At 33.4% G+C, this 144,179-nt stretch overlaps 1 long non-coding RNA gene across 2 annotated transcripts; it reads right to left on the bottom strand.

The window, feature by feature from the left end:
* Positions 1–31,031: 31,031 nt before the first annotated feature.
* LOC118187765 (uncharacterized) lies at positions 31,032–141,994 on the bottom strand. 2 transcript variants are annotated; one of them, XR_004758016.2, is made up of 3 exons: positions 141,848–141,994; positions 69,019–69,144; positions 31,032–31,235 (listed from the first exon to the last, which is right to left on the bottom strand). It is a non-coding gene; the product is annotated as an uncharacterized LOC118187765 (long non-coding RNA). The 2 variants fall into 2 exon arrangements; XR_015040528.1 differs by having other exon boundaries at positions 69,026–69,144.
* Positions 141,995–144,179: the final 2,185 nt, after the last annotated feature.

Here is a 144,179-nt window from a genome sequence, read left to right as displayed (position 1 = left end):
TCACCACAGGAAAAGCTTTTACTAGCGCGGCTTTAAAATTGTCGAACGTGTAAGTGGGGCTTCCTATTTCTCCCAATCGAAATTTTCCTATGCTTTTAAACCAACTTAATGCCTGTCCTCGCAAGGTGGTAGTGGCTTTCGTGATCTTTCGTACATCAGGGACAGGATAAAGTAAAAAGTGATTACCGTATATACCCGCGTATAAGTCGATGCTGCGTATAAGTCGACCCCCCACTTCGACATAAAAAATTCGTAGAAAATAAGAAACTCGCGTATAAGTCACCCCCCCCACACACACACACACACTTCCGAAATCGATCGAGAAAGTTCGAAAAAAAGTGTTTAAGTACTACATTTATTCAAAATCATCTGAGAAAAAAAGTAAATATACGATAAAAAATACCTTGGTAAATAAAAAAAATCAAAATCCTTCAACGTCCGATTCATGGTCAGATTCGCCAAACATTTCATAGAACTCTTCTGTCGTCATTGGTTCGTCATCATACATATTTTCAGTCTCGAACTCTGTATTGTTATAATCACTACTAGAGCCTTCGTCGTCATTTTCACTTTCAAAAACAGTATCATCTTCCGTGCCGTCTAGTTCGTTGCTAATACAACATTTTTTAAAAATTTTATAATCATTTCAGAGGGTATTTCGTTCCAAGCATCTTTAACCCACTGAGCAATTAATGTAATATCGGGCTTTTTATTGTTCGGGGGCCGAAAATTCTTTGGTTTAATCGAAACTTACTCAACTTACTTTAACTAAAGTATGAAACTCTGTGATTAGTTCGTCACATAATTTAAGTCATGAAATTACTTCAAGTAAGTGACTTATTTGACAAGTCGTCCAATTTGAGTGCGGGAAGAAAACAACTGCATTATATAAAGAAATTTTTGAACTTCCGATTCTTTTAATTTTTTATGGCCCCGCATATAAGTCGACCCCCCCACTTTGAAGTCTTTTTTTTTTGTCCAAAATATCTCGACTTAGACGCGGGTTATACGGTATCTAAAATTTCTAGGAAGCTAGTTACCGACGTTCTTCCATCAAATATCACTGAGGGTTTCATGGAGGCCCTCATAGTGTCCACCAGATATCCAAAGCCTTCCATCATACTTCCAGGAGCCAGTGGGGTCTGCGATGTTGATGGAGCTAACTCAGCTGCACCTTCGTTATTAGCCATGAGTTCAGAAAAATTCGAGCGCCACTTGTAAGATCTATTTCTACTTTTCCACATATACTGACTTAGATCCTTCAATGAACCTGTCGAGTTCTCGCACAGGCGTGATATAAATACCAGCACAGAAGAAGGGTGCAAAATAACCCTTTATTAACTCAAACTTAAATAACAGACAGCACGGGCTTCGTGCGTTACGAAAACACCGTTCACTTGCGGCGATAACTTAAACGTAGATGAGAATACAAATCAAATCTGAAAAAATAAATGAGTGCAAGAACGCACTTCAAAATTACTCCTAAGAGATGGACTCGCAGAAATCTAACCAGCGTGATACTAAACGGATAAGGTCAAAGGGCTTACTCGAGTGACCGCGAAATAACAACGAAACGTGCGCTAGGCTAGCGAAACACGTTCTGAATAAACTGAGATAACCACAAGTTTAAATAGCACTTCACTTGACTTTAAATTTACATCCTGGCGAGAGAATGTAAGGGGAAGTTTGAGAAGTTGAGAACAGGAAAACTTAAAATAAATTTGTTATGCAAATAAAAAAAACCTACAAATGTTATTAATTTTGGAACTTGAGACTCCTCCTTTTCAACAATGTTCAAATAATGTGTTTTATCAATTTTTGGAACTAACGCTCTCATTCATTGCGGATTTAAACAGTGAATTTGTTATTTGTAACCAAAAGGCACTCATTTAGTGACGTCAATAATGAATTTTATTCATTTTTGGAACAAAACTCTTTCGATCAGCGATGCTTTAATAGTAGCTCTTATTAATTTTCTGAAATCTAAAGTTTTCATTCAACATAATTTAAAAAGTGTATTTTTTTCTATTTTTGGTGTTTAACGCTCTCGTTCAATGGCGTTTAATTTGTGAATTTATTATTTTTTGGAATTTTGTGCTCACATTCAAGATGGTTAAGTAATTAAGTTTTCTTTCAGTATTGTTTGAATTGTGTACGTTATTAATTTTTAGAACTTAATGCTCTTGTCCAAGTAGCGAGTTTTGCCAATTTTTGCAATTTAACATTCTCGTTTAAAGGCATTTGAATAGTGAATTTTACCAAATTTGTAATTTGGCACTCTTGTTTAATGGCGTTTAAAGAACTCTTTCGTTCATACGAGTTTAAATATTGGGCTTTACTAATTTCTGGAATATAACACTTTCGTTTAACGGTGTTTAAATAATAGTAATAGTAATTTTTAATTTTTAATTTGGTTAATTTTTGAAACTCAACGCGCTCGTTCAATAGCATTTAAATGTTTAAATAATGAGTTTTATTGATTTCTTCAACCTAAGACTCTCTTTCAGTAGTTTATTAATTTTTGAAACTTTACGCTATTTCTCAAATGATATTTAAAAAAAAGTTTTATATTTTTTAGAGCCTAAATCTATTATTGTAGAAGAATTTTGTCGTTCTTAAATCATAACACAAATTCGCCTGATATAGAAACCCAACAACCATATAACGTGATTTACCTACACATGCAACACAACCTGAGCATCATTTCGCAAAAGCTCAGGGGTTGAAGAAGGGGATGCTGGAGTTCCTCCGCGAAGAACAGATCGTCCACGTTGTTGGTGAACAGCTGCTATGATGGGAAAAGCGTGACAGGGAAGAGTGCACGTCTAATCGCCATCGAGTACATTGTGGCAAATCGATGAAATGTTTGATGTTTAACCTCACTCCCCGTTCGATTGTTATTTTACGAGGGGAGGGGGTGACTGCGATACGAATGATATTACGCTGATGAATGGGGAGCAGGAAGAGAGAACCCTATGTTTGCTTTCTGCACCAAAGGGACACGTTCACAAGTGGAGTGTTTTAACGATTTCATAAGTGATCCGTCAATCTACTCCGCAACCCGCAGATGATGAACATTTTACAAAGATTATATCATTTTACCACATGGCAATTTATGACACGCTTCGTGTTTCGTGAAAATTCTATAGATGCAATAGTTGTTTGAATACCAAATTCTTTCCTTTTCTTATCCGAATTTTTAGGCTTAATAATATCCCAAAAAATAGTTTTGTTGCTAGTTGAAACTATTTTTATGATGTTAGTTTTAGCGGAAACTTTCCAAATTTTGAAGTCATAGAAATATGTGACGCAATGTTATTTTAAGTTACGCTACCTAGCATTTATCCTTCTCGTGACTTCGCAAATACTGTCGTGATGTGAAACAAAAAATTTAATTTAATTTGCACGCCGCCTCTCAGTGTGTGTGTATTGAAAATACGGCAAAGCACACTAGGGCTATCTGCCTAAGGGGAGGGATGCCTTTCGTGGAGGACTTTCTAAGGGAAACTGGCTCGTATACACGTTACACATGGGGAAAACCACGAAAACGCCTATGCAGCCAGCCCGTTCGCGGGATTCCTAGAATGTTATGAGAGGAATCAGTGACTAGTAAGTAACTTCTAAGCAAGTTTGGCAAATGCCACCACTACGTAAGACATAAAATTTTTGAGTTTTAATCTTTCGAGTAGTATTATATAGTGCTATTCGATGAACTGGCATATCATCTATTCCCATACTGTTGTCATTTGAAACGCTATGGAATGTTCGATTTGTCTTTCAGATCCGTACCACAGTATCTGAACTAAAAATAACTACTAATACTACTAATTTTAAGAGGAGAATACACTTTGTTTTTACTAGTTTTATCATCCGAAAGTCGGGAGGGGAAAATTATATAATTTAATTTCCGAATTAGACTTTTACGGTAAAAATATAACAAAAGAAAAGTAGTGGTGGATAAAATACTGGTAACTATCACAATATTATTTCGTTGAAAGAAAACTACATTTCAATAAGGTAATTCTAAATATAATACATTCAATAATGTTTTGGTTTGATTTATTTGAATATGACAAAGCACTATGAAGAGTGTTACCTTCGTGCACGACGTTATAAGGGAAATTGGCTCGTTTTTCCACGTGAGGAAATTAGGAAACTACGCAGCCAGCCGGTTCAGTGGGATTCAATCGAACTGCCAGTGTTCGGCGACTTTTTCGCTCGGTCGCTGATGGATCAGTCCAAGAAGAATACATACTAATATTAACATTACAATATCTGATAAGATCACCTTTATTTCTACTTCTGTGTAACGTGAATCTCGTTCGTTCCTGTTGTTGTCTACTTCTACTCCCAAGGCCTCAATTTATTTAATAATACTGAAGCTGCTGTATGCGTTGTTCTGTTGGAGCTTGCAAGTTGTTATCATCGTCGTCGTCTTCGTAACCATTAAGTCTGTCTTCTCACCTTCAGAACTATAAAGAGTATTAGATACTCCAGTTTTCTTGAATGCATCCTCGCTTTATCAAACAGAGCCCATGCACCCAAAATCAATTCAGTGGGTGGTCTCTAGATTTTTCCAGTCCTAATAAAATTGTACGATCCTGATAACATCCACTCATTACGAAACTTTTGGAGATAGTTTTTAAAAGGTTTATTCCCAGGTACGTCCAATGGTTACAGAAGTAAAGTAAGTTCTGCGGGAATAATACAGGAACAGTGATATTCGGTTCATTCATAATTATTTACATCTGCCGTAAAACCCGTGGTAACTGTCCAAGACTAATAGCAACTTCTTATGCAGAAAAGCACCTGGCCAACGGTTCCGTATAATTTTGAGCCATTCTTTCTTTAAGTCGGATGACATCCAACTTTTTTCGTGTGTCCTAACTAAAATACCTAGAGACAGTTTTTGTTTCGGCATCGTCTTCCGTTTAAAAATCACGACCTGTGAAATTCTACCACATTTTCTTTATAAGCTTCTGGTAACCGTTGTCCTTAAACTAAGTCCATTTCGTCTCATCGATCCATCCTCAGCTCATTTTAAATTGTTGTTCTGTTAATATCACGCTTTTCCGTTTCATCCATTGCTTTCATTTGCGTCCTTATTTCATGACATTGTTTCTTTCCCATCTTCATATTGTTTCTTTGCTCTGTCACGTAATTCAGCATTTCAATATCAATTTCTGGAAATTCTCCGGTCTGCGAAACGCTCTCAGCTGTGAACTTGTCTTCCACAGTGCATATTTTTGTTTTCTCCGATATCGAATCAAAATAGGTTGAGCCTGTACACTGGCAGGTTTGACACCATTAACTTCAACGAATTTAAAAATTTGTAATTTAAATTTTGCTATGTGTTATAGAGACATTAGGTATTTTGGAAGCAAGAAAGATGAAAAATTAGCAATGCCTTCGCTGGGAATCGAACCACGGAGCTCTGGAATACGTGCCCAGCGTGCAGACCACCACACCAGAAAGGCACGTCAAGAAGGCGGGAGAACTACCTTATAGTATCTACCTGATAGTATTATTTTCTTTCTGCATGGTTCTGAAAATTTACGGTACACTGCGTTCCTAGTACACACAAGTCAAAAGAAACTTCTGCTAACAACGAATTCTCAATTCTAAATAAAGAACCGAATCGAATTGATGATGTTAAAGCCATGAATATAACGCAGAACACGACGTGTGCGGCTCAATCACTTTGCAAAACCTCAACCTCGCATGAAGGAGACGTTTGCAGTTTCTAACACGGACAAAGGAAGAAGGAAGTAGAATGTGGGCGGACAAAAGACGTGGATTTCTAAAGATCGAACACATCAGCAGCAGATGAAGGGTTACAGCCGAAAACATCGCGGACGAAAACGTCGCGGAGAAAACAATGCAATGAGAAAACGTCGTAATACAAAACATCGTGGGAAAAAATAAAGCAAAGAGAGAAATCGCTGTTCTAAAACATCGTGGTACAAAATATCGTCGTCTAAAAAATAAAGCGGTTCAAAACTTCGCAGTTTAAAAACATCGTAGTCGAAAATATCGTGGTAAAAAGTAAGATACTTACAAATTATCGCATGACGATAACATCGCAGACATGCGCTTTTAAGACTTTAATGTAAAAAATGTAATGTTTTGAGGTTTAATGTAAATGTACACTCGCATAATGATTTGTTAGCGCAAGATGGAAAGAAGGATAATTTTTACTTTCATATTTTTCATTTTTTTTCATATTTTTTTCATATTTTTTCATATTAACTAATAAATTGAAAAAAAGAACAAGAAATTTAAACAAAAAACAGAAAGAATTTTCACTATAAAACTATCAGATTAATGAAAGTGAAGAAAATAATCTCATAATTAGCAATTTTTTATAGATAAGGTCATGCAGTTACTCATCTTTCTTTTTTCTATTCTTTTTTTTTTATTATACTTTTCATGAAAAATTACCAGTAAAACTTTATAAAAAAATTCTATTCTATAAATTCTATTAAGTGCTTTTAGTTGCATTAATTTTTTATTCTTTAGTTTTCATATTACATTTTGAGCAAATATTTATTGGTTAATAAAAAATATGAAAGTAAAAATTATCCTTTTTTCCCATCTTGAGCTAACAAATCAATATGCGAGTATACTTTTACATTAAACCATGTCTTAAAAACGCATGTCTGCGGTGTTATTGTCATGCGATGATTTGTAGATACTTTTTTTTTACCACGATATTTTTGACAACGATGTTTTTAAACTGCGAAGTTTTTGAACCGCTTTATTTTCGATGACGATATTTTGTACCATCATGTTTTAGAACTGCGATGTTTTCTCTTTGCCTTATTTTCTCCCAAGATGTTTTGCACCACGACGTTTTCGCCTTGCGTTGATTTCTCCGCGACGTTTTCGTCCGCGATGTTTTTGCCACGATGTTTTCGGCGGACACCAGATGAAGCTACAATGAGCTCATTGCAAATAAAAGAAATAAGGTGAATTCATACGTTTCGAAAATTTCTTGAGTGCGAGAACACCTACCACATCCGGGTATCTTAACAAAAAATGTGCACAAAATATTTTTCAAATAATAAATGCTAGGAACAGTAAAATGGATAAAATGCTAATACAAAAATGCAAATGCAAATTGAATACATTGAATATAAATAATATTAATCAACGGGATACAGTTTACCAATAAACTATGTGCAGAAGAAAAACTATGAAAATGAACAGAAGAAAAACTTTGTGCAATAAGGGAAGAGCAAAATTATGCGAATATTTTAAAATTTTCTGAACCTAGCACAAAAAACTAGAGAACTTTTTAAGTGGGAAAGTATTTCAAAACAAAATGTATTATGCAAGGAAATTTAATTTGATTAAAATAGGCAAAAGAAATGGGATTTAGTGAAACAAACTTTAGAAAAGCACATATGCTTTTTAAACGGACTTTAACCATCTATAATTGCATTCTCATCTTTTAATAAACTTACTAAATTATACTACTTAAAATGACTAAAAACTGCACGAAACACGAGCTCCAGTACATTCTTGCAGTATGAAATCTTTTGGCACTTATGCAGTTAGACAACAATAAATCAACCAAAGCAACAATGATCCTCTTTGAAAATTTATAGTGCAAGATTTTATCCCTTGTCTGGAAACAAGATATAATGTATTCGATTCTAGGCGAAAGGGCTGGCTGGCATGGGCGTTTCGTGATTTTCTCCATGTGTAACGTGAATCAAACCCGATTTCCCTTTACAAGTTCTCAAAAAAAAAAAAACACCTCTTTCCTTAGACAGATAGTTTTCGCTTGCTTTGCTACATTCAAACCAAGTTGTTCCATTTTCAGAAAACCACTAATTATTTCATATTTCACACCTTAAAAAATCTTCATTTATTAATGCGTCAGAAACTGAATTAGTATTTCTAAAACTTCCTCATTTAAACTGTAGCTGATGAATTTGTAAGTAAAAGTTAAATCTCGTTTTGGTGGAGTAGGAACTCAACTTAAGTTTTAATATGAAAACACATCTTAAAAAGAAAACCAATGTTTTGAATATCTGGTTTCAAAGAGAAAGCACTGCATCAACACAACTTTTCGTTTGGGATAATAAATGTTTGCTCACCCAGAGGAAAGGAAACTATATTCTCTAAAAACAAAGTGGTTTCTGTATATTTTCTGAATTGAAAGGTGATTATTACGACACAAATTCATTCATGCTTTGCTGAAATCGCGAATGGATTAACATCTGGCAAGCGGTACTGTGATTAAAAGAGTGCGAAACATTATCGATTGTTATCTCTTTCAACAGCATATTAATAAAAAGATGACAAATATCATTTACAAACCAACTAGCACTCATGGATAGTAATTATTTCCGATTTATTATTTATTTGATGCGGATATCTACTGAATGATGAAACAAACTGGTTTCTCGCACTTTTAATAATTTATTCCCATGTAACGCGAATAAGACACCTGTTAGATAACTCTTTATGGGAACAATTTTCCAAAAACAAATGATATCAAGTACAATGTGTTTACAAGAGTACTTATGTGACCATTATTTCTGCAATCGTTGATTGAGAGATTGTTTCAAGAAATAACAATGCTTTAAATAATAAAAGGACTCATGTTATAGCTTAAAAAATCAGTTAAGTAAAAATTACGAAGTCTAACAATTTATACAATCCCTCGGTCCATTTAACTCTATTTAGTAAACGCATATCATATTGTTTAACTTAAATGCGATTAAAAGCCGTAAATACGGTCTCCATGCATTAAATAATTTCCATTTTAATACTCTCCGTGATTTAAGTATTTACAAATCCTTATCGTCAGAGACGATAAAAGACGAGAAAAAGAGATAGAATACTTCCTTTTTGATTTTTCCGTACTTACCTTACTCTATGCTTCTTGAATTAAATTATATCAATAAACACACTATATTACTTTTAAATTTAGTTAAATTTAGTGGAATGAAGCCATTATAATGAACAGTTGAATTAAATAATTTCATAGAATAAAAGGTTATTAATTAGAGGAATTACTTTGATCGATTAGTTAAAATATTCAGTCATTCCTCTTTCTTTGAGTATAACGTACGAAAAAAATGCACCTTTGAAACCTATTTCCGAGCATAAGTGTAAAAGCAGAATTTGACTCCCCATTACGAAAGTCTTTAAATAAACAAATTGTATGTTGCAATGGGGGACAGCACTTTGAAATCATCATGCAGTAGTGTATTCCTTCCTTCTATTATCAACATAGTGGAAATGATATGCTAATAGTAATATTGGTATATGGAAAAAATTGAATATGGAATAATTGATATATCTAATGGAATAATGGAAAATATAATATATTTTTGGAAATATAATATAATTGAAATTATATACTAATAATTTGTTGTTGCAGTGAATCTTTGCAGAACGCGATTTCGTATATAAGAATTATCTTGAGGTTTTTCCATCGAATTTGCCTCTAATGAAACTGTAGAGTTTCATTAATACGTGGTTCAAGGTTCAGTCATCAACTCTGAGTGTGTGCTCGATTCCGCTTTGCTAAGAAGTTATCAACAATTTTAAAGGATTCCATTGGGTAAAAACGACACCAAAGAAATGGTGCAAGTTGCAAAAGCAACTGTCTGTGAAGAACTTTTAGGTGTAGGAGCAGAAGCTATCAAAGAATTAATGGAGAAATGGGCAAATGAAGAACTTATAACACTAGCCGACAGTGAAAGCAATGATAATGAAGAAGAAGATAAAGCACCTTTAATTTACAAGAGAAAACGACACAGGAGCTTGCAACTTATTTTGAAATGGACATTGACTCAAGAAAGCAGACACAGTATGACATACATTAAAAAGCTTCGCTCTACTTACTACGAAGTGACTGCTACTAAGTGTGAATTTACACAGACACGTAAGAAGGGTTTAAAGCCCTTTTTATTCAATTATTAAAATAACAGCTGCGTCCACTTGGCGCTCACAAACTATGCCAACCCGGCGGTTTAACTGAAACAGAATGTAGAAATGAAGAATAATGACTGGATGAATAAATAGCGAGATCACTATCCACGAGGCTCTGAGATTTTAACCCTTTCACAACCAGTTTTTTCTTTAAAAAAAAAAAAAAAAAAGATAAATTAGGGGTTTATTAGGTAAAATAAAGTAGAAATAGCAATATTCTGCCCAATTATAAGCAAAAATTTACTGTAAGGGCCATTTTGGAGGTGGAACATATGTGTCCCACTGGTCTTTTTAGTTGGGACACATGTGTCCCATTGGGGTTGAAGTGACAATATAAAACATAGTGAAAAGTTCAGTTTTCTAGTTCTAAATGAATTTCACAATACTTTTGAAACAGTTTTATCAGAAAACACCTACCTACACAACATTATTTATGAAATTTCTATGTATGGTACATTGCAAAACAGTTTTTACATAGTGCAATTTTACACATGGCGCAAACAGTTTTTGTTCGGGTTTCTTTATTTTGTTTGGCACAGCGGGCACATCTTCTTCTTGTTGGCCCTTCTAATGACAAATGATCTCCAACATTCAACATCAGTTTTGTTGCATTTGACGGTCGACCTGATTTCTTCCTCTTGACAATTGCATTTTCTTTGCCATGAGCAATCATTAATTCGGCTAGGGGGACAATGTATTGCAAAAGAGGTATTTTCCTATGTTTGGTTTCTTGAAACAATATGTGTGCATTCACAACAGCTGTCATCAAAAGTTTATAAAATACTTTTTTCCACCATTTTGTAGATCTTCTGTCAAAATCATATAGGCATATCTTTTGATCAGACAAATCTACTCCTCCCATAAATCTGTTATAGTCGGCAATAGCGGTAGGACAATTTGTCATTACTTTTTCTCCATCTTTCTGCTTGCGTTTTACTTGTATGACATCAGGTCCGTGGCAATTACTCAGAATCAGAACTTCCTTTGAATCTTGCCATCTTGCTGCAAGAGTTCCTCTTCTATTCTGGAGAAATTCTAAATCACCTTTTTGAAGTTTTTCGTCAGAGAATTTTGGCATGTCTTTTCTACGAGAAATACAAGTACCAACAGAAGGAAAGGATATGTTATCCAATAAGTTTACACTTGTAAAAAATCTATCAAATGTAAGTGTAACATCTGGGTTACGTATTGTTGAGGAAAGTTTTAGAACAACTCTTTCTCCAAGTATTGTACCCTCATGATCTGTATTATCCATGTCTTTGCCAGAATATATATTGAAGTCATAGGTGTAGCCCGTAGCAGCATCACATCTCTCCCACACTTTGATTCCCCGTTTTATTGGCTTTAGGGGTAAATACTGCTTTAGGCTAGAACGACCTTTGAATTTAGCCATGGATTCATCGATGCTTTGAAAGGGACTATCTTCGCGAGCTTGCATAAATGTCCTTTTGAAACATGCCACCACTTCATCCATATAATATGTCTTTGGAGCATTCGCATCTTTTTCTGGATCATTGAAGTACATTTTTGCAAAGAGCAATAGGCATCTGTTACGGGAAATCGCATTTTTGATAGCTTCGTTTCCCAATGAAGAATTGCTGGACCAATAATCTGAAAAGTTCGGTACTTGATTATACGACATGACAAGCATAACTCCCAACACAAGCATAATTTCTGAAGGGTCTGTGTCAGGAATATCTACTTTTTTTTCATGTCTCAGCATTTCAAGGCGCTGGTTGGTACATTGAGAAATAAAAATAAGAAGACTTCGTGGAAATACACATGAGAAACATTCTAATTCATTAGAGGATCTGTTGATTTTGGTCAGTATTGCAGTTGGACGGTCTTTAGATACATGGAGCCGTGGCTCAAAATTTGGACCAACATTTGACCAAATGACAGGATCAGTAGGTTTTGAAATAGTTTTTTTTTATGTTTATTTTTTGCCTTGCACTTATATTTTGATACCTGCTCCGCTTCATCGGGTGAGAAATCATCAGAGTCCGAATCAACGGAGGGTTCTGATGAATGCTCAAGACATGACAGCTTTCGTTTCGGTGCCCTTGATGTTCCTGAATTTTCTCTCAATTCTTCACAGCTATCACTGTCTGAGGAACTAGGGACATATTCCTTGTCTATATCTGAATCGTCCAATTCATCACTTGAATCCGGTTCATTCAATAATTTAATTATTTCTTCCTTTGTCAATCCCTTCCTGCGATTCATGATATTGCTATGCCTAAAAATACAGAAATGACCACTTTGAGAATGAGGCATAGATATATTTCAATAACCACTGGGACAATAATGTCCCAATAAAACAGACCATTGGGACATATATGTCCCATAATATTATTTTTTTTTTCAAAATCTACAATGAAAATTCACTTACTTCAAATAAACTGCTTGATATGGCAAAAATAGACGAAAATCACATAAAACGAAAACAGCACGTGTGTCCACTCATGTATCTTCGCCTAAAATGGCTGCCAGAATGTCCAAACTTTCTCGTTTGTCAAAACTGTTACGATAAAACAAAGAGCTCACAGGGCACTAGTGTCATCTATCGAGAAAAAATTACACTAAAAGGTAGATGTAATCACAGGAAACCAGTGGGACACTCGCTGCAATAAATTTTACGCTTGTTTTTCCCATTGGGTGATTTGGAAACATTTGCGGGACATATATGTCCCGGTGGGGCCGAAAGGGTTAAAGTAACCTAACCGCGTTCTAACATTACCGCTGAGATTCAGCGAGCTTACTGATTAAGCAGTTGAAAGATCCAGCAAAACTGCCGAGATAGGCACACAGGCCGAAACGTGCGGTTCTTAAATTCTACCGAGCGACGTTCACGTTCGCGATTCAAGAAGCACACCTACAATCTCGTTTCCTTCCAATTTAAACTCAACTTACTTCTGCTAAAATTTGAATATACTGCGCGCTCTGCTACAATTTACATACTCTAGCATTGGCAACTCTAGGGCAAAGTAAAGGCTAGACAGGAAAGATAACTTAAAATAAATATAAACCCTACAAGGTACAGTATTTTCTGCTTATATAAGGTATTTTATGCTGAACTACACACAGTATTTGTTATTGAAATTGTTTTATTTGAATATATTTTTCTTTGTTCACTTTATCCAGCTATTTTAAGTAGCGTGTATATTCGGCAAGAAATATCTAACGGAGACCGGACCGAAGTAGGAATTTTACTTTATGGAAATAAATTAGGTTATTTTGTGGCTCAGTACACTCAAAAATACCATGCCTTTTTCAGAAACTCGAATTTTTCCATGCTGTGTCAAAAATTTTGAAATGATTAAAAACTAAAATAAAACTTCGAAATCAAATTGCATGCGAAAACGCAGCATAAAACTAACCATTACTTGAACATTACAAAATAATATATTAGTTGCCTTTTGTTACGCAAATAGAAACTCCGAGAAAAATCTGCACTTAGAAGAATATCTCTCATTCTTAGATAAGCCTGCTTTATTAGAACTGCTGCGTTCTTAAACTGAATTTTAACTACAGAAGCATTAAGAAAATTTGCATTATTATCTACTCATATTGTTCAAGAAGGAAACGGAATAATATAAAAATTTTGCCGTCAGTGCCACCTTTCATTTATCAATCCTTGAAAGCTGTGTTTGCTGGCCTTGACTTCATTGCGTCCAATAACTAAATGTCAAACGCTGTGCGATGATCGCTCAGAATTTTTTTTTTAGACGTTTCTGTTGGTGAGACCATTGTGAATTTATTCATTACCCCCTTCATTTCATTGGCATCCAACTCATGTCTGAACGTGCGTAAGCTGAGAGCTATATAATATGAAGTGTGTTCTAGGCGTAGCGTGAGCTTTAAATCTCAAGGGACATCTTGCCGTCTGCATGCGAGGCACACAATTCCTAATTGTGACACGCTGTGAAAAAATAAGTAAATAAATACTGAACGGTTCAGAAAAATAATGGAAAGAGTCAAACTGAGCTCTTGTTTTCTGGTTGCTAATCGGCTTAGCTTATCTGTTTTAATTTGGTTTTTAAATGGCCGCGGCAATGCCTTTGAAAACCTGGCGTGTAAAGTTACAAGTATGGTTATCGTTGTCACACAACTAAATGCATATTATTAAAGGCTTATTAAAACATCAAATAAAATAAGATTTTAAATTAATTAAAAATGCCGAATAAAAACATTTTTATATCTTTATTTAAATTAAAACTAAGGCTACGTAATTTTTAAGGGTAATAAATGTGAAATAGTAGATGTCAATATAAAACATTAGTTGCAATCTATACTTTACAAAACAAATTTTTAGGAAACTAAAATACCCCTTTACAGATTGCGCATTGGTATAACAGTGCACTTTTATGAAAATGCTTTTTGCAAGTTAGAGACTGACTTTCATAGCGGTTCATTCACCTTTACGAAAGAGCGTCTTTTTGAAGTAGTCTCATGTCAATGAAACTGAATGGTCAACCGCGTACCCGTCGAAAAGATATTTCCTGTGGTGTCCACCACTCGTCAAGCGTTGGTGTAAGTGTATTGAATTTTAGCGGAACCAGGCTGGACAACGATAGTATAATCATTTTGGTATTCACAGAAAATCTCTGATGAATAACAAATTCCGAGTTTCTGTTGAACGCCAGTGATTTGAACTCTGAAACAATATTACTTTAACTGCGTTTTATTAACTACTAACTATATATATAACTGCTAATTATTTGAACTATATTACTTTAAAGCTAATTATATATGATTAGTAGGACGTAGCATAAGAAAATGATTAGCAGCAAACAATTATGATGAAAGCATCGAAACAGAAAATTATACTTCTTATTCCCTTTTTCCTTAAACCATTAAATTTTTAATAAGATACATTTTTAAAGTTGCAGATTTTGTTTCGAAACAGCTATCTATTATTAATTTGGTAAAGGTATTTGAGAGCCATCTGTGTAAAATAAAGGATGTCCTTGTAAAATACTAAAAGAAAATGGCCTTTATTTACATTACAGCAAAGCACTCGAAGGCTGTTTGCCTAAAATGATATAGAGTTCTTTCTAATTTGTAGAGTACCCCTTTCTAATGCAAACTTACTTGTATCCAAGTTACTCATGTGAGCAATTACAAAACTCCCAACCGATCCCGTTCACCAAGCTGGTCATACTTCTATGAACCTGGGTTGAGTTACTTCAAATTCAGTGATTTTATATCTCGGACGCATGTAGGCACATGAAGCACAAAATCCCACAGAATCAGCCCATTGTACAGTAAAAAAGAATAAAGCCCTCTTCTAACTTTTGTGTTTCACCGCCTTACCCGCTCATTAGTAGCGGCTGAATTAAAAGCGGTAGTTAAAACAAAATCTAGTAAATGCTTTATTAATGAAAGAAATTTTAAAGTACGTTTATTTTACAAGAATTAAGCCAGTTGTGTCAAAAAAAATGAAGAACAAAATTTACTCAACGAATGCATAAAAGAAATTCAATTTTCATGTGAAGAAGTTTGCGTACGTAGAGATGAGAAATATACATAAGAAATATTTTTCGAATGGAAATTTCTGAATGTCTTGCAGCACTGAAAATAAACTTGATACACGTATTCTGCAATATAAAACTGGATCACTGATACATTTTGCCTTGCACCACTTTAGCCCGCGTTCACATTAATCTAAACCGAAGCTAAAACTGTGACAGAAAAAGTTCTCTTGAGTTAATTAGAAACAGATTGGATGCAGAACTGTCCAGCCAACCATTCTGGTATTCCGTGCCTTGCTTTTTATGTCGTTTCGTTTTAAATGCGTGTTGGATGGACATATGACACGTGATGTAATAATAAAGTTTTTATTACAGGATGAGGGTAATTCTGCTGATCGGGGACTGAATACAAATTGCTGTAAATACATGGAAATAATGAATTATTATTTAATGAGCTGAAGTAAATATCATCTACAATGAGACAGTTTCTCATTCATCATAAAAAGGGGAGGATGTGATGGTTGGTTAATAAGACGATGCATTCAACAACTATCTGCCAGCAGAGGGATGCCTCATCCATGCCGTCTCCGGGATTTGAACACCGGGCCCTTCAATATCGCAGTAGGCTTCCCTAACCACTATGCTATCTGGGTGACCTCATCCAGAGTTAAGTTTCAAAATTACCTGTGCTCCATCTAGGATTACAACCCAAGGCATCTTGCTATATTGAATACAGGAGAAGGTATTTGAATCTACGACAAATAATTCTGCTGATGAACTCCAGAATAACGGAAAATGTCTTCGTATAACTCAGGGTGAAACTCTAGAGTTTCCTTGCTGGTTTTGGATTTGGATATTAACGGCCACATCCTAGAGCATCTAGTGACCTTAATAATAAATAATATAACCTAATAAAAATTAGGTCATTTACCACGGCTAAGTTTTCAAGGGCTAACTTGAAGCTATTTAATATTTGAGAAAGAAACGCGAAATAAACATAGCCATGCTCTTCTAGGATTCAAATCATGGATTTTCCGAATGCAAGCAAAGGTGCTGTGAGTTACATCATGAAAGTACGCACGGAGGAAGGAGATAATTCCTTATATTCTTTCAATCCATAGGATGACTGAGGGCAGAAAAATGGCACACAGTAGGCCAATTCAAAATGGAGATGAACTATCGGCCACCACATTTTAGTTGAATGCCACTGTTGAGCTGTTTAGAATTTCTGGAGCGAGAAATGGAAAGAAATCATTATCTTCTCGTCGGAATTTTAATCACGGATTTATACCACAACAGCACACTCAATGCAAGGCGATAATTCTTTATAATCTATTTATATAGGGCTTTCTCGGCAAAGGAATTTCTGTGGAAATTTTTCCTAATTTACGCAGAAAAAAGATAAACTACAGTCACAATACAATACATTAAGTCTCAAAGTATCTAACATAAGACAGTGTAATTAAAGTTTTGTAATCCATTCAGCTCCTGAATGAACACAAAAGAGAAAGATTATGTGATCGTATATACTTATAAAGAAAGACATAATATGTTTTTAAGTATGCTAAAACAAATAAAATCCAAGGAGTTTAAGTGGAAAAAAAAAAGAAATGGAGCTTAGCATTTGTAATCCATAATGTATATTTATATATACATATAGAAAGCCTTCGAAATGCGTATCCTGTTTCGGTTCTGTAGCATTTTAATTACATTTATTGTCACATTGCAAATGATTGAATTAAAACATTTTATTTCGTACCATTTCAGAAATGCTTTAGATTGTCAAAATTTGAAACCAAGTTAATTATCAAGCAAAATTTTTAAGATGAAATCTACTGCAAGACTTGTACTCATCTAATTAAAAAATTTGTTTTGCTGATGCCTGTACATGACTTATATATGTGTCCAGGTTATGAATCCATTCAAAAGTTACTATACCTAGGCATGTATTATATACTGAAAAATGATTCGGTTGCTTAGAGAATTAAAACGGGAAGTATGTGTATCCGCTTCATATACACATACAATTCAAAATAATTGTACACAGTTTATATGTGTGTCCAAGTTGTGTACCCATTCAGTTGAAAATTAGTGTCTTATACACGTATTATGTATCGAAAAATGATTCGGTTACTTAGAGAATTAAAACAGGAAGAATGTGCATCCAGTTCATGTGCATATGCAGTTCAAAATTACTGCAGACGGCTTATACGTGTGTCCAATCCAATTCAAAGTTACTGTACACGACTTGTATCTGTGTTTCTAAATGTGCACTAGTCCAGTTTAAGTAGCTGCTTAAATATTCCTGACACGTTAGCAATCATTTTGATAACTAAGCTTTTTTTTTTTTTTTTTTTTTTTTTTTTTCCCCTCGACAACTCGACAAATTTTATTTAATTTTTTCTCGACTACTGCCTTCTTCTTATGCACGTAATAATGAGCAATAAAGTTGTAAGTTATTTAGTTTGCGTGATGGAGTGTTATTTTTTCAAGGAGAAAATTGGGAGAGTTCGTGTTCAATTCAAGGTTTTCATTCTGAAACTTGCATTAAGTGTACTTTATGATTTCTATCAAAAAGTCGATTTTCTCTTTCAATCTCTTCGAATTGTTTTGTGAAAGATTATTCAAATTGCTAGGACAAAAGCCCATGAACATTTTCTTCAATGACTTCATTATCTGGTTTTCATCTGAATGACTTGAAACAAAGTTTGTCCAGTTATTAAAGCAAAATTATATACATTCTTTTGTTACACTTTAAATTGTTACATTTAATGTAAATTTCCGAGATATTATCTAAGTAATTCTTCCTTCTGATATAAAGCAGATTTCAGATATTAAAAAGTTATTTAATTTTTTTCTAAAAAAACTGTGCATTTTAGAATAAAGAATCGTTACTAGAAAGGTGGCTAATTTTATGAAATGAAAAGTTTTATTTCTACCTTACTCAAACTTCAAAAAAGGAAAAAAAAATCTGAAAAGTTTCAGATTTTAATTTAAATCCAAAGAGGCGTTTTTTTAACATTTTATTTGTTACCTTTATTTATTAAATATCGTGTTCTTCGCTATTAAACCATAAAATTCAGCTCAAGAGCAATATCGCAAAATAATTTTAAACTGAGCATATCATTATAATTTCCGATACACAGTTTCGCGCGCTGGAGATAAAAATGCTTGAATTTGAAATCCTTGAGTTTGTTAATCAAAAATTCGTTAAAGTTTTACAAAATATGAAATCGATCATAAAACAAATTCCAATTTTCAAATTTGGGCTTCCAGATGCCCGTATTTGCAGTAGGATTACGTCATTTAAAATTTTATGGATCTAGGCACCGTTGTTTTATCAAACTGCGAGAAACATACATACATTTATTCAGATTCTTCATTATTTAATTTCTTCCAATATAATACAGGGCGATAATGCTTGGTGTCAACAGTTTGAAAAGTGAAACGGACATTCAGAGTGATTCGACGCAAAATCGAAAAACGAAAACAATAGTCCCTCAGGACTTTAGACTAAAAGTCCCTTTAGACTAAAAAAAAAAAAAAATCCTACTAGAATCGAAGCTTTGACTGGACAAATAGATAGCGAAAAACGCATGACGGCTGTAAGCCTGCTTAAAGAGAGTAATGCTATCTTACATATTTTTCTAAGAAAAGCTGGCTTATATTTATGTGGGACATGAAAAAAGTATCATGCAGCCTATTCATTCAGGTGTGCGCAGTTTATATTATGTTAAAAATCATATTTACTTTTAGAGCACTATTCGATTGTTAACCAATGAAATGCATAATGTTTAGAGAAAACTGCGCAGCGAAAATAGTTGCACAAAAAATAGATCAAAATGTACGCTTAAACTGAAATAAAAAATTATTTCTCCATTATTATATTATAAGGACAATGGATTACACTGGCTCGTAAATGCATTTACGATTTACCTAATAAAAGAGAAAAGGAAATTAAACTTTAAAGTATTTTTCTTCTAGAAATGCTTTTTAGGTTTATGAAATAGGCAAAGAGGAATTTCGTTTCATCGAAAGTAGTTTGAAATTCTGCTATTTTAATTTAATACTGCACAATTTTTAATAATAAGGTAAAACGAAATTTTTGATTTTATTAGCGATTTTTAAAATCTGCGAGATAAGGAGAGTGCAGCTACCTTGACGTAATTAATTTTATGACATCTTAACCTGGTTTTCCAAAAATCGTCTGCTTATATACAGAGTTTGCAATTGAAATTCAAACCTCAGTTGATTATTTTCATTTTCGTAAAAAATTTCGCTAAAAACTGACTAAATTGCATTACTGTAGGTGCTATTGGTTTTTAAAATATAATAAAAAGTATTAGACATAAAATTATAAAATAGTACAAATTAAATTTCTAAGTTGAAAAAATGAGATGTAATTAATTGCACTTATGTAGGCTCTCAAAATTAGAAAAACAGAAAATTCAAAAAATTTTTTAATGCATTTGTACAGCATATCTTATAATGTTAACATCTAAAATAACGTTATAAATGATTAGAAAGTTATCAGTTTAAAAAATTTTAACTTAAATATTTTTAATTTCTGCAATTTATATTGCAAGAAATTTGAAGCAAACCGGTAATGTTGCAATAAATAGCAGTAATAAAATAATAATATATTATTTTATTGCTGAAAATGATTTATTTTAAAAATCATACCCACTCATACAACATTTGAAGTAAATACCTTATTATGAAGAAAATGAGACTGGAAGAGAAAGAGGATAATACAAAGTTTAAAATTTGTAAAGAAGCAGCCTTAGATTGGCATAGATTTTGAATAAAATGTTATCGATATCAAAGGCGTTAAGGTAAAAAATGTCTTCCATCTTCAGGACAAAAAAGTTTTAGTATTTGTAAAAATTTTAAACTGAATTAAAAATAATTGAAATTTATCCAAAATCTATTGCAACTTCAGGTTACTACTCAGGGAAAAAAAATTACGCTTACTTCAAGGGGAGAAAAGGGGTAAGGAAGTGATAAAGAATTGAAGGCCATAAGATCCATCAGAGTCTAGCAACTACACATTAAATGTCCAAATCAGTAACTGGTGGAACCCCTCTGTGGCGATTCATGATTGTAAAAGTTAAGGTAAGGAGTGATAAAGATTCCTAGTCAAATTTTGCGATGAGTTCTGTCAGGCATTCCTTATTTGTTGCGGCAGATCTGCGATATTTTGAAATGCCCGAATCTGGCAGCCTTCCATATCCCACATATGTTCGATTCGTGAACAGTCTGCTGATCTTGCTGGCTGAAGAAGAATATCAGCAACTCGAAGACCGTCCAGAGATATGCTAACCATATGAGGTCTAGCAGATCCTGTTGTAGCAAATTTTGCCATGACGGGCAATGCCAACAGCCGCAGGATGTCATCATTATATCATTGAGCTGTTAAAGTTGTAATGTAAAGTTAATGCAGAAGGATTTGGGTCGATCTACGTCATACACGATCACACCAGGGGTAATAATCGTGTGCTACTGTAAAACAAAGGCTGAGTGGTATTGCTACCCCTGACCCCTCAACACACGGACCTGATGGTCAGTTGCTCCAATACTGAAGCGGAATTCATGAGTGAACATTGTGCGATGCCAATCGGCTAGCAGCCATGATGATCAATTTCTCCAACCACTACTCCAGACGACTCTGCCGATGATTTTTAGTTAAATGCAGACGTCTTAAAGGCCGTTGTGAGCGCAATCCCCTATCAGCTTCCCTCCTTGAGATGATAGAAGACGCCACTGTTGGTATGGAAAAGGCTGTAACGCGCTGGATAGTTGACAATGATGTCGTTGGAGTCTGTCGCATAGAAATTTGACCTTGCCTTAAATTCGTGCACCTTCGCTTTCCAGAGCCTCGATTTCGGTGATGAATACCTAGCAGCAATCATTGTTGCCAGCTCCTTTGCACACCCGTGTCCGTACGATGCAGGTGACGGTTTGATTCTTCCGTACGATCAGCCTGCTTCACGCATCCCTGACACGGCAACAACGCAGTAACGGCATTTGTCTCCAAGGAATTGTAACGCCAACAACAAGAAACAAGAAGATAAACCATCCGCAATAATTACCTGCTTTATATAATGCTAGTTACACTGTGGAAACGGGAACAATGACAGAAGTTAACATTCAGTGGCCTTGAACATTTTATCATTTGCATATTCGGTATGAAGAAATTCGAATACAAAATTTCCAGATAATCGGAATACATTTTAAGGGTGTCCCTCTCCTTTTTTTTTTATTTGCAAAAGAGCGTAGTTTGCCTAATTTAACGTTTTCAGAGAAAATTTTGCGATGAGTTCTGTCAGTTCTGTCAGGCAAATCAATTGCTTGAATAATTCTATTTTAAATTCTATTTTAAATTTTTAGTGTGAGAAATTTGAGGATAAAATTAAATTCTTTTAAGAAAGTTTTAAAACTTTTTTTACTTAAAGAAAGTGAAAATATTTAGTCTTTTAATCATAAAGAAGAGTGGCTCCTTTAAATCCCTCTCCTATTGGAATCAAAGAAATCAAATGAACAATCGAGAATTATATTCAAGATAGGCAACGAAGAAAGTGAATATATACATCCGTGCATTCAAAACGGTTAGCAATGGGTGGGGCCTTTTCAGACACGTCAAGGATTATTAAACGAACTACAGATCTCTCTGTCAAATTTGATGAAAGCTTCATAGGTAAAAAGATAGATAATGGATATTAAAAAAACAATAAAGTGAGCGATAGCATGTCATATTGTAAGACTTAACTCTTTGTTAAATCGTGAGATTACTTTTAATTAATTGTGGGTGTTTGACTTTAATACGTAAGAAAAAGATTTATAACTTTAACAAAGAAATAAAAAACTCATAAAAAATTGTGACGCTGTTTAATTATTAAGGTCGTTGCACATAATTTGAACTGATTAGTGTATCTGAGTTTCTGTTGCCTTTATATCTGCATATTTTTTGTGCATCAATTGTTCAATATATTTTTCTTTTAATTTTACAAAAATATAATCAACAGTTACGTTCTCAAATCAACACATTTTGAATACTTTTACTGTCTTATTGAAAAGTGCCTCTTTTTTAGTTATAAGTTTGAATCTTTTATATTTTAACAAGTTTCTCCTCAAAAAAAGTTCTTAGTAACGTAATGCAAATACAATCAGTCAACTCCTGATTAATCGAAAACGGATTAACCGACCTGCTGACTATATGGGCACTTTCTAAAAGAAAGTTTGCTTATTACGGAACAGTGAGAAATTAATTTCTCAGACCATCAGCAAAAAATAAAACTGCCTAAGGAATGTACCAAAAGGAAAAGAAAAGTTGCGTGGAATAACAGCAGTGATGGCAGATGATGTTATCGTATTTGGTAGCTTTCACGGCCACAACAATATATAATTTAATTCTAATTAATCCGAAATATATAAATATTGGGAAACCATTCGTTGAGAATAAATTGCCAATGCGAAGATTAATCATGTGTTACCATTAACCTTCTGCAATACATTGACTTATATTAAAACACATATTATTGAAAACGAAAACAATTTTCTTTTGTTTGGAACACTGATTTAATTTACATAATCATACGAGCTCATTCTCTGGTTTATACTGTTTGAAAATTAAGATAAACTGTCAAATGTATTTTTACGTCCGTTGTAATATCAATTATTGCACATTCCCTGTCCTTAGACTAACCATGATTTCGGGTTAACCATGGACATTGTTCCTAGCTTTGCGTGAAATAGTAGCATTTTATTACTTATTCAGTTTAAAATTAATTGATTGTTGGTAATAAGTTACCAGAAATTCATTTGTGACGTCGTTCATTCTTAGCTAGCATAAAATGTACGCAATGTTGAAAGCCTGTTTAGTAAACTATCACCAAGTCTTTTAAAGTACTACAAAATAAGGAGAAAAATGTATAAAACCCTTTATTAATTCAAACAAATTTAACAATTGCCACCAACAGTCTTACAGAAGCCAATACTTTTGGCTTAGAATGGTAAACTAAAAATTGATCATGTTTAAGTATAGGCTAACAGCTTCACAGTTTAACTAGAACACAAGCTGACTCTGACTCGAAGTCGGTGTAAATAGTTCAATTGGCAAGAATAACTCAACGCAGCAGAATTCTAATAGGTAGAGAATAAAAGTTAACACGTAGACTTCAAGCAGGCAGAGCACGCTCTTCACTCTCCAGAACTTTCCTTTAAATAATTCCTACCTAATTTGACTATCGTACGTGCTGAAAATTTGCATTCTGGCAGGGAACGGAAATAAGGTTTGACAGGAAAAGTACTTTAACTTAAAGTAACTGGTTAGAAAATTATATAACACTCTAAACATTACTTATTCATTTTAAAATTAATTACACGAAATTTCTTTCATATTCATAAACAGAAAAATTATGGATTAAAGCCAGGAATTAAAATTTTCAAACTGTTCTGAATTATAGACATAAGAACAATTTTATTGTACTAATAAGGAGGGGAATATAATATACTACCATAAAAATAAATGAATTAAAAAATTTAATTGATATTTGATTTAATTGATTTATTTGATTTATTTAATTGATATTTGATTTAATTTAATTTAATTTTTAATATAGTATGATATTATGCGAATAAATATCGTCATTGAACAAAGAAGATACTAGCTGTGTAAAATCTGAAATTGATAAGCCTGTAGGGTTTATATTTATTTAAACTAACATTTATTTTAAGTTTAAACTATCTTTCCTGTCAAGCCTTACTTTCCCCTGGAACTGCCAATGCCAGAATATGTAAATTTTAGTAGAACGCGCAAGGATTCAAATTATCAGCGGAAGTATTATGATTTAAATAGAAGGGAAACGAGTTCGGTGTGATATTCTTACTTCACGAGCGCGGAGGTAGTTAGCGAGAAATTGAAGAACCCCGCGTTTCGGCCTATGTGCTTGGCGGGAAGTAGTGTTAATCGTTCAAGTGAGCTTCAAGTCTGCTGAATTAGCAGCGGTGTTGTAAAACGCGGTGAGTTAGTTATTTTAGAGAGCCTCGTAGTTAGAGTCTTGTCTTTAGTTTCTTTTCAGGTTATTATTTTTATTTGACCGCCGAGTTGGCGCCGTCTGTAAGCTTCAAGAGCACGCAATTGTAAAATATTACGTTGAATAAAAAGGGACTTAAACCCTTTACAAGACTCTGTGTTTTATCCTGTTTTCACAGTCACCTCTTGGTTGCGTGCAAGTTGGAGGCACGCAACGTTACATTGGCGCCCGAACAATTATCGAACTGAAATGGCCGAAAATTGGATGGAAGCCGCTGGACAACACCAAGAAATGACAAGCCAGTTAGAAGGATTTGGATACCTGGTCCAGACTTTGAGAGCGTCAATCAAGCCAAACGTCCATTTCGACGGAAACAATTCGGTGGCGGTATTTCTAGAGGGTCTAGAAAACCACTTTCAGCTCTACCCTGTTCCCGAAAGACAAAAAGTTGCCATCGCCACATCAGCACTAAGAGGACAGGCCGCGCTATGGTGGAAAAACATAGGCAAATTTTTACTAGGGGAATTTGGAAGCCAGACATATACATTTGAAAATTTCAAAAAATCGTTAGTAAAGGCCTTCCCCATAGTGAAAGATCGCGCACGGCTGGAAGCCGAACTATATAGTTTCTATCAACGGGATACAGCAGAATTGACGGACTTTATTCTACGAAAAATCAAGCTAACGGATATGCTGTATGGAAAGAAACCCGATGCGGAGATTATTGAAATAATATTACCAAGATTGTTACCCGCTGTTCAAGACTACTTTGAAATTAGAAACCCAAGCACATTGCAGGAACTCTTCGAATTGGCGGTGAAGTTTCAAAATCGCAGAATAGCGGAAAAAGCGAGAGGGGAAACATATTCTCAAAGTACCCGAAGGAAATCTTCAAAGGAGGAAACCAGAAATGGAAATCGCTCTTATGGGGGAAAGAACTATCAAGCTAACGCATCGAAACTCGAAGGTCAAGGCTCAAAAAGAAAATTTGAAAATAAACATCCGCGTACCCAGAAGACACAGATTGAAAGGAAAGCTTTAAACGACTAGAGGGGCCTGTGAAAGGGAGGGTCCAGACCCCGGAAGTTTTAAAAAAACCCTCAAATAGACATTTAAATACGGTCATCGTAAAAAACTCACAGCTACCAATTATACAAGTCCTGGTTGGCGATGTACCAGTAGAAGCCCTCATCGATACAGGAGCAGAAGGAAATTTTATGAGTGAAAATTTCTTCAAAAAGAATTTTTATAGGGTACGATTATTTAAAACCAAAAATACGGAAATTATAGCGGCGCAAGGAAAAACATGTCACTGCATCGGGAAATTATCATTAAACTTACAGGTAAAAGAGGAAAGTCTCAAAGTATTAATTTTTGTGGTGAAAGATCTGCAACATTCTCTTATTTTAGGTATGGACTTTTTAAGGTCCGCGAGGGCCAAATTAAATTTTCAAGATAGTTCCGTGGTGTTGGAGATGGACCAGATGGTGGTGGAACCTGTGGAGACACCTCAAGTGGACCTTAGCCATCTGAATGACCATGAAAGGAAAGCAATACAGCAAGTGGTGAGTAATTTTTCTCATTTGTTTTCAGAAAAACCAGGAAACTGCCAAATAGTGACGCACAAGATTCAATTAAATGCCGAAAAACCTTGTAGGACTAAACCTTATCGGTATGATAAACAAAAAGACGTAATCATCGAGGAACATATTCAGGAGATGTTAAAGAATAAAATAATAACGCCCATAAATAGTGAGTACGCGAGTCCAGTCGTACTATGTAGGAAAAAGAACGAGTTTTCTCCTTCGGATAAAAGGGCTTAGAGGTTTGCTATTGATTACAGAAAACTAAATAGTATTACCAAATTTCCAGTTTACCCTTTGCCGGTTATAGACGAGATCATTAGACAGATCAAATCGACAAGATATATGTCTACTTTGGACTTAACGTCTGGCTACTATCAAATAGCTATGAGACCCGAAGATATACATAAAACCGCGTTTATAACAAAATCGGGCACTTATGCATTTTTACGCATGCCTTTTAGGTTGTGTGGGGCCCCATCAACATTCCAGAGAGCTATGGACATTGTTCTAAAGCCTGTCCTAGGAAGATCAACTTTAATTTATCTAGATGATATAATTATAACGAGTAGTATGTTGGAACAACACATTAATGATCTAGAACAAGTTTTTAAATTATTAAAAGAGGCCGGTCTTACAATTAACGCCTCAAAATGCAAGTTCGCAACTAAAGAACTTAAATATCTCGGTTATAAAATTTCGCAAAAGGGTATAGAAACGCAAGATTCAAAAATAAAAGCTATTAAGAATTTCCCACCGCCAAACACCGCCAAGAAACTTTCATCTTTCCTTGGGTTATGTTCTTACTATCGATCTTTCATAAAAGATTTCGCTAATATTGTTGAACCACTCTTAGTAATCAAAAGAAAAAAGGGTAAGTTTACGTGGACAGCGGAAGCTAACACAGCTTTTGAAAAATTAAAAGAAGCGCTTATTAATGCCCCTGTTTTAAAATTCCCTGAGGGGGACGAAAACCTGGAAATTGCAGCAGATGCGTCAGACTATGCGGTGGGTGCGGTTCTTATGCAAAATAACCATCCACTGGCATTTTTTAGTAAAACATTGAATCAGACACAAAGGAATTATACAGCTACAGAAAGAGAAACATTAGCCGTATTAATGGCTGTACACAAATTTCGAGTTTATTTCGGCAAATCGCCAGTAACAGTCTTTTCGGATCATGCGGCTGTTGGTAGACTTTACTCGGGGAAAAACCTAACGCCCAGGTTAATAAGATGGGCTTTAAAACTCCAAGAATATAATATCACAATAAAATATAAACCGGGTAAGGAAAACAATGTAGCTGACGCACTTTCTCGTATAAAACTGGACGATGAAGGAAATGAACTTAAATGCGCTGTGTTGACTTCAAAAATTTTAGATTCTAGAGATACGGTTATTACTGAACTGAAAGCTGATCCTGAATTTGGAAATATCTATGCTTATTGAAAGACCCCGAAAGCTTTGAGCATACAGATATCGATGCGATAAGAAATAGAGCAAAAAACTATGAAATAATAGATAATTTATTATTCTATACGAAAACAACAAACGAAAATCTTGAGTATAAACCAGTCATCCCAGCCTCGCTTCGATTAAGCATTTTGAAGGAGTTGCACGAAGAAAAAACAGCGGGCCACCTCGGGTTCAGAAAGACTATAAAAAGGGTACGCGAGGAGGTATATTTCCCGCAATTATACAAAATAGTAACGGCGTATGTCAGGTCCTGCAATCAATGTCAGTTAATAAATGATATTAATTACAGCCCGGCCGGGTACTTAAATAGCATTCGCGCTACATTTCCGAATGAAATTTTAGGCATAGATCTCCTTGGTCCCTTCCCCCAGAGCGAGTTAAATAAAAATCGTTTTCTTTTAGTAATAGTAGATCATTTTTCAAAATGGACAGAAATTGTTCCACTTAAACGCGCGTCAGCCAAAACAGTCGCAGATGCATTCTTACACAGATACATTTTAAAATACGGTGCACCGATAAAAGTCATTAGCGATAACGGAAAACAATTCATTAGTCAAATATTTGAAAACATATGCAATGGACTTGGCATACGCCATATCAAAATGGTTCCGTATAGACCACAAGCTAACATAGCAGAAAGAGTTAATAAAAATATAGTAAAAATAATTCGCAGTTACGTGAGCACACATCACAAGCGCTGGGATGGCTACATAAATGAATTAGCTTATGCTTTAAGAACGGCACATCATGATACTACGGGAAAAACTCCAGCAGAATTATTCTTAGGCCGAAAATTAATTACGCCTTTGGATAAATTATTCTTTGTGCAACAAAGAGAGCAGGAGTTTAAACAAAAAGATGTGCAAAAGCTAATTGATCAGGCGCTTAAAACCTCGGATACGGCAAGAAATAGACAGAAAATATATTATGATAGAAAACGCCGTGAAGCAGATTTTAAAGTTGGGGATAAAGTATTGAAGCGGAAATTTTCTTTATCAAGTGCTCCAGACAATTTTACGGCAAAGCTAGCTCCAAAGTTTGAAGGCCCCTATGTAATTCAGGAAATCAAAGGAGTAGTCTTATATCTTAAGAACGAGAGAGGGGAAATCTGTAAAGCAAGTCCCGACCAGGTTAAAAAATACTATAATCCAAATGATTTTGAAATCCTTAAAAGTTTCTTGCAGGACTCAAGTCTAAACGAAATAGAAGGTCCAGAGACAACAACTATTCCACCACCCAAGAAACAGAGAATTGAAGAGAGACCTAGCCCTTCTACAACCCGGACGTCGGTATCAAAAAGAAAAAATAATTTTCAAACGCCGGCGTTTAAGAAAAACAAAAATACAGATGCACCGGGTAAAGAAACCGTGGTAAAGCGAAAAACACCACCTACAAAGGATAGCAGGAGAAATTATACATCAAGGAGAACGCGCACACGGCCACAGAGTCAGGTGCCAGCAAGGCCGCCGTTCCGGAAACTGAAACGGCAACAGGAGGCACAAAAATACGACGAACAGAAGAAATTCAAGAAGGACTCCAGACCGGAGGACGTCAAGACCAGCCGTCCCAGGGAAAAACGGAAATGCCAACAACCAGACGATTACTCCGCCAAGAGGCCAGCATGTAGAGGACGCAAAAGAAAAAGTGTGGACGATACTCGGAGGGCAATAAGGAGAAGATTGACATCCATGAAACCTCTAACTTGGGAACAATTTTGCCAAAAACGAATGACGGAGTTTCAAGCATCGAAAACTCAAAGATAAGTTAAAACCTTCTATAATTTTTTTTCTCTTTTTTTCCGAAATGTTAGCATAAGTACGAAGTTCTATGTTTTGACGAAAGTCAATATGTCTCGGTTGAGACTTAGTTTTGTTTTACTTCATTTAGCTAAGGCAAAAGTATTATTTTCTTTAAGTGTAAAAGCTAAAAACAAGCATTTTCTGTTGGTCGAAAGACTAATTCTGTTATGTTAAAGCCAAAATTTCGCCGAAGATAAAAATAACTTCGTATTCTGGTATTAATAAGAATTTTAGTTTCAGTGCCGCCAGCTTGGCGAAGAATGAGTAAAGTAAAAATTTATTTTCTCTTATATATTTTATGGTAAATTGTAAAAATCATATGTATTAAAATTTTGTAAATGTACGTAAATACTTGAATGTTATGTAAAAGTAGAATTTAGTCTAGAAGCATAAAATTGTAGATGCTAAAAGTGAATGCTTAAAAGCAATGAAGTCAAAATTTAAGTATTAAACTGTAAAGTCATGCTTTAGAGCGAAAGCCTGCATGTTTAAAGATGAATGAGGGGGAAGTTAGAATGAATGTGTTTTGTAGGGTTCTCCACCTACATTTGAATTTTTAAGAATATTAAAGTAGCTCATTGAGTTGTAGAATGTCGAGTAAGGTGTGTCTAGTTGGTCGTTGAATTCTAACAAATCATGGTGGTTAGGGGAAATGTTGTAAGACTAAAACACGAATATTCCCGTTTGACACCACACACGGTGGAGAGCCAGGGTAAAGTTAAATTAATGCTTGAAAAATTGAATGAATGTGAAGTAAGCAATAACTAAGAAAAACGAATCGTTTAAAAACAAAAATTTATTGTGTCAAGAAAGTGTAAATTATAATGTATGTAGAAAGATACTGATGCTTATTCCTTCCAGATGCTGGAAGGAAAGACCAAGATTGATTGATGAAGTCCAGGAAAAGTTGCTGTAAGAAGAGAGCTTTATAACGATCAACAGAATTTTAGTATACAAATTGTTACATAAGATTTTTTTGTGTAAACGAGGTTCTCGTCAGTTAGTTCAGAATTAGAGAAACTTACAACAGGTCGTTTGTAGGACCTGCTTCCAAGTTTTCCAAATTCTGGCAGCGGCAAATGTAGGGTTTATATTTATTTTAACTAACATTTATTTTAAGTTTAAACTATCTTTCCTGTCAAGCCTTACTTTCCCCTGGAACTGCCAATGCCAGAATATGTAAATTTTAGTAGAACGCGCAAGGATTCAAATTATCAGCGGAAGTATTATGATTTAAATAGAAGGGAAACGAGTTCGGTGTGATATTCTTACTTCACGAGCGCGGAGGTAGTTAGCGAGAAATTGAAGAACCCCGCGTTTCGGCCTATGTGCTTGGCGGGAAGTAGTGTTAATCGTTCAAGTGAGCTTCAAGTCTGCTGAATTAGCAGCGGTGTTGTAAAACGCGGTGAGTTAGTTATTTTAGAGAGCCTCGTAGTTAGAGTCTTGTCTTTAGTTTCTTTTCAGGTTATTATTTTTATTTGACCGCCGAGTTGGCGCCGTCTGTAAGCGTCAAGAGCACGCAATTGTAATTTATTACGTTGAATAAAAAGGGACTTAAACCCTTTACAAGACACTGTGTTTTATCCTGTTTTCACAGTCACCTCTTGGTTGCGTGCAAGTTGGAGGCACGCAACGTTACAAGCCTTTTTCATTTAATTAAGTTATTATAACTCTGAAATGAAAAAAAAAAAAAAAAAAGCAAAAATTATTTGCGTGAAAAGAGTCTTTTATTCGTGTGCAGTTTTATTAAAAACAATACAATTAATAAGTTTTCAAATACTTTTGAAAATTACAAAACTTTATCCAAGTACAATTTTTGTCATCGATTTGGAAGAATAAAAGGAGGTATACGGCAGATTTTTCTGATTTAGTCAGGAGGATGTTGTTCTCTCAATCAGATTCCATCTTACTCTCTAACTAAAAAAAAGTATAAAACAATAGAATTATTACTTCTAATTACAAATTAATTTGCATTATTAATGTAAGTTTCACAGCTGAGGTTTAAGATGAGCAAAATTACGATAGAAATACTTTTAGTATGACTGAACTGTTCGTTAAAATGCATAAAGAATGTTGAAAAATTATCATTTTATCAATTCTTTGTTATGTTTGACCATCTTAATAAACAAACAATATTTTTAATTCTTCCTTTTTTTTACTTCGCGTGTTACCTAGAAGTCTAATAAAGCCAGTATCCATTATTGTACCACAGATACTATATAACACAAGATACTATCTATACTAATGTACCACAGATACTATATACACTAATGTACCACAGATACTATATAACACAAGATACTATATACACTATTATACCACAGATACTATATAACACAAGATACTATACACACTAATGTACCACAGATACTATATAACACAAGGTGAGGAACTATGCTTTCCACATTAATTGGAAATATAACAAGCAAAGCCTTAGATTTACAAGGAAATACATGGAAACAATAATGTATGGAAGAGAAAAGAAGCTCTTCCAATCTAAAGTATGCATATTACGGATTCTCTTCATATTTTATGGATATATCCAGCGATATAAAAGTTTTTATTTCCAGCAGTAGTATCTCGAAACATGGACCAGATGGTAAACAGGCAATCCGCGAGTCTAGAGGTCCAAAAGACCAGTATTATCTAGAAGCTAAAAAGCCAATCCTAAGTGGCTGATTGGTGCCTATTTGAGTGGCCGTTACAGCAAACCCAAGTGTCCGAGAAATTCAAGGAATAAATAGACTAATGAGATAGTCAACTCAACATAAGACATTGGTTTCTTCTGCTAAGTTTCTTATTTTTTATTTCAGGATTCTACAGTAAGTTTTTGCCAAACGCAGACTTGCGCAGTGCGATTTTGCGTATACGCGTTATCTTAATTGTCTCCATTTAATTTGTCCAAAGCAGTAATTTCAGTTGCAGAGCATCAGCCGCATACCGATAGCGTTTTAGTGACTGGTTTGAAATTTCATTCACTAAAAAAGTCAAAGATTGCTTAGAGCAGAAAAAGCTAAGCTTTTAAAATTCGTTAAATCTCAATAACACTTCAAGACACGGTGTTGAAGCTTTCATGATACTGTATCCAAATGCAAAGTTCTATTCCTTTCACAAAATGCCACTTCCTTAATCCAGCCAATGGCTTAAAAATCATTAAAACAATCAAAATTATTAATGTTTACATCTGTGCAAATAAAGCACTAGATGAAGGGAAACAAGCACACCAGAGACATTTTAAAGAATTCATCATAAGACACTACACAGATACGATTAAACTCGCATTGGAATAAGGGAATTAATTCATCGACAATTAATGTTTGTTGGCATCAGCTCTGACCAGAAGTTTTGTGCTTAGGTAGGTAATTTTAGTACAATTATAAGTAAAATTGTTGTATTTTATCTGTGCAATGTGGCGCGAGACAAATTTTAAGAGAAAGCAACCTCGGAAAATTAAGAATGCAGGAACAAGTGCATTTAGCATTGAGTAAATGAATATCTCAGTAATTTGGAGAGAAATCGTCAAAATTCGCCTAATTTGGCGACATTTGGGACCCATTCCTGTACTTAAAAAGAGCATATCTTTAGAATTTCCAATGTGCAGTCTCGCGCGCTGGAGATAAAAATCTTTTCTTTTCCGTGGAGTGTTGCCATTGCTCGCTTTAAAATCTTTCAGTTTCTTAATCAAAAATTCATTAATGCTTTATAAAATATGAAACACATAATAAAACAAATTCCAAATTTGGGCCTTCCGATGCCCATACTCTGGTGGAGACGTACGTTTAAAAAATGAAAGGCCGTTTATAGTGAAACTTCACAAAATGCCAAAACGAAATTAGTAGTCCTTCGGGGCTAACGCCCTCTGGGCTAAATATAAAAACTGGAAAATATCAGTGTTATTCTACTGACGTCTACATTTTTATAGATACTTAAAATTTTATCAACCCCCTATATGGTATCTCAGATTACTAACAGAAAAAAATCCCTAGCAGCCTCACTCAGCCGAGAGTCAGTAATCGCCTGTGATTCAACAGCGAACATTAGTTATGGTACTTGTGTACATGGGAGCTCCAATATTCAGCTTAGGTTTGCCGGACAACACACAACGGCATATGAGAGATATCACCGAACGGCCAGCCAACATTAGCTATTCCTGCAATCAAGAAACCACAACATTCAGTTGCATTCAAGTGTAGTTACTATTTATACAAGCTTCAAAGCTAAACAAATTATTGCAGACGAAGCCAGGAAGGAAAAAGAATGTGTTTGGTAAATTCTAAAAATAGCTGTCTGCGAATCTCGATCTAATTTTCTTTACTAAGAGGGCTGAACCCTGTCAGCACTCTTAATCAACCCCCTATATGGTTGGAATCTTGATCTGGACTCTGGTTCGAATCTTGACGAATAGACTGTAAGGTGCTTTGGGGATGTTCTCAAGAGTAATATGCACTGGAGTGCAAAAATTAAGCATGAAGTCGAAAAATTAGCATATCAGCTGAACGAAGAGGCAGAGCGGACAGAAAGACCAATCAGGAGATTAAGTAAGGTGATGTACGGTAGCACATGCGCAGATATGCAGGTAGACGTAATGGGGGAGTGTCTGAGAAGTATAAAGCATGTTGTCGGTGTCAGTATTTCTGGCAAAGAGATTGCACGCCGTATAGCAGTTAAAATCACACCAAGTTGCTGCCTCAGCGAGAAATGGCGAATAATCAATCTGTTAGACGACATTTGGAAGCTTTTACCCGAGGTCGAATCATTGGGAAGTTGGAGGAAGGCCACAGTGTGAAAAGTGTGGCTGCAGAGTTCGGAATTGCTCACAGCATCGTTTCACGACTTTGGAGACAATTTCAAACTACAGGAACAGCTATCCGGGGGTTTAGTAGTGGTCGTCCACAAGGAACCACACCCGCAGATGACCGGTATATTGCCTTACAGGCCAGAAGAAACAGGCGGCAGACAGCGGGAGAAATCGCTAGACACACGACACAGGCGACTGGACGACTGATATCACGTTTTACCGTGGCCAGAAGACTGCCCGGTGGTGGTCCGTTTGCACGACGCCCTGTACGGTGTGTACCTCTATCGCCTGCTCATCGGAGAAGGCGTTCTCTGTGGTGCCGGGAACACCGGAATTGGAGAGACAATGAATGGGGACGAGTACTCTTTACAGATGAGAGCAGATTCAGTCTGAGTAGCGATTCTCATCGCATACTCATCTGGAGAGAGCGGGGAAGCCGCAATCATCCCTCGAACATCATTGAAAGGGACAGGTATGGAGGTGGCGGTGTTCTCGATTGGAGAGGCATCATGCTTGGTAGTCGTACAGACCTTCACATCTTTGACGCAGGTTCAGTCAACGGGACCCGTTATTGTAACGAGATTCTTCTTCCATATGTGCGTCTTTTTAGAGGCGTTATGGGTCCGCAGTTCCTTTTAATGGACGACAATGCACCATGTCATCGCACAGTAGCTGCCGAACAGCTCTTAGAGAGTGAGGATATTGAACGTATGGATTGGCCGGCACGATCTCCGGATCTCAATCCCATCGAGCATGTATGGGATTTTCTAGGCAGACGCTTGGCAGTTCGTACCTTACCACGAGTAACGATTCCGGAACTTCGATTAGCGCTGCAAGACGAATGGGCAGCAATGCCTCAACAACTCATTGACACCCTCATTCTCAGCATGGGCAGACGCTCGGAAACCTGCCTAGCAGTCAGGGGAGATCATATCCCCTATTAAAGACCGGATGCTTCTTGCTGGACACCCATCACAGGGATGTTTCGGCCTTCAGTCGCATTTCGGTCCATGATACTTTTTCAATAAAGCTTCTTTCTATCCCTCTGATTTCTCTTTTAGTAAGTGTTGCTTACATTACTCGTGTCCTTACGTATTGGGGATCTTACGATATTAAATGTTTTGATTTGGAAAGCTTTTGTACAAAGTTATATTGAAAAAACCGTCTCATCCTTAATTTTTGCACACCAGTGTAAGTATGGAACAGTTTCCTTTAGAAAGTCTTCGGTCAGGGCATCCTTTCCAATGGGCAGATCTCTCTATTTTTTCAGCTAAACAACAAGCAATAAAAAATATTAAAATGCTGATTGTTGTTGAAATTTAAGTTTCTAAACATTTATGCTGTATTTTCTGTTTCCTTTTGCAGTACTGATTAGGGACACTGAGTATAAGATACTTTATAAAAGTCTGGAATCTTCTCCATTATAGATCAGACCCTCAAATGGCTGAGCTGTGAAATCACTAAATACTGGTAGTCTGGTCAGGGTTCGATTCCATGCGAATACTCTGCCTGCAAGAATATTTTCGTGTTTTTTCCTATGTGTGTAACGTGAATACAAGTTCATTTACTTAAGAAAATCCTGACATCTTCGCCTTTGGCACACAGCCCTCGGTTGCTTTGACGTAATCAAAATAAACCAAATCGTTGTAGGACAACATGCTCGAAAGAATTTTTTTTTTTTGAAAGATATATACTGCCACTTGATATTTTCAGCAAGAAAACGTACTTTTATCATCAGCTTGTTTCGTCTGTGGTATCTTTTTACAGACTTAAATCCATCATCGGTTATCTACATCAACAAAGCGTTAACCTCTATAACACATAAACTGTACTCTCGTAATGTACCTTCAGTGATTCCATCACATACTTTTTGTAACCTTTATATAAACTTATTGTAACCTTTACAACATTTCTGTAACCTTTATGATGTTCTCTGTAAACTTTTTTAACCTTTTTAGAATTATAAACGAACTGTTAGTTTGGGGCCCCTAAAAGGACTAGATTATCAGAGTGCCAGCCCTTTACTATTTACTAGTAAGAACAGAATTCGTACTTTCTGGATTCCTAATCGAAAACAGAAAGTACTAGTAGCCTCGGCACTCATCGACCTATTGAGGACCGTTATGCCGTTTATTGTTGCCAATGTAACTGACAAGGCAGAGTTATTAAGAAAGGTGAAGTGGTTGCAACATGTTGTCCAATGAGCAGCGTTAAAGGAAACAGTAACACTCCAGAGTTCGCGTCTTCAGAGAGCACTGCATCGGAATTATTGCAGAATGCACAATTAAACGATGAAGAGAGGAAATGGTGCCGAACGTGTCATTCAAGAATTTCAAGATGATTTCTCTCGCTCGTCTTCTGACATCGGTCGAACCAGTTTGACCCGGCATAGAACTGATACCGGGGTTCATCCACCAATTAAGCAACATCCAAGACGTCTACCGAATGCTAAAAAGGAAGAGGTATGAAAACGTGCTAAAAGGACATGCAAAAAAGCGATATCATCGAGCCTTTAGCAAGTCTATGGGCATATCTCATCATCTTTCCCTAAAATTGGCGATAGTCTAGACACTTTCTGGAAGCAAGTGGTTTTCAACACTTGATTTAAAAAGTGGATATTGGTAGGTAGAGGTACATTCTGATGAGCGATAAAAGACGGCATTTACTGCCGGACAAGGACTTTGACAGCTCAAGGTGATTCCCTCTTGGACTATGTAATGCGCCGGCAACATTCGAACGCCTTTCCTACGAAGCATGTCGGATATACCTGGATGATATCCTCATCGTCTAGAAGAGTTTTGAAGAACATCTTGAAAATCTTAGATTGGTGCTTTAGAAACTGAAAGAGGGCAATCTAAAGTTAAGTTCCGCCAAATGTAAATTATTCAGACAGGAAGCGACTTACCAGAGACATGTCATTCCTGCCGAAGGTGTGTGCACGGATCCTGAAAATGTTTCAGCCGTTAAAGACTGGAAACGTCCCGAAAATGTCCATCAGCTGAAAACCTTCCTAGGACTTTTTGCTTATTATAGGAGGTTCGTGAAAATCATTTCTTCCATCGCAAGACTCCTTAACAAGCTGACAGAGCACAAGCAAATGTTTTTTTAACCAATGAATGTGAAGATGCATTTAACAACCTGAAGAAAGCTTTAACATCTGCTTCAATCCTGAAGTATCCTCAACTCAACAAACCATTTATTCTCGGCGCGGATCAGAGCAATGAATGTGTTGGTACTATTTTTTGCCAAGAAATAAACGGCCAAGACTGTGTGGTGGGCTACTGGAGCAGGAGCCTATATAAAACGGAGAGAAATTACTGTGTCACCGGGAAAGAGTTGCTCTCCATAGCAAAAGCTGGAGAACATTTCCATCATTATCTGTACGGCAGAAAATTTCTGCTACGCACGCATCATACATCGTTGAATTGGCTTTTAAATTTCAAGAATACTGAAGGTCAAATAGCCGTGTGGATACCGAGACTCCAGAAATACAACATCACTATCCGTCATCGGAATAAATCATCACATGGAAATGCCGATGCCCTGTCTAGAGGACCTTGTTCAGGAAGATGTCGATATTGTTCCAGGCTCGAAGCGAAATATGAGCTGCTGAATCCAGTCGTACAACAAGTTACAACTTCTACATTAGTTAATCAAGACTCGTGGAGTGGTGATGAAGTCAGGAAACATCAGCGCGAGTTATACGACAAAACAATATCTGGATCTCTGGTACTCACTCTATATTCAAAACGGCGTTTTATACCGGAAATTTGAATCGGATAACGGAAAGGCTTTCCGATGGTAGTTAATACTTCCAAGATCCAGGATTGCGGATATCTTTAAAGAACTACATAGCAGCCATACTTTAGGCCACTTCAGAATCATGGTGACTTTGCAGAGAGTTCGAGAGTGCTTCTAATGGAATAATGCAAACGATAACATGCAAAAGTGGTGACAAACTACTTACGACGCTTGTGCAGGTTGGAAAGAATCCAATAAACGCGGCCGAGAGAAGCTGCAACGGTACAGTGTAGGAGCGCCTATTGAACGTATCGCCTTTGACATTCTAAGACCTCTGTTACGAACTGCTGATAGCTACAAATACATCGTCTTTGTCATTGCTTACTTCACCAAGTGGCCTGAAACGTATCCTATTCGTGATCACGAGGCTGTCACAGTAGCAGACGCAATGATAAAGCACTAGATTTCCAGGTTCGGAGTGCCTCTTTAGTTACATTTCGATCACAGAAGAAATTGTGCGTCGGCTGTAATTAAAGAGCTCTGCGAGCTACTCCGCATTGACAAAACCCAAAAGACGGCACGGTTGAGAAGTTTAATCGAAAAATCTTTAATACCTTCTCGTTGGTGATTTTCAGAAACAAACAGGACTGTGACAAGAAGTGACCTCTGTTTTTACTGGCCTATAGCAGTCTGTCCACTAGAGTACCAACTATTCCCCATCTCAGATGCTCTTCGGTCGTGACCCTCGTTTGCTTTGTGATCTTTTGTTTGGTCGTCCTCCAAATGCGCCTTCATCGCGTGAGGAGTACAAGCCAAGATCTCCACGCGCATTTTGAAGTGATCACAGATTTTCACTAGAGCTAATCAGTTTGGCGACGGAGAACACGAAGACTCGATATGACACGAGAGCTACAGGCCGTCGATTTAACGAAGGAGACAAAGTGTGGTTGTGGAATCCTATTCGACGGAAAGGACTTTGTCCTAAACTAGAGTCACCTTAGAATGGTCCTTACACAATCCTAAACAGGGTGAATGATGTCGTGGCCCGGATCCGTCAGTCATCGAACTCTAAGCCTAAAGTCGTTCATTATGACAGGTTAGCTCCTTACTATGGCCATAGTACATAGTGTATATAATGTCAATAATATAAGACCATGGTCCTTTTTGTTTCTAAATTTGTAGTTTCCTACACTCATTTATTTATTTATTATTTTATTTGTTTTAATTAACTTTTTGCAATTATTGTAATGTAATGTTTATTATCGAATTGATGCTTTAGTTATTAATATGCCTTTCTGTCCAGGGATTGTACTGCCCAGGACGCATATAAGCAAAATGTACACTGCTAGGAAAACGGCTTGAATTTGGCCAATGACAGTCCAGATAAGGGTCACCATTAACTCCGCCCACATGAGTGATGTCACATTTCTGACGTTTGTTTACATTCGGCTGTTCGGAGTTATGAAGTACGTTCTATGAATGTACATTTAGTTTTTCTGAATGAAAGTGTTTATATATATGCATATATATCTGTATAAAACGATTTTATGTTTGTTTCGGAATATTAAGGATTACTCTACTGTTCCAATATAAAATTAGATCTAGTCGGATGGAAGTTACTGATGGCTGGAAGATGCATGTAAAATGTGGTTTACAAATTATTCTGCATATTTGATAATCAGAAACTTTTAAATGATAATGACTTAAATCATCTAATATATAAAATGTACCTGCGGGAATTAAACCAAGTGATGTTAATGTTAGTTAGTGAAACCAAGTGCTAATTTGTGCCAGTAATTAATGCAGTAAATACTTTGAATCAAAATGCCACCAGTTACCATTGCAATGAATTAACGTAGTGTGTGTCAAGAAATCCTTAAAATATATTTCATATACATCTATCCGAATATTTACAGCGTTATTAACTGCGATTGGATTTCTTTACTGGATTCAATATGCTTTCTTGGAAATAAACTTCATTTTATTATTATAACGTAAAGAGTATAAAGATGAAAAATTGTGTCTAATCTAATGAACATATTGAAATGTAATTTAGCTGTGAAACTATTGAAGTTAAATGATGAACACCTTATTTAATAAGAACTGAGTATATTTAAGATGTGCTACCAGCTCTGATATTTCTAGATTATTGGATATGCTTATCTATGAAGATTAAATCACTATTAACTGACATTATGGTTCTGGTAAAGCATGTATCATATTTGGAATTTTCATTGTTCAGTATGCATTCTTAGAAAGGAAGTTCATTGTTTTGCTGAAATGTAAGAAAAATAATGCTTAGTGTAATAGACCTACTGAAATCTAGTTTAGCTATAAAACTGCAAATGCTAAATGATGCTGAACATAATTTAACAAGAACTGAATTTAGTAATATATGTTACCAGTTATGATATTTCAAGACTATCGAAAATGCCTAACAGTGAGGTATCATTACCTGTTCTAAGGTATAACGCTGAATTGAATCCAATAAGTATACTTTTATTTCCAGGAAACATGCCTTCAAGTTAATTGCTTGAACGTGTGTTTATAATTCTTTACTATAAACACACATTCAAGCAATTCACATTAATCAAATGCAATTCAATAAAATCACTATTAACTGACATTATAGTTCTGGTAAAGCATATATCATATTTGGAATTTTCATTGTTCAGTATGCATTCTTAGAAAGGAAGTTCACTGCTTTGCTGAAATGCAAAGAAAATAATAATGAGTAACTGTAAGTGTTAGTGTAATAGACCTACTGAAATCTAATTTAGCTCTAAAACTGCAAATGCTAAATGATGGTGAACATAATTTAGCAAGAACTGAATTTAGTAAGATATGCTACCAGTTATGATATTTCAAGGCTATCGAAAATGCCTAACAATGAGGTATCATTACCTGTTCTAAGGTGTAATGCTGAATTTAATCCAATAAGTATATTTTTATTTTCAGGAAACATACTTTCAAGTGAATTGCTTGAATGTTTGTTTATAGTTCTTTACATCTAGTTAAATACAGTAAAACTTGCATAAACCAAAACTGAATGGATTAAGTACTTAAAGACACATTTCAAATTTTACATCTTAACATATTAAAGACTGATTAACCGGAGTTCCACTGATGATTGGACTCTATAAAATGTCTTGAACCGACAATTGTTTTTTCAGAAAAAGCATTTAATATTTATTTTCTTACATTAGTATGTATTTTTAACTGTGAAGTTTGTGCATTTAAAAAATCTAATCGCATGCAGATTATTATATTTTCATTTATTTCCAAATTCATTAAAAGTATATTTTTTACAATTTACTGTTTAATTTTGTACTTTATGATTAATAAATAATTATTGTAATATGCTATGTAACTGACATTGTGATCTTTATTGGCAATTGAAATTGAATTGTTAGTAAGATATTAATGATAATAAGATGCATTACTGATGTATCTAATAAGATGTATTATTGATGACAGTACATAAAATTAATCAAAACTGTAAGATATATGGTTAAAAGGTACTATTCTATTTTCGGGACTAGAAATGTATGTATGTATGCACCTATATATTCATGTGCATGTGCGTATACACACACACTTACTTATACACACGTGCATAGGCCCACCAGTGGCCGAGTGGCAAAAATCTTTGAACATTGAGTTTAAATCCAGGCAAATTGTCTGGCTTCATGGTCGTTTTCGTGGTTTTTCCCATTTGTAAACTATATCAGCCAGTTTCCTTTAGGAAGTCCTCCACAAAGGCATCCCTTCCCAAAGGCAGATAGCCCTAGTGTGCTTTGCCATACTAAATTAAATGAAACCAAAACCACTCGTAGATACATACATTACATCTCTGAATCCTCTCGCGATAACAGAAGAGTACCAGTTAAAATTGGGCTTTTAAAGGTATGTGAAAAGAGTTTCGAATTAAAATCCAGACTATATTTTATTATCCTGTAATAAATATATTGGACTTAAGATCACATTGTAACTATTTAATATGAGTTCCACTAAGCTGTCAATAATGCTCTATATTTACATTAAGTACTAAAATCAAGATCAGAATGTCATGAATTAGTATTATTGTTCGCATGAGTGCTTCACATTTATAAGTACATTTTATTATCCGTAATTTAATATCCATTCTTAACAAATAAGAACAATACGATACTAATTATCGCATTTGTTTATTTATAAGTTCTATTAATTGCAATAATTTCCTTTTCTGATATCTTCTTTCACAAAATACTTTCAGTGTAGAAATCATTTTTTAAATGTTAATTTCTCTTCATCATAATATATGCACACATTTTTGATGAAAAATTATTTAATTAAAATGTTCAAAGTATATGTTACAGAAAACATACTGACATTTATTAAAACTTATTTATTTATTATAGTGAAATAATCAAATTCCCAGATTAATAGATAGAGTTTGGAAAGCAGAGGTCTAAGATATCATGTAATATTTATTTACATAAGAATTTGGCCAATGGCATTGATGGTACTTTATGATTCCGTTTCGCCGGCGCAAATCTCGCCAAGCAGACTTTATTGGCGACAACATACAGTATGCACATAAAAAATTTTAACAAATGTCAGTTCTAAAAAATTTTTCTTTTGAAGCTATAAACATTTTAATATCGTTTAAAATTTTGTAAAAAGACATTAATTTAAGAATTTACTGTGATTTCATGGTGCTACATCCTGATTCGCCGTTTCATATCACGTGACCCCAAGTGATCTCATCTCACGCAAACTACACGACAAAAATCTAATTCTCTCAGTAATTATCTACATTAATTTCAAGTTAAATCTTAATTTGGATTACAAATTTAAATGCAAGAATTATTTCAGTTCGCACGAACTGAAATTATGTGAAACCGCATTGCTTTACTTCGGTAGTGCATTCTCATTAGAATCGATGAATTTAACCCTTGACTTAACGCCTAACCAGAGTTTGGCGTTTTCTATATTTTCGCCTTCGAGTGAGCGGTGTGATTTCATTCTAATTGACTTAATTTCTGCGAATGGCCTTAGGACATAAAATTGAACTATCTGGTAAAAATTCTATATAACTGTATGCCAGTATTGAAAGAAACAATCAATCTAAGAAATGGCTGCGACTTGTTTTGAAAATGAGGTGTAAAAGGTTACCAGCGAAGAATTTCCGTTTGGCATCGGTTCTGCCATTTTTGGCGACTTTATCGCTTGCGCCAGCAAAATAGAAAAGTACCGAATGACTGTATGTACATAATGATCACTCAAACATTTCATGTTAACCTGTTTTTATTGCATTGGAGTTTTAAAAATAAGTATTTTTAATGATTTTTCTACTACTGTTTCGAAATTCAGATTTTTATGCCAGTCAGAAATGATTTTATTCCAGTATACAGAATTAAATTATTTTTTTCTGGAATCGTCATCGAGTAATTTGAAACATAATATTTAGTACTATTGCAAAATTTAAGAACCCAGAGATATTCGTTTTAAAGTTTTTAACGTGCTGCTTTTTATCACACACACACACACACACACACACACACAAAAAAAAAAAAAAAAAAAAAAAAAAAACTGTAAACTTGTAATATTAAAAATTTCCATCATAAGTAAAATTATTGTTTCTACATAATTTCAGCACAAACTAAATATTACAGTATATAAAAGAATACAGTATACTGCATGTAAAATTAATGATATGTATTACCACAGCCACCTTGGCTCAATTTGGGTGAAAAGATATGAAAAGATGAAAGTTACTCATCGCGTGTAAAATGATGTTTTTCTCAACTTTTCTTAAACAGATAACCAAATTATTGACATTTATCATAAGTTGGCTTAGCAAATGCATTTCCTTTTTGTTCCTTTTAGAAATTTTTTGGCAAAATTTTGTATTCCTGTAGAATTTTCACCATAGTTTTTTCCATTGTTGGCAAATTCCAAAGCGCATATTTTAAAATTAAGGCAATATCACAGTTTGTTCATAAAAACTGTTGAAACTTGAAATAGAACACAAAGAATGTATACGAAAATGGCGAGATTGCCCTATTAAAGGATTGTTATGAGCATGGTTGCCAGAGTTTGGCACATTTTAAAAATTTACGAGTTCTGCTGAGTTGGTTGCGAGTAATGATTTAATAACATTGTAATATGTGCATTTTTACTGTTAGGAGTATAAAATTTTTACTTGTAATTAAAATCTGAATATGCTAATTATTTTTTGCCCTCTTATGTAATTTTGATAAATTAGCCACTATTTATCATCAGTAATCTTCAGACTAATTTTAAATTTAGTTTCAGTGTGAATTTCTTTTGTGCTCTGCTTTCTTATGTTTAAATTGACATCATGTAAAGCAAAGCTAATAAACAATATATGGAAAGCAAACAAATGGAAGAGACAGGTATGAAAATTTAACAGTTCAGTTTCATATTTAATTACAACCAACGATTGAGAAAAATAAAGGTCTGGTAAGGAGTTTTAAGCTGGATAAGGTGGTGAGTATGTAACGTTCTATGGATAATTGTTTTTCAGTGATGCGAAATACATACGTACTTACCCACTTACAGACGTTACAAAAAAGCTCTTTTGAATCTATCTGAAATCCATTTACAATTCATTTTGGAAAAATTCTAAAAATTTTATTCTATCCATACTTACAGGCGACACGCAAAAAATTCGCCCAAATAGATTAGGGAAGGGTCAAAATGGTTATTTCTATTTGAAATGTGATACCAGAAATTTTTCTCGATTACAATACTTCCCCTGTTCTTATAAAGAAGTAAACAATTTTGCATATAAGAAAAATTTGGTTTCACTGAAAATTAATTTTGATAGCAAGCAGAAGCACAAAAGTATCTGACTTCAGAATTTCCGTTCATTTTTTTCCGTGCATGCATCATCAAAGTCTCTAATTCCTTTCTGAATTCCGACTGCTTTCTTTGTTTGGTAATTATCCATCTAATAAACTGGTAAACTGATGTAACTAAAGGTCTTTCAGAAATTATTTACCTGCATCTTAGACAAATAACTGCAATAAAATAAGTTTTATTTCATAATAGAATATTAAAAAAGATAAGCTGGTACAATCACGGTCGCCAACCCTTTTGCCATCAATTACCTATTTATACTTGCTTCTTTTCTTTTCTAAACTTTAACTTTCTTTAATAAGGGAAGAGAGAAGCTACAAAGCAACTAAAGTCAGAGGATGGCAACCATTATTCAGAATTAAGGCTCAAACGGAAAATTATCGTTTCTCTTTATTCGAATTTCATTGAAGTTTTTTGCGGGGGAATCCAACTGAAAGGGGGAACCCGCCACGTGGACGGCGCACGTTCCCGTCGCGTGCATTGTGATTACACCGCTTCCTGCGCAGATCCATTCAGAGATCGTGCTCTTCTCCACCCACTATTGGGGAGAGAGAACGAGATGATCTGTCTTCTTCTTGCTCCTTCGGAGAGCGCAAGAGGTCAGAGTGGAACACTCCGACTCACGCCCAGTGGACTCCTTCGACATAAAAAATATTTCCTTTTGTTTCCATGGGATTCTTTGCGGAAAGAAAGCCTTTGCGGGTGGCTGATATCGAAATGGGTTATGTGGCTGTAAGAATCGATCGCAAGAATATAAAAAAATGGGAACAAGACCAAAATTTTATCATACCTATAAGGGTTCACCCCAGCAGTTATAATCCTTTATGCAACAGTTAACATAATCTTTAAATTTTGAAAATTTTTCACTTACAGGCTACTCTAATTAATGTAGTAAAACTTTCTAAAGTTCTAAATTATGATGTAAAAATAAATCTAGTAATATGCCCAGTGAATAATCATAACCCTTTTTAACACCATTTTAATAATTAGTTCGTATTTGTCCTTGCTTCGTATTTACTTCATACTTGACTACAATAAATATATTCAGGAAGATGCTTTTACTACATAGCGCCATCTTTCTAACTTATGAAAATTTATTACCATTCTTTGAAGCTCCGCGCTTTTAGCTTTCCCACTTGACTGTGAAGAAAAACTTTTAAAGATATTCGCAGATGCTAGCGTTCCCTTGCAGAATTCCAAAAAATAAATAAATTAATTAATTAATTAATTAATAAAATAATAGCAAAAGAAAAAAAATCTGAAAGGTTTCAGATTTTAAATTACGTCTAAAGGGGCATTTTTTAACGTTTTTTGTGTTACCTTTATTTATTAAATATCATGTTTCTTGCACTTAAACCATAAATTTTATTTCAACAGCAATGTCCCAAAATAATTTAAAATGAGCATATCTTCAGAATTTCCGATACATTTCCGCGCGGTGGAGATAAAAAGGTCCCCCCCCCCCGTAGAGTGTTGCCATTGCTCGCTTTTAAACCGTTGAGTTTGGTAATCAAAAATTCGTTAAAGTTTTACAAAATATGAAATCGATAATAAAAGAAATTTCAAATTTTGGGTTTCAGATGCCCATATTCGCAGCAGGATTACGTCATTCAAAATTCGATGGCTCTAGGTACCGTTGTTTTATCACAATGCGAGAAACATTGATACATTTATGCAGATTCTTCATTATTTAATTTCTTCAAATATAATACAGAGCGATAGTATTTGGTAGCAACGATTTGAAAAATGATACACCCTTTTTTTTAAAACGCAAAGTCGCAAACAAAAACAATAGTCCTTCAGGGTCAAAACGCCTTTGGACTAATAGTAAATAAATCATTAAGAAAATAAAATAAACTACGGTTACAATATTAGTAGTCGTCCTTATAGTCTCCTCTCATAACAAAACACTCTCCTTTCATAGTTAAAAATGACTTTTCTTTCATAGTTAATGGAATAGAAGTTATCATACAAGTTCAGTACAAAATAGGACGTGAAAAACTGTTTAGAGGTTGTAATCTACAATAGTTTTATCAACATAAATTTATAATTTGTATATTAAGTGCAAAATGTTTAGTGTTTCAGCTTTCGAATACAGTTCAAGCTTAAGCAATAACAGCTTTCTTTTTCATATAGATTTTATAAGCTTCCTCTCTTCTCGTGATTGTTCTATAAAATGTTAAAATTATTTGAACTCTATTTTAGCACTAGAGGTATTATTAGTCTCGAATTTCTATTTCTGTACGTATCACTTTTGTGTCTAAAACACTTTTTTTCAAATTGTTGCTGCCAAATGATATCGTGATGCATTACTTTTTTTTAAAAAAATTAAATAATGAAGACTCTGTATGTATGTTTCTCGCATTGGAGAAGAGCGATGGTAACTAGAACCACCGAATTTTGAATACACGTAGACCTTCAACCGAACCTGCGCAATTCGAAGCTCGAATTTTGAGTTTCATATTTGTTTTTAGTTTATTCATATCTTGTACAAATTTAACAATTTTTTTGAAAAGCTCTGCGATGAGGGCGAGAAATGGTAACATGTTTCGAAATAAAGTATTTTTGTCTCCAAACTGTTGGCATTCAGTAAAATGTAAGATATTCGGCTATTTGAAAGCCATGTGTTGCCACTGCCCCAAATAGAATATGTATTTTATCCACGCAGTAATTGGCGTTCAGTAAGGCGTACAATATTTAACTTCCGAATTTAATCTTTCTGTTACTGAGGTGTTACTTAGTCAAACCAAGTGATTGAAAAGCAATAAGCGATGTTCTTAAAGAAATTTTTCTTACATTTTAATCTGATTGAGTTAGATGAAAATGTATTTGAGTCATGAGATATCTAATTATAAATATTAAACATTTTATGAAATTACACTATTTCGACACATGAAAATCATTATATACATTTTATGATAACTCACTTAGGGGACTGGCCGCTCTAGTGCCTAGTTTTCAAAGAAATAATCCAGCGAATGTAAAAAAAAATATTATAACCACTAACACATTATCAGGAATTTTAAACATATGCTGTTTTTAAATATTTTGTGACTTTGCTCTTAAATTTTGTGTGGCGTACGTGCCGAATTTTATGAGGCGTATTTGTGATAGCAGAAGTTAGCCCAAGAGCAGATTGTTAACAAACCCTCTGGTGCGAAGTTAAAATTTAAAATTCGAATCCTTTCAGATTTCCTTTTTCTCTTTCATTTTTCTTTTTCGTTTACGTAGATTGAAATACATAAAAAGAAATAATTAGATAGAATGATATGCTTCTAAAATATTTACATCCTTTCATCTTCATAATTAATCTTTTGATGTTGCATTTATCTGTATTATAACATTTTTATTGCAAATAAATCATATGGATTGCATAGCTTCAATATTAGTCGTAGCTTATTTCATAAAATGGAGAGAAATACAATGGATTGTTATACTTATCAGACACTTTTTGGGTGGCTTAAAACACGCCTTGAATTTTAATTGAGAAATCATTCCATACTGCATTCATTCCGTAAATCCTCAACTCTTTCTTCCTTGTTTCATTTACTTATTTATAATTTTTTGTATGTTGCTCCATTTACTGCAGCGTATATATCTACTTGAATTATCTATTTGAAATGATATCTAGGAAGACAAATATATTGGAACGGAGATGGTGGAAATTGGCATAAATTTTACAAAATGGATTCACATGTATTTTGCTTTACCACAGCAAGTTCAAAGCATCGAGGAAAATTTTGTTTCACGCCTTATTTTACTTCGTTAAACTAATTTTCAAATAAATAAATAAATAACCGTTTTTTAAAAATTCCCCTTAATTTTAAGGCTAATAATAAAGAATTTATTAGTCTGAGCATATTGAAGATACCATAAAATAGCCCTGATAATTGTAATAGTAAAAATTCTTTTCCATAAATTTATTATTTTTATTATATATTATTATTAGTAGTAGTATTATATTATTATACTATTATATTGTGCTTGCTAACTGCATGACTGTACATTAAGGCAATCTTACCAGTATATCAAATGCTGAATACAAAACACTTTTCCATCTTCATCCCGCCCTCTTAATTGACAAAGCTGATCCCGATAGTGAAAAATATTTTAAAATGACAAATTATTTTAGTTTACATTATCTTTTCCCTTGCCCCTTCTAAGCATATCAATTTCCAGCAAGTGGCCTATGAAAAATTACTTTTTTCTCCAAATGCAGATTCACTTGTGTCTAGAAAGAATTATTTTCCTCTTCAGATAATGTAAATCTTTTCCATACAAGAAAAAAAAATCAGCAAAAATCTGGCATGCATTAAAAAGTGCATTTTATTAAATTTCATATTATATTTGTATCATGCGTAAAAACTCATAAATTAAAACGGCCTGCTAATGTTATTCAACTATTTCCAGTTATATTATACAAATTTTTGCCTGTCTATTTTCAGTTTCTGTTTTAAAAATTTGCTTTAACCTATAATTAACCGACCAGAATGACTGATAGGAAATATATAAATTTGTGGTATAATTTATTTTATTCTTTATTTTTAGATAATTTAAAAAAATTCTTAATATAATAATTTTAACATATTAAAAATTTGCGACTACAGTTTAATAATTTTAAAATGCATAATAGTATAGCATTAATTGATTTCCTATTGAGCCTTTTTTTACTTTTTAATTATTTCTTCTTTGCTGTTTAATTAAACTAGGAACTGCACACTTCTAATACATCATCCATATTTTTACAGTTATTTTTATGGCTTATTTTATTGGCACTAAAGCGTCTACAGCAGTGATTCTCAAGCGTTTTTGTTCCACATAAACCTTTTGTCATCCCTTCTCTCTTTTCTCAAACTCGAAAAACACATGTATATTTATTTAAATTTAGATTATTTTGAAAACGTTTTATTAATTAAATAATAATAAATATAGAAAATTTTCATTAATACCAAAGCCTAAATAAAAGCAGTTTTTCGGTATTCGTAAACTAAAACTAAATATTTAGCAGCTAAATAAAAGGCTTACAGCAAGACCCCCCCCGATTGAGAACTCCTTTTGTCTACAGCTTAGTCTTGGATATTTTGCACGATCTTGGCGTTGCAGCTTGATTAATGCAATAATAATAAACGAATAAGTAATAATAAACAAGGATAATAAATGCCACTATAATGGTAACGCAAATTTTACTATGACAGTGGCATTTATTATTTAAGCGGCATGGCAAATTTTACAAATTATAGACCTTAAATTTATCATTGACACAGTTTGTGAATTTGCCATATCTCAGGGCTTTACAATTAGGTCTGGTATCAAATTAAAACTTAATTGATAATGAATTTATTGCTTAACTAATTTGATTAAGTTAAAAGCATTAAACATGATTTTTTTAATTATTTTTATGTTATTACTAATACAATGTATAACCCATCTAACTCACAGTAAATAAACATACTTAGCTGATAATTTTTATAAACATTTGCATCATTCTTTTAGTCATGAAAAAATATTTCTAGCATACTTTTATATACTTAGATACTAAATAATGATTTGCACGCCATTTACTATGATGATAACTAATATGAAAGTTCCTACTGCCAATGTTTGTGCTTATTAATTCTTTTTATTTTCTTTTCCCTTCTTTTTTTCGCAGTTTTTTGCGATTATTACTGTTATTTCAGTTACTAACCTGATTATTTATTTGTGCATTAGTTCAAGGTTCTTTACCTTACTCTTACGACTTGTAATTCTATTTCTCAGTTTTTAGTCGCATAGCATTTTGGGTACTTTTGGTTTCGAAAAGTAGAAATCTCTCAAATTTTTAAAAGGAGGAACTATGTTAGATGTTTTCTTCGGAAAGTGTAAAGATACTTTCGGTCTCTGAAGGGTGAAGAAAACCCTTTTTTGCATTTCGCTCAACGAGGTCATAAAATTCGTTTTGCAGAGGGACCATTTTCACCCCTTTCTCGTGCGATCGGACTATACTGAAATATTCATATCCTACAAAACGACTAGAAACAAAGAATTGCAGAAATTTCGCAGCAGGTGGGATTTGAAAAGGTTTCCTGCACTTGCAGTGATAATGCTTTCAAAACAAAAACTGATTAAATACAATTCACCACTGAATTCATTTATTTACTAATAGGTCTCACTTGTTGAATACATGTACAAAATTACTACGTATATTTTTTTTCCATTCCTCTTCGCAGTAATGCTAAAACAGATCACTTTGCAGCAATATGGTGTTTCAATCCAAAAATCTGGTAAATTCATTAATCAAGAATCGATGAAAGTTAAAATAGTAATCACAGTATATTTTATACACCCAGGGTTAAAGTGTTCTTATTTAGTAATACTCGTTGGTAACATTTAAGTTAGATTTGCGAATGAAGTATTTGCTAAATTTCCTCTGTCATTTACTTCTTTTGCATTAACCCACACTCTTCTTAGACACAGAGAATTTATTTTACAAATAAGAAGCAAAGCGTAAGCAAACGATATCTGGTTTTAAATATTTAGGACATGTGCCAGAAAACGAGCATTGATTGCCTGCTTCCTATCCTCGTAACTGCAGATTCTGTAATGGTTAACCAACCTAAATTTTGATCTTAAGTTCCGGTATCTCAAAAGAATATTTAATATTTCCGCATACCTATAAGTAAGGGTTCTGACTGAAACTCTTGCTTAGAAATTAAAAGAAAGGTCCCTAGACATTCTTCTTGATTAAAATTTGCTGCCAACTCCACTACTGTATATGCTACTTGATTCTTATACTCCTTGATTAGTTTTTTTAGAGTTTGATTCCTTTATACTATTACTGAAACCTACTGTTGAAGTTTCAGGTTCCTCATATCGTTCTTCTGTGCTTTGAAAGTCGAAGCCAAAAATATATTACTTTTGAATTGAAAATTATAAATGATTGTACCTTTTTCCTGTGCTTGTTATTGTGATGCAAGTGGTTGGTACATCTATCCCACAAATGGGAATTCTGTGGTCGAAACTCTGAGAAAGTGCAATTGATTTTTCAAGTTTTTTGCTAAGGCTGCTACATCAGCTGAAGAATTTAATTTTTTATTTCTTCCGTTTAATTTATTCACTTAAGGATTTTCTTTCTAATAAAATGTGTAGAGACATTAGGTACATTTTTGGAAGCAGGCAAGATGAAAAATTAGCAACGCCTTCGCCGGGAATCGAACCGCGGACCTCTGGAATACCGGCCCAGTGTGCAGAACCACTGCACTACGAAAGATGCTAGCAAAGTGGGAGAAATATCTTAAACACTCCCCTTTTTAAAGGGAGACTAGGGTTTTAGGGGGCCTAGTGTGGAGAATCATCATCCAAACACCCTTTTAGTTCAGGCGCCATTGTAGAGTCATTAGGTTAATTGGAAGCAGAAAAGATGAAAAATATGCAACCGCCTTCGCCGGGAATCGAACCACGGTCCTCTGGAATACCTGTCCAGCGTGCTACCGTTACACCACGAAGGCACGCTAGGGAAGTGGGAGAAATATCTTACATACTCCCCTTTTTAAAGGGCGGCTAGGGTTTTAGGGGACCTAGTCGCCAAATCCTGGGTGCGGAGAATCATCATCCACAACCCTTTTAGTTCGGGCGCCACTTGTAGAGACATTAGGTATATTTTTGGATACCGGAGAGATGAAAAATTAGTAACGCCTTCGCCGGGAATCGAACCACGGACCTCTGGAATACCGGCCCAGTGTGCAGAACCACTACACCACGAAGGACGCTAGCAAAGTGGGAGAAATACCTTACAAATGTTCATTCAGACTTATCATAGCAATAATCTTATTTTAGCTTTACCAGCTGAAGCTTAATTTCTAAAGAATGGTTAAAGAAATCAGAACCGAAAATGTTGGATTCAAAGTTAAAGGGAAGGAAGATCGAATTATTTTTAGGTTTGGAAAAATAAAAAATTATAAAACTATTTTGAAACTTACTCCATTTTGTGGAGAAATAATCTGGCACAGAATTATCAATATTCAATTGTTTTATCCATTTCCCCATTAGTGGTACTGGAAGGGGAATTAGAGATATTTTAAAACCTTACTTAGTATTTCTTTTACGCTAGTTTTGGGAAATGACATTATGAGCTCACGAGCAAATTCCAATTCAGGAAGAATCAATTGACAGCAGTCAAGACATTAAGTGACATTAAGTTGGTTTCCTAATTTGGAATTATCTCAGCGGTAACATAATTGCTACTGGACGTACAAAGTTTGAAATCGAAACTCAGGTTTTACAATACCAAGTAAAGTATTAAATCAGTTGTATGTAAGATTTTTATATGTTTTCTTCGTCTTCTCATATACCGGCATGATCTATGTTAAATGTTTACCATTATAAGCACATCAATATAAGTACTTTACTTTTTCCTTTTCCTTAAAACATGTAAGGTTACTTTTAATTAACACATTATATTTTATCTCCTGCAAATCTCTCCTGCGCTTCTACTTTCCGTCAACTCCTTCAGAAATGCAAATTTAGATAAGTCAAATAAGTAGCAAGAAATAAAATTAAGTGCGAAAACATATGCAACAAAGAACAACTTTAAACAATTCTAAGAGTTCTAAAATCCAATTATACCTATTGTGCTTACTGCTAGTGAATTTAGCTTTCACTTGTAGCTATGTTAGAATACGCTTTAAGACAAGCTCCACGTTTATACCTTTTAAATTCAATAACTGATAAATTACCTAGTATTGCATTCTCAGATCGCAAGAAGGGAATGCTCAGTTTCTTTTAAATACAATAGGTTCTGTAACTTCAAGCCACAATAAAAATAACTACTTCAGTTGACATATTATAATTGTTGTTATAACTTTATGCTATTGGATTTTGAGTTTAACATGAGATAATAATTTATCTATCAGTCTAGGTAGGTTTCCCAGGGCTCAAATTATGTGTAACTACTGTATGGCCATATAAATTTAGTAGTCTCTAGAGGACAAATGTGACGGAAACGTGAGTGAATTAATTCCCAGAGTAACATAACAGGACACGATGACATCAACGATTAAAGTTTACCGCAATTGTTATTGGCGTTAAATTTATCTACCTCGTTGCAATTACATACATACACATCAAGCAAGTGCAGTTAAAAGTACCCTAATTGTACCTCATGTTTATATAAATACGATAAGTACATTACAATAGTAATTTAGTTACTATTGTAATAGTATTTTTATTAAATAGTGTATACTATTCATATAAATTAGTAATAGTACATAATAATACTACATAAATTAATAAGTTAATAAAATATTTTACTCAATTAATTTTTTTCTTAAAAATAACAAATTCTGAGGAATCGATATAATTTATATATATATATATATATATATATATATATATATAAGTTATTTAATTATTTAATTATTAATTTCAATATCTTCGGACTACAGCGTAAAAATATCCGGGGTGACACTCACGGAGAGGCGACAATCATGCCTCTGAACAGTATTAGCCTGGCTCATCTAATTCTAGAAAACTAGTTGATTACATAGGTTTTTCTGCATGTTTCATCATATGTAGTGTGCATTAGAACCAATTTTACTTCGAAAAATCCTCCATGAAGGCATCTTCCTTCTCTTAAGCTAGATATCTTCGAAGTGATTTGTCCTATTCTACTAAATAAACAAAACCTAGCATGTCAATACAGTTATATTTTAGTAGGGTACAGGTGAAAAAAAAATTATTTTCATTTTGTTCAGGATTTATGTGAATGCCTACATGAATTGCATTTATTTCAGTACTTTTCAAATACTTCTATTTTTGACGTACAGAAAATTTTTTAAATTTTTCTCATTCTCTATATATACTCATATAATAAAATAACGTCCGATGCAGGAAGAAGGCATCTACAATGACGAAGTCTGTGCTCATAAAACCCTAAAATCTTTCCCAAATTTTCTTCCCATGTAAAAATAAATAAACGAAATTATTACCCGCAAAAACAGATATCTTATCGAAATTAATTTATGATTATATACCTGATTATAGGTAGGAGTTGTTCCAAAACCTTGTTCTATTATTGGAAGTACTTGTTAGCAGTCTTAGTTGTTAACAGTTTTTAAAGCACGACGCGGAAATGAACCTTCGTCAGCAACCCACGTGCTTGTTGCCCATTTTCATTAAAATACCTATTACGTTAATCTTTTTCCCCTACATTATTCTCTACGAAATAAAATTTAGAGCTCAGCATAAATAAAAACAGCAGCTTCCCATGAATTTGTCCTCGATTGAGGAGGCCAATAATTTAAAAAGTAGTATATTTATGCAGCGCTACTTATCGATCCGAGATCTGGATGTTTCGAGAATAATTGAATGGAGGACGCAGACTAATTACATGGTAGCGAAAGTAATCGCCATTTGGGCTGGCGTTGACCCATTACCGTTTTCTACGAGGTGGTCTTCTGCCTGATTGACACTCTTGTCACAAGCGTGCTTCAAATATCCGTAATGAAAAGTTCAGCAATTAGGAAAACATAAAAACAAAAATAATAAATTAATATATGAGCATAAAGTTTAAAAAAAAAAGTTAAGGCATTCATTATTTCCTGTGCTTATAATTCCCAGTATTGATAAACATTGCGAAACAAGGAAAGGCCAATTTTGACCTCCTGAATGACTGCATAGAGATGAACTTTTCTCACATCAGATCTAATTATTGTAAATTAGCGTAAGATGCAATTCTTAGACAAGGTCTCTGAGAATGAATGTCGGGCTTCATGAAATTTCTATGGAAAAGTGTACATGAAATAGTTGAAAAGGCATCTTATTTTATTTGCTTACTCGGAAAGTTTATGCATGCATATTTCGATTGTATACTCTAGACGAGTTTAAGCATCGATTTCCAAAATGATGAATTGATGAGCATTACGGTCCGAAAGAAGTCTCGATCTCACCCAGCTATGGCTTAGGCAAATAGACTTTTCCTTTGGAATTTTGTAAAAATATGAGGCTAGTAAGAGATAGTAACTAAGTTATACTTACCTGTATCCTTTTCACTCTTTACACTCTTCCAGTCTCTAACAGCAAAAGAATTAATGCCATTTTAAGTACTGCTGAATGAACATTTCTTGTTAATATCAACAAAAGTTTCTTGAAATTAAACATTCTGAATTTATATGTATTCAATACCGAGTTTTAGAAAGTCATTAAAATTTAAGATTTTTATGTTGGAAATTAACCACTGGATTCTAGAATGTTTCATTGCTTTATTTCTGTTTAGTTTTGAAGTTTCTAATTCAGCAGCTGAAAAATTTTCATTTTAATTCACTCTATATTTATTTATTTTCTTATTTAATTTTTTATATGAAACGCTTTTTCCTCAATTAAATGCAATATATCACTTATTTGAAAAACTAGAAATAATTAAAATAATTTATTCTCTGAAATTAAGAATTTCGGTTGAAACTATTGGAAACAATGTTGACACAACCGTTAAAACTTAAATGTTTAATTGTATGACTAGAATAGTGTTTAAGTTAGGAGAGTAAACTTTTAAACTTTCTATAAAAGAATTTTCGTTTAGATATCATGAATTCGAAAGCTTAACAAAATACAACGGAAATTATAACCATTCATAATATTTATAACATCTGCGATTTATCTTGATTACTTTAATTCCCTAAATGTCTGATTGTATCTGAATATTCAGATTTTCATTTCTGTCTGTATATGATTAATAAAACAGATTGTTCGTCCCCTTGACTTCGATGTACACCCTGCAACTAGTTAGGGCAGAAGTTCACCAACTTCTGCAAGTTGTGCGAAAAGGACTGATTTCGCATTCTCTAGCCTCACCACGGGTCTCTTCAGTTTTGTTTTCTAATTTCTGAACATAAGACCTGAAAAATATTCTTACACCATTAGTTATTAAAGTCATGTTCACTAAAAGCTGTAAAATATTTTTTGGGGAGAACGTCACACTTTTTTTAATCATTAGATCAAGAACAACAAAAATAATGAGGAGAAACAAGAATTTTATTGTTTCTAAACCCACAGTAAACGTAATAAAATTGACTTCCAACACAATATAAAATCCATTTATGGATACATATAGATGAATAATGTCTATCAAAATTAAAATAATTATAAAGAGTTGAAACATGCGTTTTTGAAAAATGTAAATAAATTAATTACAGTGAAAGCCTGCTAATAGATAGCTAATAGACCAGAAAGGTCCTACTGACATTCAAACAGTTTTTGTTTTTACTTATATTCTTCCCACCCAGTAATACATATTGCTATATGTTGATATACAAATTATGAGATAAAAATTATATATCTATCATAATCTTTTCTTTTGGAAAGCGCTTTTGTTTCTAAAGTTTTATTTCAGAAGTACTCTATATTGCTGTTCAACATGTATTTAATACTCTTCAATATCCTTACAAAAAGATTGACAGAAATAGCTTTGTTTCCGGAGATAATTCCTCTGAACATACATATGTCAGTTGCCAGATTTCTTTTAGAACTTTATAGAGTGATCACTCATTTTCTCAATAAAGATGAGCCCAAAGACAAGCATATAAACTAATTCAATGCAGTTAAAAAATTTGATCTTTTTTCTAGATCCTGTCCATCATGTAGACCGGCCCTTGTGTCAGAAAGTTAAAAAAAAATATCTTTCGAGATTGAAGCCCACTGCCACCCAAATACAAACCACAAGCCTAATAGTAGGATTGCAATGAAGTCGAGATGGAGAGGGTGTTCTCATCTGAAGTCCAACAAAAGAAGCTCCAAATGAGTCAATAGTTGTACCTGCAATTATTCACGGAAGGTCCGTAGGTTGTGATTTATGGGGGAGCGAAGATCCCTTAATGACAGCATCACCCTCTGATCTTTAGATGTCTCTTTGAATTCACCGTCGAATCGTCTCCGCCCGACTGGAAGATCGCTACAGGGCTGGGTATTTATTTCGAACTGTAACGAATAAAGGCATACCAAATCGGAACTTTCATATACCAACTAACAAAATGCTGTTGGGTTGTTAAAATCCTCTCCACTATATTTTCAAACGCAGGGATTGACCTAAATACGACACACAAACACAAGTAACAGTACTTGATTGTTTATTAGTCGAAAATGGAAAAGTATGCCAGAAAAAGGTGTGCATTAAGCAAAAAAAAACAAAAACAAAAAAAATTGCAATGGCCAGAAATGAATCACTAAATCACAATCGTTCAACCCTTAAAGTCCTTAAAGATAGTTCAATACCTTAATTACTAGTAATCAAATAATTTTTTGATAATCCAAAATTTAGTGACTTCCCTAGCAATACAAAAAAGAGATATTTGCAGAAATGCAAGTCTTCTGCTTAACTGCTTAAAATATTTGTTGACTAACATGAATCTACTGATTAATATAATTTTTACTCATTGTTTTGGTTCTGAATATGATCGCTTAATCGTGAAAAGAACGCATTAGAAGAGTCCGAAATATTCGATGGACTTTCTTTTCTTTTTTTCCCCTTATTTTGTTCCTTTTGAAATACTTTCCCACACTTTAGACACACAGATAAGTATTATCACATACACATAAAATATTTTATGAATATTAAATATAATATTCATAAAATATTTTTAAACACTCTTCAATTTAAATTTTCTTCACTATGACGATTCTCTTCCCGGAAATAAAACTCTCTTTGTACCAGAGAGTTTCGAATGATAAATATGAAACAGAATATGATTTTTGTTGACAAATTCTTAAAATTCCATTGGCCAAAACTAATCTTTAAAATACCAGTTATGAATTTTAAAAAGTATCGAATTTTAAATTGCCAGTAAGCGTTCTGGACTGCTATCATATTTCAATAAGTCATATTAGAAAAGTTTCAAACAACATCGAAGATTTAAAAGTGATAAAAAAGATGCAAGTCCATAAAGCAAAAATCTTCCTCTTTGTGGAAATGGAATTGTTATGATTCTACATTAGGTTATTCTCACTTTACTGTGATAAGAAGCAAAGAGCATAGTGTGTCAAGGGAAAAAAATGCTTTCTCTGACAAATTTAGATATTCATGTAATACTTTTTCATGTAAATGTATTCTTCGTGTAATAGCTTAAAAGAAATTTTATTTAATATTGTTTTCTGTTTGCGCGTAAAACATAGAATGAAAATCTAAAATGTATGAAATGAACAGAGAATTAAAATAGAGAAATCATAGAATCAAATTATCATCATTTGACGATTTTATGCATAAATTTATGCTGTCGTTGATTTCCAGGTGCGATTACTGGCTAAGGGACATAGGCAGTTGCCTAAGGCGCTGCTTTTTTGAAGATGGCAGTCTGTATAATTTCACGAATAATGATGTCCTGGTGGAGGGGTAACTAATAAAATGCATGGAAGTCTTGGAACTGATTGTTGAACATCCTTAAATCTTTGAGTCACTCCGTCTTTCAAAAGGTGGGCAATAATTCTTGATTCGTTATGGGGAATAATACATTTAAAACTGATATCATTGATGCTTGGTATCTGTTAAAAATGTCATATGTTGAACCTATATATTCAAAACCATAAGAATTCTTAGAAATAAATAAATATTTGATTATGGATACTCCGACAAAGCGTTAATGCATCAAGAAAATCTGTTGCAAAACTTTTCTTTAGTATCAAGTATTTTTTTCACCGGAGCAATGATCTGAGCACTTCTCTATCTTTATTTATTGTTCATGCACACTTATTTCTTTGTCTTAAAAAATCAAATGGCCATTAATTAGAGAAAAACTGCAGAAAATTTCAATTTGCTTTAATACAAATAGCTACGGAGGCTAACTAAATAATAAATAACTATTAACTATAACTATTAAATAAATAGCTATTAATCTCATACTAATGCCGAAGAGATGAGCATAAGCCTGCACATCTTATAAGACCTCTTTAAATGAGTAGGCAAAAGGAAGTCCTTCATACATTCATATGTAGTCTTCACAAAATACTTTTCATAACGTAGGCATTGCCTTCCGAAATTTTAGGACGATTCCGGTGTCAATAGTTACATCTAAAATGACTTTTCAAAGCCGAAATTGGTAAAAAACTTGTTTGGGTCATGTTTAAGTAAAACAAAAGGTGAATTTTGCATTTTTGTCTACAGAAAAAAACTGTGCTCAAGAATTACTGTATGATTACATTGTCGATCTTAAAAATGCATAGATTTATAATAGGTTGCATTTTTAATAGACTGCAAATGTAAAATTGTTCTGTTTTTAATTAACTAACTTAAGGTACACGAAGGTTTGATATAATACTACGTTTAATTTATATGGGGGGGGGATATACTGATTGCCTAGGAGGACAAAAATTTTGAAGACGAGCCTTTTGATTTGACATGTATCTTTAAACTATACACTGTAGAAAAAGAGGAAATAGTAATTGTTTTCAAATTCCAGACATATATTTAAGGCAAATGTAACCAAAGAAATAAAACTTTCTTGAATAGGAATAAGAGAATCTGCATAAAGCTCAATCAGGTTTGAGGAATCCATACACTCAATGTGCCTTCTGCTTTGAATAATGATGCGCTGGGCGGGATCATCATCTTCCTCTTCTGCGGGTAAGAAGATAACCGAAATGCCTCCAACAACTCCACTCGCTCTCCTTCCTCCACTGTCCAGTCATTTATGAATGATGATTCTCGTGTTCAATGTGGGCATCCACCACTCTTTGGAAAGTGCGCGACATCTTCTATTTAAAACTACGAGAGCGCCCTCCGATCGCTTGTATACATTGGCGGGATCGAGATCCACCTCTGTCCGCCCACGCTCCTCCGATCGCCTTGTCTGTTGTTGCCCGACATCTCTAACTCCCCCCTTTCTTAGGTTTTGAGAGATGAGGTCATCGGGTCCGGAAGGGGAGAATAGTCTCCTTCCCCCAACTTCAGCATTCGCCACAAAAGGACAAGTCGCGAGTGGAGGCAAAAGAAAACGATAATGTCCTCGATAATGGTAATTGACTAATGACGGCGAGTGGGTACTCTTTTCTTAAGAGCGGGAAAATAACAATAATGGAGGAAACAGAGCCGGGAACTCCCAAGCAGCCCAGATAAAAGGTTGGAATAATTGCTAAATAAAGAGAACCTGAGTCCTGATAACGTCCCCTCCCTAACACCACGGTTCAATATGCACAGTCTAGATAAACGATAATATCAGGTTAATGCAGAAATACTTAGAAGTGATTTATCGAAAAGGTACACAGAAAACGAAAATCTCGTATTTCACATAAAAGTTCTGGTTTAAATAATTACGAAAACGTATGAAAATAATCTGGAAAACTTAACAACAAGCCATGCGCACATCTGGATTGATTTCAAGCTAGTTTCTTCTGTTTTTGTCAAGTAATGGTTTTCAGTCTTCTCAGTAGTATAAAAAGCATGAGCATCTTATAAAAAGTCATCACATAAAATATGAATTCACAATCGAGGTTCCCTATTTCTTCAGGTTTGCAAGCCAAATACTATCGATAAATACAGAGCAATGGGTAGTATGATGTATTTTAAGGAACTGAATGTACTTCCTACGGTACGGAATATTAGACTTTCGGACTCAGAAAAGAGAATGAGCTACTGTGCACTAGAGAGAAACATCTAATGCGATATGATAACCATAACAGCCACGAGAGAGCGCACTAATGATTTTGAAGAGCTATGAAGTATAGGAAAAGTTAGATGTCAATAGCGTTAAATCAGAAGAGGAAGGTTTATATGAGCAGTATTTCCCCTTTTGTTTTCCGAGAAGAACGTCATAATTCGTCACAGTGGGAAGGAAATAATTATTTTTGCAGTGTGTACACTAAATAAAAATTTCTCATGGATATCAAATGTCGAGAAAATTAGAAACGAGTGATGTAATAAAATCAAAAAAGAAAGCCTCAACAAATAATATCCTACTTTTAGTGAGAAGAGATTGTAATTTCTGTAGTGTGAATAATTTAGCTGAAAGTTCACCCTTTGGCTAACCATAGCTGCATTTTAATCTGTTGACAAGTTTTCCTACTTAATCATTATTTCGCCATGAACACAAAGCATAAGTCAAAAGAAAACCAAATAAAGATTGATTTATTCATTCTTAGTGGGTTACAATTAAATTTATAATACAAGTTAAAACGAGTGACTTGAGGTAAAAACAATAATACAAGATGAGGCTACGAATCTATTTGCCCTTTAACCAAGTTTGAGTTGTTTACATACGAGGTTCTATACGAGGCGAAATACCCATAAAAATCCTGTAAACAGAAACCCATACGACTGTAAGGATACGAGTAGGCCAAATCTCTGTAGAAACCTGTAGGACTGTAGGCACTATAAACAAAATCCCAGTAAAAACCCATAGCCAAAAATCAGAACTTTATATGCATATCCATTGGCCAAATTTCCATTAAAAAAAATGGATATTCCGTAGGTCTATGCCTTGTAAAAACCAGTAAACAAAAGCATGTACACCTATACAGGCACCCATACGCCAAATCCTGTAAAAACCACTACACAAAAATCCACAGAGCAATAAAGGTACCTCTTGGAAAAATCGCTGCACAAAACAGTAAACAAAAACCCATAAACAGAACCAATAGCATTATACCATAGTGGAGTATCCATACATAAATCGTACATAGAAACTGATATCCATATACAGAATCCCTATAAAAAAACAATACACAAAAATAGAACTGTAAATCAAAATTCCATAAAAACATAAACCAGCAGAAGTACATAATTAGCACTGATGAAATGTACAGAACTAAATGGCGGAGAAAGCATGTAAAGTAATTTTAAATAAAACTCAATGCGAATAAATAAAAATGTTTAAATATCTAGAAGCCTACAAGCCCCTGTCCTTCTTAATGCACGTCAATATCTATAAACATATTACAAAATATTTGTATAAATTCTCTTTACAAAATTTTAAACTACCTTTATATAATTCTGAAAATAAAATGAATAGAAAGATAATAACCAAAGTCATCATTCACAACCATCGAATGATATATGTATATATATATATGTAAGACAAACAAGGAATATGCAAAAGATTAAATTAGCAGCATAAAATTAATTTTCCTTCTCTATTCTAAAAACAGTAATCTATCTGCACTGCATCATTTCGAGATTAATTCAAATCATATGACTCTTACATAATTTGATGTTGTAAAAGAAACTAAAACTCAAACAGCCAATAGTAATTTTACAGCAGTATTAACTATCAAATACGAGTAAAAATGCATCGAGAACCAAAATTAACTCGGTCTGAATTAAGCTTTCACCCTTAACATAACGCATTTGCTTTTTACGCTTTGGCCTAGCTGGATTGCAGTCTGTCTGCTCCTTGTTTCTTACTACACATTTATCAAAAATGTTAATTTTTGTAATAGGCATAAATAATGTGCCAACTTGTTTGTGGCTGCAACATATTTGCTGAAAGAAAAGTTGAATTAAACCTACCTCGACTGCCAAATTTCTTATTCATTGTGGATTGGAGTTTCAACATCTCTAAGCCATCAAAATTCTTGCTGTTCATTACGGATTCAGCTGCTTGTATTCGACTACAGAATCTATTACATATATATATAATATCATTTCATTTGAGGGTTGCGAATCATTACTTTGACTGCATATTATTGATTTCATTATAAATATATACATATAGTACTGTACCTCACTGCATATATTTGTATTTCAGTTCTTTAATTGTGAAATTAAACAATTGTATTTAATCACATCAGCTTGTTTAACAATGTGATACCTAATGAGAAATGTATTGCCAAAGGATGATACTTTCTAGCATCTGCTTAAATTTTAAGTTACCTACAATGCACTAAACCAAATTAAAAAGCAAAACTAGAAGAAACCCAAATTTCCAGGAAGTGAAACATTATTAACAAGCAAGCAAAAAGAATACGGGACTTGCAAATTAGAAACTTAACATAGAGTTTAAATTTAGCATACTCGCTATCCCCTTAAAGCTCGCTTACCAATGATAGTAACACCCTGCAGCTTATTACACATTCATCCTTTCTTCCACGCAAAACATCTGTGTGACATACATACACATAGATGTTTTGCGTGGAAGAAAGGATGAATCCTAGAATGTAGTGAAGAAATAATAATATACAAACACTGTGTCGATCCCTTATTATAATACTTTGAATGTTACCCGTATCTCTCAAAAGATAAATGAAACATGAAGATAACATATAATAAACTTAATAATACCCAAAATACAATAAATTATATTGTAACAAAATGAATTGAAAAAAATTTACAAGTTTCAACAAATACCAGTTCTCAACGCACAGTTCGGGAATTAAGGAAATATCTCATAGCGTATAATGTTTTATTCCATATCTCACTTTTAGTGCTATATAATCTTCCACAGATTTTAGATAAATAAAATCTATAACATAATGGGTATTTATACTATATGTAGTTCTTGATGTAAAAAAGATCAACTTCCGTACTGTAAAAATTCCATCTATGTGAATAAGTATGAATATACTCATATACACATAACTATACTAAATAACTAATTTAATGAAACTAAATTCCTATAGAAAAATGGGGAAAGTGTAGAATCGCCCACTGCTTGGCGTGTTTTTAAGAATTGCACATACTCGGTATCCACTTACACATCGACCTATTTTCACTTAAAAAAACATCCCAGAATTGCACAAAAATGCCATCGTGCACTTCTTTGACTTTATTCATGTAGACATCGACCTATTTTCACTTACAAAGTCAAAAGAAAATTGACAAAAATCCAATTCCTTTTACTTTTGTAAAAAGTGCCAAATAAATAAGTGGGCGATTCTGCACTTTACCCGAAAAAATATATAAAAATACCATTTACCTATATATATTAATAATTTATTATTACACAAGGTTTTTCATATATCATCTCAAAGGAACATAAATTTAATTAAAGCGATGCATTATTGGAATAAATTTGAGCCAGTGTTTTAGGTGCAAGCTATTTAGATTTCTATTGTAGAAAGAATACTTTAGAAAATGTATAGAAATATTATTTTGAACCATAAAAATTCTAAATAGTAAAATTTAAAGTACTGAAAAAGTAGCTATTGTTTTTGACAGTAGATTATATAATATAAAAATACCTCATACTGAGCATTTTCTGAAATTACAATGCCAAATGAAATTTATATAGTGCAGTATTTAGCAATAATAACTTTTTGTAAACAAATGTAGCTATATTCGCTTAATTGTAATGACAGTAATTTTAACTGCATTTGTAAAAGGCTGTACAGAAGATTTATTTATATGGGTTTTCATCCGCAGAGAACAACCGGATTCTCTGTAGAAGTGCTTCCGAAAATAATGTTTAAATATTACTCTAACTATATTTGAAAGCAATACTATAACAGTGCCCTTATAAGACTCATGATCCGAAAAGCTTTGGTTTTAACTGTATCGTAAAAACTTTCAATTACTTCTGCTAAATTCATACCCACGTAAAAATTACTACACCGAAGTAGCATTATGCAGCAAAACGTTCCTAAAATAATCAACTCCACAATTCGAGATAATGCCAGTTTCCTGTTGCCTGACAAAACTATAAATGATTTTTTAAGTCCTGTTATTTAATTATTGTCCTGACAAATGTGCCATTATCAGAGGTGGTCATTTAAGAAAATAACCACTATATGAGTTTTCAACTTAATGTAATTTTTTTCAAATAAATAATTCACTTTTTATACTCCCAAGACATTTAATATTACATAAATCTTATTCACAAATCTATTTCTATTTCAAAAGCAATTTATGAAAAACACATTTGAAATTTTCTTCATCAAACTAATAATAATGAAAATTAAAGTATGCATAAAAATGATTATATATGTTTTAACAAAATGGCACCAAATATTTAATGTAAAAATGTGGTTCTAGTCTCATACTTGTAAAGAAAAATAGACCAAAAAGAAAAAACAATGTAAGCTACTATGATCATCTAAATTTTCACATAATTTTAATAGTGGAAAAAAAAAAAAGATTCCTTAAGCTTGTATGGCTTGTCTACCTCATTCAATAAGTAATAAACACATTAAATATTTCAATGTTTATTTCATTCATAAAACTTACCTTTTTTGCTCGCGAAATATAATCAGTACATTTTTTAAAACATAAAAAAACATTCTTTTTGCTCGGCCACATCACATTAGTTGAAAAATTGAATCAAGCAAGATCATTTTTAAGTAAAATATGCTCAAATTTATTAGTACATAATATTCAAATGATAAAGTATCTACATGAACAAGCTTTAAAAAAGTATTTCTAAACTGTAATAAAAAAAAATTTCCAATATACAGTTTCGGTAGAATGCAAAAACTATATTTCTGCATCTGCACACTGAACCAAATTATCAAGTCTGAAATTATCACTTTTCAGTCTTTAAGCACATTGTTTTTCAGGTTAAAAGTAAAGATGGAAAATCAATTTCACGCACAGAATCTCCATTTCACAACTAGTCAGTTATCAGCAACGTTCTCTCAAACATTAGACACGATTACACGTGCATGGCTTTAGTTGTATATTCATAGTCAGTGCTGGTATTTTATTATTTATTACTAATTTCTAAACAGTAAAACATAGTAAAATTTGTAATACAGTAAATCCTAGTAAATAATATATTGCATTACTACAACCACGAAGAAAATAACACCACCATCGCACAACAATAACTAGCGCGTCGCCATATTGCTTGTTTGGGAAACTTCTGAGAGTGGGGGAGGGAGGGGAATTTTTTTCCTCGCGTCAGCATTAACAGGGAGAAAAGTTTTGCGATTGTGAATGAACTTGTTCGCGTTAAAGAGATGTTGGTTGATACTGGTGTTTATTTGTAATAGCAGAAATGTAAGTGCTTATGTGTGTGTATTCAGAGAACCAACTCGTAGCAAAAACCACCTCCCTAAGACGACCGCCTCTGAAAGAAACCAGTATTTCTGAAAACATAAGTATACTTTGGTATTGAATATTCCCTCTGTAAGGCGACCATTCACAAAGAAAATTCTGCAAGTGTGTCTGGTCGCCTTAGAGAGATTCATTCCGTAGATGCAATCTCCCTAAGACGACCACCTCTTAAAGATAAACGTATCTCTGAGAACGTGAGTATATATTGGTATTGAGAATCACCTCTCTAAGGCGACCACTTGCAACAATGAATTTTTATTTGCGGCTGGTCGCCTTAGAGAGACCTCGCTGTGTGTGGTGTATATGATTACTGTTATTGTTTCTGCAAAAAAATTAAATCAAATAAATAAGCATATTTAGTAAAAACCCTCTCTAAAACGACCACCTGCGTTTCCAGGTTACTCTGATGGTCTTAAACAGATCATATTTTCATTCTGTTAATTTTATTCTTTTCAAGAGGTCTATTAACGTCAGATAAAAAAATAGCATAAACCCATATAAACCAACAGAAAATTTATTATTATATTGATACCAGTAAGAAAACCAGTAAAAGTCAATATAAACCTATACAAACCAGTACAAAGTTCTGCCATTGATGTTGGTTGTATGGGTGTCAATTGATACCAGTAAGAAAAACCCACAGAGATCAATAGAAACCAGTAAAAGTCAGTAGAGACCATCAAAAATTCTATAGGTACCAGTAGAAAGTTTTACTGGTTTGTATGGGTCATTTTGAAACCAGTAAAAAAACCTACAGAGACCAACAGAAACTAGTAAAAGTCAATAGAAACCCATAAAATCTTATGGGTACCCATAAAAAGTTTTACTGGTTTCTATGGGGCATTTTTAGCAGGGTTTCTTTCTTAATATTCTTTATTTTTTTTTTTTTTCTTTTGTCTCCTTAAACTTTCTCAAGTCATGTTTGCTTCCTCTTTAATTATTTTCTTTCACGACTATTATGTATCGTTCCTGAATTCTGCTCACTATTTAATTTTTATGGCGTGGAGGTAAAGGGTACTATACCCTAGGTATTACAAAATATTTAATCTTTGGTTCCTTGAATAAGTTGAAGATTATAATCACATGCGATTCCAAGATAATGGAAATGCTTGCCTTTTAAGGCAGAAGCGCTCAGCTGAGGTGACGTCTCCACAATAAGTGAGGCCATGGAAACAGAAAAAATCTCTCCCGGAGAAACTTCAAGAGAAAGTCAGCCAGAGACGGCAAAAAATAGTTTTTCAAGTCAGGAAGGGGTATCCGGAATTCCAGTTCTCGCAGTTTCAGAGGAAGTTCGGGAAATTCGTCGACAGAGTGCCTAAAAGGAAGGATTAACCAACCAGACTCAGAGCCTTCCACGAAAGATCCTGTATTTAAACAACTTTCATGTGTTTTATCGTGAATCAATTATCCAGTCCAATCCGAATGTCGGTGAACAGATTATTTGCATGTATGTTAATATGATTTACTAATGTGAAACTTGAATATGAGCTGGTTTTCATAAGAATTATTTCCATCAAATCTAAATCTTCTTAAGGGAAAGCCTTTGCATGGTTCAAACAGCATTTACATGGTGTACCTACCAGCGGAGCGGTTAAGTCGCTGAACACTGGTAATTCAGTCTGAGGTTCGAAGTCCGCGAAAGGAATGTCCGGCATGGGTGTTTTCGGGGTTTCCTCGTGTGTAACGTGTATACGAGCCAGTTCCATAAGAAAGTCCTCCATGAAGGCATTCATTCCCTTAGGTAGATAGCCCTAGTGTGCTTTACCCTAATTAAATAAATCAAAATCTTTATATGCTGTCATATTCGATTAAACAACCCTGCATATGAATTTGAAGGGGAGTGCTTATTATAAATTTTAGAGGAAACAAACTAAATAGAAAATGCTTACTTAAAGTTACTTTGAACACTGAGCTTCTTTCTCTCCAACCGAAATTAATCTGTAGCAAAAGTCCAATAATATGCGACCGTTTAATTCGCAAATGTCTATAATTCCCCTTAGTTTTTAAATGTAAATAAAAAAAAAAAAAAATTCGATTTTTAGAGAATTCAGCATCGTAAATTCATTGGCAACTTTTTCCTTATATAAATATGAAGAAACTTTTAACAAAAATATATTATATTTATAACATATTTTGATTCAAGATTATTTTATTATTTAAATTATTTAGCACTTTCTCCGCATATATCAGCGCTATTCGCCCCTTTTTTATAGCGAACAAAGGCCATGAATCTCCGTAACTTTTTTGTTTCTGATCGATTTGTCCTTGAAAAATATAATGTCTGAGCGGCAAGGGGAAACTCAAAATACAAAGTTCTCTCGATAGGTTAGTACATGGAGATAAGAATGACTTACTTCTTACCTCCTAGGGTAAAGGGGTGGGAGATCCTCAATCGCCTTCCGGGATGTTCTGCATCGGAAGCTAATCAGTTAGCCATATGCACTGCCTCAATCACTTGTGGTACTACAGAGGTTCTGTCTCTGAAAATTAATTTTGAGTGTAAGTGTAAAGAGTTTATGCATCCAGGATTTTTTAAATATTGAATTCTGGCTTAAATGCATTTTATAACTGATTATTTTCATTCCTGTGCAACGGGTGTGCTTTTTTACATTGCCGGCGAATAGCGATAGATTCATAGAAATAACTCTAGTAAGGGAATTTTCTGGCTTTAAGTGGGAAATATGGTAACAAAAAGTTTAAGAACTACTGAAATCTTCTCTTAATAGATTCAAAATTTCACTTTAATTACTTTAAGTTACAAGTAATATTAATGACCTAAGTGTCGAAAAGCAATTTGGCTAATGAATATAATATTTTTTTCCATAAAAAATTTCAATTTAACTTAAACTTTAAGAGGCTGGAAATGTCTGCACTAGTTCTAAGGAAAAAAAGTTGTTAAAACTTTCGAAAAAACCTCCAGCGAAGTTTTCGTTTATCATGCCAGTTCTGTTTGTAATAAGACTGTTTTTCCCTCTTTTGTGACTGCAGCGATCCGTAAGTACGTAAGTAAAGCAATACAATTTAATTCATGAAGCAGAAAGATTTTGATAGGCTTCGATAAAGTGTTTTATTATGATTACTAACATTTTGACTTCAGACATCTGAACTGATCAGCCGAAAATATCACTTAAACGATTTATTTGTTACATGCTAATCAACTCTTATATCTTCGATTTTGCCCTCAACTAAAGATCTCTCTCAAATCCAGTTAGCTGCCACTAGAACGTTTCTCGGGATTGGCTTAATTCACTAGTTGTTTGCATTATCATCATGGAGAGAACTGCGCAAGTTGCACCACAGTTGGACAACCGAGATAGCATTCTAGAATAGTGAAAAGACAAGTGATACATACTTAAGCCTTATACAAGAATTGAATCCACATATCCGTATGTGGTTAGCCTTTAACCACCATAGCGTCCTGTGCGGGTGATTGTTAGCGAAGTTTAATACTTACTAAAACGACCTGAAACCTAATTTAATACTTATTTCAACTAAATGAAAAACCATGAAACTATTTATAGCCCTATTCTCTGTAAAATATATGCTAGTTTAATTTTAGCTATTTGAAAAATGGGTAAACTTTGTAGAGACATTATTAGGTTATTTCGAAGCAAGAGACATAAAAAATGAGCAATGCCTTCGCCGAGACTCGAACCACAGACCTCTCGTATAAGCGCCGAGTGTGCTGACCACTACACCACGAAGGCATGCTAAGAAGACGGGAGAAATACCTTATAACTTTTATGTTGTAATGATAAGAAGTTGAATTATTAAATTTAGAAGCACTCATTTTAATTACAGAATTGTGTAATAGAATAGTTAGTTTTGCTGTTTTTTACTAAACAAACATGATGAATTATGTAGGATGCAGTTAGTTTATCCAGATAATCCCCGATCTTATTTTTGTTTAATGGACAAATTTGCCATTCTAACTGCAGTTACATTAAACAAATTTTATTTCTTAAGTAATCCGCAATTTTGCAAGTTTCGCAACATGCCATTTTTCATGTGAATTTGTCTTTTCAAAGAAGTTATTAAAGATGTTTTGAATACCATTGTAGTTTAAGTTCGAATGCCATTGAAGTCCTTAAAACAAAATAGTCTCTGGATGGATGATATTAATATTTCATTCCTATTTTTAAAACAAAAATAATCATTTTTCAAAAATATAAAATAAACAGATAAAAAGATGAGTCATACGTGTTGCGAAATTTATTCTTTGAACAAATGTAGAGCATAAAATCTTATCATGAGTGAACAAAGAAATCTAGCAGCAAAACTGACATCTAATTCTATTTGCTTGTTGAAGAAAGGAGAAAATAATATATACAATACGTGCTCTTTCTTTTTTTTCTCTTTCCTTTTCTCCGGATGCTATTTAACTAGAAAATGGGGTTGAAAAAACGAGACACCCAAAATGTCTGTCCTTACCAGTACGCTCATTAATTGCTATAGATTTTATAAAGAACTTCGTTTTTTGAATTAAAACTAATTTTGACTTTGTGCTTTAATTGTATTTTTATCATCTACGACTTCGAATTTCTCAGTGGTTGAATTCATGCAACAGCTTTGAAGAGAAGTTAAAGAAAATAATTTAGAGAGAAAATTTTTGGAAGAGATGCAATTATTAGTGAAATATAATGACTAATGATTTGATGGTGGCAATGCTTGCCAAAGTTATCTAATAAATGCATCATCTTGACATTAGAAACTGATAAGAAGGCTGTGGATAACATTATTCTAAAAGCAATATGCATACCAGTATTTACAACAGAGTTCGTTGTCGTTTTATGAATTTGTATAGACTGTAAACCGGTTTATTAAAGTTATAAAGTTCATAAATGGAAATGAGTTTTAAAAGATCATAAGCTGTTTGGAATCGAAGTAATAATTTGTAAAACGCGTAGTTTGTAAACGCATTGGAAATTCTTAAAAGTAAACCTCCACTGCCATAATCCACAATTCTTTTTATTACATCTAAGCCGCCGATGGTCTTCAAATGTAAATAAATCTTTTGACGAATTTAGCAAATAACATTCACTCCGCTTTGGTGAGAAATATCAACTACGTCTTTACATCCTTAATAGGCTCACTTCCGGAATAAAATATATGATCAAAAAACGTCTTGGATGCCGAACCATGTCTCGAATTACGAACATTCAAGTCTGCAACATATGATTTCAAAAACTATTTTGAGGTAACCCATGCCCCATTATTAACCATCAAGGACTGGAAGCATTGCTTTAATATCTTTCATTGATTAATAAAGTCTTCCAGCATGTGGCTTACAGGACTATGAATTCGGCTAGACGGAAATCTAGCTAAGTTGGGTTGCAGATAACAGACTTTGAGAACGTTTTTTGTTATGTATGATACTATGTCTCTATATAAAACAAGAGGTTAGGAAATTAACAATGAAGACGTTAAAATTTGCTAGAGTATCATAAAAATGAGCTCAACAAGAAATAACTACAACAGCTTCAGAGAGCGCAACAAATGTCATTTGCAGAAGAAACATCGTCAGAAGAAAAGGTAGAAAGGTAAATGATCCTTCTCTGATCCTCAAATTCTTTTTTTCAAAGTTCAAATTCAAAGTTTGCTAAGATGCAAAGTTTTCACGCAACGGCCCACTCTCATAAAGCTGGGCAAGATAAAACATTTTCAATCACAATACCATAGATTACTTCAGAAATACAGTGCTCAAAACATTATATTTTGATTTTGGATATAAGTTGCGGATGAGGAAATATTTTCGTGGCTGATATACGATGTATAGATGTTGTAAGATGTAAGAAATTAAAAAGAAGCAACGAAAAAGGAATAATTAGATTTTATTGACCATATTTGTCGGTAAGCAAAAAAATGCACAATTTGTTCATATTATACAAACAAGCAAAAAAAAAAAAAAAAATATGATTTCTTGGATACAAAGGAACTTCAATAAGGGGTATGGTTTTTTCTGACCGAAAGTAAATTCTCCCACTTATGAGGAATGGAATCAATGAGATTATCAATTAGGGACTGAAGTTTTTTTTCTCTCACTTCTGGAAAAGACAGCTTTTCAACTGCTGAATTGTTTCTGGGACTGATAAGAGACTAGCATTCTATCTCCATAAAATGTCCCAAACATGTTTTGTTCGGTTCATGCCAATGCATGTCCTCCAGATAGGAACAATCAGTTCGAAGAATCCTTTCGTCGAAAAGGAAATTGTCCATAAGCTGAGTATGATATGGCCTGGCAATATGATCCATGAGAATTAATTCATCTCCGATTGTTGCAGCGTAAAGGAGCACAATGTGTCTGAGGATCTCATCCCTGTGTCACTGAGCTGCTAGTGCTCCATTCTTGACAATTCGTAGGTTGGTGCGGTCATTGATACAAAAACTGGCCCAGACTTCCACTCCGCCTTCGCCAAAGCGGACATTTTCATGCAAAAATGAAGGAGTATTCAGTATACCAGGTCCTCTCCAGATGAGAATCCGCCTATTGTCAGATTGTACTTTAAAGTGGGATCATCCATGATGAACACATTGCTCCATTCATCTCATCTCCGTCTGAGATACTCCTGTGCCCACTTCCTACGGGCAGCACGGTGGTCATGTGACAACAGAACGTAAAACTAAGGGAATTACAAATCGGATTGAACAAATTTTGAGTAAAATAGAAGGCGCAGTATATCTCAAACAAAATGACGCGTAGAGAATAAAAAAAAAGTGCATTTTTAACATAGTTACTTGATGTTTATATGAAAGAGATTTCCACATCTAAATTATGTCATCTTCCTCATCATTTTCTACTCATGCTCCCTCCATTCGTTCTGGGACAGTAAAATTAAAATTTTACTTGTTTAACTTTTTTGTTTCTTAATGAATGATTTTAATATATTTTTGGTTACGAAAGCATTCACTAAGTACTATTAGGACATTTAAATGAGCAATCGTCTGCGGTCCAGAAACGAATTAATCTATATATATGGGTGAAATAGATTCGGTTTACTATAATTTTGTTTGATGAAAAAAGAAAAGAATTAAATTCGTGAATCGAGCTTTCAGTGTAACTGGCATTTATCCTTCTACCTCCTACACTCCACCAAATGTCCCTTATTAGTATTTCAAAAGTTACGAATTTTAAAAATGTTAGATACATCACAAAACATTCAAAGCTTTTAAAAGATTATTATCTCCAAACATCATTACCATAAATGGGATAGATAATGTTTCCAACTGGAGTAACACTGAAAACAAATGAAAAATCTCTTTTTTAGACCTTTTTGGAATGACTAAAAAATATCGCACTATGACTTCCATCCGCCCTGATATCAATGAAGGGCGTGATGGGTGCTGCTTGCCGTTGCCTCTAGCCTTTCAGCGTCCGTTGATTAGACGCACAATAGCTTGCTGATAGATGTGGGATGGAAGCTTCGTAAAGAAATTCCGTGGTTGACTCTTCAACCACGGGCGTGAATTCGAGTAAAACAACAAACCTTTCATTTATTGGTGACCAGGCGTTTCTTATTATTAAGACGGACAAAGATTCGATGACTGTGCTTCTGTAAGGGATACAGTGCGTGGGGAAAGTGTAGGCACCCTCTAAAAGCTCAGGGTTCAAAGACCAAATCTGCGTAATTTCACTCTTACAAAGAAAAAGTGTCTTAAATGGTGGAATAAAGAAGTTAAAAACAGATTACAGAAGAGTAATTAATTTCCAAAATATTTTTTCTTTGGCTTCGCCTAGTAACTACGCTGAGTAATCGGCATCTGCCCAGCCCACGTAAGTCAAGAATTCTCGTTGTATTAAAGTAGATTTGGTAAGCATTAGCTTATTCAGGAGGGGAATGCTCAGTATACCTCATGCAATACCTCATACAATAATTCTATCATAGTAAAAACTCGATTATGAGTCACTCTTTTATCCGTCAATTTCTGTTATCCGTTAGATTGACTGAATCTGTTAGACTGAATGAACCCATAAAAAGTAAAGAATGCAATAATGTCTGAATTTAAAATAGGTCATGCAGCTTGATAAAATGTTTATTAAGTTATTTAAAAATAAAAGACTAAAATAATGTTTTTAAAAATATTACAATATTAAATAAAATTTCACGGAAAAAATTTCAGTTAAAAATTGCAACACAAGTTCAGTAATTATTTGATAAGCATGCTGCTTAGGAATTATTTATCGAGCAGCTGTAAAAATTTATGCACCGGTACATAAATCTTAAAAGAAAAATTATGTGCTTTTGCGACAACAAGGAACAAAGTGGAACCAAATCGTGCTTTTTGAATCATGTTGAAAATATTTCATATTTACTATATTGCGGCTAGACACTGTTTGAAATTTATTTTAAATATTATTATTTTAGGTAATAGTAAGCAAGTTAAAGAGATGTAATGTGCCCAATATTCAATTCCAACCTTCGTTTTCTTTTGTATTGTCGAATGTACTGTGCTAAAAACCGATCTTCGTTATTAATTGTCCATTATGGTGATGAGAAAAATTTTTGTGTTCACAAGATTTAGGGATAATCCAGATTCTATTATGTGTGCGTAAAATAAAATTTGAATAAAAAGCCATAAAAGTTAGAGTTTATACTATAAGTATGTTTTAATAAATTCTATTTCAGTTCAACGACAAACTTAAAGAACTAAACGCTAGTACTTCTGAAACTAGATATACAAGCACATTTCGAGATTTCGAGGGTTCTTTTCCAATCTATGTTAATATAATGAATATCACAATAGAATACCATATGAATTTTTGATTTACCAGTGCATGCAGAGTGATTCAAATATATGTGACTGAAAGAATAAAGGCAGATAAAGAGATAAGTAAATTTTGAAAGGCATATGCGTGCCAAGATAGGGCACTGAAGTGGTACAGGACACAGATGAAGATTAGAGAAAGGCGTTCGGCGTTAAAAAGTAAAATAAAATAAAAACATTGAATCAAATTTTAAAAAAAGATGTTTTGAGGCTTCTTCGTTGTGTAGACAATATACGTTTCAAATTTTGCAGCTCTGCTCCTCCCCATCTCTGAGTTAGAACGAACTCACACACTGATTCTTCATTTTATAATAATAGAAACAGTACTGAATAAGTTTTAGAAGATTCTGCGAGAATCACCAGAAGTATTATCACACAGACGCAAAAGTAAATGTGGGTATTAAAATAGCAAAAGTTCTTTGGCTCGACAGAGTGTTATCGAAATTCCTTCTTAATTAATCTTCTATAGTGGTAATCAATCATTTATTGAGAAATATTTAGGTGGTCAGAGTATATGAGATTTTCTCCATATTTTTTAAATATTTAAATCTGTTATTTTTTATTTGAGTAGAATAGGTAATTATGCATATATCACTAGAAATATTTTAACTGTAATTGTAATAATCATAATTTTTATGAATCATAAAGCACTCCTCGCATTTGTTTTCAAAATTTTGGTTTAATCTATGAAAAAGACATATTTGCATGCTGTTCCCTGCTAATTATATGATTAGTCACTTGTATGCATTTACTATATTTTCCTACTATATTATTGCAAGGTCTAGGCTTAACAGGTTAATATGCAGTTTGTTTCTTTTTAAATGATAATAAAAGCGTTAAATAATTAGGTAATTTACAATATATTTCTCCCGCCTTCTTACAATGCCTTCGTATTGTAGTGGTCAGCACGCTGGGAGCATATTCCAGAGGTCCGTGGTTCGATTCCCGGCAAGGGCATTGCTCATTTTTCCCATCTCTTGCTTCCAAAATACCTAATGTCTTTACAAACTTTATAAGGTTAAACTCAAGTCAGACCAAATTAAACATTAAATACAAAATAGTACTTGTTGCAAAATTTTATTAAATAGTACAGATTAAATATTTTGTAAGTGATTTACTTCCTCAAGATTATGAGAAAAGCACATTATTTATATTAAATGCAAATAAAGGATCTTATGCATCGCCGACTATCAACAACATCCTGCCGTGTTTCTGATCTTTTAGGTAACGGAGAGAACTGTATTACTTACTGGGCAGGACAACTCTTTGAGCTGTTAATTAAATATGAAATAAGAAAGAAGTAAAATTTACTTTCAGTTCAATACTTATGTAATGCGGAGTCTAAACTCAAATGCGTCTCGATCAGTTATGATTACGTCACCTCGACTCTGTGGAAACTCAAATTTGCGTTTTCATTGAAACATCTTATAGTGGTAATCAATCATTTATTGAGAAATATTTAGGTGGTCAGAGTATATGAGATTTTCTCCATATTTTTTAAATATTTAAATCTGTTATTTTTTATTTGAGTAGAATAGGTAATTATGCATATATCACTAGAAATATTTTAACTGTAATTGTAATAATCATAATTTTTATGAATCATAAAGCACTCCTCGCATTTGTTTTCAAAATTTTGGTTTAATCTATGAAAAAGACATATTTGCATGCTGTTCCCTGCTAATTATATGATTAGTCACTTGTATGCATTTACTATATTTTCCTACTATATTATTGCAAGGTCTAGGCTTAACAGGTTAATATGCAGTTTGTTTCTTTTTAAATGATAATAAAAGCGTTAAATAATTAGGTAATTTACAATATATTTCTCCCGCCTTCTTACAATGCCTTCGTATTGTAGTGGTCAGCACGCTGGGAGCATATTCCAGAGGTCCGTGGTTCGATTCCCGGCAAGGGCATTGCTCATTTTTCCCATCTCTTGCTTCCAAAATACCTAATGTCTTTACAAACTTTATAAGGTTAAACTCAAGTCAGACCAAATTAAACATTAATCTGAAACAGACGTAAAGCGATTGATAGAATTAACGTTTGCATCTTGCCAGATTGACCGGCTGCAATGATTAATACCATTTACAAGGGAAAATTTAAGCCTAACAAACCAGCTCCGCTATTTCAAAGTGAGTTAGTTTTCAATAAAAGACAAATTTAACAGATGGAAGCAACAGCACCGAAGAGTCATTCACAGAGGTGTTTTACTAAAACAAGCTGATATTGACAAAATGTACGCTTAGAATCTGGTTCTTATTTAAAACTCACTTCCAGATAGATTAGATGAAATAGTAGAAGTGCATAACAGATTTTAAATAAGAAATAACACTTAAATTAAAATAAAACTTATAAATTCTCCAAATATCACAATATTTATAAAATACTTAGGACTTACAAATGCTAGTAATGAACTAATTGTTAATGGCAATCCTCGAGAAATATCAAATGTACAAAATGTGAGATGACAACTAACTGTAATTAAAATTTATGTATTATTTTCTTAAAAACATTCATATCTCAATTGCTGGATCATTTGCTTACAGCTGATGTAGCATTCTTTCTGGCTGCCTTATAAGAGAAAACGCTGAATTATAATTTAGTATGACTTTATGTGTATAAACAAAATAAATAAGTAATGTGTCTAAAAGGTTTTGTGTCTAATTTTTTAAGAAATTTCCGCAAACTTGGCAAAAGTAATTGACAGCATTTATTATTGCGACACCTCAGACAGAGCTTTCTACAATATTAATTTTTTCCTTTGAGGCAATGCGCATCTACAGCCATGGATTTGAAAGTTGAGCAAAGAATATCAGTAAAGTTTTTCTGTAAAGCCAGAAAAACAGTAATTGAAAAATCTAAAACGTTGTCTAAAGTGTACTGGAAACAAACATTAATGTAATCTAAGTTCCCCCCCCCCTTTGTACAGATGACTGCTTGGCGATGATGAACCCAGAAGTAGTTCTCGTAGTTTCTTCGTAGACTCGAATGGATGCGAGCACCGATAAACGTTCTTGCTCAAAAATCATGATCTGTCTTTTCGAATGATAGATAATGAGATTAACATCTCTAAAGACACTGTTCACAGGATTACTCATAATCCTGCTCGGGTAAGATCTTGTAAAAACAAATTCATAGATGAAATTCAGGAAACTGTCTCTAGAGACTTAAACCGTATTCCAAAGATGATTTCTACAAAAGCAGCTTTATAAATGTGCCAAGCGTTGTATGGACTTATGAGAACTGCACATTGGAGATTAAGAAAGAATAATTTTTTTGTCCTATGTTATGCATAAATAGGACTAAACATAATTAAAACGAAGAAAAAATTAAAACGCTATTCTGTAACTAATATAGATTATCTCTACATAAACAAAAAATCGTAAAGAAACTTATCTTCGGATGCTAATTTTGCTTGTATTCGTTGTATGTTAAAGTGTATTTATATTAAGACACAATAACTTGCCGAACAAATACTAATTCAGAAGTCAAACAACAAAAATCAGCGTTATATTTTCAAATTTTCACAGGACAGCAGCTGGCGATGGTGGTTTGGTAAAACCATCGAAATTGGTCCTATGAAAATTAAAAAAAATAACGCTGATTTTGTTGTTTGACTTCTGAATTTGTATTTATCTGTTAAATTGTTATAGTTCGTTATATTTTAAAATGTATTCATATTTAAAGTGTTATATGTTCGTCATATGTTAAAGTGTATTTATACGCTAAAGAGCTATTTAATCGTTGTAAAGTTACTTTCTTTATATGTTAAAGCGTTATAATGAAATTAATAAATCCTCTGATAAGGACCAAAGAAATTCTCAGTGGTGAATGATTTTTAAATCTAATTTGTTTCACTGATTAGAGAAAATACTTATTATTATATGATACCAATTGAATTTTTCATTACGATATAAAACAAACTGTTGCAATGTTTCTGCTTTTCTCCTTCAATATAAAGCTCAATGCGAACAGTTTAATCTTGTATTACTTGTTTCTTTTTAAATCCGTATTTTCACTTAAGAGTTTAGCTTTGAACTAGTGATATGTATTGCATTGTGATAATTAACGGAAACATTATTTTACTGAAATCCCTTTTGAATCAGCTTTCAAGCAACCAAATTTAAAAAAAAAATATTAAAATATTTCTGTAATTATTGTGAATAATTATGCTTGAAACTAAATGCTATTTAAATCTGTACGTTTTGCAGTCCTTTGCAAACTTTTAACCTCACTACCGAAATATATGTAGCGTAAGAAGAATTATCGTTACCGGCCTGCTTTTAGTTGGGCTGGAGGAGGGGAAAAGGTGGAGAAAAGGAAAACAATTCCTTAGAAAGAATTACATTGGTAATAACAATAAAATATGCATAATTATTGAAACGCAGCTAGCATTTATCAATTAATTATTAATTATAAATATTGTGAAACCTAGGTTTACGAAATTCCTTCCTGAAGGCCTTTCATTATCCGAAATGTTAAGCAGCTGAAACTGTTTTTTTTTTCCAAAAAAAATTAAGATAAAATTGATTACAACTTTCCCGCACCTTAGATGATCTTGAATACACAGAATCATAATACAAAATAATGGAAGTTAGTAAATCAAAGACAAAAAGAAGTCACTAATAAAAGAGATGAAAACATAATTTGATTTTACCGTACTTGGACAGAGGAGAGCAGAAGGCATTAGTGGCGGGGAAAAAATGAGAATAGATGTTATTGTTTGACTAAAAATGTTATGAACTTTCACTCAGAATTATCCAATGCGATTTGTTCTTGTAAGTTTTAAAATAGTTGTAAGTTTTAAATGAGAGACATGCTAATACATTGAAAATATTTATGCTGAAGCTACTCCTTTATCAAAGTAATATCGTTACATTAACGCTGCCTCTCATCCCAATTTTGCACAAATTTCGCATATCAAAGAGCTACTAGAGCTATCTTTTTAACTTTCTTTTCCGAAGATATTAGAGCATTTTTTGTTGCTAAAGTCCACTCCTTTTTATAATCCTATTCATTTTTAACTTCCTAGGTCACGGCTCGCCTAGAGACAAAATATTATAGATTAAAAAAAAGTGTCAAAGCATGAAGTCTGTCTTCAGCGCAATTCTGGACATATTTTTTAAGCCGAATTCATGATCCTGCAAGACACTTGCTACCAGGCTTTGGTAATGAGATACGAACAATGGAATATATTAGAATGTTGTTTCTAGAAGTCCTTAAGGTTAATTTTGTGCCACATGTATTAATTCAAAATGCCTTTGAAAAATCACTTGTTGCCGACTTGAAACTCGAGACACCATATGTCTTTCGAGACTTTTTTCGTTCGGATGATTTATTCGTAAACCGAATTTTCCGTGATCCAAGTTCCCACAGTAAATATTTGTAATTAGGTAACAGAACAAAAACGTTTCGCGACCCTCCAAAAATGCTTAATGAAATACCTCTGAGGTACGCATTAATTGATTGTGAGCATGTGTTTTTAAGGGAAAATAAAATAATTATGCTGGAGTTCAACAAGTTCTCACTTTGGATACTAGCATTCAATATTCATATTTACAAATAAATGCTGAATTTAGAAATGTTACATAATGATTAATACTTTATGATGCTATCTTAGTTATATATATTAATAATCAATAAATTATTTACAGGCAAATTCCTTTTGTTTATATAACATCTAACTTTACCCTAGAAGATTTAGCAACACTCTGTTAAATGATACCCTTGATTTAAGTCTCGTTTCCATTTGGTTCGAAACGTTATGAAGCGAATGAATGGTCAAATTGAATTTAAATTTTCGAATGATTTAAGATTTAGTAACAATTTTCTTCAATTTAGAGATAAAAATTTTTAAAAGTTGGTATCTTCTGAAGTAATAATAACGTAAGTGTTAAATTGGGCTAAAAGACAAGATATCACTCTCCCCTGCTTTACCATTTTAAACTTTTTGTTAGAAACAGTTTCATGTGCTTCAAAAAAATGGAAAGAAATGATGTTTCTCAGTGACCAATGACCTGCCCTTTAGATTGCGTCGATCCAAAGTTGTACTGTAAAGGCCAACGCCAAATTGCCGAACCAATAAGAGGTGGGTGACTACTTCCTCTGAGTTTATAGAAGTTATAACTTCCCTAGAAACTTCTTCATTTAACATTACTAAAGACGTAATTTCGTGAACAATATAAGAAGGTCTCCGTGATCTGCACTGTTCAATCACTGAAGAGGTTCGATTTTAGTGAAGTCACCGGCTAATGATTCTGCAGTTAGCCTAATATCATTTTCTAACGAATTCAAAGTATTTTAAATGCAACAGAAAAACTAAATGGATGTAACTTGTAATGTTGCGCGCTTCCAACCTGCACGCAACAATAGTGGTGACTGCTATGAACTGGAAAGTATACAAAGTCTTGAGAAGGATTTAAATCCCTTTTTATTCAACTTTAGAAATTACAGATGCGTGCTCTTGACGCTCACAAACTACGCCGACCCGGCGGTAAAATAAAAATAAGCAACTAAAAATGAATAATAACAAGTGACTACCTACGAGGCTCTCTAAACGTAACTAACCTAACCGCGTTCTAAGATACCGCTGATAATTCAGCAAACTTCTGAATATTACGTTGAAAGATTTAACTATCTGCCAAGGCAAGCACACAGGCCGAAACGCGTGGTTCTTCAATTTCTAACTAGCCACCTCCACGCTCGTGAAGCAAGAAAGCACTCTTTCGAACTCGTTTCCATTCTATTTAACTCATAATACTTCCGCTGACTATTTTGAATACTTTGCGCGTTCTACTAAAATTTACATACTCTGGCATTGGCAATTCCAGGGGAAAGTAAGGCTTGACAGGAAAGATAGTTTAAACTTAAAATAAATGTTAGTTAAAATAAATATAACCCTACAAAATAATTTAATCAAATGTATCGAATAGAGCATGTACAAAGAATAGGGATCTGAAGTCTTAACTAAAAATAATTCTCAGAAACTAGTTGCTGAAATTTATGTCTTCGCACAATGAAAAACAAAATATGTCTTCGTACAATGGAAAAAAAGATTTATGTCTTCGTACACAGGAGACAATTCTGTTTACTTTATACAGAAGCTAACGGACTTAAAGGTTAAATTCTGGCTTTGTAAATCCTCTCAGGATATTTTCGCCCTATCTTAGTCTTCTAGCGAAATAACATTGAGCACAGAAATGACTGAGCAACTGAAAATATAAACAGAAAAGACTTCATCAAAAAGTTTTTATTACTTCGTGAGTCTAACAAATTTAGGTACTTTCTGTAATAAAAGATGAAGTGAGCTGCTTGTGGGATTAAAGAGTTAAAGTAAAACCAACAGAATACCCACTAGACAAAGTCCGCCTGTAAGCTTTGGCTCAGATTCTCCATTCACGAGAACAAACGATGCTAGCAAAAGTTAAAACCAGTTAATTAAGCTAAAATAAGACGCCGTACAATTATTAATTTAGAAGTCAAACAACAAAAATCTGCTTTATATTTGCGAATTTTTACAGGACTAGTTTCAATGGTTCGGTAAAATCATCGAAATTAGTCCTGTGAAAATTTGCAAATATAACGCTGATTTTTGTCATTGACTTCTAAATTAAAACCAGTTATCAGTTTAGAAAATGAGCAAAAATAGTAGTGAAATAATCAATAGTCGCTGACAAAAGTTCCTTGCTGAATTCATTATCTTTATTGTAATACACATTATTTAGCTTGTATTCTACTGAGAGCCGACAGAAATAGAAGTCATAATATAGGCGATTATTAATAAATGTATAAAAGTTCCATTTTGCATTTGTTTTTTACCTAGAACATGCAACCAAGTCACTAGCCACATAACCATCAGTTACTTGGGCTGTTCACCAAACGCATTTTTGTTTAATTAATATTTACTTATTTTTAAAACTTCCTTTTCCAAAGGTCATAAAACCCTTTCGACAAGAATAATTATCATATGAGTTGCATTAGTACCTGTGGGAAATTTTAAAGATTTCGAAAATCTTCATAAATTTCATGATGGCGCTGGTGGAATAATAGGCTATATTAATATTATAATGAACTTTCGATTTTAGAGAAAATAATAATCAATATAATTTTACATATGCACAAACAGTGTAAATAATTAAAAATTTAAAAATTAGGTGGTGATCATATTTTTATTTCTAGAAATACCACCATAATTTTTCCGAGTCTGATGTGATGACTTATTTTCTTTGAAGTAGCAAAACGATTTTTGTTGAAGGGCTAAACTTTTTAATTATAAAATTACTGTTTTAATTTATTATTTAAAATATAGCAATTCTTTTTAAATAGGAGATATTGCCTTAAGCGTTCATTGCTTCCAGCATATTGAAGGTTGAAATATTTCTTCAAATTACTAGTCTTTTTGTTTAATTAAACAAGGTATAACAGGTGGCTATCTGCTTGAGGTAAAGGATACTTTCATTGAAAATATACAGAGAAACACTATTATATTTATATTACGCATGGGAATATACAAAAAAAAAAAAAAAAAATGTGCGCAGGCAGCCAACCTGTCCATTCGAAAACGGATCGAATTACCAGTATCAAATGACCTTCCCCTTAGCCGCTGGTAGTCTCTGCTTACCTCTAAAAACTAGACCATCAAGATTCTCGATTGAAATCTTGATCGAACAAACAGCCTCTAACGGTGTTCTTCATTCAGTAAGTGTTATAATATTGTAACTTTCAAAGGCGTATTTCGAGAGCATCCATCATACAAGACCTTTGCTATAAAACAAACATCAATCTAAGCTTTAACTCGTTCTAATTTTTAAAAATGATATATATTCGGAAGCGATGTTTTAAGAGAAAGAAAATTTTATCGGTCCGTTATTGTCTAGTAAGAAATGTTTTACGTCTGAACATAATCTGAACTTTTTTGTTTACAGCAGCGATTTCGTAAAAGTCTCATTGGCTCGTGCTCTCCACGCTTCCGAAGCCATGTAACCGATTAACCGCGAACTAAAAAAGAAAGGAAGCTTTTGAGAAGGTAGGGGGGATGGAAATCTTTTGTGTTCGGTCAACAAAAATGAGTCGCGACCGGAAATCCAGAGAGAGAGGGGACTTCGGTTCCACTCCTCCACAAGGATTCATTCATCTTCGGAATGTCATTATGTTAATGAGGCTATTCACAACATAACTAATACTGGAGTCTTTTGTGCTCCGACCAATAAGAGGATGGAGCAAGTGAATCATTCAGGTGTGCACCACACCTATTGTCATTAGGAGCTTCAAGGTTCCTGACCCGAGAGCAAAGACAACATTTTCGTTACCCTCTTTTTTTTTTTTTTTTTTTTTTTTTTTTTTTTTTTTCAATTTTTAGATTTATGTCTCATCTTGTCTCCTCGTCTTTGTCCGCTTATTGACTTGAGATTATTTTTTCTTTCGTTCTCCTTCACTGTGCAATAACGATCTTTTAATAGCTGAACATCTTTTTCTCTTCTTCGGAATAATGACTTATTCTGCCCTAATGGTAGTTGTGTGAGCTACACAGTCATTCAGCTGAGTAACCATTTCAAAAGATATAATTACTCGAAATATCTTCTGAACTTCTATCTAGCTCACACTCAGAAACCTCTGCAATATGCTTCATGCAAGCACAAGCAAACATTAATGATTAAAATAGCTTTGAGTTGGAAATACCTATATATTTTCATACAAGAACTGCTAATTCCGCTAAACTAAAATCTTTCGAATAAAATTAATCAAAACGGCTGAACAAAAGGTATTAACTCTGCGATCATGATGCCGCATTTCATAAAGATAGCGTGAGGACTAAGTATTACTTAATTTCTTAAATACTTACTACAATTCTGTGTACTAGTAAATTCTAGATCAGGGATGGGCATTAAGTCGATCTCGATCGACCGATGGACCTCCAAGACATTTCGGGGTGACCGCCTTTACTAAGACCTAAGACGCGCGTACTAAAAGAAACATATTTATGGAACACCTACGCCAGCTAGACTGGAGAATCGGCTTTTCACAGTCGATGTGACTAACAATATGTTTACTTAAGCAAATGATTCAATAAATGTGTAGACAACACATGCACCGTCATTGCAAGCGCACGATAACTGAAAATATAAATTATATATTCTTTTTATCTCTTGAGGAAGACGAAGTTTTTCTCCTTCTAAATGACAAAATTTTAAAAGCTGTATATAGAACAGAACAAATGCAATATACTGTTAACAAGTATCGAAAACTATCATGTCACGTAAGAATAAATATCGGATTAGCTTCCTCTGCTTTACAGAATAAGTATTTCTCGGAAATATTGTAAGTGGTATAAAAAGAATTTTTCATACAAAATTATTAAAAACTCATCAAGAGAGAGGAAGCTCCTGCATAGCCGTAGAACAATGCTTCAGGTACAAAAAAAAAAAAAAAAAAAAAAAAAAAGTCGCGATCTGAAGAGAAAGGCATTCAACACTCACTGTATACTTACCAGATTTATCAGTATGTCAGTACCTTATGTTCCTGAAAATGACGATAAAGAGATTCCATATATTAATATCAAAGCTACGCAGATCGCTGCACAAATAAGGATGAAATCTTTTTGTGTATTAGTTCAGTGTGTCACGCACTGTGTTGTTTCATTACACTCTGTATGAGAAGTTTGATTTTCAGCAAAATATACGATGCTCTGCATTTTAAAAAGTTCCATTTCCTTTCAAGAACATCATACATATATTTTTCTTTCAAACAAATATTTTAAAATTTTTGAAAGTATTATCCTATATTAATAATTTGCCTTGAAGGACTGTTATTTTCGATTTGGCATTTTGCGTTGGTTCACTATAAATGTCCGATTCACTTTTCAAAATTGTTGCCACCAAATATTATCGCCATATTTAGAGAAATTAAATAATGAAGAATCTGCATAAATGCATGTATGTTTCTCGCATTGTTATAAAACAACGGTACCTAGAACTATCCAATTTTGAATAACACACGTTTCCACCTGAATATGGGAAGCCCAAATTTGGAATTTGTTTTATAATCTGTTTCATATTTTGTAAAACTTTAATGAATTTTTGATTAACAAACTCAACGATTTAAAAGCGAGCAATGGCAACACTCTACGAAGGGAAATGCACCTTTTTAATCTCCAGTGCGCGGAACTGTGTATCGAAATTCTAAAGATATGCTCATTTTAAAATTATTTTGCGATATTGCTTTTGAACTGAATTTTATGGTTTAAATGCAAAGAACACTATATTTAATAAATAAAGGTAACACAAAATGTTAAAAAAAAAAAAGGCCCCTTTGGACAAAATTCAAAATCTGAAACCATTCAGATTTTTTTTTTTTTTTTTTTTTTTTTTAATTTTAAGTTAATCTTGAAATAACCATATACCATCACTATAGTAACACACTCAAAAGAGGGAAATATTTTGTTTGTTAATCGATGGAAAATGCGTATTTTTCTTTGTTCGTCAGATTATAATACATATACAGAATGATTCTAAAATATGCAGGAAATGTATAAATGCAGATTGAGGGGACCAAAATCATCAGATTTTGCAATGGAATTGTATGCGTGAAAATAGTCATTTGTGGTGGTCGATGTGGCTGTTGAAATCAGTACCTGAAAATGGTTCTTTTGTGTTAATCTTCGTTCCCTGGGCAGGTTACAAGCGGTGTGCAATGCAAAACGAAATGTAAAGTTTACCAGCAAGTATGTGGCTTCCCCGCAAAGCAGGTTTAGGGTTAAAAGAAAATCGCGAGGGAAGTCAGGGTTGCCACATATGGCAAGAAATCGCGCATTTGTCGACAAAATTGACGATATGCCATAGACGGATGGAGAACCTCCTGGAACAAATTCTTACTGGTTTAGCCCAGAATATTCTCGGACACAGGCCAAAAGCTATATAAACCCTGCTGGTGCGCGGAGAGTAAGTCAGTGCGGAGTCCATCGACTTCATAGTCAGTCAGTATATTCTTTTTATCTCTTGATAAAAGATATCTCTTTTATATTATCTTTTTATCTCTTGATCTACCGAGTCGATCACGAGTCAGTGAGAGTCCATCGAGTCGATAGTCAGTCAGTGAGTGCCGAGGTAGTCGTCGAGTGCACCGAAAGAGTCTTTTAGTGTATCGCGAGTTAGTGCATCGTCGAGTCTTATCTTAGAGTGTGTTGAGCTCCGGGAACGACGGAATCGAGGAGTCGGGAGCTGTATGTATCGTTGAGTGAATCGTGAGTTGTAGCTTGGAGAGTCTCGAGAGTACGTGGAGTTCCGAGAACGACCGAGCAGAGTCGGGAGATATATTCTGGTGCTTTACCGTGAAGCTGTCTCTACCGTCATAGCTTGATAACCTGACGGCTGTGTCGCTGATCGTTTCAGTGTGTTTATAGTAGTTCTTCGACGACTGTAAACGTGTTATTGGAGCTGTTTTGAATAATACTGGCCAATAAACTGTGTTTTCTTGCTTCGTTAAATATCGTCGTAATCCACTCCAAATCCACTAACCCGTAACGTATGTAAAGGAGAAAAAAAAAAGTAACAATATTATTTGCTTTCCTTCATGGTGCTGCAATTTTAATGGAGTTGCCCATACCGTTGTATGGAGGTCAGTTTTTAAATCTTAAAAAATGTAATTTTCATGAACATCCGAGCTCTTTTATGCGTATGCATCACTATTGAAGTAGAATTTTATTTTCTTACTTGGAAAAAGAAAATTCAATTTGCATAATGGTAGCCTGGCATAAAAGGTATCAGCACTTTCATAAAAGTTGCTTTTCTCAACTTAGAAACTAATTTGCATTAGAAAGCGGGCACCTTCAGATCAGGCTACTTTTATAAAGGTTTCTGCCGTTTCTAGTAATGGCGGACTTGCACAAAAGCGGCGGCACTTTTATAGCAGGATACCATAATGGAAGCTTTTTTCTGTGATTCCAAATTAAAAAATTTGACGTCTACACCACATGACGTCTACACCTTCCTTGTACGGAATATGAAATTATACGCAATTTTCTTGCATTTCCTTTAAACATATTGAAATATTGAACTAATAATTAACGAATTTCGAATTAAATCTACTTCGTCGATAGCGCATAAACCACAATAAAATAAAGCACTCTTTAAAGTGCACTATATTTATTTACCATAGCGACACTTCGGCGCTACGTTCACTTAACAGCATTACATCTCATTCATTTTGTAACTCAGAGTGCACAAAAATTATATCATCTGAAGAATTACCACATGCTCTATTCAAATACTGTAATAAATCTAAAAAGATGCATAAAAGAAATTAAACAAATAAAAGAGAAACTGTTTTTCACTGACGATTTAGCGCCGCTTAACTAATGCGCATGCGCTGTTAATTAATTCAGTTCTCACCTAGCGACAAAGCAAAGATACCTAAAATTTCAAAATATTTTCACTAAAAACTGAAAGATATAGAAAAACATAAAACACCAAATACAATTAAAACAATTTACAATTAAAACAATTTCCACGCAAAAAAAAAGCTAATAACTTAAATGATAATTTCAGAATGGATTAAGCATAATTTAATTCTCAATAATAAAAGACGACACTACTTTAATGTTGCGAAGCTTAGTTTCTTTAGATTGGCAACAAATCCACTATTCTGCTAAGTTTCAAATGTAAACAAATATGGCTGCCATGCTAAGCAAAAATTAGGCTTAGTCGCACTTAAAAAACTCTTAAATTGTTGATAATTCAGCAATTATTGCATGCAGGTTAACAAAAAGCATAAAAACTTTAACCAGAAGATAAGAACAACATAATTCAATCATTTTTAAAGCAAAAAAAAATTTTAAAGCACAATTTACAAACATATAAGAATAAAGAAAATGAGCTCACTGAGATGAGTACGAGTGGATACATATATTTATATGCTTCTGATGCGGTCGATTGCAACAAAATGGGAAGTGCACATCTGCATGTTATAGCAGTCGTATATACAAAATTTCAACGTTCTGAGGTTAGTCGTTTTTGAGTTATGCGCCATACGTAGGTACGCATAGACGCCAAGAAAAAAATCTCTTCAGAATTCATTTTAAAAAAGTTTTATAATTATTTTTTTTTGGGGGGAAGAGTCCTTTGTTTTGTTACAGATGTCACGCAAAAACCTCATTAAACTGCATTCGATAGCGCTCAAAATGGATATCTTCGCTATCGAATGCAATTTTTAGGTATTTTGCTTACCCGAAATTTTTCGAAATTACAATATTTCCTTTTTACTTCGTACAAGGAAGTAAAAATGAATGAAATAAAGTGGGTCACTTAGCAGCGAAAACTTTTCAATACAAATTTTGTTTTTACTTAAAAATGTAGAAGCCGGACCCTTGTTTCAAGCATTTTTCGGGAATGGTCGAATCCATCGGTCATTTGACAGTTTCATCGCGGAGAATATTCCTCAAGGTGAGTGCACGATAGAGATCGACTGATTTTATACCAGAAATAGGCTGTAATATACAATTAATAGAGCTATTCTCTTAAGTTAATATCGCTTAAGTCCCTTTGTTAATATCGCTTGAAATTCTGGCTATGCGTGAGAATGAGTGCATGAGAAAATTTCTGACGCTACTTTGCATTCATGTTATCATTCTATACTCTCCGTAGTATGAGATCAGAATGCTTAAGCAAATTAAGCACTTCCCCCACTGTGAAATACGGTCAGTCCAACGATTCTTAATAGCAAAAACTCGAAAACTGCTGATATTCATCGCATGTATGCGAAGTGTCTAGCGACAATGCACTGAGCGACAGAAATGTGTGAAAATGCGTGAAATTATTTATGAAACGTCGGGAAAACATTCATAAGAAATCACGCTCTGGTCTGTAATCGCTGACGATTTGGTGCAGGCAGCTGAGACAAAATTCACGCAAACAGGAGATTTCAGCAAATATCATTCAAAAATGAGAACCACTGATAAAGGAGTGAAAAGAATCGTGAATAAATGGCTATCACCATCTGCGGCAGAATTCTAAGAGGAAGGTAACAAAGTCAAAACTTTCGTTGTTCTTTACGATAAATGTTTAATCAGACAAAAAAATTTACATAGAAATATAGAAAATTGCGTGTAAATTCATATAATAAAGAATCGTGAATAAATGGCTATCACTATCTGCGGTATCTACACTGCGGCAGAATTCTAAGAGGAAGGTAACAAAGTCAAAACTTTCGTTGTTCTTTAAGATTAATGTTAAAAAAAAAAAAAAAATTACATATAAATATAGAAAATTGCGTATAAATTCATATAATAAATGTTTTTCTTTTTGTTTGCTTCAAAATTTTTTTATTTCGTTTGTTTTCATGGGAAAGCCAACCTTACCTGAATAAACAGTTCTCGAACATACATCATGCTGTGTCCGGAACTCGAACTGAAGTCCCGAGCTATAGCAACCGACCCTCTTACTGAACAGGACGGTCATTCCACGCTTTGGTTTTTAGATATTTGTAAGACTCTTTACATGAAGAAAAAACACACTGTCAATGAGAAAAGTCTTATCTACAGTTGAATAAGTCAAACAAGCAGAAAAAATTGTCACCCTCATAAATCAAAACATCCGAAATAACACCATCATTTAAATTTTTTAGATATCGTACCTAGATATTGCTAGGGAGAACTATATATGGTAAGTTTTCAAATGTCTAGAAATTAGAAATTTTATCCCACATAAATTTTGGGTTTCAAAATTCCATTTCCAAAAATGCTAAAATACGAATTTTATTTCCAGGCGAAGTGCACAAATTCTAATGCTTTCGTCTATATAGGTCATAAAACGATGAATTTATGGATATCCATTTATCTAGGCAGCTATATTTGGCGTGCAGTCACCCTTTTGATTATCCAGTCTTTCGATTCGCGCTGAAAATTACTTGCTATTTGATTAAATAGAAATATCATCTGCCAAACTTGCACTAGTTAAAAATAGTATTCTAAAAATGTAAAAACAATTTATAAATTCATCGCATATATTTCTGGGTAAAATATATTTTAGAAATGTCATGCCAAGACAAAGTCAAATTTAAGAGCCATTTTATCTTTTACCGGGCAGTTTCCAGTATTTATACACTTTTCTGTGCTCTCTAGTTTGTTCTTAAATACGATGATATTGATAAAAGTTATTACATAGGCAGTGTGTCTCGAAATATCTAATATATATTTTTGTTTACTTTATTATCCGTTAATTAACATTAATACTCACGATAATATGTGTAAGTAGAATTAATAATTATAAACATGTTATTTATTGTATTATTACTTATGAGGATAGAAATAATAGATTCATTGATACAATTTTTTCCCGTTTATCTGCGATTACAGTATTATAGCAAAATTTCGATAATCTGCCACATTGCGGACTTAAATGATGCCTATATGCTGCATTATCAAACTGAAATATCGTATATGCTCGCGCAACAGACGCACTTTTTTTGCCGATTGTTCATTGTGAAAGTATGGGTGCGATTATTGTGCGGGGAAATCTACTACGCAATATTTTACGCTCTAATGCTAAAACATGTATAAAAAATACAGTGTAATAAAATTAGTAACTTACCAAATGTTTCCAGATTATACGCTGTTTATTAAATAATCTTTTCGTCAATTGCGCACAAAAAAGTGGCATTTTCTATGGTAATATTTTAATACACATAAAAGTCACAAACAATCTTAGTGAAAATTTTAACAAAAAATTCTAAATACATAATACATAATGCATAATAAATCACTTTCACTGAAGGTATCAGTATCACTGTAATGTTGTAATGTGAATTGGTGTCTGAAAAGTCTTCTTCATTCCATAAAATGTCATTTTCGCTTCCGTCTAAAGCGTTGAAGATACTCGTCTTCTTAAAACTTTTTGAAATTATATCGCTTATTATTGAAGTCCAGCTTAGTAATATCTAACTACACATTAGTTCCAGAGATGGACGATTTACTTTTCCACTGGGAGTTTTTCCTTTGTTTCCATTGCAATACAGTCTCATTTAAAGACAATACAAGACGAGTCTCCATATACTCGTCTTGTATTGTCTTTAAATGGTTTTTAACCGATACATCAGATGGTTGCTGAATCGATGTGAGTTCTTCAGGAATTATGACAAAGTCTGTTTTGCTTTTTGAAAGTTCGTTATTCACATCATCAACAAAATGTCGTCGGAAGCTATCGAGGACCAGCATGGACGGGTTTTTGAGCAATGCTCCAGATCTTTTGCTCCAAACACTGCGGACCAAAAATTTCATCAATTTTTTATCCATCCAACACTTTTCTTGAAATCGCACATGGATTCCAACCAGAAGTTTAACTTCTTTAGGAACAGTTTTTCTTTTAAAAATATAAAATGGAAGTAGCTTACTTCCATCTGTTGTAATACCGAGCAATACAGTGGAGCGCATTTTTTAAATAATTTTTAATGCTTTTCTTTGCAGCATTTCACACGAAACCGTTCATCCATCATTTCGTAAGGCACGAATGTAAGAAAGAAATACATTTTCTATGCTTTGGTCCTCTGAATGCTCGCCTGTTTATATCTGTTTGGATTTTCTCTAGTCCCTTATTAATTTTTCACTTACCATTCAGTAGCTCTGTTTCCATTCTCTTCAGCAGATTCAGCAATCTTCAGTTTAAATCCCTCCGTATAACTACTAGTCTTTATAAACTTTCTCGTATTCAAAAAAAAAAAAAAAAAAAAGAGAGAGGGGGGGGCAAAACACACCACCCCGAAATTCAACGAAAAACAAAATATCGGCAAAGATTCTTTTCCTGTAACATTTTATACATGCAGCCCAGTACATTTAGAGCATACATGCATACTTTCTTTTAATGAAGAACAAATTGAAATCTTTAAAATAAGGGGGGAATAAGAAATCATGCTCCAGGGAGCTCTCCTATCCTCCCAGGTGAAGCAACAACTGATAATTTTTTATTTTCGAGATGAAGGCCAAATGCGCAACTGCGACTTTTATGCAGGGAAAATATTTTGACGATTTTTTCTGCTTCAAAAAGAGGGTGCGACTATTACGCGAGGACGACTAGTATGATACCGCATCAATATTTTTTCGCTTGCTGAATGTACTGAGGAATGAAAAAAAAAAAAAATACATACGGTAATCCAGCAAGCATATTTTATGAGCAAAATCTACTAGTAAATAAATTAATTCATAGTTTAATTACAATTTATCAGTTTTCTCTGAAATCATCAGCTTTTTTAATGTATGAAGTCTTTTTAAATAAAGTTCAAATATCCACTAATTCCTCTCTCTCAAAATATAAATAAATAAATAAATAAAAGGTGGGAAGAAAAGACAATCTGAAAAGATTCAGATTTTAACGTCGCAGAGGGGTTAACATTTCTTTCGCTTCATGAGTTGGCAGTTTATCAATCTACTCTTGAACTCGTTTCTACTGACACAACAGCTTTCGTCTTTTTAACTTTTTTATTAAACAACCCTTTCACCACCCTTTCAGCAGATAAAATTCAATAGCAAAATCAATAATAATAATAAACAAATAAGTAAACTATTCAACACACACTAAATTTTATTGTTATCGATTTTAATTCCTTCCCAGCTGCTCCCTCTTTCTTCATTTTCAATTCATTCAGCAATTTCATTTGTTGAAAATGTGATTACTGGATTGTTTCGAAGAAAGACTTTCAGTATCTCAGAGTGGTTATTGATTGAATCTTCAATATTTTCGCTTTCTTCGACAGAATCTTGGTTCATGGAATTTGGTTAATTTTTGTTAAACCTTTTTATAATGTTGTATTTTTACATTTTTTCAAGCAATAGCAGCCATGAAAATTGAATCTCCTGAAATGAACTGAAATTGGATTTCCTTGATGCTGCAATCATAGTTGAGTAAATTTTGCATTAGAAAATTCTTATATTTACATTTAAAATTTAATATTGCTTGATCCATTGCGTTGGAGTAATGCTACCCAGCTCCTGATAAATTGTTAAATTCAATCTGTGTCCCTTATCAACATATTTATCTAGTTTTGAAAACATTTTGATTTAATTCAAATTCCACAGTAAGTAAAGGGGAACCATCCCTACTAAACTTGTCTTTGTCTTGGAAGCAGAAGCTCTTTTGTTAGATCTTATTCAAATATTAGACGTGTTTTGTGGCAATAATACATGCATGTACAGTTGTAATATAGTTATAACCGCAGTAGTAATATGGATTACTTAACAAAGATTATATTATTAATATGTCTTGAATATTTGTTAAATGAACCACGGTTCGTATTAACATTTGTGTGTCATAGCGGGTTTCAGGATACCAATCACAAAAGTCAATTTAATTTTATCGAATTATATTATTCAAATTCTTATTACAGTATCGTTAAAGTTTAAAAAATTACATTGGAAGAGATTCATTGTTTTCAAACTATTTCACCCATGGAGAAATAAAAAAAAAAAAAAAAAAAAAAAAAAAAAAAAAAAAAAAAAAACTAATGAAACAGCATCTAACAAAAATTATATCAAATTTGTATCCAATCTAAAAAAATGCCACCAAATGCGCTTTTTTTTTCGAGGGGGGGGGCAATTTGTGAAGAAAATTGCCCCCCCCCTCGAAAAGTTTTAAATAAATGTAGTTTAAGTCAATTTATTTTACTACAATGTTTTAAATTGTTAAAATCATAATTTTATTTTAAGAAAAATTCTCATATTTTATTAAAGGTTTCCGAAGCTCAAAACAGATTACAAAATATCTCAAAATGCATTTAAATACATCCTAGCTTTCTAATTCATCCTCTCTTTGTAACGGTATTTACAGGGAAAAAAAACTGACTAGGAAAAGTAAATTAAATACTTAATGAAATACATAGTGGCAAGCAAAAGTGTTTCGGAAAGGAAATTAGTTTAAACGGTATTTTTACTAAGGGAATTAATTTTACACTGAACAACATTTTCTCTCGCAGATATGTAATATCTGGAATTGCCAACCATAACATAAAAAAACAAAGTATTGTGTCCAGAAATCTGTTGCGATTTTTAACTTGACTTTGGTCGACTCAGTTTCTTTTTCAATTAATTTCATTCAAAGCAGAAAGAATGTTTTTAACTGAAGTTCTATCCTGAAAAGGTCAACGTATATTAAAAAGGCAGTATTATATATTTTAATTCGTGATACGTTCTTTGATACACTGAAAATCACAATATATTTGTCGAACTGTTTGAAGAATTTTAAGGAAAGACCTTTGATTGCCATTAAGAGTGAAAGTGACCGACTAGTATTATAATATATGATCATTTTTTAAGTCTACTAATGACTCGCATAAATTTTCTTCTGAAAATTTCCAGCTCTGTCACAAATTAAAGAGATTACCCAACTATTTTCACAGATTATCGTGAAGCAGTTAGAGCAAGGCCAACTAAATCCTGAGTCGCCAGGGACTGCGCTATCTTCTCCTTGGCAAACCCAAAATGGTCCGCGCGCATCGGCCGCGAATCGATCGACAAATTATTCCCCAGTGGGTATCACGTGGGGGCTCACTAATCGCCCCCTGGGGAAATATCCCGATCCCCAAAAGGTAACAAAAGGCACGACGTCTGAGAGGGAGGTCATCTCGAACTTTTCGTTTATCGCTTATTATGCTGTCCCCCGCCCGCCCCGGCTTAAATGTGCGTTTTAATGAGAGGCAGCCTGTCTTCTTCTTGTACGAAGTTAAATGCCGGTTGCCGTTGCGTTCTCGAATACTTTCTTTTTCGAAAGATTTTCGTGTGGCGTGACAAGGAAAGCAATGCCCCAATGGCTGCGAAAACCCTTATTTTTGATATTTAACTCTTTAATCATCTCAGCTCTGTGGGGTGTCATTCAAAATGCTGAACAACTGTTTTAAAATCCTAACAGTGGCATAATGTTTGCAGGCGAACGTTTAATCTATCTGTTACGCTTTACGTAAACTTCATATTCGTTTACTTAGACAGGCACGCTTCTTGGAAAACATGAACGGAAACTATTTTTACTCAAGACACATTATCAAATCAGATATGAATCAATCAATCATCTTTCATTTGCCTGCTCGTTTTACAGAAGAAGCACTACAGGCCAGAATTTTTATTATCTATATGAACTCACTGAGTCCAATCATAAATATTGCAGAATAAACACAAAAACAACAGAGTTACATAATATAAATATATAACGGCAATATTATGTATTATAACGTAATCAGCAGAGCTACATAATATAAATGCGTAACGTCAATATTATTCATTATAACGTAATTAAAGCAAAGATACAGTACACATAATGTAACATGCCTACGCGACGATGTAAAGAACAGTCAATATCAAAACGAAAGAGAAACACACTTTAAAGTGGAAAATAAAATTAGCAAAGCAATAACTTTGTATTTGACCTACATTTAGTCAAAAACTTAATCGATTTCGAGGGCAAACAAGTACAGGTCCCTCTTTATCAGGAGGAAAGAAATTTGCAACTACAGTTATTTCAACTAAAGAAAACGCTATTTTCTATAAAATCTTCGATTTTCACTTCAAAATCACAGCGTCAAATGGCTACAGAAAGAAGAAACATCTAGCTCCTAATTCCACGAATTCATTCAAGTTGGTGTTGGTGTTGGTGTATTTAATTATGGCAAAGCACTCTAGGGCTATCTGCCTAAGAGGAGGGATGCCTTTCGTGGAGGTCTTTCTAAGGGAAACCGGCTCGTATACACGTTACACATGGGGAAAACCACGAAAACACCCATGCAGCCAGCCCGTTCGCGGGATTCGAACCTCGGACCGAACTACCAGTGTTCAGCGACTTTACCGCTCGGCCGCTGGTGGGCCTCATTCAAGTTGGAAGTACATTCTTACTCCAAATTATATTCCCCTTTTCTGGAAACCCTACAATAGCATTGTTTTGGAAGGTTGCATGGATGCATTCCACCATCTTTGCAGGAATATTTACTCCCTAAAAGTATTTAACCCACACACATAGTAATTCGCTTATCACACTGTTACCGCTGGTCAATTCGGTATACCGTTGTTCAAGAGGCTAGGACAAATCTCCGAGTAAGTGTCCTCAAAGGATAAAAGCATCGCAAATTTACGTTGGATTTACGTTAAAATACATTGGGTTACGTTAAAATTAGGTTTACGTAATACGGCGAATGTACCTAAACATTAAAAAAAATTAGCTCGGAATTATAGATGCGCTTTATACGCCGGAAAATATGGTATACAAGCATATGTAGCTTCTCTGTTCTCCTGTCAGAAACTGAATCCAAGATGCAATTTCTTTCTCGGGGGATTTACCGTTTCCTACCACTTAAGGACCATTCAGTGTAGATGCTGTCACTATTCTAATATCGTTAGTTAAATTTCTTTCTGTATTGACTAAAAATATGGGAGCTGGAAACCGCACAGTTGTTCTGTATTGATTTATAACTTTATAAAAAAAAAGTATTTTAAAGCTATATTTATTGTCGGTTTCAGTGGCCCAAAAGTCAGATATTAGTTAATTCATATATTTGGCTATGGCAAAGCACATAAGACTTATGAATGATGCTACGAAGCTACGGATAAAATTACTAATGTTTAGTAATTTTAACCATTCGACTGCAAAATGGCTGGTTATAAACCTCTTTCTTATATTCAAGCTAAAAAGTACGTTGTCTGAGAAGCACTTTGCCTTTAGGGGAAATAAATTTAGTTCAGCGCAGTCTCTGCAGAAGACATTCTGCCTAAATTAAAAAGAGAAAAATTACCTTCTGCTATCCCTGCATTTTAAATAAAAATGAAAATATAATTTTTGAAACATGTTATCATCGCTTTAATATATAAAAGACGCATATTTAGGGTTTAAAAAATGATTATTATAAACCGATCTTAATCGGACAATATTTTCTGACAGTAAAATGATCATTTTCGAATTTTGAAAAGAGTATGTATATATATAATCGTAATTTCTAATTTTTTTCCAACCTGCACAGTAAGATTTATTAAACAATCGCTTCTTAGGAAAATATCATAAAAATTCAAAATTCTCCATGAACGCCTTGAGCCTAAGTTCAAACTGCTGCTCTTTTTTTTTTTTTTTTTTTTTACTTTTGTTGTAGAAACCTACATTTTTTTTACTACCACAGAAAACTACAATTTACATTTTTCTCCATTAAACTGAGACTTTTTGAGCGCTAAGTCCTCTGTAGGCTAATAGTTACACTGGTCTCCTATCTCGGAAAATGGGCTGACTGCATGGGGGTTTTCACGGTTTTTCTCAGCAAAGTGAATACGAGCCAGCTTTACTTAAAAAGGCCTCCCCTTAAGCAGATAAAGGATTATATCTCTTAGGCAGATAGTCCTTGCGCTCTTAACAGTAATTCAAACAATCCGATCCTCAATAAATTGGATTATTTGTTAGTAACGAAGGAATATTTGAATCCTATCGTCGGATATCTCGCAGCAACTGTGTGCCACACTATTATGAACACCATCTAGCGAAATTTAAGAAAAAATTCAACCAGCTGAAGCGTTACCCTTTCTAGAAAATATTTGTAATTAAAACTTGACTCATTTTGATACTTCTGAATATAGATAATTTGGTGTTAATAGATTAGGTGCATTTTTACCGACTCAAGCTATTGAAGATAAAAGTTGTAGAAATCCAGTTAATCTCCCAGTTGAGTTACTCCGTCCTAGCTGTGAAGTTTTGAGCTGTTAACTGAAATTTGAAGTATTGTTTTTTCCAAAAATTATCTTAAGAAAACGAGTTAAAAATTCAGATTATTTAAATATGTGCTCCATTTCCTAAACTGTATTTGTATATTCTTATTAAATGTAAGCGTGCTTTTATGAACTGCACTCTTAAATGCATTTTTTCATTAAATAGGCATTTTAAATTTTGCTGAACTTAGGAAAATTTACATTATTTAAAAAGCTTTCTCTTTTCTTAATTTTTCTTATTGCAAGAGATTCGAAATTTCGATTTCTTATTGCGAGAGAAGATAATTTAGGGAATGAATTCTCCTTAAAAAATTTAGGATTCTTCTAAACATTGCTTAAAAGGTAACAGCACACTAGAGCTAAAGGCATAAGCATTATTTATATCCCAATCTTGTTTCAAGTTCGTCAGAGAATGGTATCCAAAATTCTCGTATACATTTTTCTCATCTCATGCTGCTTTAGTTTCTCAAGAGCACTTCCTAAACTTTACGTACCCCGACTTTTGAAGGCACTAGCTATATTCTGACAAACATCTGCGTCTTATCCAGTGTTCACAACGGAGTGCAAAGGAACGGCTAACCAAAATATCATATATTTTCTATCTATGGAGTATAAATGAATCGTAATCTTGATTTTAAATTTGAAAGATATTTATATTTTTTAATTGTTTATTCAATATCCAATCTAATTTTAATGATTTCTATCATGGAAAAAGACTCTTCTGTAGACTTGAAGGAAGACGAAGAATTACTGAAAAAACTAGTTTGCAAGAAACATATTTCTGCTTCCAGAACTTCCAAAAGTGACTATTCTGCTCAGCCACTGTGAACGTCATTTGTGTTTCGACCAGGATTTAGTTACCGAAAACTGTACGAGTTCAGGTATTAGAAATTATGCAGTTAGGATATTATGAACACTTCTATTTCAAGCTGGGGTTTAGTTCTTCATAGATGAATAATGTAGGATATTAATGGCTATGTGGTGAAGACAATATGAACACTCGGTATAAGTGGCTGCATCGTATTAGTGGCCGCATCGGCATTATGAACACTTGTATTTCGACCAGTGTTCAGTTCTCGGTGATAAAATGAGTTGGCATATTAGTAGTTATGTCATTAATAAAATGTGAACAATTGTATTTTGATCAGGGTTTAATTCTCGAAAACTGAATGATTTGGGGTATTAGAGGCTACATGTTTAAGGCATTATAAGGGTTTAATTATTTATGATTGAAGGCGTTAGAGTGTTAGTGTTTAATTGTAGTTAGTGTTTTTTAGTTTTAGTTTTTATGATTAAAATAATGAGAACACTTCTATTTCGACCAGGGTTTAGCTCACGATGATTGAATGAGCTGGGATATTGGTGGCTATGAGGTTAATACTTCGTGAATACTTCTAACTCTACCAAAGTTTGGTTTTTGATGACAATTAAGGCATTAGTAACTTTTCTGATGTAACGTAAATGTAAGGAAAAAACATAGTATTACAAAAAGCAAGAGAAGAAAATAACACGAGAAGAAACGAAATTGAGAACCATTAGAGTATTATTTAATATGCTGCGCTTTAAAATCTTAGTTTGACATCTTATTTGATATGTCTTAATACCGCGTAATTTTCTCTGCTAATGAAGATTTAAGTTTTGGACTTAGACTAATTAATTTTAGCAAAGCATGGATTTAGACTATTTAATTAGGAAAACATTTTAGCATACCTCCTTGAAAGACTTTCAAGGATAAAGTGGTCCATATTTAAGCTAAACTTAACCTCTTAACCTTGAAATCTTCTTGGAATCAATTTGTTCAATCGCTGGGAAAACAGGAGAACAAACTACGAACGTTTTTTAGATTTAGCCACTTAGCCACGAGTATTTTTATTTCCAGATAAATTCGTTTATTATTTTCACTGCAAGTGATTAAGGGAATTAATATTTAGATTGTAAGGATTATGTTAATTTTATGAACTGTTAAATTTTAAGTTCCTTTCCTGTCAAATTCTTAACTTCAACTTACTACTTCCGGCCAGAACGTAGTTTTAGAATCACTCTGAATACATAATGAGGAAGAGCGGTATTTAACCGCGAAGTTCTTAGGTCTTAGTGAGAGAGTTACCAGGTATCCTGTCTGCACGCGGCCGCCTTTTTAGGTTACTCTCTCGTAAGCTATTATTATGCTTGGCCGTACTTTGGGCACTTAATAGCTTCGCAGTCAATTAGCATTAAGGGGCCAACTCGGTTAGAATCTTGATAGCTTCGGCTATATCTCTTTAGTTTAGATTAGTTTTAGTTTATTTCTTAGCCTCTTAAGTTCAAGCCCAAATGTTGGCTTTTATTCTACACTCCAAGATGGAGTTTTGTTAAAACTTATTTGAATAAAGGGTTATTTACCCTTCCATCTTGTTGTTTCTTGTCACACGAACTTAAGCGATTATTCGCTTAGCAGTTCTTAAGATTCTTCACATTCAATTGTAAATTAGCACTTAGAAAGTGAGGAATACACCTTTGTAAATTAGAAATGATGTAGTAATTAGAAGAACGTTGTGGTCAGATTACTGCGACCAGTACCTTGTCAGTTGAAGAGAAACTGCGTATAAATAAATAAAATCTAAAATATTTCTATGATTTAAGTTTCTTTTTAATGTGACAAAAAATACATAGGATTATATATGTATTTATGTCGTTCATCTTTCTCATTTAAGAACACATACTAGCTTTTTTGTTCAAATACATAATGGCAATTATTTTATTTTTGAGAAATGTTTGCCACTTAAATTTTAATTTTATGAGAAACCAAAAAGAAATTTAAGGATTTGTCCTTTAACCGCTAGAGCATTTTGTTTTTTCATTTTCCATTCAAAAATTCGATATCTATAAAATGTACATTTTTCTTCTGCCAAAAAGATACTGATTCTATAGCATTCATTCAAAGTTACGTTTTGTATTCTCTTTCCCAATAATAAATATTGTTTGGATATATGTATCGGTAAAAATAGATGATGTATCCATACATATGAAACATTATCTAGTACATGCTTGATTACAATCCGTAAATGATTACTCTTTCAATTGCTGTTCCAGATTAGGACAGTTTTGATGACCTAATTCTGATGTCACCTATTACTACCGCCATGACGATACTTTCAGAGGGATGCAGATCATCGTCTATTCGGAATTTATGGGCGCGGCAAAAGTGGAAGAAACCAAAACTATGATTGCCAACTCCACATGACAGGAAACCTCATGACTGAGTTAACGTTGCCGACCATTTGTTTTATAAAAAGGAATTGTGGGAGTACTTAAGGGAATGAAATGTCATCGTTTTGCTACGATCGATCGCCAAGTGCCTCAAACGACGCCAAATGGCGGGGTGCTTAATACGCGCAATATCAATTTATTATTGCATGACGTCCTTTTTCATCAAGTCTCCCAGCGGCTCCAGACCTCTGAATATTTCATGCGAAATTTGCGGCGGTTGTTTTTCGAATGGTCATGTGTGCCCCCTTTCTTTTTTGTTCTCTCCACTCCATTTGTAGTTAATGGCGATTCTTCTATTTGTAAGAAGGTTCCGTTATTGGATTGAAATGGTTATTTATGATGTCGAAGCAATGACTGTTGATACTGGAATGATTCCTATGATTTGAAGATCTCATTCCGCCGATGATGTTTTCTTCCGGCAGAATGTTTTCGATATCGGAAGGAAATGACCATTCATTAGCCTCGCTGTCATCCCTATCGTGATATATCAGTTGTGGCGTTTTCTGCTAAACATTTTGAACATAGCTAAATATATACTGGCTATATTTCAGGTATTGCGAATTACAGATTAAATTTTACAGTATGTCATGACAGTGCAAACCTACTCATGTTGTTTCGCATGTAAGTAAAGAGAACAGAACAGATCCCTACGTTCCTGTCAAATGCAGTTGCAGTTAGGAAATTAGTATTTCTTTTTTCATTTTCATTTTATTTTTATCTATTTTACTTTTTTAAATTAAATTAAATTAAATTTATTTATTTACTTATTTATCATTATGATCTTTTACGACTTAATTAGAAGCGAAACATAACTAATGTTAAGAGAAAAAGTTGTCTATATTTTTTAAAAATATTTCTTTGAAAATACTAACCCCCCCCCTTTTCTCATTTTTAAGAACATTTATTTATTAAGTTGATTCATATATTCACACCATCTTTTGATGTTCCTTATCTATTGCTTGAATTGTTAAAGTAATCACACAATGCAAAATTAGTGCTTTGTTGTTGCTTGTTCACAATGTAGCAGTTTGTGGACCTCATTTCTGTAAAGCCTGGATTGTTTTGATGCACAAATCTCATCCAGGAAAGTTTGCAGGAGATAATATTTTTCTAAACGTCTGCCACTGAATGAACTCGAAAGTGATCTCAAAAGGTGGTATTGTATACGATCCAGATATGGGAAATATGCAGGATGTGACAAAACTTATCAGTTAAGTTGTTCAGTGGCAAATTCTGTCATATTTGCCCCGCATTGTGGTCTGGCACTGCTCATGTGACTTGTGATACCATGTCATTTGACACATTTACTCTTGAAATTCTGGACACAATTGCTGGCACAAATTCGCCAGTGCTTTGATGTGGATGAAACGATATGAATCAGTTTGTTCAAACGATCCTCATCAAAGTGATTTGAGCGACCAAAGTGTAGACCATCGTTCAGGCTAAAATTTCCACCACGAAACTCATCAATCCATTCCCGGGTTATCTTTTTAGCAGTAACCAGCTGTCTATACATAGCAAAAAAATCTGATGTGTACACCACATGACTTCCTTGTATTGGAATATTAAATTGGAATATTAAATTATACGCATTTTTTCTTGCATTTCATTTAAACTTATTGGATTGAATTAAATCTACTTCGCCGACAGCGCATAAACCACAATAGAATAAATGCATTCTTTAAAATTCACTCTAGTATTTGTTTACCAAAGCGACACTCTGGAGCTAGATTCACTTAACAATATTAATAATTATGTAACAGTTAACTTATATAATAATTTTATAACGGAAACTAAGTTAACTGTTATATAATCCAATAATTATATAACAGTTAACTTATATATTTCGTTCATATTATAACTCATAATGCACAAAATTTATATTATTTACAGAATAGAATTAGCTATTCGTTGCCACATGTTCTATTCAAATACTATAACAAAGCTAGAATGATGTATAAAAGAAATTAAGCAAACAAAACAAAAAAGAAACAGTTTTTCACAGACGATTGAGTATTTCTCATTTAATTAATTCAGTTCTCACTACGCGAGAAGGCAAAAATGCATAAAAACTCAAAATATCTATATTAAAAATTACGAAGTAAATCTTAAACGCTTATTTCTTCGAAAAAATTCCAGAAAGGATTAAGCATGATTTAAATAATAAATGAAGGCGTTATCTTTGTTGTTTATCTTTGTTGTTGCGAAGCTAAGTTTCTCTAGATTGGCAACAAATCCACTAGTCTCCTGTGTCAAATGTAACATCAATGGCCGCCATTAAAAAAGGCTTAGCGGCAATTAAACAACTTTAAAATTGCTGATAATTCTAAAAATATTGCCCACAGATTTACTAAAGGCATAAAATCCTTAACCGGAAGATAAAAACAACATAATTCAATCATTTTTAAAGCAAAAAAATGTACAATTTACCAACATATAAGAGTAAAGAAACTGAGATTACATAGCCGGGTAACAGAGTGGATATATATATAAATATATTTATATACGTTTGGTGCGGTCGATTGCAACCAAAATACGAGGTGCACATCTACATGTTATAGCAAGCAGTCCTATATACAAAATTTCAACGTTCTGAGGCTACTCGTTTTTGAGTTATGCGAGATACGTACGTACGTACATACGTTCGTACAGACGCAAAAAATTCTCTTCAGAATTAATTTTAAAGCATTTTTAAAATTTTTTGAAGGAAAAGAGTATTTTATTCTGTCCTTACGTACAGATATCACGTCGTTAAATTGCATTCGATAGCGGTCAAAATGGATATTTTCGTTGAAATATGCTGCAAGAAACTTTTCGCGATTACAATACTTCCTTTTTACTTCGTACAAGGAAGTAAAAAAATTGTCTGGATGCCTTTATAGCACGGAATTTTTTCTGAACGTACATACAAAAGAACATATCAGGATGCTTATTTTTAATTTCATACTTCATGTTCCAAGCACTGAAGGGTGGATTAGCCAAAACAAAATCATTCATATTGATATGGATGAGAGGTATAATTAGTTAAAGTATTCAGCTTTGTTGACCTTAGCAGAAACATCTAGGGGAAAAAAAAACCTTCTGGAAGGCATGAACTTTTGGAATCAGATCAATACCACACATCTACTCTCTCACTAATCAATTCATCCGTATGTACATCATGAATTTAATTCTTAAGATGCCGCTAAGTCCTTAAAGAGTAATTACTTATACTCAGTTGCTGTATTTCTTCCATGATTAGGCGCATATATTCCTACATGAGCCGAACGATACAAATCGATGAACACAGGTAGTTCGACTCCGGCACAAAGCGAATGAATATGGCTGAACGGACGTTTTCATGGTTTTCCCCATGTGTAACATGAACATCCATTAAGGGTTTTTAAACGAAGACATTCTTCCTCTTAGGCAGATATCCTTCGTGTGCTTTGTTGTAATCCAAGTAATCCAGTTCATTCAGTCTCTCATAGAGGCATTGCAACACAAATAGCATGTGAGGATTTTGCGAATTATTAATTATTCTGAGGCAACAGAACTTTCAAGATATTAACTAAAGATAAATACTGCTATTATTAATAAATTAATAATAAATAAAATAAATGCAGCTTGATATTTAATTTTATTTTCTTGGAAAGAAAGTCATTTTTCTCTCTCTACTGATAGCATTGAAATTATGGAAATGCTTCTTAAAACTGACGAGTTTTTAGAACAGAAGAAATACAATATTCTTCGTTTACTCGTGTCTAATAAAATAAGAAATATTAGAAGTGTCCTAAAATATGTTATTCCCTTGTCCATATTGCATGGATCAATGGTTGTTAAAGGGGTTGGACTTCCAATTTTCCTCCCGAATTTCGAGGGACAGCGCCTCGGGGGGGTTAGGGAGTCTTCGACCCCTTTGCTCCTTCACCAAAACACACGAGAGGACTTTCAGCTCGCCGCATACTTAGACTGCCCCCCCCCTGCTACACGGACACTATATTTACAAACATCCATGTCTCTTCGGGGATTCGAACCCAAGACCTTCGGTACAGCAGTAGGCTCCCCTAACCACTATACCGTACGGGCGATATTCTATCACATTAGTACCCAAATGCATACAATATCAAAACACATACATACCCAAAATACAAAATACACATAACACCCAAAATATTCTATCATATTAAGTAAAAAATGAAGAATAATCTGTTCTTTTTCAGTTCAACTAAATTGTTTTAACAATAATTTCTTCTCAAGTGGTTATTGAAATAAATGACTTTATAAAGACATTAGGTATTTTTGGAAGCACGCAAGATGAAAAATTATCAAACGCCTTCTCCGGGAATCCACAGACCTCTGAAATGCCGGCCCAGCGTGCGACTACACCACGAAGGCACGCTAGGAAGGCGGGAGAACTACCTTATAATTTATTTCATTAAATCCTAAAAAATGACAGTTAAAATGTATTTAATACTCAAAATAAGACGATTAGCAAACAAAGGGTTGAATTTGTGGAAGCTAGCTTATGAGTTTCAAGATATAGAGAACATTAAGTGATAAACGATAATATTTTGTTTTTTCACTCAACCTAATTATTTTAAAAGACATTTCTATACTCCATCAACAATTTGAATGAATGTCTTATTGTGCTATATCTTTTATCAAATAAATATGATAATTTATTTATTTTTTAATATCCAAAATATGATGGTTGACAAGCAAACTGTTAAATTCACGGAAGAGGATAATTGATTAATGCAGTTTTTCATTCCTAAACATAAATTTTGGAAACTGTTTATAATTTGACGGTGTTATGTCTCAACAGAGTGTGTTATTTGCATTATCGCTTAAAGAATTAAGCAATTTAGAGTGACAATGTTATATTCAATTTATCTATCATTATTTTTCAATATTTTGAAGTAACTCATAATATACTCAATGTTTAAGATAAAATTTAAGTAAACAATGTGTAAGATGAAATTTTAATTTAAATCTCATACTTAATTTGGTTAGTTCTCCTCTCTACCCTAAAAGCAGAAGTATGCTAGTAATAAATCTTTTTCAAGGGTGCCATTTCAAGGGATTTCGAGGGTGCCTTGAGTAGTTCTTATTAGGTGACAAAAGTACAGAGTTTTATTTAATAGTAATGAAGCATTTGCAAAACAAGATTTTTATCCATATCACAACAAATATAAAAATCTTAACTATAATTTCACCCATATTAATCTAGTACCAATACAGTAACCTTCGTCTTCTCATTTTTCTGCGTGCTGCTATGTGGTGCACGTTGCCTCTCTTCTATCAATAATTTCAATTCTTTGAATGCATGAAAAGTAAACAAATAATTCTGCAAGGTGTGAATCTTACGCCAATTTAGCTGCGTTACGTGTGTTTAATGAATGTTATACTAAGAATAAAGAAATGGTCAAATGACCAAGTCTGCCTCTTTAGTATAACATCCAAATGCTGCTCTAATCGGTAGAGGATAGCGACTCTGGCTGTCTTGTCGCTGAGCCCGGGTTCAGTTCTCTGAGAAGGCATTGATGTTAGTAAGTATGTAGTGTATATGTAGTATTGGGCACTTCGAAATTCGGAAATTCGAAATTGAGTCGCTCTTTATCAAAACTATTGCAGGGTATATAATTAGTGTTTCGAGATTAAACCTCTGCGAGAAATAGTGAAATTCTGTGTCTCACCCACTTCAACCTGGACCTGTATAACATTCAGTTTTCGTCCGGCATACTCAAATTCTTTTATTTGCATTTGAAAATGATATTTAAAAAATGGATAGTAAAAAAAAGAGTGTTTTATTGAATTGGTGGGGCAAAATTATTTAGCTGAAGAATTGACATTAAAAATAGATTTAAATAAAAAGAATTACGTTATTTCTTTTTATTAATAGATTTTATGTTACCTTTTCAGGCATCATGTAAAATACCAAGAAGTTGGAGTAAAAGATGAAATGAATGGAGGTTATCTTATTCCATAAGAATTCTATATTTTTTCCAGCATTATTATTATCACTTCACTTACTTAATAAATATTTGTCACTACCTACGACGATTAAATTATAATAATTGAATCATTCAATATATCGTCGGAAATAAGCAAATGCAAATTCGCTTTCACATTCACAAATGCTAGTAAATTTAAATTGGTGTTTTCCTTCTTATTCTAGGCAGTTAAAAAAAAAATTATTTATATTACATATAATTTTAAAAAATCTGAAAGGTTTCAGATTTTAAATTACGTCCAAAAGGGCGCTTTTTAACATTTTGTGTATGACCTTTATTTATGAAATATCATGTTCTTCGTATTTAAACCATAAAATTCCGTTCAAGAGCAATATCGCAAAATAATTTTAAAATGAGTATATCTTTAGAATTTTGGATACACAGTTGCGCACGCTGGAGACAAAAATGTTTTTTCTGTTTTTTCTTGTTCTGCAACGTTGCCATTGCTCGCTTTGAAATCCTTGAGTTTGTCAATCAAATATTCGTTAAAATTTTACAAAATATGAAATCGATTATAAAACAAATTCCAAACTTCAAATTCGGGCTTCCAGATGCCCATATTCGCAAGAAGATTACAATATTCAAAATTTGATGGTTCTTGGTACCGTTGCTTTATTACAATGCGAAAACATACATATATTTATACAGATTCTGCAATATTTAATTTCTTTAAATATAATGGAAGGCTATAATATTTGGTGGCAACAATTTGGAAAGTGAAACAACGCTTGTAGTGAATCAACGTAAAATGCCAAAACGAAATTAATAGTCCTTCTGGGCAAATTACTTCTTTGCACTAAAAAAAAATAAAGCAATGCAGCGTGATCAGGCATAATTAAGGTATAAATCTCTAAGTCGTTGTTAAAACTGAAAATAAAGAGAAGATGAAGACAAGGACAGGTAAGGAAATGATAAATGCATGCATTAAATTTCATAAATTTAACCGTTTGCTTTTGAACTTTGGATATTAAAAAATATTTAAATTACTTTATTTGATCAAAAATAACATCTTTATTCTTCTAGAGTTTTGTTCTAAAATTTCACTGTGTCTTATAATCGAGTATTTTGATAAATGAAATTGCAGAATGAGAGAAGGGAGTCTTATTACCCTACTATATGGAATAATGACACTGTTTAAGTCCTAAATAAACAATACAGTTAATTACTATATGTTATAAACTACATAACAATCGCTAATTATAAAAGCATTGTTTAGTTGAGCGATTTCTGTTTAGGTCCAGTTTAGTAATCACTGTATTAAAAAAGATGGATAATAATGCATCAATGTCCCCGTCTAACTGTACAGTTATTTCAAGGAAATTTTTTGAAGTAAGGTAGGGAAGCACAGATGCTTTTTCTCAGAATTACTGCAAGACAAAATAATTATTCACCCATATTTTTATTTCTTATAGTTAATCCTAAAATGCCAGATGATCTTATAAGATTTAACAAAACGAGTAATTTATTTAAATTCTCAGTTAAACAGAAATACCTTTTAAAATAATTTGGATTGGACTGAATTATTTCGATTTTGGTAAGTACAAAGGCTACCTGCATAAGTGAAGGCATGCATTCGTGGAAAACCTTTTTACGGAAAACTGGCTTGCATTCACAATACACATGGGGAAAAATACGGAAACGGCCATGCGGTTAGTTCGTACGCCAAGACTTTACGCAGTATCAAACTACCACAGTTCATTGATTTTACTGCTCGCTCAAAATTTCTTAATTAAATTAAAATCATACTTTCAGTAGTAAAATAATTTCATTTTTTCTGCTACTATATTCATTATTTTCCACTTTAAAAGTACTGTTACAGTGTTTGTATTGATTTATTTAGTTTGCTATTTTTTTGGTAGCATTGTTATTAAATTGTTTCATTTCCCAGTGCAAGTGCTGCACGCGACTTATTTGAAGGGAAAGCTACGCCAGAAAAATTAGAAATACAGAAGCACGTGCATTTAATGAATAGCCATCTCGTAATTGTACTCTTTTAATATCCAGAAAAATCGAGAAGTTTCTCGTGCTTTTTTAAAAAAGCTTATAAAAGCGAGATCAAAATCTCTCAGTTCAGTTTTGTTTAGAAAACTGTTGTTGCTTACTGTAGTGAATTCGTGGTGAAATCGGGTTAGCTTTCTCTGTTTTGAATTAGTTACATTGAAGGTTTTGGTAGTTTAAAAGATAACCACTGTGAGATATTGCAATATTGAACGAATATCTGAGGAAAATTAAGCATTTCATTTTATTTTTTTGTGATACTAATAGATAATAATAAATTTTATTCACTTTTCATCGGACTTGTGCATTCAATTTATTACGAACCCGTACTCACGCAACAGTATCATAACTCTTATTTAAAACTGTTCGTTCAAAAAATGCTACTAACTCTTTGAAGAACTGAATTTAACATTAAGCTAAATGTTTGAAAAATTTAACTTTGTAACATTCTTTTGAACAATTCCTTTATATAATATTGATGTTCATTTCGAGGGCAGGATTAGATGAAATCATTTGTCTCTGATGATTATGACTATGTATTAATAAGATGTGGACACTACATGGTTTCTTAATTAACCAATCTCTTGTCAGTTTTATCGTGTATGGGAATCAAGTTTCTTATAAGTTTATTTTTTCATTACGCGTACAAAACTTTCCACTTTTCTAGGCAGTTGAAGAGGTAGTGATCTGCATCACCTACCTCACCACATTCACACAATTCTCATGCTCGTTTCCCGAATTTCTTAAGATAATGTGAGAAGTGACCATGGCCAGTGTAGAATTGAGTTTGTGCTCCGCTGTATGTATTAATTGAGCATGTAACTTTACTTTCGGAAAGAACTCTAAACTTGAGGCAGAGTCGCTATATATGTTAACCTTTATTCCTAATTGATATTTTGCCAAATTGATGGCTGCTTTTAATGCAAGAAGCTCTGCCTGAAAGACGGCATTTTTGTCTGCCAGTCGTCTTTCCCAAGTTTTAACCACTTCTTCTTGGAGTACACAGTAGGCGCAGCCTGTGCTTTTCTCCGTCTTTGAGCCATCTGTATAAATAGCTAATGCTTTCTCATTTGGCTGGTATATTGCATATATATTGTGTGCGATAAATCTGTATCTGCAGGGTGTCTAAGCATGATCCGCTTGCGCTTCTCATAGTCTGTGTGGTAGAACGTCTTTTGCCACAGAGAGACGTTATTTTCCAGGCGCAATGTCCTTACTAATACTGATTCTCTCTCCACTAGAAGGTCCACTGGAGGGATACCCGCCAGCACTTGTAATGCCGCAGTTGGGGATGTTCTATAACCTTTGCATATGATAAAAAGTTACATTCTTTGGATGGTGAGAAGCTGCCACCTCATATGGGCAGTAAGCTTCCTTCTCCATATGGCAGCTCCATGTAGTATGATCTTTTCTGAGATTGTTCTGTACCAGCTTTTGAGCATAGTGATTGGAGTGCCGCAATGAGAGCCTGTGGTTCTAACCATGGAATTACTAAGCTGATTTATTTTCTGCTTAAGCTGTTTAATATGAGGTATCCAGGAAAGCCTATTGTTAATTATAATACCTAGATATTTAAGGTCAATGACCTATTTTATAGAGACTCAATTTAGCTTGATGTTGGGATTCCTATTTCATGCTCCATGCCTACATATAAACAGTTGTTTAGTTTTATCTGTTGAGATATTTAATTTGTGCTGATTTGCTCAGCTTGCAAAAGTATTGATTGAGTTTTGTGCCTTTATCCTATTGTCCGTGCTACCAGAAATGACCAATAAAAAGTCGTCTGCGTACGCCTGGGATATCCACTCCTTGCTGTTGGTGATAGAGCGCAAAGACTGTGTTCCCAACAAGATTCCAAAGTGTAGGTCCCAAGCAGGAACCCTGGGGACAGCCTCTTTCCAAGTTGACTTTGAGTACATCATATTCTGTTGTAACCTGTATCCAACGATCCTTCAAGTAGCTGCGTATAAGATTCAGGATTTCCTTTGGGCATTTGATGATGTCTAGCCATTCGACTACGTCTGGCCACCACAACGAGTCGATTGCCCCTTTGATGTCCAGCGAAATAACTGATGTCCAACTGTTTACCTGTAACTCCTTTATCCGATTACTCTATAATTTTTAGTTTATCCGCTAACGATAACACAATACTTTTTCTTTTAGAAGTCGTAGTGAATGACGAAACGTTTTCCTCTTAATTTTCTTCTTAAATTCTGAAAGCGATTCGGATTGTCGGAGTTCGGATAATTGGAGTTGTACTGTAATTATCAAAATTGGTTTATTTGTCTTAACCCCACGTGGTACACTATTTAAGACCCATTCTAAAATACCATCTGTCAAACTTGAATAAATACTCACCGTCTGTACAAAATTTTACGAATAATATTTTTTAACAAATACTAGGGAAGCTGTGAAACGACAATTGATAGCAATCATTACTCAGACATCTCAACTTGCTTTTCCTGAAGTATCGTCTGCTAACGAAAGGTACTTTCCGTGCTGGTAATTATTTCTTTGATTCTATGAAAATGGGCTTTCATTAACTTGTAAACTGAGCAAAGAATAGAGATGAATTTTGATGTAAAGCAATAATAATAACCAATAAATAACAACCAATAACCGATAAATAAATAAATAAAGCAAATGAGATATTTGAAATGTTGCCTTAAGTACACAAGGATCAAGCATGAACATGATCCAATGTTTTTTATTGGTATGAATGATTTCGAGATGGCTGCAAAAGATGCCGATGATGAACTCGTGGTAATCTCGAACGGATGAAAACATAAAAGATTTCTACAGTTTTCAAAGAAAAATCGTCATTTTTCTCTTCGAATGCTACTGATGAGCTTCGCATCACTAAAGACACTGTTCACAAAACTGTATGATGCAAGATTTAGAATTAAGTGAAATTTAATCTCGCTTTATTCCTTGTGCGTTGAACGCAGATGACAAGATCGTCATGTCATAATCTGATTGCAATGAAAGACTTTACAGTGAATTTGTTCCTAAGAAACAGATAGTGAACTCGATGGTTTTTAAAAATGTAAGTATGTAGACTTTTTAAAAGATTTCAACGCATAAGGCCTGAAAAGAGTCAATCGAATAATCGTTTAATAACTGCGCGATAGCAGAGGATCACATAATTCCATTCTCGTCAGACTTCTATTCCAGCAAAAGATTGGGTGACAGTTCTCAACCACCCCCTCCTTTATTTGCCAGATTTTGCACCTATAGACTATTTTCTCTTCCCTAAAATGAAGCCTTATAAATGTCATTATTTAAATAATATTGAAGAGAATGTGAACACTGCAAGCAAATAGTTAAAGCCCAAGTATTCAAAAAGGTGAATTCTGTTAGGGAATTAGGAAAATTTTATGAGTATATCAAATATGATACTAATCTAGAAACATTTTGAGTTGAAGGCAAAGAAATAAGAGTGTATTTTCTTCAACTTTTCACGATTTCGCGTGAAATTAATCCTAAAATTTTATATACAAATGCGTTGTCCAGGACACACATTTTCGTAGCGAAAAACACATTCATTCTTACAGAGCGGCACACTTATTGATTAATATCACATATACAATAAATATTTGTTTAATTACATGAATAAAGAAAGATAATAAATTAAGAAATTATTTAGACACACGCGGAAGTGTGTCAGCAGAGTTCGGAACAGACGGAGAAGAAAATAGCGAGACACCGGTCATGTGTATCTTACACGAACCATTTCAAGCTACTTTCGACCCCCGCGTTAATCAAAAACTGTTAGACCTACAAACTTGCAATTTTGTATGTCGAATAAAGTTTCATTGAACACATAGAGTCTCAAATTTCATTAATATATCTCTTATAGTTATAAAGTTATTAAAGTCTGAAAAATCCGGAAAATTGTACAATGCCCTCGCTGGGACTCGAACCTTGACCTCTCGAAAACGTGCGGAGTGTGCACCACAAAGACATGCAGAAAGGAGGGAGAAAATGCCATATAACCTTTAATTTAGCTCTTAAAAAATTAATGATATGGCAAGATAATTTCTAATTGAAGAAGTCAAATTTTTTGAACGTAATTTATTAAACAGTTAAAACTTGCCAAGTTAGAATTCCGATATCAAAGAAAATAATAAATTGTTTTTCAAATGAATTAAAGAACGTTATACATTCTTACAGCTATGATTAAATGAACTGCTATAGAACTTGCCATCCGTAAGACTTCAACTCTTTTATCGGTGACGCCGACTACATCCAACGTCGTTTCTCCCGAACTTGGTCTCTTTTTCACATTTATGTTGTTGTTATGATTACTTTTACTGAAATATTATTAAAATGTTTATATCCCTGACCAAATTACACTAAAAAATACATATTTAATTAAAAGAGTTACGAATTTGTTTTTCAGCATTAAAAACTTTTGCAAAAAGTGCATGAGCGTCATTAACTTTATCTCCAGTCTGTTACTGTTACTTTAGAACAGGTACTTCAATACCATTCTTCCTCCCAAACCACCGACCTCCAGACTTCTTTGATTGCGTACCCCTAGAACGAAAATGATTCTAAAGTGCACCCCACATAATATAATATAATGCAATATAATGTAACATAATATAATGTAATATAGTATTAGTAGTATAATATAATGTAACACAATGTAATGCAATGAAATTTAATGTAATATGATACAATAAAATAAATGTAAGGTAATGTGCATGCACTTTAAAGCCAGTGAATTTATGATGTTGAGCTCCCTAGACTAGAAACCAAACGCGGGGATCAAGAAAACCTCGCACTAGTGTGATACACGATCATTCATTCGGAAGTGATTGTAAGCCTACTTCTCTGGCGTACCCCCTGCGGTGCGCGTACCCCACTTTACAGACCATGGAGGTAACCACTACCCCAAACATGCCCCAAGGCCTTGGTAATGATTGTTGCGGAAGAAAGGTGGCATTCTGTAACTTACTTGAATCCTCTAAATCACTCTGTTCGCTGAAGACGACATTATGATCGTAAATGACGGAAGGGTCGCTACGACCTTGAAGTGCATATAATAAAGTAACAGACTATGGTGCTGAAATGAAAGCCTAGACTATTTTCAAGTAAATTTACACATTTCCTTTCGTTTGAGGAATTCCCAGATCCTTACTTTGATGACTACAATTCTATGAAAAAAAAATTTACATGGTGCTTTTTTGGCCAAAGTAACAGAAAATATTTCTATATACGATAAAATAAACTTGCTGCTGTATCTCTCGTAAAATATAAATGTATGTATAGTTATAAATAGCTTTTTTACATTTCTTTACATTTACAATTTCAAGAAGTTTGTCAGGAAAACCGAAATAAAATATTTTAAGTTTAACTCTTTTTAACAACATTGCTTTTATCATCATTTCCCAGAAGGAATTAAAGTTTAAATATTGCTACTTCAGTCTAGGGCCATTTCAAACTACCTGATTATTGATTAGCTCTACAAAGCGAGCTGAGGGTCTTAGGTTTTAAGGGGGCTCATACACCTTAAACCCCTTATGATCTTCGAATATGTGACTGTTGCAAGAATTAGGATATTTTATTTATTTTAAAAGCAATTACATCCAAAAATTTTACAGCTGACTACATAATATAGCTGCTTTGGAAACTAGTTACCAGAAGGTTTGTGTTGCCACAAATATTTTTGTAATTCAATCCGCTTTGTGACAAAATATTTAATCACGTTTCCACCTTACACGCATGATATTTTAGAAATGGTTAATGGTCCATACCTGAAATTTGATGGAATTCTTTATATGGGCACTTTTTTCTAGCTGAACCAAAAATATGATGAATATTTTTACATTGAAAAATTTTATGCACGAAAACATTACAGAATTTTTTAATAAAATACATTTTATAAACTTAACTCCAAATAAAATAAAAATTTAACATGAAATTCTTAGAATTTTTGGTTCACAGTAGTTTCCAATGTTATAAAAGCTATATATTAAATATGGAATTAAATTAATTATGCAACAGAATGTTTTAAACTCTGCACGCAAGGTGGAAACATGACGAAAATTTTTGTCAAAAAGCGGATAAATTATAAAAATATTTGGGGCAACACAAACTTTCTGATTACTATTTCAGAAAGCAGCTACATTATGTAGTCAGCTGTAAAAAGTTGGAAGTAATTGCTTTTAAAATAAATAAGTTATCCTAACTCTTGCAACAGTCACATATTCGAAGATCTTATGGGCTTTAAGGTGTATGAGTCCCCTTAAAGGGCCCTCAAATCACACAGTAGTTTATCATAACTTTGCTTCAGTTTTTGTGTATCAGAATCTATTTTCAGTATCATAATCTTGTTTCAGTTTCAGTAGTCGGTGTAAATGGCTTCCAAACAAAAGCTCCATCTAGGCGTCCTAGGGAGACAGAACCGAATTTTCAATTACAGGTATAACACACAGTATTTCGTTATCGAAAAATGGTTACAAAAGTTTTAAATTCAAAAAAAAAAAAAAAAAAAAAAAAAAAAAAATCCCGCTAATTACTATGAAATTTTCTAAGCTTTTAATACTTTAGATTTTTTCTCCCTAAACTTTCTAAAGTTATATTGACTTCCTTTTTATTTTCTTTAACGACTTTATGCATTTTTGTCAACTCTACTCACTTTCATTATTTTATGACGTGGAGGCAGAGGGTGCTATACTCTAGGCAGTCCGTAATATTTAATCCTTGGAGAATTGGATAAAAAAACAAGAAATTAATATTATAAATAGGTGCGAAAATTTTGTTTCGTTCCTTTCACGTGCGTATCTTCTATTGGGGATGGATTATGTTCAAATGGTGACAGTTATTAAAATCCCCAATAGATGGCAGCACCGAAATACGTCTTTAGCTTGAAATTCTAAAAAGTACAACGGTTTTTAACTCAAATGCTAAAAATTAAATAACAGGTTTTAAATATTCGAATGAAATATTCACTAGGGATTCATTTACATACACTTGAGTAAAATTTTATTCCTGTGTCAATACGATTTACATTTTCGGAAGAAATTTCGAACATGCCCCAAGTACGCATTCTGACTGCGTACTCATATTAAGATTTCCAAAATGATGTGACTCGCTACGACTCTTCCGTTGTTAAATAAACCTACAAACAAAATTTCTTAATTTCCCGGACTATTACATTTTTAAAGAATTCGCGATATAAAATTGTAGATGAATAGAGTTGTTTAATCTATTATTTCCATTAAACTATACATTACTTATTTTTCGCTTTTTAGTATAGTAATTATCACATTGATTTCAATTAAAATATTATTCTATAAAAACCTGTTTTTTAATTGTATTTTATTCCATAGTTAAATTCAATTAAGTTGCAAGCATGGAAAAGGTAATGCTTAAGAAATATTATTTTAATTTTAACTTTCATGCTTAAAATCAAATCTTCAGGTTTTCCCCTTATTTTAACTCATCAAAATCCTTATTTACATTTAATTGACATTTCAAGATATTTTAATTTACCAACTAGGAGATACCAATACTTTCATTTTTAATTTCTGAATTAAGAATAGTTAATTAAAATAGTTAATTCTTAATTAAGAACGACTATTCTTGAATAAAAGTCTTTATTAAGACTATTACGACAACTATTCTTAATTAAGAGTATTAGTAATAATTAAAAATAACTATCCTTAATTTAATAATTATTCTTAATTAAGAATAGACAACTGAAGTTAAACTGCGAGTATGAAAAAGATAATGCTTAAAGAAGTATTTTTTATTTTAATTTACTCTTGTACTCTATATCAAATATTCTGGTTTTCCTCTTATTCGTGCTCATTAAAATCTTTATTTACATTAAACTGGCATATCGAGATACAGTTTACCAACTAGAACTACCAATGCTTTCATTTTTAACTTTTTAGGCTTCACTAATGACCTTACATTCCTCCTGATTTGGAACGGAATGCATTCCAGGTTATGAGTAACATCGACAAGGCCAAATTTTCCCTTTACAGCCAAGGTTTCTTCTTTTAAAGCGGCTCCGATGTAACTCTTGTTACCACTGTTATCATACCTCGAATCTGGAATTTCCCACTTTGCTCTTTACGAGCAGTTTTTAAGTCAATTAACGACACATTCGTTTGTTGAGTTCTTAAACATTTCTAGTCAATGCGATTTGGAAACCAGTCGAACTATTCCTCATGTTTTTTCAGTGTTGAAGAATTTGTAGCACAGAGGTTTCCTCTCATGACCGAAAATGCATTTTAACCAATAATATTAACATATTTTTTTGGCATTACGTCAGAAACATGATACTGTACAATTTTACTTAATGCATTTTCTTTTTCTATATTTTAACTACGTCAGAATATAATTATTCATATTCTCTAAGGTTCTTATAAAATAACTGTTATGTTGTCATTAATTGTGCTTATATTCAAAACTTAGATTTACACGTATTGATAAGCTTCCTAAAAATAGCCCGAAAATCGAGGAGGTAAATGGGTACATGCTCCTGGCCTCTCCTTTCAAGGAGGCTCTCAAGCCTTCTATAGTATACAAAATATGTAAAATATTATGCATTTCCTAGTTCTAGCTTTTAAAAATATAAACTCAAAAGCAGAATCCCCAGAAAGAATAATTTTTGACATATTTTAGAAGACAAAATTTCTTAATTCTGCGTGGTTTCTTACCGAATTAATAAACAATTTAACTGCATGACGTTGGTCATATCTCTATAAGTTAGCTAAGATTTGCTACAAAATCAATAAGAAATCTTTTTATTTTAATTGCTTTAAGAAATACGTGACAACGACAGCCTGGGTTAAAATTTGAGAATTTATATTTTATGCAATACGTACTAAATTGAAACAATGAAAACAAAAGAACGAAGCAGGCCTTTTTTTTTTTTCTGAAACTGGCTTTGCTATCGCAGTGGTTCGAACACTAGACCTTTCCATGCTAGCCGAAGGTCTTTCCAATTACACTGCGAAGGCACGCGGCAATAAAAGAAAAAAATACGTTACAAAGAAAAAAGAACTTTAATAAATATGCTAATCTGCGAAAATTTATTGCACGAACCTATAAACAAAATCTATATTAGAGAGTTATTTTCCAAAATGATTTATATGAAATATGCTTCATATGTAAATAATTTGTATCGGTAGCACCAACTACGTTGAAAAGTTAAAGAGTTAAAAAGTTATTGGGGTTATTTGCCCCAACCCTGTGAATGAATAATCACAGCTGAAAGCAATTGTGCTGCCCTTGAGACTATTCAATTTTTGTTAAAAACCACAAAGTCAAGCTGTCACCAAGCATTTTTTAAGGAAAGAATAATTGTATAGAGTCCAATTCTATTGCATATTTGATTGAAAAAAATATAATCTGATATTCTTACTGATATTCTTAATTATTGATAATATATACCTTGAAAACGAAAACGCTGTTATAAGAGATAAGAACAACACATTTACTTTAACGTTATGGTCAATAAACATTATTGAAGCATGTATATCTTTTTATAAAATAGCCGAGCGGTTGAAGGCCGCAGAATATTGGTAATTCGACCTGGTTCAAAACGAAGCTAATGCGTTAGCTGCATGGTTGCGATTTTCCCGATATATAACGTGAATGCAAGGCAGTTTTTCTTTAAAGAATCCCTCCCCTTAGGCGAAATTGCCCCGCTTTCTTTATCGCATTCAAACAACGTAACGTCATCTTTCTATAGAAAACTGTTTGCATAATTGTATAACGAAACATATTCTTCACTTGAAGATAATTTATCGCAAATATGAGTTTTTAAATTTACGGTTTTATTTTTATCGAAGACGCATGCCTCCATTAATAATAATGCAACATTAGAATAAATAGTTAACATGGTATGCTTTGTTTAAACAAGGTTAATACTGATTATTCAGATTTTCTTTTGATTTCAGTATACCACAGCAACCAATCCTCTTGAAACATTCAAGTGAATTTCAGTGCTCTACTTCAATTACAAATTATATTTGTGGGTTTGCAGGTGGATAGGCGCATCGTTGAACTTTTTAGGTCACTTTAGAAGACTTAACAATGATCGAAGATCAGTTGGACATTCGTGTTCTAGATTGAAACAATAAATGCATGCGTAGGAAGAAAAAACAGGCACCAGTATGATTTGCATAAAGAAAGCGACTGTAAAACATCAAGATCGCTAACTGCAGCGTTCAGATGAGCCACATTCTTTACACATAAAAGATCTTTTAATGATGCAAGCATGAAACCTTTTGGAGGGGACAGAACACGGGGGGGGGGAGTTAGACATCATCTGCCCACGCTTCTTTGTATTAATTGATAAGCATTTCTCTGGACCGGCACGAAAGGGAACAAGAATGATGGAAGGGAAAAAGAAAGAGGCGAAAAAAACCGCAATTATTAAGGTGCAAAAACTGAAAATGTTCTTTTATAAACGCGCGCATTACAGCAGCAATTTCTATTACCTCGATTTCGTAACAATATCTCAGTGGGGAACGATACGCAATGAGGAAGAGCACATTTAGATCTCATTTTTAATGCGTAGGCAAGAAATGTTTTGTTTCCTTTAGCCAGATATAGCCAGACTATTTTAAGAATTGCATCGAATAGCAGCAACGTACGAAAAGTAGTAATGTAAGAGAGAAAAGACTGGCATAGCTTTAAATCACATCAGCTTCATAAGATATTCAATACATCATTAAAAAATTAAGTACGATAAAATTTTTACAAAAAAGTCCTCTTGTAACTGCAGATTTTGTGCCAGAAAATTCAGAGACTTCAAGCACTTTTCAAGTATAAGATTAATTTTTAAAAAGTATATAAATGTAATTTAAATAGCTAATCACAATTTTAAAAATATTATGTTTACTGCAAATTTTAAAAATAATTTTAAATTTTGAAAAACAATTTGCTTTAACTGCTTTTTTTTTTTTTTTTTTTTTTTTCTGGAATACATTTTGTTTTTATATAGGGATGTAATATTAGTATAAGCGAAACTTTTAAAACTAATTCAGCAAGCTTCAAAACTCCCAAATGCATTATTCACTTAACTAACGGCCCCCCCAGAGGCCGAGCGGTAAGGTCGCTGAACCCTGGTAGTGTGGTCCGAGGCTCCAATCCTGCGAACGGTCACGCTGCATAGGCGCCTTCGTGGTTTTCATTATGAGCAAAGTTTATACGAGCCAGTTTTCCTTAGAAAGTCCTCCACGAAGGCATCCCTTCCCTTAGGCAGATAACCTCGAGGCTTTGCGGTAGTCAAATAAACCAAACCACTTATCTAACATTTCATTTTTTTTTCCCTTGTGATTTCGACTAATATTATAACAGTACGAAAAAATTGTTTCTCGGCCTATAACAGAGCTTTTAATTTAAAAACCGTTCCTGAATACAATTTATAGCCAATATGAAAACAATGTTGTTTTATTAAAATATTAATTATTTGACTCACAGAAATGCATGACTCTTTCGATGAGTCTAACCTGATTCACAAGAAATCTACCTTAAGAAAAAAAGCAATAAATTGTCAAGAATTCAAGGTAATAAGACCTTAGAAACTAAATTTAATTATAATAACAAATACAATTACTATTGTCATTATATTCAAATTCTTTTTTTACTTCATTTACTTTTACTAAAGTCATTTTTTCTTTACTTTCTTGTACGAAGTAAAGAAAGTATTGTAATCGCGAAAATTTTCGGGTATCATATTTCAACGAAAATATCCGTTTTAACCACTACTGAATGGAATGTAACGATATTTTTGCGTAACCTCTGTACATAAGAAATAAAATAATAATAATAATGAATAAAGGACTCTTTTTCCCAAAAAGTATTTAAAAGGAATTCAGGAGAGATTTTTTATGACGTCTGTATGTACGTATGTATGTATGTATATATGTATCTCGCATAACTCAAAAACGGGTAGCCTCAGAAAGTTGAAATTTCTTCTAAAAGACTGTTATAACATGTAGTTGTGTACCTCCCTTTTTGGTTGCAATAGGCCTCACCAAAACTATATAAACATATAAGGGTCGTTAAAATGAAAGTGACATTGCTATAATAACTCCGCCAGTTAAAGAGAACGATGACTGCGTATGGCTGTATAGAGGGCGCAGAGTGCTGGGAGTGCATGCGATAACGTCAGATCCCGCCAGATGCGTATGTGATAGGTCAGAGCAGGTTAAAAGGCAGCGTTCGCATCATAGCCTCCAAACGGTGTCAACGGGAGATTGTGCAATTTTTAACAGCAGAAAATGTGGATGCTTTTGAAATCTATTGTCGAATGCAAAATGTGTATGGCGTGGAGTATATGAAACGCAGATCGGTATTCCAAGTGGTGTAGGGATTTTCGTAGTGGAAGCAGCAGTACTGACGACAGGCCATGACCTGGTCAAACGCATGTGGTGATCACCCAGGAAGCAGTTGCAGAAGTGGACTGTCTCGTCAAAATGAACCGGCGAATTACCCCTCGAGAAATAGCGGAGGAAATGTCTATGAGCATAGGAAGTCTGCACACAATACTGCGCGAAAGGTTGCGATACTCGAAGGTTTGTGTGCAATGGGTGGCAAAGCATTTGGCAGAGGAGAAGAAGATTCATCGCATGTCTTTTTCCATGCAATACCTTATGCGGTACCAAGAAATGGGGAACCAATTGCTTTCAAGGATCATTGCCACTGATGAAACATGGTGCCATCACTTTGATCCAGCCACCAAAAGCATGAGTATGGAATGGCGACGCTTTTCGTCCCCATGCCCAAAGAAAGCTCGCATGAACACTGGTGCTAGTAAAGTCATGTTAACGTGCTTCTTTGACATCGATGGTCCGCTACTGTTGGAATGGCTACCTGCGGGCACGAATGAGACAGATTACAGAAACTGAAGCAAAATATCAAGAACCGCCTACGTGGTATGCTGTCATGTAGGGTTATCATCTTGCATGATAATGCTCCTCCTCATGTGGCTGTGGCGTCCCAAGCATTGTTACGGCAATTCCGCTGGAAGGTTCTCGAACATCCCCCTTACAGCCCAGACCTCTCACCGTGTGACTAAAACACCTTCGGTCCATTCAAAAAAACCTCTGAAGGAACGGCGATTTGCCGACGATAATAATCCAAGCTATCGTTGAAATTTGGTTCCACAACCAACTCCGGAGCTTCTTCACCCAGGGTATTATTCATCGTCTCGTTGACTGCTGGGACACCTATTTTTGCATACTAATTTATATTAATATCATTAAACCATTACTCAAACCAACTGTAGTGCTTCTTTCCTTTGAACGACCCTTATGTATACCTACTCTGTTACTCGGCTCCGTGAGCTCAGTTTTTTTCCTTATATGTTGGTAAATTGTACATTTTATGCTTTAAAAATGATTGGTTTATGTTTTTCATATCTTGGGGTTCAGATTTTTATGACTTTAGCTAATCTGCACACAATAGTTGTAGAATTATCAGCAATTTAAAAGTTGTTTAAGTGCGGTTAAGCTTATATTTTTTTACTATAGCAGCAATAAGTTTGAAACTTAGCTGAACAGTGAATTAAGTCAGTTTCTGCACTTTCAGTGTCTTTTTGCCGAGTAGGACCAAAAGTAAGCTTTCAGTTTTGTGTACCGAAAAATCTGCCTTCTTGCCAGCTGGCCGAATCGTTTGCTTTTGGGTAGGAACTCTAATTTTAATTGTAATATATATATATATATTGTTTTAACTGTATATGGTGTTTTATCCTTTACTTTATTTTTCAATTTTTAATGAAGATATTTTGAGGTTTTATGTATTTTTGCCTTACCGCGAAGTGAGAATTGAATTAATTGAATGAGAAATATATCTAAGGAAATTCGAGTAAATAAGTTTAAATGAAATGCAGCAAAAAAATGAGTATAATTTAATATTCCGCACAAGGAAGTCATGTGATGGCCACATCAGAATTTGTATTTATCATTTAATACTTCTATCACTATACAAGCAAATAAATAAAATTATTAAAAATACGTTTTTTAATGTTATAACTACTTCGATTTTTTATGGTGGAAAGAAAGAGTATATTTTATGGTATAAAATTATAAACTCTATTTAAGTGATTTTTTTTTTCAGAACCTCTATTTTTATAACAAATTTCATATTTTCATTTAAGAAAGAAGATCTTAAAAGCGTCATTTAGAAGAAAAGCATTAAAATTAGACAAAAAGCCAACTTTAATTTTATATATAGTTTAAATACAATTCTACTTATTTTCAGGACGATTAGTCGCAGGTTTACTTTTCTTCATAAGAGGAAAACAAACATATATATATGAAAGGTTTCAGATTTTAAATTATTTCCAAAGGGGTATTTTTTAACATTTTATGTGTTAACATTATTTATTAAATATCACGTTCTTCGTACTTAAACCTTAAAATTCAATTTAACAGCAAAATCGCAAAATAATTTAAAAAATGAGCAAAGTTTTAGAATTTCCGATACACAGTCTCGCGCGCGGGAGATAAAAACGTTTTTTCTGTACAACGTTGCCACTGTTCTCTTTGAAATCCTTCAGTTTGTTACTGAAAAATTCGTTAAGTTTTACAAAATATGAAATCGATAATAAAACAAATTACAAATTTCAAATTTGGGCTTCGAGATGCCCATATTCGCAGTAGGATTACGTCATTCAAAACTTGATGACTCTAGGTACTGTTGTTTTATCACAATGCGAGAAACATACGTACATTTATGCAGATTCTTCATTGTTTAATTTCTTCAAATACAATACAGGGCGATAGTATTTGATGGCAACAGTTTGAAAAGTGAAACGGACATTCAGAGTGATTCGACGCAAAATCGCAAAACGAAAACAATAGTCCCTCAGGAACGGAGCCCTTTTAGACTAAAATGAAATCTGATGTGGCCACCACAAGACTTACTTGTATGGCCTATTAAATATTTTTTGCTACATTTTATTTAATCTTATTTGATGGAATTTCATTACAGATATATTTCTTCGCGGCAAAGCAAAAATACATAAAAACTCAAAACATCTTCATTAAAAATTGTAAAATAAGGAAAACATAAAATTGTTAAAAACATTTTACAAATAAAAATCAGAGTTTCTGTATAAAAACAATTCATTCAGCGGGCAAGAAGGCAGATTTTTCGGTGCACAAAACTTAAAATTTACTTTTGGTCCCACTCGGAAAAAAGACTTTGAAGGAGCAAAACTGGCTTAGTTCATTACTCTACTGAGTTTCAAATGTAAATAAATGGCGGTTCATTAGGCTAAATTTAGTATTTAAAGCTTTAAATTGTTGCTAATTCTACAGCATTAGCATGAAAATTAACTAAAGGCACAAAAGCTTAAACGGAACATAAAAAGTACGTAATTCAACCTTTTAAAGGAAAAATGCACAATTTACCAATATACAAGAATAAAGCTCACCGAGCCAGGTAACAGAGTGAGAATATATACGTATATATATATATATATACGTATATATATTTGTATACGATTGGTGCAGCCAATTGCAACGAGAAAAAGAGGTGCTTAACTACGTGTTATAGAAGTCCTATATACAAAATTTCAACGTTCTATGGCTTCTTGTTCTCGAGTTATGCGAGATATATACATACGTACGTACGTACAGACGCCAAGAAAAATATTCTCTTCTGAATCTATTTTAAATCTATTTTACAATTCTTTTTGGCAAGAAACAGTCCTTTATTCTGTCCGTAAGCATAGATGTCACTCAAAAGATTCGAGAGCGGTTGAAATGTGTATTTTCGTTGGGATATGATACTCGAAATTTTTCACAAACAGTTATATATTTAGATCAATTATAATTTATATTATAAATCTTTTAGATCTGTAACGGAAATGTAGGAAAAGTAATTCTATTCTTAATTTTAATTTAATTTAAATCAAGGTTTCTTAAGTAACGATACATTTGCCACTAATGCTCTACATTACATTATTTTTGGTCATATAACTTTTGCACAAAAGTTTGAAACTGATGCTCATAATGAATGTAAAACAACACCTCTTTTCCTCGTTTGATACCTATATTGATAGATGATGGCACATATATTTTAAATTCTTATTTGTGAGGTACAAAATTTTAAGTTTGAGAAGCCCTTATTTAAATATTACAAAAAATATTTTTCAATCTTAATACCATAGCTAGTATGGAAGCACAATAAAAGCTTCCAGAAGCTTGCGTTGTAAATTACTGTACAACAATATCATAACATAAAAAGAAGTTGATGTCGTGTCATTAAAATATAAGAATACTTTCAAAGATAAAATTTAAAGCTTAAAGAGTACTTTTGAGCAACAGGGAGAGTACTGGATGTACTTGAAATGAACTGCTTTTACATGCATGAGATGATGTCCATGTTTTCCTGAAAAGATACATACTTAATAATTTTGCCTACGCTTTCTTATTTTAGAAGCTTATTCGCACAGGTCGATTTACAGAACTACATTCTCGTAGAAACCCGATAATAATTTAATATTTCTCAGTCAAAATTATTTAAAAGTACACATTATGCAACTTTGTACATCTTGTTTAGCATTAGTTCAATATGTAATGCACAAATAAAAACTTACGCGTTTTATAACAAGACCTTGTTTTATGTGAAAAAACTGGAAAAAAGGAAAGCGCCAAAAGAATACTTGTTGATTTTATTCACGAAGCACGACAGTGCTTCGTCACCCAATTCTATTCTTGTCGAGCAGTTTATGACAAAGGAAACAGTTGCAGTTTTCATGGATCCCTCTTATTCCTCAGATTTGGCACTTGAAGGCTACTTTCTCTAAAGGTCTCTTTTTAGAAATTATTATTTTAACAGAACTGAAGACGTTCAGGAACAGTAGCCAAATACCTAATTCCGAAACATAAAATTTTAAAGTTTGCAGACGCATCGTATATGTCTTTATTTTTTGCAAAATTCTAATACTTTTTGCAGCGTTGGAGCAAAACATATCTGGTCATATGGCCAGCATTTTAGTTCTCATTTAAAGAAATTTTCTCCTGAGTTTTAAAACGCTTAGCAACTATGAAGGATTTTCTCATTGATTTCTTTATAAAGAAAATTCTTATAATAACGGCAAGAAACTTTTCTTCTAATTTCTTATATAAAAGTAGAAGGAATGAGGTAAATTTTTTTTATTCGTTCAAACGCCTTTAAAAAATTCTACAACTTAATAATTTCCTCCCCCATCTCCCGAGTAAGAAGAAAAAAATATAAACTTTTTTTTTTTTTTTTTTTTTCAGAATTTTTTATTTTCTTCTTTGTTGGATTTCCTTAATTTCGGAATGCATTATTCTAAAATTTTCATTTCTTTTCTTTTTTCTCAATCCATATTACAAATGATGTATATTTTGTCAATCCAGATTACAAATGTATCTGTTAGATTTATGTTTCAAGTAAAAATATGAAGCTTTTGTTTAAAAGTTTTCAATTATCACGATTTCGTTAAATTTCTTCAGCTATTTTTTCTTAGCATTCTTAATTTTAACTTGAAATTTCACTTAAAAAAATATATTCGTCGGAAAATTCGGTTTCATCAACACACAAGATTACAGTTTAAAAGATGATTCACTAAAAGTTACCTCCAAGCGTTTAGACCCCAGTTATTTAATAGCAATCACTCTCATTTTGAACTGCCTTCTTCGGCGGTGCATCTTCATTTTGTGGGAGCCCCCCCCCGGCGGTGGCACCCCCACGCGGTACCATAGTCTCACCTCACGTGTTCCGGACGCCGGGGTCACCAGGCGATGAGCTACGAACGGATGAAAAGGATGAAAATTGGAAAAGGCGAACTTTTGACACGCTGCTAATTTCTTGGGCGAACTCACCGCCTTTCGCAACAACCCTTCTCCTTATTCCGTTTAATGAGAACACCTCGCCACTTCGTGAACCGATTCAGGTCGACCCAAAAGACACCCCTATTACTCTTAGCGGGATTGGAAAGTATCCGCCGCCCTCCCACCACAGAGCGTGCGATTAATATGCTCAGTTGCAATATTTATTTTATATGAAAAAGTAAATGTATTCAGCACACAAAAGTGAATTGTTCAAATGCAGATTTCAATGCACAGCTTACGTTTTCGTTGCATGAAATGCCAATCTGAAGAACTCATTGTGAAATCAGGACGCTGCAGCAAATAAAATGGATGATACTTTATATGAAAGTTCTGTTTATTGTTTTTTCTAATCGGTTACTTGGTTTACATTTTTCCATGTCATGCATGTTAAAAATTAAATTGATAAAAATTATTCTGTAATGTAAATGTTAAGTCTCCTGATCGACTTTTGTATCTTTGTCATCATCCTAACTACGTAATCCATCACCAAAATTTTAAAACTAAGTTCGAACAAAATTGGAAGCTGAAGAAAATAACATTATGACTTCTTAGCTTTCCTCATACAATTATGGAACACAAAACAAAGCTTGGCACGTTCAACTGTTTAATTTCTTTGTAGACCGTCTTCGAAACATCATTTGAGTCTTTAGTTACGGTAATCTGAATCTCTTTCAGTATTGTTAAATTAATGACCTTTGAGATTAAGATTTCGGTTTAGGAAATGTAGTCCAAAAATGATAACTTTGAAGAATAAGAGGGATGGTTGAGTACTATTATACTTTTCTTTGGTGGAACATATTTGATGAGAATGTAAATGGCTGATCGTACATTGTAGTGCACATTATTTTTACAGTTTAATTTGCATCTTTCCTATATGCTTCATTTTGATCACGGATTAAATCATTTCAGAGATGCATATTTGTGTGGCAAGCAATTTAGTATAAAGTTACATAAAGAGCTCGTGACTGTATGAGTGGTTAGATCAGGGAATACTGACCCCATTTAAAAAAAATGGTGTCCTTCGTAGACTAGATGACCTAAAGATAACAATTACACTAAGAATAAAAACAAAAGTTTTGAAAAAAAAATGGTTTATTAGATTTACGTTTTATTACTTTTTGTGTTATTTTTATTTTTGATTTCACAAAAATAAACAAGCTTTCAGGAAAATTCACAGTTTCTAAGCCCACAAAAGCTCAATTTGAATTAATATGATGACTGCGCTCGTCTATTGATCCAAACTTTTTATATTAGGCATAAAACTAGTTTACATAATTTTTAAACCAATACGTTGAAAAAAAATATTCAAGATTCTTTCTTCTGGGTAGTAAATATTTGACTTGATTAAAACCTGCTGTCATTAAGAAGAGGGGGAAATTCATTTATGTTGGTTGAATAACAAGTTTTATTTTGGGAATGGCTTTTAAGTTCAAAACTTAGCGTAACCATGTGTCCTCCTTCAATGCAATCTGCTATTCTTACCTTATACTATCAAGATTAGATATATCCCGGTTCAGCTGTTCTATGAGTCATGTTGAAATATTCAAATTTTCAGTGTCTTAGAACCTTTTAAACTGCGTAAGTGGCTTGGATCAGACAATATCTTCCGAGGAAATACATTTTTTCCCAGTAACTTATCAAAGTAATGGAATTCTTATCGATTAGGTGTTGATACAAATGAGCCAATTTTAGAATGAAACAAAAGATAATCTTTGTAACCTCAATGTGACTGATATCTCTTAATATATATCAGCCAAGCTGAATATATGTTTTTGGAATTTTATTGATTGTGTCGTCATAGGATTGTGAATTCCAACGGAAAAATTGTATCATGGTGGCAAAAATATTAATAAAACTCTAAAACAATCCTTATGCCTGTAAAACACTGCAAACAATGATCTTGATTGTGGCAATTAATTGCTGTTAAATGTTCGGCTTTCGACCCCTTGGTCATTATTGATCTCCTTCATCGAATTTGAGTCAGCAATACCGAAAACATTCAGAATGTCTGGATTAGTTCAATGTTTGGCTCACGCTGAGCAGGCTCATCTATTAACGAAAACTACTGCTCGAAAGAGCTAGCTTTTAGCTGTTGATCAATAGTTTGTGGCCTCGCTTAGAATGCATTTAGATCCTCTAAAAACAATGACTCTTGAAGGACAATCTGTTTCATTGCCAAGACCAGGCGACTGGTAATTTCGTTTTATAATACTTTACATTGTTCCTCCCAATTGGTGAGGTTAAATAAATTTACCTTAGGTAATTATATATATATATATGATTTAACCTATGAGTAATAATTCAAGCTATGCGTAATGTGTATGAGTAATATTTATGTATATTCATGTAATATATTCATGCAGTAGCTTTTTGGTAATGTTTGAGGGGAGAAATTTAGACCTAAAATAGTTAATAAGACGAAATAGACCCGTACAATTGTTGTAAATACAGATCTTAATTATTTTAACATTTAATAAAGAATTAATGAAAAATTTTCAATCATGTTTCGTCATGTTATTATGTTAAAAAATATAAATTTCGGATATCCTAATCAGGCCAGATTTTTCAATTATCATTTCAGTTTCATTCCTATTTTTGTAACTCAGTTGTTATTGTCTATCATGACTACATTTCTCATGTAGGACAGGCAGTTAAAATTCTTACCAATAAAAACGGCATTTAGATCATTTTAATACTTATGCAATTTTAATTATTAATGTTTCTATAAATTTGCGTCATTTTTAAGACTGATTTTGAATAGAAAAAAGCGTTCCAAGATTTTCAACACTGATATCTTATATTATAATTAATGTGATCAATTAGTATAAATAAAAATAAATAATTCTTGTTGTTCGCTGTACTCAGAAAAATATGTATTCGAGACACACAGATTTAAAAGTTTTGCACATTATACTAAAAATTCCTTTTTCAGACAGACAACAGGAAATTTTCTTTTGGTTTCCAATTTTTTCCCATTTTTTACTGTTACAACTATCTAAGGATTTTTTAAAATGGATTAATTGAAAAAGGATCAATGATGTTTTTAATATAAAATCTTTCATTTTCGAGGGAAGAATAATGTAGTGATTTTTTTCGTACTCTTAACTCATAAGAACAAGTGAGCCGGAAAAGACAAACCCACAGAGAACCAGCATAAATGGTTACTATTTAACTTTTCGGCCGTTGCGAGATTAAGCAATTATTTCTTTCAGTTTGTCGTAAACGCTCTGTCAGTCGTAAATTTGTAATATGAGCTGCGTTCGTTTGCACCTACTGCGGCGCGGAACTGGAATGCTAGCCGAGCTCGTTGATGACCATCAAAAGGTTAAAATAAACTGTCGAGTTTTGTTGTTGTTGTTTTTTTCCATAAAACTAACATAAAAATCAACATTTGGAAATAAAAGTTAATTGGAATTCCTTATGCCTCTCTAAAACAATAAAACTCTGAATTTGTACATTAAATGCAATTTGGACCATTAGATGTGTGTTTTTTCGTCTAACGCAAGTTTATGCTTTAAATGGCCTGACACTTACTGCTTGAAGCATTCTTCGGGAATGGTCAGTATTCATCGATAATTTAGCTCGCTTATAAATGAGAATGTCGCTCAAGGCGCATTATAAGGGGCGATCGATTTTCCACCCACGAGAGCTAGGAATGACCATTTCAATTTTGATGAAGAGCTTCCCTAGGGAACGGAAGAAAGGTCCCCGACCTCTGTTCTAAACCTTTCGAGATTACTTTCGGCTCCTGTATTTTAAATATCCCCATGTCACACAGAAACTATACACTGACAAACAGACATATTTTCTCTGGGATTCGAATCCAAATCTAACGATATGACTTCCAGTAGTTTTAAAAACTATACCAGTCAGGGTGGTCTCCATTGCAAGTTACTGTTAAGCATATTTGTTGAATTATTCAGTTAGATTTGAGGTGTATCATCAACGTAACGTGTTGCTCATGGATATGTTGCCCTTGCATGCCATAGAATTTGTATTGCACGGTATTAGGTCTCAGAAATCTTAAACAGTTTGAAATAGTTAAAGTTACAATTTATATCATATAACTCTGTCTTCAAAGAGGATCATAACAACATAATTCATTTTTTCAGTGAATATTGTCAGATTTACTTTTTCACAATGTGTTTATCTAATCCCATAATTTGATGACGGGTCTAAATGCAAGTTTCTTCGAGTGTCAATGCATAAGAAATGGGGAAGAGGAACGTGTAAAAAGAAAACTACTCAAACAATATTACCGATGTTTTGAGCATTCGCTCTAAAAACATGATTTCCTTTTATGCTAAAATGCATCTAATATGAAGAAAAATAGTGGTCCGGTACGGTTTGAAATTTTTAGCACCATTTTACTAGAAAATGCGTTTTTGTGTCGAATTCCTTAACTTTGACTGATAATTCTCTTTCAAAGAGGCCCTTTAGGATTACTTAGGAGTTTATGAATCTTCCGCTCTTCTTTTGGTACGTAGGGTGGCCCTTGAAAAGAACACAACCATTAAAAGAATTACAATCTTCAACAGCAACGATGTTGCCTTAAAATAAATAAATAAAAAAAAAAAAGACCGAACGAACTCACAAATCCAGCTACAGTGTCTGGAAAGAAGAGAACAAAAAATTGTCAGTGCCCGCAGTGAGCGTGAGGTCGAAATGACAACATCGTAAATGATGTCTCTTGTAACCTACGCCCTACAGGTGGCGGACTCTCTTGTCAATATTAGCTCAACTGCTTGCAGGTGCGACCGCGGAACGCGCGATCTTCAAGGGTGGGTTATATTATATTGAGAAATTTGCTCATTCGCATTGAGACTTGTATCCTTCGACCCTTCTTTCATTGGATTGGAGATGATCAGTAATTAGGTAAGAGAATGAATACAAAGAAGGCGGGACAATCATGCATGAAAAATGATCTTGTGCCTAGTAAAGTGTCCCTAGATCTTGTCCATATTCAGTTTATAGAGAAAAAAAAAAAAAATCGGTTTTCTGTTATAAATTCTACATAAAACAGAATCTTTTTGAAGGAAAAAAACAAATATTTTTAAGAAGGTATAGCTGTTCCCCCTACCCAAGCAAAGAAAAAGAAGGGGATCCATATATCCCATTCTAGATGGCCGATCGACGTAATTCAAATTGCATTTTTCTTGAAAGCATGAAAGCGAGGCCTATAATGTATAAGTGAATGGATGTCTTTATGAAAGTTCTTTTAGGAGAAATTACTCATGTTACACGTGAGCGTGACTTAGGATATAAATTACAAATTTATATACACATTGCATTACTCTGTACAAATAATTTTGCATGAAATAAGTTATTTTCTTAAATGATATACCGATTTTGTCCATAATTCGATTCTAAATTTATTCCAAAATGCCAGTTTTTGTGAAAATTGCGCAGACTGCTTTTTGAAGTACAATCAACATTTTAACACCGTAATATTAAATGAATTATCTTACTTTCTTACTGCGTAAATTGTAATTCCCGTGCAATCCAGAACAAAGTTCAGATCCATATGATTTGCTTTAAAAAAAGTGCAAATTTAAATAATTAATAAAATTATGAAATTTATTAAAATTTTCAAAAAAAATTTAACCATAAAATATACAAATTTTCATGTCATCTATAAATATTAGTAACTATTAGTAGTAAATATTATTAACATCTCTAGTTATTTTTTAAGCATATCCCTCCAAAAGGGAGAGTTTTCATGTTTCCGAGAGATTTGATTTAAACATCAAAATTGCTTGGCAAAAAATTCAGTTTTAATGTAAATTTAAAAGGAATACTAACTCCGAACCCAGACATTTTGGATTAATAAGTTTTGCTACGACAGCGTAGCTTTTGTCCTTTGTTCGGCTTTTTTATTAATACATTTAACAGATTGCTTCTATCAGCGTAACACGTTAAATACTTTTAGTACTAGTAATAAATAAAGTATATAATAATACGATGTCAGAAACATCTTTTTAATACGATGTTAGGAACATTTTTTAATACGATGTTAGAAACATCTTTTTAATACGATGTTAGGAACATTTTTTAATACGATGTTAGAAACATCTTTTTAATACGATGTTAGGAACATTTTTTAATACGATGTTAGAAACATCTTTTTAATTATTACGCTAACGTTGATAAATATTATTATTTAACTATCATTACTAATTTTTATTTAGGTTTAATAATATAATTATCAACGCAATTTGAAATGCATTGTCCATAAAATAAACACATTTTAAATTACATCGATAAATATATTATTAAAAATAAAATAAAATCTTAATTTATTAAGAAATGGTCTTATTACCTACAAATAACTCATCTTATTTAAAAAACTGAAGACATTAAATTTGAATTGAAAATTAAATTCAAACTAAAGACCATATGCAGTTGCATTTCTTAAATTAAGTCGTCTCAATTGGAGACGACATTTGTAAATTAGAATATTCTACGGACCACCTTGTTCTTGTCTCCAACGAATGCTAATTTCTTAGCATATCATTACATCATACTTATTTTAAAATACAATTATTTAAAATTCATTTAATTTTATATCGATCTTAAGTTAACAGAACAAAATTTACATACGTTTATCATATTAAAAGGCCATTAAAGTTTGGATAAGCTTTATCTTATTAACCCGAATTAAATAAATGTTGATACTCACATAAGACCGATGAGTATGCCGATTCTCACACAGCTGTTCTATGTTTGAATGTATGCTAGTAAACTCACGACTGAAATGGACACGTACATCAAGTCTATTTCAGTAATTTTTTTAAAATTTGAGTTAACGATGGAAAACTTTTCTCAACCAGATACGTAGAAGCAAACTGGCTTATAATTTTTAAAGCCCTATAGTGCAGTTCCCTAGATTCCATTTTCATGGTAATGAGTCCAGTGGCATCAGATATGCAGCGAAAACGATGGTTAGAAACACAGTTATCATTGCGTGCTTTAAATCTCTCTCTCTTTTTTTAGCCCAAAGGGCTTTAGCCCAGAAGGGCTATTAATTTCGGTTTGGCATTTTACGCCGAAAACATTAAATTCCGTTTCACTTTTCAAATTGTTGCCACCAAATATTATTGCCCTGTGTTATATTTAAAGAAATTAAATAATGAAAAATCTGCATAAATGTATGTAGATTTCTCGCATTGTGATAAAACAACGGTACCTAGAGCCATTAAATTCTGAATAACGTAATCCTCCACCGAATATGGGCATCTGGAAGCCCTTAAGCCCTAACTTGGAATTTGATTTTTTATCGATTTCATAATTTGTAACATTTTAACGAATTTTTTGTTAACAAACTCAACGATTTCATATCAATGACAACAGTGTACGGGGAAAAAAATATATCTCCAGTTTGCGAGACTGTGTATCGGAAATTTTAAAGATATGCTTTTATAAAATTATTTGTGACATAGCTGTTGAATTGAATTTTATGGTTTAAGTGCGAAGAATATGGTATTTAACAAATAAAGTTAACACATAAAACTTAAAAAAAAAAAAAAAAAAAAAAAAAAAAAAAAAAAAAAAAAAAAAGCCGCTTTGGGCGTAATATAAAATTTGAAAACTTTCAGATTTTTTCCCCCGACTGAGAAGGTGGTAAATCCACAGGTGGTTTAGTCTGTGATAAATTTTCTAAAACGTCACACGTGTGTGTGTGTGGGGGGGGGAAGAAACAAATCAATAGATGATTGCTATGTGTCATTTCCAAACTCTGTGATTTTCAGCTATTTTGTTGTACACACATTTATCCGAATTCTAATTCTATCTTCTTTCGAAATTTAGGAGGATCACAGAAAAGACATTCGAAAAACCACTTGTGCGATCTGCGGGTCACAAATTGAAGAATACAACTGTACAGCATAAGAGGCGCTCTGAGAACTGAATATTTGTGAGGCAGCTGTAAGCTATATCAAAAATCATTTGTGTCTCATTATGGAAAATCTCTACGTTGCGAGAGCGATAAATACGTGATAACGTAACGTAAACAAGTGCAAACATGCTGGGAACACTGCTTTAAAATATATATAACGAAAAAGTCATTTAATGAAATAGAAATGCAATACAATTCTATTCCCATATTCCTGTTCACAAATTCAGTATTTCTGTCTTGTTGTGGTGCCCAATAATTTTTCAAGTTGAAGGAATAAAAGATTAAATTTCAAAATCCAGAATCACCTATAACACAGTAAAATACACAACCTAAATTGTCTTCTCAAGATAATCCAATCGTAACACAAATATGCGAGGACAATTCAAGTCAAAATTTCGCTGCTTATGTATGACTTTGATTGCAAAGCATGATTTTTATTAATTCATACTCTCAGGGAACTTTATATGATATTATACTAGTTATTTTCATTTCGTTATATATTTAAAGTTTCATTACTCTAGCATTTCTCGAGAATTATGATAAAAATCCACAGTACCTTACTTTATACAACATACCTAAGAAAGCTTACGGAGGAAATGTAAATTGCATGTTACCATACGCTTTATTATTCTCTGTTTAGTTTACGAATTAATGTAATTCCTAATACAGTTATTAAGCTTATTATTGCATTTCTGAACTAAACTTTGCTGCAGTTATCTGTATTTTTGGAATATCTCATCATACATAGCTCTTGTTATAGCCGCAAAAGTTCTGAACACATTAGTCTCGGATACAGAATAGATCCTACTGAAATGATCCGTTTAAATGAAATACAGATAATGGGAAAAAATTGGGAAGTTTTCGTAGAAAACGAATTTATGATTGGATGCTCATGCCACAGTACCCTGAAACCATTGAAGGTTTCATACTAAAATTAGACTATGGAAAGGTCAATTTCATCCATTTTTGGAAGCATCTGTTGCATAATAATTCAAGAGTACTAACAAAATATCCCGAAATAATGCACTCACAACGAAGTATTTGTAAATATTCGAAACGTTAATATTTGATTCCTTGAAATTTTTAGCAAACAAATGAGATTAGTTATTAATTTTTACCTAGAAAAAACAAATAGTACCCACAGAAAAAACTAAATTATTTAGAAAATAATTCACAAAAGCAACTTCTTGTCCACCAAAGCGTATACTTGAAAATACAAACTGAAAAAGGTTTTATTCTTTAAATGCAAATAAAGACACTGGCTTACTATTTACCGAAATCTAGTATTCAGAGAGACATAGATTTTAATATAAATTAGATTGCTCGAAAGCTACAGGCCTAAAGTAGAAATGTTTTCGTGGAGAACGTTTCAAGCGAAACTCAAGGTAAACCGTAAATCTCCCGCGTGGAGAGCTGTTCGCCGTTATTTGAGCTCGGTTCTAATTTCCAGTGTTCAACGGTTGTTCCGCACAGTCGCTGGAAAACCAGGAAATCATACAAGAACAGTCAACAAAATAGTAAATCCATTAGATAGCTCTGATTTAGAGTTTCAGTAGATTTCTTGTACGCATCCATTTAGATTAAAGGACAATTGCCATGCGCAAATAGGAATGGGCAAATCAAACAATTCATCGACAAAATTTCACAAATCGATTAATTTTTTTTTATTATGTAATCAGTTTTTTTTAATTATGTAAAACTCTACATATTTTATAATATCTCGATGACTGTTTCTCATGTCTTATGTTAAATGAGCGGATTGAAAAGAAATTCGCAGAAACATAACATACGTACTGTTTTTAATTCTTGCTCTTGAAAGTTTCTCAGCTTGGCCTTTTATGTGTTATACGAGGGTTGGATTCAATTATTTAGATTGTGGCAAATGATGGGAGAACTATCAGCCGAAATGAAAAATTACCTTCGTGGAGGACGAAAAGGATCATTTTCACTTACACACGGAGAAAATTGCTTTAACTACATCCAGCTAGTCTGACTGCTGAGATTTGAGAGCAGGGAAACTGTAAATATTCAGCAATCTTATCTACTCTTCACTAGATTATCTACACATAGCAAAGATTTTCGTTGCTTTATTTCTTATAGCTTTGCAAACGAACGAGAGCCATATATGCAAATTAAAAGCATTTTCTGAATTAAATGGGCAAATTATTGAGTACTCTAACACCTTTTGCTGAAAAGGAAATTCTTTCTGTGGTTTCACATCTTTGCGCGTGTTTCAAACTGATCCTGTATTTAATATTTTTTTAGTTTTTTGACTTTCATTTCTTTTCTTATGATAGATTCTCAATGGTCGTCTTATTCACATTAATTTATAGAAATCAGTTTGAATATGTGCAATAGTTTTTCTAGACTTTTAGAAATGCACGGAATCAGATTTTATCCTGTCTAAAAGTGTCAGTGAAATTGGAGAAAGTTTGACATTATGCATTCTTCATCTTCATCGTTTTTATCATTAGTTATATGAAGGATTCGGCTCCTTTCCAATGAAGTGATTGTCTTTCTCGTTTCCCGAATGAAGAGCATTCTTATGAAACAATTTGCAGTTCAAAATGACGCCAAAAGAAAAATTACCTTTACTTTACAAACGATAAAAAGATTTTAACGCTCTGAAGCAAAAAAAAAATGACCGATCAAATCGTACCAAAAGAAGTATAAAACCTATAATAACACTAAACATAATATCATCAAAATTGGTGATAAAAATATTCAGTCTTCATAAAGTAATATAAATAGTTTCTTTTAGCTGTCATAAGGCACTGAATATAGTATAAGTATATTTTTTCTGATGTCTGAGAACTGGTGGCGATATTAAAGATGTGGTAGGTCCAAGGAGGGATTGATAAGAGGTACACATGTCTGTATCAAAATATTCCCGGATTAGTTCTGTAACGTGCTCGAAAATGGCAGCGCACGGTTGCATTTGCAGATACAATGAATTGATTTTATAAGGCATAATGTCAAGAAATATTGCTGTGTTAATATCTGGAGTTGATTTAGTGGTGTTTTTGCAATCACTTGTATTTGGTATTCTGAGGATTATATTTCTATTTGTATCTGATGATTGTCACTTGTATTTAGTATCATGGACAGAAAAGTGGAACTAATCTGTGCAAATCAGCCCCGAGGACACTGTACATGTTTTGACAAGCTTACGGCGATGAAATAAGGAGTTGTACACTATGTTTTGGCTAAACAAGTTCTTCAAAGTGGAAGAACGTTTCATGAAGGTGATAAGCAATCCGAAAGACTTTGCATAACAGCCTCGAAAATGTGGAACGAATTCCGTAATTTACGCATGCGGATCATTCATCTCATTAGTTCAACGATCTTGCAGACTTTATTCGTAAGGCTCACAGGTAATTTTCACATCATCCAAGTGTTTGAAATGAACATGTCGCATGTCGTTGTCAGAGTCTTTCCAGACTCTTGACCCCTGGTGAACAGAGGAGTTTTGCGCCAAGATTTTTTTGAACACGCAACAGATAGTTCATACCCTACATAAAGGACTGGTAAAACTGTTCTGCACGAAAAGCAGGAATGTCGCTTTCTGCAGATGGCAGGAATGATGGAGCCATGCAAGGTGACTGTTTAGAAAGTGAGGATGATCAAATTTAGGCAAGTATTCTTTTTAACACTTTTTAACAACAGAGTTTCATTTGGTTTGTTTGATTATGGCATAGCACTCTTCCTAAGGGAATGGATGCCGACTTTCTAAGAAAAACTGACTCTTACACACGTTACAGATGATGAAAACCACGAAATCACCCATGCAGCCAGCCCGTTCATTAGAATTCGAAACCCGGATCGAACTACAAGTGTTCAGTGGCTTTTATCATTCGGTTCATATGGGAATAAAAGCGTCTAAGTATCGAAGAAATATACTAGTAATTGAGTACAAATATTGATCCACTGGTATTAGTCCGGGAATTTATTGATACAGTTTTGTACAGAAGTCTTAAATGGGAGAAGATGAAAAGCGTAGTCCATCCTCGTCTTCAGTTATATTCACTAGATAGGAACGTAATAAAATCTAGGCTTTCTACATCTGTCTCCTTCGATTGCAGAAAGCGAATTTCAGATATTTCTATTTTGTGTACCTGAATGGGAATACCTAAAATGACCAGACGTTTGAATACTTATGTTCACTTATTTTCACATTAGAAACATCTTTAAAGGAGTGTTTCTGAAATGCGCTGAGAGTTACGCTATGCTTTCATAAAAATACAAGAAAGGTTTTAAATTTTGTTTTTTCTTTTCAATTGTTGAACATATTTTTTCGTATTTCATTCTCTCAAGCTTTGGCACTGAAGTGCTTAATGACAATAAGACAATTTCGACATTCAAAAATACAGAAATTTTGTTTGAAATTACCTAATGATTTCTTAATTCACTTTTTACTTAAACTATTTTATTTATAAAACAAGCACAATATTATTGTTATATTGAAGTAAAAATTTAATTTTTATCCGCAAAAATGTATTTTTGGAAAAATTTTTTTGAGGTGCCTTTAAATGATAGACTTCAGATGTGTGATCTCTTTAAGTAGGAAGACATAAAGTTTTCTCTTTTCGTTAAAGCACTTTGAACCTGCGCTGTTATTTACAAAAACATTCAAAAATCCAAGTGAACTTGTAAATTGAAAATTAAAAAAAATAATAAACCTTTATCTATCTTTCCAAGCCTGAATGAATGTGTTTACACGAGTAAAATCCTACATTTAGGAGTGCTCGGTCCATCTATGGATATATTCAAGCCAATTTACCTTCGAATTTAGATATCAGAAAAGTTTCTTTGTTGCTAGCAGGCATAATTCTGAAAAGAAATGCTTGTACGTAATTCTGTTACCTCAAATCGAGCAAAATAATTACAAAATACATTCATAAAGCTTTATGCATATATTTAAAGAAAATCTTTTTTAAATATCTATTTAAAAATTAACCTGATTATGTTAGCTGACATCTGTTACCTTAACTTACTAGCACTTCGGAATTCGAGCCTAAACATGGGTGCTTATGTTATATGATACACGTTATATGTAACATGTTACATGTTTCGAAAGCAGCAACCTGTGTTTATTTTTTTAAATCAAAATTGGAAAATCGATTTTCGGATGGCTAATTTGGTTTCTTAATGGCCAAGAAGGTCAAGAAATTCTAAAAGCAAAATTAAATTGCTAAAGCAAAATAACATTTATTTTATGAAAGTTAAAAGCAAAACGAAATAAATGAAAAGGTTAAAAAAATGTTAATAATATTTAAAAGTTTGACTGTAATTAGAAAAGACTTTAGATTCGCAATAACAATAAAGACAAGGAATTACATTCTGCTAACACAGAAACGACCTTCCACGGTAACTTCTACAAGTGTGATTCTGCTTATTTAGCATTACGAAAAGAATTATAATCTATAGTTCAGGATGTCTTTAAACCAGGCATCAAATGTCTTCTACTAGTGCTGTGAAAAAAATAGGAAGACAGCTTTGATATTTAGGATGAGATGGAATCATCATCGAGTTTTATGGGGAGGGAAGGCATTCGACGACATTCAACGGCCAAATAGGTTGCAGCAATCTACACTAAACAAACTATCTATTAAAAAAGAGCCCCTGTAATGAGCTCAAATTAAAGGGTGTTACTTCTTTTCAAAACGTTTATTTTACTAAAAAAGAAAATAAATAAAATTAAGTAAAACGATAAAAAATAAAAACTTCGCATACCGCCGTACTTTGCAGGTGCGACACATTCTCCAGATCTCCAAGAGATGGCGCTGACAATACAATGGTCGATCGGAATGTAAGAAGAGCGCGAATTTTATATTTTATTCCGAGTTATTCTTTCATTGTCCCTCCCCCCTTTCTGGTGGCTCGTGGCTTGGCCTTTTGTTTAGGTAAAAAAGAGCTTAATTGCAAAAGGAAATGGGCTGTCTATGCTAGTAGGGGTGTTGTCTCAGAAAACTTCTGTATGACCTTTTTCCTCTAAAACACATCGGTAATGCGTAGGTTTGGGGTCTCCGGATTTTAACGATTCTTATTCGTGTTTTGTTGCTTCTTTTATTTTTGGTGCTTCTTTTATTATTATTATTTCCTGCCTATTTTTTGGCTGATTGCAATTTTTTTTGGCATCCAGGCTTCTTCCAAACATACGTTACAACAATGAAAAATGAAAATAAACCAGAGGAATAAGAAAGCGCAGTTCATAACAATCCGCCCACTCACTACGCCCCCCTCTATCACTATTATTGCTCTCCCCCCTCGACCGCGAGCGACACCTACCGTCTTCTATTTCAGTCGCACGTGCTGGGTCGCAGCGGTTCAACGTCATTACGTCCCTTTTAATCATCAGTTACAGTCACAGGAGGAAAAAGGAAATGAGAAATGAAATTATTAGGTAATGCTTTTCACGACCTCGTAAGCGCCCTCTAACAGAAAGAATTCATTTAAATTATAGAAGAAGCGTTTAATTTCGTTATTCTTAAGGGAGATTTTCCTTTCAATATCAACACTTCAATTTGGGAGTGACAACGAGAATGTATTGTTATCCTCATATCCATCTAAATAAAGCAAAGTAATTCAGATAATTACTAATACATCAATATATATTCACACATTAATAATTAGTTCGATTCGGACTAATAATTCATTTGGAAGTTCTTCAGTATTTATTATGTTTAGTCTGTTTACTCTACCCTATATCGTGTGATCTTGTTAAGCATTTTTCTTGATGTTTATCAATGTTCTTTCAGAAATATTTATCAAGTTTTTCATTTTACTGTCGAAATAATATACATGATGATTGCTTCAGAACGATTATCATAATTCCTATCATCGACTTCTTCATTAAAAAAAATGAAAAGAAAGAAAAAGAAACTATCGATATTTCAGCTAACAAATATCAGTACTGCCAATATATATTGAAAAATAGAATAACACACCAAAAATAACGTAACTATATTTGAGAAGCTCTGATGGAAAGAAATAAGGTGATCCATATCTAATTAAACCATAATTGTTAAGATACTTTTATTCATTGAAAAAATAAAATAATGCCAGTAAATTCCCGCAAATAAACTGAAATACAAAAATATCTATAAAGAAAATTCTATTTTACTCATTCAAAATCTAAACAACAAACTTTAAGTTTTGCTGTTTTTTTTTTAACTCTGATTATTTATTGTTGCTTTTTCTTTCAATTTTAATCCCTTGTGCCCTCTTGTGTTCTTAAATTTTAGTCCCTCATAAAAACACACATTCATCATTACAACAGTAGCGCAACTAAAGGTCAGCCACCTAAACTAGTAATTTCATGGATCTAGCTGATCATAATAATTGAAATGAATTCGCTTAGTTTGTTAGTTTAGCAGCAGATTAAATTTCAAAGGAAAATTAAATATCTTATGTTTTGCTGAACGATAGTACAATGTCTCGTGAAGAGAAAAATATTTCATTTCGAACACGGCAGCACATTTCTTTTAAATTACTTGATAATTTAATGATTAAATCCGAAAAACAAATGTATTGGCAAGTAGCAATACACTTCTTTTATATCGCCGACTTTCCCTGACTAAATTTTTAAATTTGAAATGTAACTATCTCATGCTTTGCGAAGTGGCAGCACAAAACTCTCAAATCACTGAATTTTTAAATCAAAAGTTCCATAAACTTGTGCAAAATACAAAATAAATTAAAAGGAAATTCGAAATGAAGAATTCAGACTTCGAGGCACGGATGTTCGAGTGGAGATTACATATACTGAAAATTCATTGGCTGTAAGTGCCGCCGTTTTTCCACAATGGGGCGGGGAACAAACACTATACAGATTCTTCATTATTTAATAACATAGGTATACGTGACGAAATAATATCTGAGTTGATTTCGAGTATCTTTTACAAACATGAAATTTATTAAATTCAAAATAAATAAAATGCAATATTTGTAATTCAAAATCTGGACTTCGAAGTGCATATGTTCCAATGCAGAACTACGTGTCTTCAAAAATTTTTGGTTGTAGGTGGCAACCGTCTTTTAACAGTTCGACAAAGTCTCATACTCG

The sequence above is a fragment of the Stegodyphus dumicola genome, chromosome 4, assembly GCF_044657685.1.
Source record: "Stegodyphus dumicola isolate Sdum_Otavi_A_Nest chromosome 4, ASM4465768v1".
Taxonomy (NCBI): domain Eukaryota; kingdom Metazoa; phylum Arthropoda; class Arachnida; order Araneae; family Eresidae; genus Stegodyphus; species Stegodyphus dumicola.
The sequence above is the reverse complement of the archived record's forward strand: the minus strand, read 5'-3'. Positions and strand labels throughout refer to the sequence as shown.